At 53.0% G+C, this 142828-nt stretch overlaps 1 pseudogene; it reads left to right on the plus strand.

Moving 5' to 3' along the window:
- The first annotated feature begins 22843 nt into the window (after positions 1 to 22843).
- Positions 22844 to 24086, plus strand: LOC142831183 (up-regulator of cell proliferation-like; annotated as a pseudogene).
- Positions 24087 to 142828: the final 118742 nt, after the last annotated feature.

The raw sequence follows: 142828 nt of genomic DNA on the forward strand, positions 1-142828 counted from the left end.
AAACTCGACGAGTCTGTGGCGTGGCCAGGGCCCGTTGGGCAGGGCCGTGCCCTCACACGGTGCTGGGTCCATCCCGGGGGAGGCCGGCTGCTGCTGACCACGCCGGGTGTCCCAGGCCTTGTGCGGTTTGCGCTGCGTGGGGCTGGGGTCGAGTTCTGACACCCGGACTTTTTATTGCCTCTAGCACCTCCCTGGAGGCCGTGAAGACCCTTTTCTCCATGCCCAGATACTGGAAGGAATTTGCCAGTATCCAGTTGCAGCAGGGCTGGGACATGATGGCCTCCCGCCAGCGCTTCTCCCAAGGGGTGGGCTTGATCGCAAGGTAGAGTCTGGGCAATGGGAGCTCAGTGGGAGACCCTCCCCTGCCACCGCCGGCCCTCTCAGCCCCGCCATGGGAGAGCGACGCTCTCTCCCCTTGGTAACTCCGAGCATTTTCTCTGTCCTGTTCCAGGGCCATGGTGGAGCACCAGACCCCACAGCTCCCTGCGGTGCTCAGAGAGGCCATCGCCGTCATGCAGAGTCAGGAGGAGCAGCCCCAGAGAAATATCGCCCTGACTTTCTGCACCGAGGTGAGATTCCGCAGCCGCCAGGCACGTGTGGGCTTGTGCAGAGCAGCTCAGTCCTGTCCCAGGCAGGCAGGCAGGCAGACACCGGGGCCCATCACCAGCCGCTCGGCAACGCCACAGCCAGCCGGCTCCTCTGCCCACGTGGATCCTAGTGGGGCCGGGCAGAGTGGTGGGGGGCAGGGTGAGATTGCTCCTGGCTGGATGTGCCTCCGTGGGACCATGTGACAAGAGAAGATGTTTCTCCAGCGCCCTGAGGCCGGGCCTCTCTCCTCGCCTTTGCCTGGGGTTTCATTTTCTTCTGCCACGGCTCGCTCCAGGACACGTTGCGATGCCCAGAGATTCCCCTTTCCCTGGGCTGCATTAGGGGCTTGTGCATTAGTCGCCCCTCTGGGAATGGACCATCTCAAACACCAGCCGCTGGCTCCTTACCCCCAGGGATTTTGTGTGGCAGGAAGTGACCAGCTGGCAAAGATGCTGGCGCACGAACAGACCGAGAGGCAGATTTCTGCTCCTGCAGCTGATGTTGATTTTCTCTTTCCAGTTTCTCCGGAGTCCTTCCATCCTCACCACAGTCACCAGATCAGAGCTCCAGGAACAGCTGATCGAATGGACCAAAGATCCCAATCCGGAGATACGGAGGCTCTGTCTGCAGGGCCTGGGCAGTATCATCTTCCAGCCAGAGAAGGTGAGGGGCAGGGCTTGCCCAGGTGAGACGTTGCTGCACTGGGAGATAACAGACACATCACTGTTGCAACCCCTGTTCTATGCCGTTACTGAGCAAGCCAGGCGTGAGGTGTCCCTGCTCCCTGGTGCGGGCAGAGCATGGTCGGTGGAGGCAGTGGGGGAGGGGAAGGAGACTCAGGGCGTCGCTCAGGGCAATGGGGGGAGAGTGTCGGCTGACAACAAGCCCAAGCTCGGCAAGGACAGACGAGTCGGGGGGCGGGGTCAGAGCTCGGGGGGCGGGGCCTGGAGTGGCTCCAGGCAGGCGAGAGGGCGACTCTGCCCAAGGGCCAGGGGTGCAAAGCACCTGCCAGAGCGGCAGGAGAACGACTTTCTCCCCCGCTGGGGGCTGGCCGATGGGGGGATGGTCCAGCCCCTGCCCAGGCTCTGTCCCAGGCCAGGCGTGAGCTGCCTTCTGCCTTCCTGCAGGGGCAGTTGTTACGGGCCCAGCTGCCAGGGACCATCGCCATGTTCTGCGCCAGGAACGCATGGACTGTCCTGGAGGCCCTGAAGGACGCGGCAGACGCCATCTACCTGCTCGCCGGGGAGGGGCTTGGCTCCATCTCCCAGGACATGGCAGTCGGCCTGCGCCCGCTCATTGACCACGTAAGGCTGGGACCCCGGAGAAGCACATTCCCCCTCCCCTGATGTCCTGGTATGACCCTGCCCAGCCCCTCCCCGCCCCCCAGGCCAGCCACACAGCACCCAAGGGGGCCCCTGCCAAGGGTGGGGAGTCTCCTACTCAGCCCCTCCCTGGCAGAGCCCTTCTGGGAAATGGGGGCGCCAAGCTCCCAGCCCTGCTGCAGCCTCCCCTCCCCCCCTCCTGTGCCCAGCCCCTCCCCGAGCCCCAAGGAGGCAGGCGGGAGCCTCAGGTCCCAGTGCCCCGGGAGGGGAGGCCAGAGCAGCCTCTGTGGCCGGGGACCTGAGCCTTCCCTCAGCCCCCTCAGGCCTTGCTGGGGAAGGAAGCAGGGAAGAGGCGATGGGAGGGGAGGGGAGGGATGGGGAAGAGGGACGGGGACGGAGGGACCCGGGAAGTGCAGCAGGAATGAGGTGAGGATGGAGATTCCTCGTAACTTGCCCCTTTCCACCCGTCACCCCCCCCATGCTCAGTGGCTCCCCTGCCTGGCACTGCACAGGGGTGGGCTGGGTCTCTCCAGGCCGGGTGGACGGGGGAGAAGAACATGGAGAGATTGGCCCCTCTCTGGACTCCAGGCGGCTGGGGGGCTGGGTGCAGGAAGCTCTCCACACACATTGCACCATGGACCTCTGGGTCTCAGCCCTGGCCAGCGCACAGTGTCTGTGGGGCTGCCTGGTGGTTGCGGCTTCCGCGGGCCAGGGCGGGTCCCGGTCGGGGTGCTGGAGCCGTGTGCGATTTGCGGCCGTCAGGCCCCTGAGCCTGGGACACGGCCTGGCTCTCACGGGCTTCCCCGCCCCGCGTGTCCTTACCAGGAGAGGGGCAATGTCCGCTCAGCCGCCATCTCACTGCTGGGCACCATGCTGGGCGGGGTGAAGGGCCCGGACAGACCCCGCGTGCGGCAGGAACTCACCCGCTGCCTGCTCCCGCTGCTGCTCCACCTGGCAGACGAGGAGCAGAGAGTGATCCTGGTAAGTGCCCCCTCGGTATGTCCTGGAGAGCAAAGCGCCAGAGTCCCCCGGGCCCCACCCCTCTCCAGAGCCCCTGCCCAGCCAGGGCCATTGGGGACATGCAGGGAGGCCTGAGGGGGGCCCCTTGGCTCTGACTCTCTGGGATCCCGAAGCCCCGGCGCTGCCGTCTCTACGCAGAAGGGCCGAGCTGTGGAGATCCCATCTGGCTCTCGCCAGCCAATGCTCAGCTCCCCCCCGAGCAGCGTCCCCTGCAGAACAAGGGGCAGGAGGCTTCCCAGGCAGGCAGAGCAGGAGCCCAAGGGGCAGGGAGGAGGGGACGCGCCCCAGACGCTCCCTCTCTCAGCGAGGCCCCTCTCGCTCTCCCCTCGTGCTGCAGAGCTGCAAAGCGACGCTCTTCCGCTGCGCCGTGTTCCTCGGCTGGGCCCATCTCAAGAGTCTCTTCTGCAGCCTGGCCTGGGATGGCTCCTCGCGGCTCTTGCCCGGCGTCGGGAAGTGCCTGGTAGGTGAATTCTGTGGGCCCGGGGAGCGGTTACCGGGGAGCTCAGGGAGACCTTTCTACCCCCACCCCGAGTGCCCAGGGGGATTCTCCCCCGCTCGTCACGCAGGGAGCAGAGGCAGCCCCCCCAGAGGGGCTCGGCATTTCCTCAGTTGTTTTCCAATCCCACCCTTTCCACTGCCCCCATCTCCCGAACTTAGCGCTGCCCCTGCCTCCTGCCCGTGGGCTCCTGCCCGTCTGCCTGTGCCCAGCTTGGAAATGCTCTTCCCCAAGGGCCCAACTCCGGACATCTGGGCTCCTGCTGGCTCTTGCCCTGGCTTCCCTCTGTGCTTCATCGACCCTGGCCTGTCAACTGTGGGTCGATCACTTTGTCTGGTCTGAGCATGTCTCCTGCTCTGCTCCTAGATGAAGAATTACAAGAGGAACTTCCCCAGGTTCCTGTTCCAGGCCTTAGAGTATCTGGAAAGCTCCCAGGCGTCCATCAGACATTCTGCAGCCCTCTTCATCGGTAAGCAAAGCAGCCCCCGGGAGCTGTTCCAGGGTTGTTAGAGTTAATAAAATCTGCACACGAACAAAAAGGGGTTTCAGGAAAAGCATCAGCCAGCACCTCAAGCGCCTGCTGCAACTGCAGCTGTGAAACATGGAGGGAACATAGACGAGTTAGTTGAATAAAATATCAGTGATTCCTGGGGTCGGATGCTTTCTCCATTGTGTTTTGCATCACACTGAAGGACTGTCTTGAATTTCCCAAGGGCTGTCTTATGGGAATGGCTGACTCTTTAGTAATTTGCAGGGATGACACTGAAACAGTGTGAGCTCCATTCTATTCCTTGTCTGTGTAGGAGAAACCATCCACCATTACTGTGACCTGTTGTCAAAAAGAGTGACTGCAGCTGGTGTCACCCGCCTGTGTGAAGGTAAGGAAATACCTCTGGGCGTTTGGGCATCTGTGGGCAGTATGAGGCCTGAACACAGATGTCACAGTGTCCCTCTGGGTCTGAGGACAGTGCTGAAGGGAGAAGAGTGGTCTTGCTGGTAGGACATAAGAATGGGAGTCGGGAGCTTTGAGCCACCAGGAGCAACTCAGTGCCTCACCTTCCCCATCCGTGAAATGGGGGTAAGAACAGAAAGGCACTCAAGGACAGCTGGCCAGAACGGAAAAGGACCCTCACTATGACGAGGCATTAGTAGGAGGAGAAGGATTCTTACCCTGTGTCAGAAAAGTTTGCATTGTCTCCTCCCCAAGGACCTTCACCCAGAGATTGATTCTTAGCTCCTACGGTATCCTGCCAGGCCCCCTGGGAACTCCTTTCCCTGCCACCTCTGGAGCACTGAAGGCGGCACAAATGCACAAAGGGTTCAGTAGAAGTGAGGAGCCTAAACCCTTTCTGCGGATCGGCGCCTGAATGTCAGAGTCACGGTTGTTGTCGTGTTCCCGGGGCAAAGGCCATTGGGAAGCAGAGGTTTCCCAGGCATCAGTTACAGCAGCTCTGTGGGGTTTCCAACCTGTTTCCTCTTTGTTTCAGCTTTTCAGCAACAGCCTTTAAAATCGGACAGGGACACGTGGCTCATCCTGAACGAACATCGGCAATGGCTGCAGAAGCTTGCGAGCCGCGTGTTGGGCCCTTCTTACGACATGGGAGCGGCACCGACACAGAAGGACTCATCCTCCTGCCACGGTAGGTACCACAGACGGGAGCAGCTCTTTGGAGCAGGGAGGCAGGTTCCGTGGGGCGAGAGGGGCCGTGAGGGGTGGCAGGAGCGACGCGGCGTCCTGGAGTCACCGGGGGCCACTCGCCTGGGGGCTGGAGCTGAGGGAAATTGTTCCTACCACGGCCCTGCCCCAAACGACCCCCCCCCGGCTTTGGGTTCCATGCGCGATGGCCCAGCCCCCCAGCCACAGCTTCTCCATGGGATCCCCTCCGTCAGCAGCGCACGGAGAGAGGGGGATTCTCCAGGACTCCCTTCGGCCATCGCCAGCCCCAGGGGAGCAGTGGCCGGGGGAGGGGCTGGGCTCTCTCAGGGAAATGGCAAAGGGGGAGGGAGGGGGAACCTGCCCTGGTCCAGATTCTCCCCCTTGACAATTGTGTCCTTCTCATCTGTGCTCCTGCCCTGTCTCCTCTGGCAGACACCGGCTGAGCCCACCGCTCCCCGGCCTGGCCGGGAGACCAAGCAGCTGGGACACCACAAGGATCCGGAAGAGGCAGAGCTGCACGTGACGGGGAACCAGCCGCGACCGGGACCAGGAGCCGTTCAACCCACAGGCCAGAGGACGCCAAGCCCCTCCCCGGCCCTGCGGCGCGTCCACAAGAACCGAGGATCCGCTCCTGGCCCAGAGACTTGCAGCTGTCGTGGACTTTTGCTTGTTCCCCAACATTTGTCCTGCCCGACACCCCAGGACATGGCTTGTGAGTCACCATCAGACCCACCCATCTCCGGGCCCTTCCCACCGGCCTCTGCCCATCTGGGTGGGTCTCTCTCGTCGTCCGTCTGCCTTCCCACAAAGACCAGCGTGGGACCACTCTCCTGGGGGGCACTGGGACTGCGCGCGTTCTGGGGTCCGCGGTGGGGGAGCGGTTGGGGTTGCGCGTTCTGGGGTCCGCTGTGGGGGAGGGGTTGGGGTTGCGCGTTCTGGGGTCCGCGGTGGGGAGGGGTTGGGGTTGCGCGTTCTGGGGTCCGCGGTGGGGAGGGATTGGGGTTGCACGTTCTGGGGTCCACGGTGGGGGAGGGGCTGGGGCTGCCCAGCATTCTGGGACTGGGGTGGGAAGCTGAGGCTGCCCGGCTGCTCTGGGGATTGCGGGGATGCCAGGGCACCGGGCAGCCTGGGGGCTGGTGTGGGAGGGTAGAAATCTGGGGCTGGGCAGCCACCAGTGTGGGGAGGAGAGGGCAGGGCAGGGCAGGGGCAGCAGCCTGCGGGGTTGGGGGGGTGGAGCCTTAGGAAGAAGGGGCGGGGCTGAGGTTTGCCTTCCCTCGTCAGCCGTTCGCCCGCTGCCCATGCCTCCCACTGCTCTCTGCCAGTCGGGTAGAGGCCCTGGAGAGAGGGGACGTGCCCAAGCACAGAAGTGCTGTGGTCAGGTGCCCCGGCCACAAGAGACTCCTCTGACCCTCCAAGAAACCCCACAGAGCCCTCTGCCAACTGGGGCGGGTTTCACCCCTCCCCCATCTCAGAAGGCCACGTGGGGAATTCTTGGAGGGGTCTTGGACCCTCTTGTGGTTTTATCCCCGTGGATCTGCCTTGGGAATGGATTTCACCGATTGGTGACGGATGCGGGGCAGGGACCCATCTCAAAGTGGGTCAGGGGACCCCTCTGAGGACTCCTCTCCCGCCCTCCACCAGTCACTGTGGCCCCTGCCCGTAGGACCAGCGAGGGAGGGGACTGCACCATATGGGGGAAGTGCCGCGGTCTGGGGCCCTGCCCGCAAGAGGGTCCTGTGACCCCTCCAAGGAGTCTCTCCACCGTCCCCTCCCTACCAGTGAGGGTCACCCCTTCTCCCCCGCCTCAGGCCAGCTCAGAAGGGAAACGTGCACCAGTCAGAGCAGCCAGTGCCCGACAGCCTAGGCCAGAAGCCTCCATCTCTGGAGCTGAGCAGCCGGCCGGCACCATCGCCCTGGACGCCCCAGCGCAACAGTGCGAGGAAGAGCCCGTCTCGCTCCCTGGACGTCTTTCCAGAACTCAGCGCCTGGCCCTTCGGGCTGCCCCTCTGACTGGTGCACGTTTCCCTTCCGAGCTGGCGTGGGGGAGGGGGTGACCCTCACTGGTAGGGAGGGGACGGTGGAGAGACTCCTTGGAGGGGTCACAGGACCCTCTTGCGGGCAGGGCCCCAGACCGTGGCACTTCCCCCATGTGGTGCAGTCCCCTCCCTCGCTGGACCTACGGGCAGGGGCCCCAGTGACTGGTGGAGGGCGGGAGAGGAGTCCTCAGAGGGGTCCTGTGACCCATTTCCCAATGGGACACTCTGCCCCCCGTCAGAGGGACAACTCCCAGCCTGGCTGCGTGACACCAGTCGCTGGGGACAGACCCGCAGTCACGGCGCGCTCCGCTTAGACAGGGCTGACTCCCACGCACGACGCCGCAAAGGGGTTAGGGTGGGAGCCAGTTAGGATCCGGCTCATCGGTCAAACCCACTCTCGGGGTGGCGCTACGGGGCCACGTTCCCTCTCAGGTGCAGAATGGCCTTTGTTAGGTGCGGCAGGGGGCACAGGGCAGGGGCAGCGGTACTTGTTCTGGCTGGGGGCAGCCTCGGGGGCGCGGCCGGGGATGGAGGATATGCGGCGCGGGGGAATTATCTGAACTCCTGGGCTAATAAATGTATCTCTGCTGTAGACCCTGCGTTGCTGTGAATTCCTCTGTCGCGACAAAGATTGTGTTTGATGTTTGTTTGTCTTGTGGGGTTTGTCTTATTGCTGCCTTGTGCTGTATTGTGTTAAACACAAATCCCGCGTTAGGCAGAAACGGATTAATAGGCATTGCTGACTGTATCTGCAGAAGCTATTGTCTCAGCAGGGCAGAGGCCAAGCAATGCCAGGCACAGCAGCTCCTGCGCGACGTGGGGACGCTTCTGCCCCAGTGGGGGGGGGAGGGGGGCAGCTCTCTGCCTGGGGACCCACCCGGCCTGTCTCCTCAGGAACCTCTCAGCAGCTGTATCCTGCCACAAGCCGTGAGCAGCCGTGAGCGTGGGCAACGCAGCCTCTGGCCATAGGACAGGCAGCTCCCTCCTGCAGCCCCTGGCCAACTCCCTCCCGGCCTGAGCCACACAAGAACCCAGGCGTCCTGGGCCAGACAGCTGACCATGTGTGTGTGGCGGGGTGACATCTCCCAGCTCATGATCCCCCAGCACTTCACAGACGTTCCTGAAGCCTCCCACCCTGGGCCATGGGGACTGGAGAGCACCCAGCTCCCCCCAGGAACACCCAGTTCCCTTGCACTCTCCAGACCTCAGCTGGCCGCTGCCAGTCCCTCTCTCTAGCCCGTTTCTGGCCAGACTGCAGTCCCTCCTGGCCACTCCTCCCTGGCAAAGGGTGCAGACCTGCTACCTCTGCAACCCTGCCTTCAGGCCTTACGGCCTGGGGCTTCCCCCGCCCAAGCCCTCCCAGCCTGCCATGTCTGCTGTCCTACCTCGGTGTTTTGTACCTCGGTACCTTCGGTGGTCTGGACTGTCAGTGTCAGCGTCGTCTGGTCAGGGTCGTCCTGGCGCGCTCCTGACAGGACCTCTACTCCGTCGGTGATAATAAACTCTCGGCTGCGTGCGTAACAGTCGGTACTCCCTTTATCTAGAGTGTTAGACCCCGTGCACTTGGGTCAACACAGGAGATCTCTGAGAGGCCCCGGAAACGACAGATGCAGGCAAGGTTTGAAATCAATCGAGCAGGTTTATTGTCAAATGCGAAGCTCTACCAGTTGGTAACACAGATCAGTACAATGTGACACCACTGGGCACTGTGGCCCGCGTTGACACGGTACCAACACCGGGCAGGCCTATTGTCATATAACAGATATTAACAGCACTTAGTCAAAGTTAAGTTACTGCGCACTCTGTAAGTTTAGGCAATGACACCTGCCATTCAGGCGCCTAGTGCGCCCCCCCCAAGGTCGGCCGGAGAGCACCCTCTGCGGTGTCCTTTTATAGACAGGTACAAACAACTTACATCATTTCTTTACGTACCAGGTTACCACCCTCTGTTGCCTAGTTACCACCCCTCACTGTATGGAAGGGGGGCTCACTTACTATCCTTCATGCTGTCAGTTTTGACCCGGTCCTGAACCTAGGTCGGTCTGTGCATTAGTTTTTACGGAGTTTTTGTACCAAGACATTTCTTATTAAGATGTTCCATTACTCCCCTTTGGCTCACAGTCTGTACCCAGTGCCTCCCTGTGTCCTTCCATGCTCGACCTAACTTACACAATCACACAGTTATCAATAGGGCTTCTTTCTTGGCTCCTATGTTACTGAACCAAAGTCTTGCTCACTAGATTGCAGGCCTGTTGCTGTTTCCGTGTTGCAGGCCTTAGGCCTGCTGACTCCATATCACTGACCCTCAGCTTACTACATCTGCCTCTCACAGCCCCGCCCACCACGGCTGCCTCTCACAGATGCACAGACAGACCTTCCAGGACACAGGAATCAAATCCTCACCTTACAAGAAGTAAAACAGGAGAGAAACGTGATAAAGAGTACTTGTTTCCTTGATGTTACAGAGCAACTGAGGAAACCGAATTAAAACTGAAAAAACCCTCTGGCACAATGCTCATTTTTTTGGGAAGAATGGCTCTTGCGCAAGAGGGGAGGGGGGTTTCACATCTACACAGCTCCTTTTTGTGTAAAAGCCTCTCGTGCAAAAACTGTTGCTAATTAATTATGCAAATGAAGCGTGGCGATAGTCTACTCTGCGCTTCATTTGCACAAGCTTTTGCGGAAAAAGGTTGCGGTATGGACGTAGCCAAAGAGAGCAGGCAGGGAACCTAAATCCAATTCACATTTCAACCCTCTTGATTGGTTCTCCTGGCCCGCTGGCTGACATCTTTGCTATGTACCTGAATTTTCCCCGCTCCATTTTCATGAACATGGCTGCTGCTTTTTTTCGGCTCGGGGCTTTGCCGGAAAAAAGCGCCAGTCTAGACAGGGATCTTTTGGAAAATAAAGCCTTTTCCGAAAGGTCCCTTATTCCTCTTAAAATCAGGACACAGCCCTGCTGCTGCTGCTATTTCCTCTTTCTTCGGCTGCTGCTTCTTCAGCTTCTCCTATTCCTGCCTCTGCTTCTGCTGTTCCTGCTGCTCTTTTCTTCTTCTGCTGCTGCTGCCTCTTTTCTTCTCTGTTTCTTCTACTGCTTCTGCAGCTGCTGCTGCTTTTCTGGCTGCTGCTGCTCCTTCTTTTTCTGTGGATACTTCTGCTGTTGCTGCTATTGTGCTACTTCTTCTTCTCCATCTGGTGTTTCTTTCCTGTTGCTACTCTTTCTGCTGCTGCTACTTCTTTTTCTGTTCCTTCTTCTGCTGCTCCTTCTGCTGCTGCTGCTTCTTCTGCAGTGCTGCTGTTTCTGCTGCTTCATCTGCTTCTATGGTTCCTTCTGTGAGTAAGCGGGGGAATGGTCCCGCTATTGTGGAGAACTTTCCTGGCTTCTATACACCCCGGTGAAATGAACCAGCGAAAGGATCTGAGTCCCCGCTCCCACCTCCTTTACCCCACGGCTCCCTGATCCTGAGGGCTCCCCCTCCACTCTCCTGAGTAGCAGAGCCCTTGAAACCCCAACAAGGCTGGGCCCAGGTTTCCTGGGGCTTAATCCCTGACCTTGTAGTCACTAGGGGCAGGAGTTAGGGTGTCCCCACTCCGAGGTGCTCTCTTTACACTGCAGGCCTTCTTGGCCCAGTGATCACTTCATAAGGTTCAAAGCAAATACAATTTATTAAACAACAATGGATTAAAGAGAAAAGAATAAGAAAAAAATGAGAATGGTTAAATGGGAACACACAGCCCTGCTCTGTAGCACAGGGACATCAAAACAGCAGCCTGCAGAGTATAAGGACAGTCCACAGTCTCTTTCTTAGAGGCCCTGGATATGCTGCAGGGGGGGCTACAGGCTGGACACGCTAGCTCTGGTAGTGACCACACAGTCTCAAGCTCGAAGTGGCCAGACCCCTCTCCCAGTCCAGAGCCTCTCCCCACACTTTGCTGGTCCCAGGTGCTCACCACATCCAGCTGCAGGCTGTGCTGCTTGGCCAGTTCCAGCTCCTTGTGTTGCTTCTCTGTTCCTTTTTGCTCTCTGAGCCCTGCCAGTCTGCTGCTCAACACAGGGTCTGCATTCCTTGTGCTCTGTATGCCTGGCTCTGCTGCTGCAAAAACTGCCCCTCAGCACAGCTTGCACTCCTCTTAGCAGTGTCTCAGCTCTCTGTCTTTGCAGGACCTCTTCTGCACACAGCTTGTTTTTTCAGACAGAGGGAGAGCCAGAACAATCCCAGCTCACAGGGAGGACGGGGCCTGGCCTCTCCCCTTCCTCACTGGCCTGTCCAACCTGTCAATCAGGCTGAGCTGGAGTGTTGGCTGCTTTCCATTGTCTCTGGGGTCTGTCAGTCTCATGAACTCTTCCCCTTCAGATACTGCGAGCTGGCAAACCAAAAACTCCCACAGAGGTTTAGTAAGGGGTAACAGTCCCCTTACATGTGGCTGCTCCTATTTGTTTTTCTGCTTCTCCTTCTTCTGTTTGTGCTTCTGCTTCTTCTGTGGCTGCTGCTGTTTTCTTTCTTCTGCTGCTGCTGTTTCTACTTCTCTCAGGGGATGTCTACATTTGCCCCCTAGTTCAGAGTAGGGAGGCAAATGAAGCATACCGAAGTTGCTAATGAAGTGTGGGATTTAAATATCCCGTGCTTGATTAGCATATTTGCAGCCGGTCGCCATTTTAAAATGCCAGTCGCCCGATTTAACTCACCGTGTGTAGACACAGTAGTCCGATTTAAAACCCTTCCCTCGATTTAACTGTTACTTCTCATTGCACGAGGAGTAACAGTTAAATCTCACGCTTCATTAGCAACTTGGGTATGCTTCATTTGCCTCCCTCATCAGAACTAGGGGACAAGTGTAGACACACCCCCACCCAATAAGGAGCAGCCAGAGATCATGACGCAGGGATGATCCCCAAAGCCTTATTCTGCCCCTCTAGTGGAGCAGGCGGGAAGTGGGGGGGGAGGGGTGACCCACAGAAATTAGGAGCCTGCTGGAAGTCTCCAGAGAGCTGTCACCTCTGCACCTGGGAAGGGAAGGGGGAGGGGCTGGCTCCTCAGGGCCTGGGCCTGGGCATCTTCTCTCAGGAAGCAGGGGAAGCCTTGTGCCCGGCAGGGAGCTGGCTCCATCACTGTAGCCGTCTGGGCCCTTACCCCGCTCTGCCCTGTCAGGAGGAGGGGAAGGGAACTCGGGGGCTGAGGTGGTAACACAGCATCTCCCTCACTCCCATTTAACACTCCATTGGCATCCACAGCAAAGTGTGGGACACTTCCGGCCCACGCAGCCTCCTCAGCACCTGCCCTGCTATCGACAGGCACATTTGCCTTCCCTCTGCCTCCTCTGCCTGTTCCAGTGCGAGAGGAAACCCCAACATCCTCTGGGAGGAGGGTCCCAACTACGGGATGGTTTCCCTCTGCTCCCATTGAATGCTCTGTTCCCTTGAGACTTTCATCCTCCTTAAGAGCACTGGGGCTCTCAGACTGGAGGTGGGACAGTACTACTGTGTCCCGGAAAGTCTCATCAACATAGCTCTCTGCCTCCCTTAGCTCCTCCAGTTCAGGCACCCTGGCCTCCAAAGCACCAACTCGGTCTCTGAGGGTCAGGAGCTCCTTGCAACGGGTGCACACATACGCCACCCGCCCACAGGGCAGGTAATTATACATGTTACACTCGATGCAATAAACAGGATAGCCCCCACTCTGCTGCTGGGCTTCTGTCTCCATTTTTTTAATGAATAAGTTTAAGTATAAACTGGGATTCTTTTTAAACCTCTGGAATATAGATTATTATACAAGTTATGTTTTAAAGAAGGTCAGAAGTCACTAGTGCCCTCCAACCTCCCCCTCTAAACTCCCTGTTAGCTGTTCCTGTTCGCAAGCTCCCTGGGCGCTGAGTCACAGGCTTATATAGCTCTGGTAGCCCCTCCCCCTGACTGAGGCTCAGCCAATTATCAGAAGCTTCTAGGTTTCAAACCTTTTAGAAGCTCCTTCAAACAAACAAACAAACAGACAAAGACAAGCTCAGCACACAGCAAATAACTCCCCCCCACACAGACACACACTCCAGACAGCCACTTACCACAAGGGTCCCACTTTTACTCCTCTTTTACCTGGAGAACTCCCTCTCCAAACTCCCTGTTAGCTGTTCCTGGTCGCAAGCGGAACAGGACTTCACTTGACTGCGTACTGAAATGTTTCTGTGTTTGTCAAGTAGCTTGCTAATGTTTTCAGTGCCAAAATCATCCCTGATTTCATGTGGGGGAAGTGAGGCAAAGAAAAAAGCTGCCCATTCATTTAGTTCATTCTCTGGAAACCTCTTACTCAGAGGCTCACACAGCAGGGAGATGAAACGTAGAATAGGTTCACTGCTGAACTGGTCATCGGTTGTGGTTGATTTGATTTGATTTTTCACACTGTTTCTCCAAGATCCTGCCCTCTCAGCCTGCAGCTCTGGGCCCTTGCTAACTGCACAGCCTCACGCATTGTCAAATAACCTTTCTGGGAGCATTTAGTCAGTTCTGCTACTTCATAAAATACAGGCCTATGTAGCACTTTAAAGACTAACAAGATGGTTTATTAGATGATGAGCTTTCGTGGGCCAGACCCACTTCCTCAGATCAAATAGTGGAAGAAAATAGTCACAGCCATATATACCAAAGGATACAATTAAAAAAAATGAACACACATGAAAAGGACAAATCACATTTCACAACAGAAGGGGGATGCAGGGGGAGGGGGGAAAGGAAGGTGAATGCCTGTGAGTTAATGATATTAGAGGTGGGAAAGGGTAGATGTCTGTGAATTAATAGTATTAGAGGTGATAATTGGGGAAGCTATCTTTGTAATGGGTAAGATAGCTGGAGTCTTTGTTCAGCCCCCCCTGCGGAAAGTGTCGAATTTTAGCATGAATGCCAGTTCAGAGGACTGTCTTTCAAGAGCAGATTTGAATGTCTTCTGAAGTAGGATGCAGGTGAGTAGGTCATTCATACAGTGTCCTTTCTGGTTGAAATGGCAAGCAACTGTTTTTTCTTTGTGATCCTGTCTAATGTCTGTTTTGTGGGCATTGATTCTTTGGCGAAGTGTCTGAGACTTTTGTCCAATGTACATAGCAGATGGACACTTACGGCACATGATAGCATAGATTATAGTCACAGACATCTACCTTTCCCCACCTCTAATATCATTAACTCACAGGCATTCACCTTCCTTCCCCCCCACCCTCCCCGCATCTCCTTTCTGTTCTGAAATGTGATTTGTCCTTTTCATATGTGTTCCTTTTTTTTTAGTTGTATCCTTTGGTATATATGGCTGTGACTATTTTCTTCCACTATTTGATCTGAGGAAGTGGGTCTGGCCCACGAAAGCTCATCACCTAATAAACCATCTTGTTAGTCTTTAAAGTGCTACATAGTCCTGTGTTTTGTTTCAGCTACACCAGACTAACACAGCTACATTTCTATCACTATTCTGCTAATTCATGTGAGACCTCATTTAATACAGCTGCAGTGACGTGGCAATTAGTGTCATGGAACTTAGTCAGGCTGCACTTTGCTATTGGGTCATTATTTTTTGAGATTTCCTGTTCCAAATAGTTAAGAAGGGGCTCCTAATTACACAGCAAAGCACTTCCAGCAAAATGTCTAGGTGGCCACCTCACTTCAGTTGGAGGTTTCAATGATACAGTCTCATTTTCTGTGACATTTGCTATTTCCTCCAATTGTCCTTTTCGGACTGAGGATCTGCAAAAGATTCTATAAACGGTCTTCAAAAGGGTCTCTCCTGTCTTCAGCACTGGCACTTGGTTCCACACATCAGCTAAACCCAGGTCTTCTCCATGGGCCAGGCAGTGTTGTGCTGTTAAATGTGGGATGCTCTGCTTGAGTTGTCTGGCAACACCATTGTTTTTCCCCCAGCACGACTGAAGCACCATCTGAAGTGAACATCACTGTTTTCATCAGATCCCGCTTATTCAGGGTGTCAAAGGCTTTGAGAGCAGCTGTAACAGCTTTTGCATTCCAAGGAGATAACTGAATCGTTCCACCAAACACAGTCTTCTGCTCTGCACATGCTGCAGCTCTCAACTTGAAGTCAATGAAAAGCAAGTTGGTGACAGAAATACCTGTGCTCTCATCAGTAATAAGTGTATGGTAGGAAGACAGGTGAATAGCTGACTTGATTTCTGCACAGACAACACTGATGATTGACTCCAAAACCGCAAAAGCAGAGTTTTTCTATGCCAGCTTGTACATACTGGTGCTTTCCCATGTGGTCATTTATATTTTGCGCATTTCTATTCTGGAGCTGTTCATTTGTACGGGAAGCAGAAAGTTATCTGTGAGAATTTTTATTTTTTCTGGCTTTAAATGTTTTCTGTCCTTCAGTTCCAGCCTCTTCTGTTTCTTTTTTGTGTTTCTAAGAGCATCCTTCACAACTCACATCCCAGGGGAGGAGAATTCCTGCTCCTAAGAATATGTGCAGCAGATTCACGACTTTTGCTTGATGAATCCTCTTCATGTTGTCCAAGGGCTTCCCCCGTCCCACTTGTGGCCTGCGAAGAAGTGGCTGCATATTCTAGTCTGAGTCCAAATTTAGCAGGTCAAGCCCACATCAGCACTGTACTGGAATATGTCCCCGCTCTGTACACAGATCTGGCCTTGAGATTGTTGAGATTCTGCTTCAACTCTTTCATTCAGCCATTCTCCTTTGACCGTGGGGCAGCATTTCTTCTTAGGGTTTGCTCCTGTGTTGGTTGATGCTCTTTGCCTTCATTAACACATGACTGTTAAAAGGTGCAGAAGGGCTGGGGGTCATGTAATATCACGTATTCTGCTCCTAATTAAAAATCCTGTAGTCCATGAGATATATACAGCTTGTATTAAAAAGAGTCTGCCCGAGAGTGCTGCTGCGATAACTAACTCTGTTGCAGGCAATGATTAGAGTCATTGAACACTAGGACTGGAAGTGACTCAGGAGATCTAGTCCCTGCCCTGCACTCACGGCAGGACCAAGCACTGTCTAGATCATCCTGGCAGGCATCTGTCCAACCTACTCTTCAGTATCTCCAGTGATGGAGACTCCACAACCTCCCTCAGCAATTTATTCTAGTGTTTAACCACCCTGACAGGTAGGAAGTTTTTCCTTATGTCCAATCTAAACCTCCCCTGCTGGAATTTAAGTTCATTGCTTCTTGTCCTATCCTCAGAGACCCAGGAGAACAGTCTTTCTACCTGCTCCTCCTGGTAACACCCTTTTAGATACTTGAAAACCGCTCTCATGTCCCCTCTCAGTCTATTCTTTTCTAAAGTAAACAAGACCAATTCTTTCAGTCTTCCCACATGAATCATGTTTTCTAGACATTTGGTCTGTGTCTCGACTACATCCCTTTTCTCGAAAAAGGAATGTAAATGAACCCCGGGAAATTTAAATCCCGCCTTCATTTGCAATTTCGAAGTGTCTAATTTACATCCCTTTTTTGAGAAAAAGGATGTAGTTTAGACACTGCCTTAGTCATTTTTGTTGCTCTTCTATGGACCTTCTTCAATTTCTCTGCATTTTTCTTGAAATGTGGTGCCCAGAATTAGACACAATACTCCAATTGAGGCCTGATCAGTGCCTTGCAGAGTAGAAGAATGACTTCTGGTCTCCTGCTCACAACACTCCTGTTAATGCATTCCAGAAGCATGTTTGCTTTTCTTCCCCAACAGCATCACACTGTTTAGCTTCTGATCCAGTATGACCCCCTAGATCCCTTTCTGCAGTGCTCCTTCCTACACAGTCACTTCCCATTCCGTATGTATGAACCTGAGTGTTCCTTTCAAAGTGGAGCACTTTGCATTTGCCCTTATCAAACTTCATCCTGTTTACCTCAGACCAGTTCTCGTTTATCCAGATCATTCTGAATTCTGATTCTGTCATCCAAAGCACTTGCAACCCCTCCCAGCTTGGTATAATGTGGAAACATAATACGCGTACTCTCTATGCCATTATCTAAATTGATGATGAAGATATTGAACAGAATTGGTCCCAAAACAGACCCCTGAAGAACCTCACTTGTTATGCCCTTCCAATATGACAAGTGAACCATTAGTAATTACTTTCTGAGAACAGTTATCCAGCCAGTTTTGCACCCACTTACGTTGTATTTCATCTTTTTGGTAGTTGCCCCATCTAGGTTGTATTTCCCTAGTTTATTGATAAGCAGGTCATGCGATACCGTATCAAATGCCCACCTCCTTCCCATACTGCATTGCCTAATGCAGTAGTCTGGGAGCAGAATTTGTTTGTGAAGACAGAGGCAAAATAAGCATTGAGTACTTCAGCTTTCTCCACATCATGTGTCACTAGTTCACCTCCCTCATTCAGCAAGGGCCCCACACCCTCTCTGATAACCTTCTTATTGCTAATATGCCTGGAGGAACCTTTACCACCAGTCACATCCCTTGCTAGCTGCAAACCAGTTGTGCTTTTGAATTCCTGACTGCTCCCCTGCATTCTTGATCCTATCATTCCAGAGCAAGCTGTACCCTTCTCTATCAATATTCCAATCACGTGTATTATCCCACCAAGTCTCTGTGATACCGGCTGTGTCATAGTTGTGTTTATTTACTAGCACTTCAAGTTATTCCTGCCTATTCCCAGCCCTCCTTGCATTTGGCAGCCACCATGTGATTCTGGCCCCAACACCAGCATTGGGGACAGCAGAGAGCTGCCCAGATCAGCACCCACTCCCCCACCAAACCCAGCACCACCAGCAGCTTCCTTGCCACCGGTAGGATGGCGAGTGCAGGCTAGGTCTACACTACAGAGTTTTTGCTCAAAAACGGCCGTCCACATCTCAAGTGCTTTTTTGCGCAAGTAAAACCAAAGAACAGAGGGGTTTTCCCGGTGTAGATATTCCTCAGTCTACGAAGAATAATTCCTTTTTCAAAACAGTTTTTCGCAAAAAGGTGTATGTGGACGGGCAAAAGGGGTTTTTTTGCACAAGAAAAGGGAAGAGGAAAAAGCACAGGTGCCCTAGTGGCCATTCTAGCCATAGCAATCACTGCTCACTTCAAGAAAGCATCCAGGCAGTCTGGACGCTCTCTTTCGCAAAAGTGCATCCCTTTTTTGATGCGCTTTTGCAGTGTGGATGCTCTCTTGTTTAAGAAGTTTTTGCAGATGAAAAGCTTCTTGTGCCTGTAGCCTGTAGTCTACACTTAGCTTTAAGAGAAAATGTAGGATGAACTTCAGCCACTTCTATAACAGCATTTCTGTAGAAAATCCCCTTTTTATAAACAAACAAATAGACCTCAGACAAAGCCTCTCCTATCATAAGAACAGCAACCTTCTCATTAGCACTTTCAGCCAACTTTAGGGTCATCGGCTCCCACAGTCCCAGGCTGTAAGGCCAGAAGGGACAGCCTTGCTCCCCGAGTTTCACCTCCTGCGCAACACAGGCCTGAGATATTCCTCACAACAGTTCCTGTGTCACTCCCAGCCCCATGTGTCTTCACCTTTGCCTGGGTTCTATGGACAAGCTCTGGCTCTTACAGGAGCGGATGGTTTCAAGAGACCGCTCTTGTGTGTGAATCCTGGGCAGACTATTCCCCTGCCTTTCCAGAAGGACAGAAAAACCCATTGGCTCCTTCTTTTTATTCTAGGCTGCATTTCTTCTTCCGAAGACACACCTCAAGTGAGCACAGACACAGCCAGGTGCTCAGGGTGGTGGTCCAACCTGCAGCAGCCGAGGCATGCTCCGGCCTCAGCCAGGAGGAGCAGGCCTTGCCAGAGGAGCCCAAGAAAACCAGAGGCTCTTGAAAGCTCCTATCAGGCATAAGAAGACTCTGTCTGTAGCCAGTGTGGCAGCTCCATGGCAGAGGCTGATGAGGAGACAACAGCTTCCTCGCCCACAAGCTAGTTTTACTAGCTAGGAGCTTACAAATTAGAAAGGGAAAGAAGCTGCAGTATTAGATACGCCAGAGCACAACACATCTTCAGGGAAAGGGAACAGAGCCAAGAGCCCAGACACTGCTGCATGCAGAGAGAAAGGAAATGGAGTGGAGAGCCCAGAAGCCCAACAGAACACATCTACGCACACTGTGGGCTAGCAAACACCTACGCTCAACACTGGAGTGTCTGACTGGGACATGCTTGGGAATCTCTTCTTTTCTGGTCTCAATAAACCTACTGTGACTCACACGTCTCATGCCCTGTTCTCATCCTGCTAGTGTTCCCTCCTTCCAGGCCATTGGACAAGATAGTTTCCAGCGCGGGAGCTTAAAGAGGTCATGGACTATAGGCATTGGGTACGTGTTTGAGGATATATTAAGGATCTTTAAGATTCATAAACTGTCAGTCTGGAATGTAACCCTTTGCTTTCCAGAACCAGAGCGATTATTCCCACAAGCCCAAAATGAAAAAATCAGACCGGGGAGCCTGAGAAACATGCTGCAGTCAGCACCAGCCAGTGACCTATTGGCAGCAAGGGCAAATGAGAAGGAAGCGGAGGGATCCACTCCACCAAGAATATCAAAGCGTAATGTCTATGAAAAGTTATAAGGAGCTGAGATTAGAAACTGACAAGATCTCAGTAGTAGGCTGGAATTCTGGTTTCAGTCACCCCTGTGTAAATCCGCCTCCCCCGCCACACGGATACTCCTCACGTCAGTGTTTTTAAGATCAGATTCTGATCAGTCACACCACAGTAAATCCTTGGTTATACAGGAGACGTGACCCTGGATTCACAAGGGTGTCAATGAGCAGGCTTTGAACCTAAAAATCCACATGCTCTGTCAGCACCAATTATATAGCCCCATCCATGCATAAGTTCTTATATAGCCAAGTCCTCTGATCTGAGAGCGCCAGAGAAGGTCCGCCACTCTGAGCAGGTGTAGTGCCATTGTGCTGGATGGGGAGAAGATGTGGTAAAACCATTCCAACGGCGGCGTTTGTCCCCACTTGCTATGTATTGGTGCTCCATGGGCAAGGATAGAGGTGGTGGATGCTGAGCACCAGAGATCTGCCACATTGGACAGGGGGGTGCAGCTACTCTGGGGTCTCTGGGTACAAATAACTGATAGCAAAATCAATACCACTCTCCAGAAAACCCACTGACTGCTACACTTACCTACACGCCTCCACCTTCCATCCAGCACACACCATTCCATCCATTGTCTATAGTCAAGCCCTTAGATACAATCACATCTGCTCCAACCCCACTGACAGACCAAAAACTTTAAGATCTCCACCAAGCATTCGTAAAACTCAATTACCCACCGGTGGAATAGAAACAAATTGAAAGGGCCAGACAAACTTGCAGAAACCATCTACTTCAAGATAGGCCCAAGAAAAGCTAGTTAAACTCCAACACATCAACCACCTACAACCTACACTGGAACAGGATACTACACTCCGAGAGGCCCTGGGTGACAGACCTATACTCTCTAATAGACAACCACCTAACCTCAGGAAGATACTTACTAACAACCATAAGGCACAGCACATCAAAACTAACTCTGGAACTTTCCCTTGTGACAAACCCCATTGCCAACTTTGTCCACATATCTACTCTGGTGACACCATCACTGGACCTAACTATGTCAGTTATACGATCAAGGACTCATATTCCTGTTCATCCAGCAATGTGACTTATGCCATCATGTGTCAGCAGTGTCCCTCTGCAATGTAAATTGACAGACTGCTCAGTCACTTTGCCAAAGAATCAATGCCCACAAATCTGACATGTTCCAAGAGAAAATCCTATTCGTCTACATTTCAGTCTACCTGGGCATTCCCTTAGAGACCTGACAACATGCATCTTACTTCAGAAAGACTTTAACACTAGATTACAGAGAGAAACTTCAGAACCTTCCCTCTCCCCCGCCCCACCTTTTGTTCTACAATCTGATTTATTAGTTTATAATGTGCTCACCCTCTTCATTGTATTCCTTTGTTATATATGGTCACGCCAATTCTCTTTCAGAATAGGATTTGGAGAAGTGGGTCTGGCCCACGAAAGCTCACCACCTAATAACTATCTTGTTAGTCTTTAAAGTATTATATATTTTTCCTTTTGTTTTACCATGCTACCACAGTGCATTTGCTAGACCTGTGCCTTAGGGAAAAGAATTGACCCATAGTGGTTCAAAAGTGACTTTGATTCCATTTCGCTTCCTGTACAAGTCAGTCACACTTTGTTTGGCTCCAGTAACCCTATGTCAAATATTTACTAGGCTCTCATCAGAATCAATATTACAGCTGGGCAAACCTCTCCATGCAAACCCTGTTTTTCACTTGCTTACAAGTTGTATGAAACATCCCGGGTTCAGCCAGGCATAGGAACAAGCCTCTATTGCCGTCTGCCTCTTGTCTACACTTTTGCAGCTTCCTCAACAACGGCTGGTCTGAGTCCCATGCTGGCCACAATCTCCTGTCCCTCAGGATACTGATGCCCCCTCTATGGCCTCCTTGAGACCCCATCATTGAGATTCCCATCTAGATGTAGAGGCTGAAGAAGATGGACAATTACAGGGCTCTCCACTAATCTCCCCTTTCCAGACTCCAGCATATAGTACGCTCAAGGCTCCAGCTGACTTCTCAATTGTACACAGATCTACATCCAATGTATACCCATCCCCAGACAGAACCTGAAAAGGCCAGGTGCCAGGAGAGCTATTTCAGAGTCATCACCTGTGTGTTTCAAACCTCTGACTTCCTCTGCATCCCTTTGTACCTCTAGCAGTAACCATAATCGCAACACAGTTCTGCAAGAGCCTCTCTCGCTATCTTCTCTTTCTTTTTGTAATCTCTGTAGTTTATTACAGAATGTTAGTCTAATGCATACAGAATCATTTCATGATATAAAACAAAGTTACTTGTTTCCAACAGAGTATATGCTCAGTGCTGTATAATATCCAAAAATAAACTGATAGCTCTTTAACTTGGGGATTCTTTACAAAATAGATATCCTGTGGATCATTGGCTTTTAAATTTAAAACAGTTTTGATGCTGTAATGCAAGCCCCAAACACTAGGTAGAGCAGCTAGCACAGAAATATTCTGTTCAAAATAGCAGGTTGAAATGAACATGTTGCACTGTGGTGGAAAGAGAACAGCAAAAGATTTTTAGCATTTTAAGTTTTTCCACGAATCTGTTAGTTTTGCTTTATTCTACTTTACTATTGTTAAATTAGCACTCAACAAAAGTGGGAGAAAAGTAAAGTAAATTGTATTTCCCCATGATTTCAAAGTAACAAATTTCAAAAATTAACATTTGTTTTCAAACTTCAAGAGGAGGAAAACTTCAATGAAAATGGCATTTTTCAATCAGCTGAGAATAAATACAATATATTTATTCTCTATCTCAGATTGTTTAATTTGCAGATTACTGTGCAAATTACTAAATTTCTAATTATGCTACACAACTAAAAACATTAGCGCTAAGTGTGGCTGCTTCATATACCCTGTTTCTTGTTCCTTACATTAGTGTAATCTTTTTTTGTCCTAGGACTCATGAATTAGAAAAAAAAATCAGCTGGTGAAAAACCCTCAGAGATTAAGGGTTTCTGCAAAAGAAATGAATAGACATTCTTCCAAAAGACTTAGAAATTATCTTGGATGAATCAGTCTCCCAATCCATTTTCATAGAAGAGGAATACGATTTCTTGGATAAAACAGAGGACCCCCCCCCAAGAGGAAACACTGTTGATTCTGATACAGGAAGTTTTAATTCCAGTGCGTGAACAAGGCATCCAAATAGATGATGACAGCATGGAATGTCAGATTGCAAGCAACTGCATTAAAGAAATTGCCTCAGAGAAAGAAATGCTAAAGCTCTTCAGGGATTTATGGAAAATCCTGGCTAATGTGGAAAAAGAACTGTGTCGAATGAGAGGTCAGGGAAGATATCCCTGCTGAGAAATATAAATCTCAGCTGAAAGATAAGATTTTGCAATTACACAGACAGAATAAATGTGATCTTATTAATGATTTGACTAGACTCAAAGGTTGTACAACATCTACTTCCATTAGAGAAACACTATTTCCTGAAATGGATCAAATTTCAGCTGGCTCACACTGATAGAAGGAATTGTTCTGAACCTACAGGCTGAATACAAAGAGAAATGCAAGTCTCTCAGATTAGTTCTGCCACTTCTTTACAGGTTGAGCATTCCATGTGAAAGTTGGGGAAGTCCCAGGAGGCTGTGCACCCCATGGTTAAAGGCTGCAATACCCTAAAAAGTGGAAGGCAACTCACCCACCTCTCAGGCATCGCAATTGACCTCATGCTAAAAGAGCTTCCTGTTCACCTGATGAACGGACATGTCTGCAACCTCCCACTGCAATGGGTGACCGACATTCTGAACTCTGGGCCAAGCTGAGGGGAAGGACCAAAATGCTGGTTGTGATGATGCTGGGAGTGCAGAGCACTGGGAAATCCACCTTCCTGAACGCCACATTCCAGCGGCAGTTTGCAGTGAGTAGCGGCTGAGGTACGCAGGGAGCCTTCATGTTGCTCCTTCAAGCTAGAGCAATCTTAGAAAAGGAACAGGGCTGTGATTTCATCCTGGTGATGGACACAAAGTATGAAAGCCCCTGAACAGGCCAAGGTGGAAGAGAGTTATCAACATGACAACGAGTTGGCTATCCTGGTGACTGGACTGAACAACAGAACCATTGTTAACATGGTCATGGAGAATGCCACTGAAATGAAAGATTTTGAAAGCTGTGCTCCATGGATTTCTCAGAAAGCAAAGAGCGGGGCATAAATCCCACTGCTAATTTGCGCATCAGAACGTCAGTGATGTTTCCGCATGTGAACAAAACACGAGACACAGGAAACGCCTCCAGGAGCTACTGGATTAAGTCATCAAAACTGCAGCAAAGATGAAAAATCTAAATGAGAAAATAAACTTTTCTGATATCATGGAGGATGATCTGGAAAAAACACAGTTGGTACAAGTGTTGCCAGACTGCAATTAAGAATCTCTCTCTCCTGATGAATAGAAGCTAACAATGTGAAATGCAACAGAGACTACTGTGTGGACAACAGAAAATTCTGGAGCTCTTACAATTTTCCCTGTACTATTCTACCAGATTCAGATTTGCTGCCCCACTTTCCAAATATTGTTGTATCAGAAGTGCAAAGAGCCTGAAGAAAAAACTGGAAAGTTGCTCACTCATTTAAGAAATGTAAGGAAGCCACTCACATTAAAGAGGGTTGCCACCGCAATATAGCCAATATTCAAGATGACAACATGAAAGTAATTGGAAGGACAGTGGACATGTTTTTCGAAGAAGGCTGGAGAAAAGAAAGTAAACTGGAAAACCATGAATTGGATATGCAATTTGAAATAATTTGGAAAGAAAATTTCTGAATTGGTGCCCCTTTTTTTTATTAGAACCATGAAATTCATGAAAAAATTGAGTTCTATCTGCAAAAAGACTTGGATAACAAAGGGAGTTCAGTCAGAAGATACGAGCAGGGAAAAGCCTGAGGAATTCTAGAATTAACTCTGTCAACATGAGAACCAAACATTTAGACTTTTGATTGACCAACCAGTGAAACATTGGTTTACAAAAAAACAAAAACGGTTACAGAAAACAGAAAAAACTGCTGAAACGCTGATGGCCAAATGTAATAGTTACATTGAAGAGGGTCTATTTCAAGGTAGACTGATGAACATTTTGCAGGAAATTGTTACATATGTTCAATGAGAAACTTCAATAGGAGGAATTGAAAACACTTCAGACTCCAGTTTGCTCTGAAGTTGATCTGAAGCTTCACATTTTGGGGGAAGCCGCTCACACATTTCCGAAGATGCATGATGATTTTCCCCAAAGAAAATGATCCTCAGCAATGGCTGGAACAACTGATACTTCAATATTTCTCTATATTTAAGAGCCATTATTTGAAAAAAGATGCCCAACAACATAGAGCCAAGGACTTCAGCAATCAGTGTCTCCAGCATGCCTTAATGGATTATGTTAGCAAAAAACTCGGGCTAGAAATAGCGAATGACTCAGCAGTGGACAGTCTATTGAATGTGCCAGCTGGACTTTTTCTTCAGTTCACTGTGCAGAAGAAGCTGTTTGAACATGAGAACTTCAACTATGTGAAGTTTGTCAAAGCTTGAATACAAAGGCACAGATTAGATTGGTACCAACAGGCTGAGGATTTGGAAGATCCTGAGGAAGAAGTCAAAGCACATGCTTTGGAGAGGATACAGGAAACATTTGCTATGAAATAAACACACAGATATACTCCTAAATGAGATACCGATATGATTGGATGAAGTCACTGGATGGGCAAAAATGAACCATTTTCATCTACTCTTTGCCCCTTTTAACCTATAGAAGAGGGGCCCACAGTGCTTCACTTGGGCATTCTTGGGTGTGGAGATTGCACTTGAATAAATAGGGAATGAAATATGCAGCCACTACAGTTCCGCAGCCAAAGTCCCACTTGTTCTGCCCTTCGGGCATGATTGTGAACCATTAATAACTATTCTCTGGGAACATTATCCAGCCAGTTAGGCACCCACCTTATAGAAGCCCCATCTAAGTTATGTTTGCCTAGTTTACTGATAAAAAGATCATGCAAGACCACATCAAATGCCTTACAAAATTCTAGATATACCATGTCCACCACTCTCCCTTATCCAACAAATTCCTGCAGTCTAGAAGTAGCTTCAGTGCCTGCTGGACACCCACCGCCCTGTGCCAGGCATCACACACTCTGGGGGCCAAAAACACGTCCGAGCGGTGGACAGCATTTGGGAGCCAGCAGGAAGAGGAAAATGAGGACACACTTGTCATGCAGTTTGCCCTCTCATCCAGTTGGTAGCTGTGCTGCAGACAGGAACGTAACCTCAGCCACAGCCCTGGCACTGGGGGCCCCACGCTGGCCTCACGTCTTGTTGAGCTGTGGGGTGCCGACCAGCGCTATGCTGGAGAGCCCCTTCGCATCACACTGCACCCAGCACCCGTCCTGGTCCCGGTGGCTCTGTCCGGCTGTGGAGCGGTGGATCTTAGATCAGGCTCAGCATCCTTGTGGTGGCCAGGCCCGGCTCCATGTGGCCTGTTGGCAGCTGCCTTACAGAGTAACATCCTGTTCCTGCTTTAGCTGACGGAGCTGCAGCTGGGCTTTGCCTGGGCTAGGGCCTGACAGGTGCAAACCAAGCTCCAGAGGCGACTCGGGCGGCTCCGTCCCTCCCAGCAGGGGAAAGTTTCAGGTTGGGCTTCGCTGGCTCCTCCCCGGAGCCTGAATGGAACCTACTGGCCAGACAGAGCCTGGGGGCCGGGCGGCGCCCGAGAGCGACAGCCGCTCTCTGGGGGGGCGTGCGCTGGGCGGTGCGCTTGGAACCCGGCGCTGGCTGGCGCTAGGGGTGAGCCAGCGGGTGGGTGAGCCACTGGGACCCAGCCGAGCACCGTGTGTTGGGCTGGACGGGGCGCGTCGGTCTCTGCTAAATGCCCCCCCACATTCACGCAGGCTGTAAACTGCGCAGGATCAGCATCCTCCCAACCTCCCCTCTCCGCCCCATGGCCGGCGGGTCCAGCAGCCTTTCTGCTTGTGGGGATTTGGCCCCACCCCATGGCCACCCATGGACCCGGGGCCCATTGACCCAGCTGAGATCTGTTCCCCTGTTTCCAGTTGAGCCCCGGGTGCTTGGCACTGCCTGATTGCTGCTCCTCATTCCAGGGTGTGGTGGGAGCTGCAAAGTGCCCCAGTCACCTTTGTACTGCATTGCCGCCGAATTAGTTTGCAGAGCTCACATGCCCTCTTCTGAGGGTGCCTTGTCTGTCAGGAGATCCCCGCCCCCACTCTACAGGTGCTGCAGGGTCTTCTTTATGACTCAGCCATGCCACACACTGGGTGCCCCCTTTCGAGGGGAGGGGCACATATCTCACAATACTGCAAGACCCAGAACCCACCATTCTGGGTCCCACCCCAGGGCTATCAGATTTTGCTGCCTCGTCCTAACTCCCTCCACCATTATTAAGGGCAAAGCAGTAAACACAATAACAGTAGCTCAGCTGCAGAGTGCTGGACTGTAGGAGCGGCTCAGCAAGTTACCCCTGGGTGTCTGGTTCAACTCCTGCTCGAAGGAGAGTGTCTTTTTCCTCCCCTGCTCAGGCAGAGCGAGAGAAGAAAGGCAGCTTTTGTCTGCGTGAGGCTGCTCCCCGAAAAGCAGAGCGCCCTGAGCCCACCACAGCCATCTCCTCAACAGTCACAGCCCCCACCCCTGGGAATTTCTGTTGTCCCTCAGTGGGACCCACCGTGCATGGAGGGGAGGGGGCAGGGCTAGGCCAAGGGAAGGTTCTGCCTCCTGCCTTCCTTCCCAGTAGCTTTCCAGTACAAGCCAGCTGTGGGTGTCCGCGCTGCCCCGGGCCTGGCTGTGGGATGGGAGAAGAGTTACCTGGGCGGGGGGGCTGGTCTCTGGATGGAGGCCTGAGTGTATTGTGATGTCATGTGTGACAGCAACAAAGACTGTGGCTGCAGCGTTCTTGTCCTGCCTCCAGTCCAACTGGCTGGCAACGGCCGGCGCCCAAGGATCCGAGAGACGAGAACTGAGCCTCTGTCAAGAACCTCAGGCAGCCGCTGTCCCCACGGGCGCTAGAGAGAGGATGAGTCTGTACAGAAGGTAATTCCCGGAGCCTTTCCCAGCCCACCGCAGAGATTGGTGCCTCCTCGGCCTAGGGACGGGTGGGGGCTGGGGCTGCAACAGGCGCTTCCCAACACTCCGTTTTGATTTGACTCAGAGCATCTTCCCCTCTCCTCCTGCCTCAGCCTTTCCCGCGCTCCTGAGGCAGATGGGGATGATTTTCTCTCACTGCTGACTCGTGGGGGCGAATTTCCATGTTTCTTACCTAAAGGGAACATCACAAAACTTGAGTAGAATTTGGGTTTATGTCTCCATGACGCTTATTCCTCTTGGAGGTGCCCCTAACGCATGCCCGGCCTTCAGGGTGGGCAGAGAAATGTTTGGTCTCAAGTAATGATTGTCCAATATCCGTGTGTTCGGACAACATCCAGCTCAGAATGTGCAGACTTGAAAAAACAAAGTGCCATTTGAATTCTAGTGAAAATGATACCGCTCTACTGCCAGGGCCAGGCTCTCATGTGGGTAGTTCTCTCAGAAATGCAAAACTCCATACAAATTCCTCTCTACCCCCTCCAGACTATAAAATATCTCTGTAAATATCCAGTGAGGTTCCATTCTAGGAAACGGATTGAAATAAACTGCTACCTCATTTTGTCATGAGTCTTGGGTGTGATTTCTTTATCATTTTTTTGGTGACCTACGTTCTGATTTGATGTTCTAAGTAGCGTGTAAAGCTCTTCATTGAATGTTCTCTGGTTCCTTCCCCCATGCTAAGAGGTTCCAGATTTTGAAATATGTGAAATGTCTGTTCAGCTGATAATCCGTCCTTCCGGTGCTTCAAAGCTGCTACTTAACAAGCTTTTATTTCTCTTCCTGGCTTTGATGGGAGCAGAGGGTTACTCATTCTCAACTGGGCCCCTGTCTGTAGCCAGAGTCCCAACGTTCTGAGCACAAAGCTGTGGGGTTTAAGAGCAGGCCCCGCTAAGAAGCATAGAAAATAGATGGTGACCAGTGTTTCTGCTAAGACAGTCCTGGGCAAAATACGGCCTGTGCATTGGATCTGGCCCACGGAGGCAGCAGGGAGCCCCAGCCAGGCTCCCCAGTTAGCCACGCGAACCAGGCAGAAACACGGAGGGGAGGGGGGATGTTTTAGGAGCCTCCCCGCCCTCAGCATATTCCCATTTGCCAGTTTCTGGCAGAAACTAGCCAATGCAAACTGCTTGTTGGAATATCATGCAGCTAATAATAACCACCCCCCCTTCCTCCCTCCTGGCTCAGTTATTCATGGAACAGTGGCCAGGTAGGCACGCTAGTCTCTTGGCCACAGCCTGCTTCTGGCACCACAGCCCTTTCCTGCCCCAACTCTCTGCCCCTTCCTCTCAACATACCCAAACTCCCTGTCCCCCTTTGCATCCATCCCCCCTCCCAATCTCCTGCCCCAGATCACAATCCCCTCCTACCCAGGTCACATCCCAAAGCCCTGCACTCCAGTCCCCTGCCCTAGGTCACAATTTTTTGGTAACCTAGCTTCTGATTCAATGATAGCGTGTCAAACTTCTCATTGAATGGTCACTGGTTCTTTCCTCCATGCTAATGAGGTCCAGATTTTGAAATGCTTGACAGGAATTACATGGATTTTCATCTGATAATCCGTCCTTGCGGTGCTTCAAACCTGCTACTTAACAAGCTTTTATTTCTCTTACTGGGTTTGATGGGAACAAAGAGTTACTCACTTTGACCTTGGCCCCTCGCTGGCTGTGGGGTTTAAGGTTAATATTGAGGTCATGGGCACTTGAGGTCATGGGACAACTGCCTCAGGTTAGCTGAGGGCTGTGCTTAAAGGGACCCGACCCCCCATCTTGGACAGACAGTTCTCAGGTTTCTCTGCTTGCTGGTCTACCTCGCTGAGGGACAGCAAAGAGGACAGGAGAGAGGGTAGGAGAGGGGAGGGAGAAAACTGGGAGGAGGGAACTGGAAGGGGGAAGCAAGGGGAAGAAGGGGGAGGGGAAGCTCAGGGATCAGGGGTGGGGGTCTCACTGGGCCAACCGCCTCCCAGCATGGCGAGGGAGGGGGCCTCGGCATCCCTGGGGCGATGGGAAGGAGGGTGCAGAGGTTGAGGTGGGGGGTGTGGATATTGAGGAGGAGGGTGTAGAGGTTGAGGAGGAAGAGGTGGGAGGGGGGCAGGAGTGGGAGGAGGGACAGTAGTTGGGGGGCAGCAGGAGCAGGACCGGCACGGGGCACCATGCTCTGCAGCAGGACCTGCAGGTTAGCATTTCTGGCTCAGTCCTCTGCAAGCTGCTCCTGGTGGAGCTTCAGGTCCTTCAGCATCCAGGCCTGGACGGTGCGGTGCAGGGCTCGCAGGGCCCCCAGGTGCTGGTCCCAGTACTCCTGCCGTGTGGTGGTGGCCCAGAGCAGGCTGCAGGTGCGGGAGCATGTCCCGGGCGGAGTGGTATTAGCAGCTGGTGCAGCTGTAGAGAAAGAAAAGAAGTGGTCAGTTCTCCCTGGGGACACAGTGGATGATGTGACCGTGCCCTGCACCGTCAGAGCCGCTGTGCTTGCACAGAGGCCATGGTCAGGATGTCTGGCTCTCCCCGGGACTGGGAGCTGCCCCAAGACGGCACCCAGGCCCCTGTGCCGTGTATAGTGTGGCCGGGGTGGGGGGGAGATGTCCCCTGCTTCTGTGCAGAGGGGGCGTGTGAAGGGAGAGCGTCCTGCTGGGTCCCACCCCGGGGTTGGGAGCGTGTCAGGTCTCTTCACACACGCATGTGCCTATTGGGCCATGGCCCCTGGGTGTCATGCAGCTGGAGCCACCTGCCCAAGGGTGGCATGGCGCGTGCTTGCACCTGCACAGGTGGCTGTGTGATCTGTGGGAGGCATGGCCCACATGCGCCGTCCCTGGTCTCCCCCCCGCCTGCCGTCCCCCCCCGGGCAGGGGACAGTGCTAGCACTTACGTGGTATGGCCTCGCTGGACGACCCTGCCGACTGCGGTGCCGGAACAGCTGGTGGTGGCCCCTCCGGTGTGCCTGGGTCAGGGCCCTCCAGCCCCGGCTCGCTGCCTCCTGGGCTGGCGTGGACTGCCCCGCCCCCCACGAGTTGGTCGAGGGTGGGGAAATAGGGGCAGGTGGCAGCCCCTGCTGCGGCGCCGCCCCTGGTGGCCCTAGCGTACCCTGCTGCAGCTCTTTGACTTTCAGGCGCACCTGCCCCTGGGTGCGCCTGTGTCCCTTTCGGGCCAGGGTGGCCGCTATGTGGCCATAGATGGCCGCGTTCCTCTGCCTAGTGCAGAGATCATGGACGTTGGGGGCCTGCCCCAAACCTCAATGAGGTCCATGACCTCTGCAATAGGCCAGGAGGGCGCTCACCGTCTACGGCCCCTGGCTGGCCCCTGGGTGCTGGGGGACTGGGCCTGGGAGAGCTGGCTGGCACTGGCTGCCTGGCTCATCCTGGGGCCACTGGGTCAGGGGCAGAGACTGCTGGCAGGCCTGGCTCTGGTAAGTGCCATCTGGCAAGAGTCTACCTCTTTAAGGGCCCCGGGGCCAGGGGAGAGGAGAGTAGTTTCCTGGCTTGGCCCAGAGTGGCCACCAGGGGGAAGAGGGAAGGGCTGGAGGCCCTGTAATTCAAAATAAGTGTCTACACAGCACTTATTTTGAGTTAGGGTACGTCTACACTACAGCGCTAGTTCGAACTAACTTAGTTCGAATTAGTTAATTCGAACTAAGCTAATTCGAACTGACGTGTCTAGAACTAAAAACTAGTTCGAACTAGCGTTTTGCTAATTCGAACTAGCAAGTCCACATTGAGTGGACTCTGAACAGGGCTTAAGGATGGCCGGAAGCAGTGCCGGCAGGGCATCAGAGGAGGACTTAGAGCGTGGAGATGCTGTCTCAGGCTAGCCGAGGGCTGCGCTTAAAGGGTCCCGACCCCCACCCCGGACAGACAGTTCTAAGGGGTGCCCTGCTTGCAAAGAAGTTCTGGCTTGGAGTGCCCGGAGTACCCACACTGGGCACATCACACCACTCGGCTATCTGACCGGCTGCACTTGCCGCAGGCTGCCATCTGGGGAGAGGGGGTAATCGGGGGGCTGCAGGAGAGCTTCCACCCCCAGAAGCCCACAGAGCCAGCCCAGTCCTCCCCATCGGGGGCTCGTACCCCATTCCTCCCTCACCTCCTTCCACTTACCCTTCCCTAGCCCCCCTTCTTATTGATGTACAAAATAAAGATAACGTTTCTTCCAACATTGACTCTGTCTTTATTGAACAAAACTGGGGGAGACTGGGAAAAGGAGGTGGGAGAGGGGAAGAGAAAGGCTGGGAGAAGGGAGGGCAACTAACACGATCAGGGGTTGGGAACAGGTCCCAGATGAAGAAAGGCTACAGAGACTGGGACTGTTCAGCTTAGAAAAGAGGAGGCGGAGGGGGGACAGGATAGAGGTCTCTAAAAGCAGGGGTTGGGTGGAGAGGGTGCATTCCGAAAAGTTCTTCCTGAGTTCCCATAAAGAAGGACTAGAGGACACCAAAGGAAAGGAATGGGTAGCAGGCTTGAAACTAGTAAGAGAAAGTTGTTCTTCACAAAGCAAATAGTTAACCTGCAGAACTCCTTCCTGCAGGAGGCTGTGAAGGCTAGAACTAGAACAGAGTTGAAAGGGAAGTGAGATCAAGTCATGGAGGTGGGTCCATGGAGTGGTAGTAGCCAGGGGGTAGGAGTGGTGTCCCTGCCCAAAGTTTGTGGAAGGCTGGAGAGGGATGGCACGAGACAAATGGCTTGGTCACTGTCTTCGGTCCATCCCCTCCAGGGTCCCTAGGGTTGGCCGCTGTCGGCAGACAGGCTACTGGGCTAGATGGACCTTTGGTCTGACCCAGGACGGCCATTGTAAGCTCGGGGCTCAGTGTCGGGGGTCTCAGTGGACCCCCTTGATTTTCATGCACACCTGCTCCTGGGTGGCCAGACTGGCAGCTCTCCTGCCCTAGACAGCCACTTTCCTGTGCCTAGTGCGGAGATCGTGGACGAGGTCCACGATGTCCGCACTAGCCCAGGAAGGTGCCCGCCTCTTGTGGTCCAGGGCAAGCTCCCGGGAGCCGCCAGCCTGGTCCCGGCAAGAGGGGGTGGGCTGGGGGACATCGGGTGGGTGGCTCTGTGCCGTGCCAGGTGCAGGGTCTGCTAGCTGGGTGCTGGCAGGCTTGCACCTGGCACGGGCACCGTAGCCAGCCCGTGCCCCTTTAAGGGGTCCGGGGCCGGGAGGGGGACATAGAGTTTCCCTGGTGTTGGCCAGAGTGGCCACCAGGGAAACCTGGGGAGGGCTAGCCTCCCACTAGTTCGAACTAAAGGGCTACACAGCCCTTAGTTCGAACTAGCTAGTTCGAACTAGGCGTTAGTCCTCGTAAAATGAGGTTTACCTAGTTCGAACTAAGCGCTCCGCTAGTTCGATTCAAATTCGAACTAGCGGAGCGCTAGTGTAGCACCTATTAAAGTTAGTTCGAACTAACTTTGTAGTGTAGACATACCCTGAGCTATTTCGAATTAGGCATTATTCCCCATAGAATGAGGTTTACCAAGTTCGAATAAGCAGTTTGTATGTATAGATGCTATGAAAGTTAATTCGAACTAACGGCCATTAGTTCGAATTAACTTTGTAGTGTAGACATATCCTCACTGGCAGAGAGAAAATTGATCCTCGTTAGCATACCCAGGTGATCTTTCTATCTGGTTCCGCTCAAACTTCGGTTACTTAGCACCCCGTCGTTTGTCTGTGAAAGCCTTATACAGGCAGTCCCCGACTTACGCGGATCCGACTTACGTCGGATCCGCACTTACGAATGGAGCTTTCTCACCCCGGAAGTCGGAGCGAGAAAGCCCCGTTCGTAAGCTGCTCCGGTGCCCCTGGTCTGCTGGAGACCGTCTCCAGCAGACCAGGGGCACCGGGCGGGTTCCCGCGCTTCTGAGGTTTTGCCAGAGCAAAGCCTCAGAAGCGCGGGAACCGCTGCTGCTGCCCCTTGAGACCCGGTGCCTGTGGTCTGCTGGGGACGGTCCCCAGCAGACCACAGGCACCCGGACTGAAGCCGCAGCCGCGGGGGGGGTCCCGCGCCTCTGAGGCTTTGCCAGAGCAAAGCCTCAGAGGCGCGGGGAACCGCCGCTGCTGCCGCTTTGACTGAAGCGGCAGCAGCGGCGGTTCCCCGCGCCTCTGAGGCTTTGCTCTGGCAAAGCCTCAGAGGCGCGGGACCCCCCGCGGCTGCGGCTTCAGTCCGGGTGCCTGTGGTCTGCTGGGGACCGTCCCCAGCAGACCACAGGCACCCAGACTGAAGCCGCAGCCGTGGCGGGGTCCCTCGCCTCTGAGGCTTTGCCAGAGCAAAGCCTCAGAGGCGCGGCACCCCGCTGCCGCTGCGGCTCTGCTCCCCGTGTCCCTGGTCTGCTGGGGGGGGCGCAGCTAGTGTGCTCCCCCCCCCCCGAGCAGACCAGGCTTTTGGTTTGGACTCTGGGGCAGAGCAGCTGGGGCGCTGCCGATTGGTCCTGCAGCGCCCGTGGGCACTACTGGACCAACCCGGCAGCACCCCAGCTGCTCTGCCCCAGGTCCTGATTCAGCCGCTGCTGGTCAGTTTCAGCAGCGGCTGAATCAGGACGTCTGGGACAGAGCAGATGGGGTGCTGCTGGGTTGGTCCAGTAGCACCCCAGCTGCTCTGCCCCAGGCGTCCCCAAGTCAGCTTCTGCTGAAACTGACCAGCGCTGACTACAGGAAGCCCCAGGCAGAGTTGCTCTGCCCCGGGCTTCCTGGAATCAACTGCTGATCAGTTTCAGCAGCAGCTGACTTGGGGACGCCTGGGGTTCTTAAGTTGATTCTGTATGTAAGTCAGAACTGGTGGTCAGTTTCAGCAGTGTCTGAATCTGGACGCCAGTTCCGACTTACATACAGATTCAACTTAAGAACAAACCTACAGTCCCTATCTTGTACGTAACCCGGGGACTGCCTGTACTTTGCTTGCTTCTGTTCAACTGTTTTTCTCATAGCATCCTCATTTGGTGCATCAGGCCTTGCCTTTAATAATTCAGCAATGTTCAATTTAGTATTCATCTGTTTTCCATGCAGTAACTCTGCAGGTGATCTTTGCGTTGTGGCACGTCGTGTGGCCCTGTAAGCTTGCAAGAAATCAGTAGTGAAGGTTACCCATGAGCGCCCTTCCAGTTTAGCTGTTTGCAAACTCTCTTTCAAACTTCTGTTAAACCTTTTGCTTTCCTCATTGGCTTGAGGGCAATACAGGGACGTTCTTCTATGTAAAATGTTTCTCTCTGCTAGAAAAGTTTCAAATTCCATGGAAATAAATTGACTACCGTTATCTGAAACCAGTTCTTTGGGGTTACCTTCCCTGCTAAAAACTGTAGAGAGGAACTTAATTACTGTAGCAGAAGAAACTTGCAAAGTAAACGCTACCTCAGGCCATTTACTGAAATAGTCTATTAAAGTGATGGCATATGACAGTCAATGAGAGAAGTTTCAAAGGGTCATACGATGTCAATCGCAACTTTTCCCCATGCAGAATCAGGAAGAGGAACAGGCTGTAATGGTGGGGTACATGTCACTGCTGTCTTATCATGCATTTGGCAAGTGACAGAGGATTTTATGATTGCTTCAGTTTGGGAGTCCATCCCTGGCCACCAATACAGATCTCGTAGTCGGTGTTTCGTTCTGACAATACCTTGATGAGTATCGTGTGCCAGGTGTATGAGTTTTGGCTGTAATTCTTCTGGCACAAGTAGCCAGTGTGAACCTCGTAGCACACAGCCATCAAGCAAAGAAAGTTCATCCCGAATTCTAAGATAAGGCAGCAAAACTGGGTCAAGGCTTTTAGGGTTACTGGGCCATTTCTTTGTCAGAAATTCCTGTAGCTTTTGTTGAATTGGACATGCTGAACAAGCAGCTTGGAATTGCTCTCTTGTAACTGCAGTAAGAGTGCTTGTAATAAGCGCAACTGCTTCATCCTCATCCTCCGGTGGACCATCTGTAAAGACAAAGGCAGGCAAGAAAGGCAATAAGCTCCCACATTTTGGTTTCCAGGCTTATATTCCAGTTCATCATTGAAAGAGAGTAGTCTTGCCGACCCTGCTCTTCCCAGTCCTTTTGTGGTTAGCAATGTTGTCAAAGGGCTGTGGTCTGTGCAAAACTTGAACGTGCGGCCCCACAAGTAAGTTCTCCATTTTTCACTAGCCCAGACACAGGCAAGTGCTTCTTTTTCAACTGTAGAATATTTTCTCTCAGCATCACTCAGTGTCCTTGAAGCAAATGCAACAGTCCTCTGTGTTGTCCTCATGAAGTTGTGTGAGGACAGCCCCAAGTCCATAATCAGAAGCATTAGTAGTCACAATTGTGGGCAACGCAGGACTGAATAGTGCAAGTACTGGACTATGTACAATCAAGTTGTCCACACCGAGGTTGAACTTCTCCGTAGTAATTCTTGTAAGGTTTCAATGACAGAAGCATAATTGGGAATGAATTTTACATACCAGGAGGTTGCACCCAAGAAGGAACGTAAGGTTTGCAAATCAGTTGGAGGAGGAGCATTTGAAATTGCTAGGATATGATCTGGATCAGGTTTTAGTCCAGCCGGTGAAATTGTATGCTCCAGAAAGGAGAGTCCTGTTTGTCTAAATTTGCATTTAGACATATTGAGCTTGAGGCCTGCTGTGCTGATGCAGTTTAGTACAGATTGCAGATTATTGTCATGCTCCTCAGAAGTATTGCCAAACACGATACTATCGTCCAGATAGCACTGAACTCCATGTTGATTCTTCAGAATCAATTACATCATTTTTTGGAAGGCCCTTGGGGCAGATGCAAGACCGTATGGAACCTGTTTAAAACGAAATAGTCCCTCATGTTTAATAAATGCTCTGAGGTCTCTGCTATCTTCATGCAACATAACCTGGTGATACGCGCTCTGCAAATCAAAAGTAGAAAACATCTTTGCTCCAGGGAGTTCTGCAAATACTTCTTCAAGGTGAAGTATTCAATGTCAATCACAATAGCTTTATTTGGCTCCCTGAAGTCCACACAAAGGCGAATGCCTCCATCCTTCTTCTGTGTCACTACTATAGGTGAAATCCATTCCGAGGAGTCAATCTCTTCAATAATGTCTTTCTGAACAAGCTTTTTAAGTTTCTCTGAAACGGCTTCCCTGACTGAAAATGGTAAGCACCGTACCTTCTGTCGTACAGGCATCACACTCTGTCGCATTTTAACTTTATGCACAAACCCAAAAGCACAGCCAAGTTTCTCCCCAACCTGGTCTTGGGGCCCAGCTGAAACTGGTGTGTGTACTGCAAGAGTGCTTTGCTGAGAAAGATCCATTAACTACCCTGAGGTTTAAAGCAGCCAATAAATCTCTGCCAAGGATAGGAGTGCCTTTGTGGACCATGTAGAGCTCTGCATTTACACAGCAATCACCAAAAGTCACTGTTGTGACGGGCAGCCATGCACTGGAATTTGATTTTTCAAATAGCACACCAAGTGAAGTTTGGGTTCAGTAAGAGGCACATCTTTAAAGTAATGCAAATAGATGGAATCAGGTAACATAAATACTGCTGAACCAGTGTCCAGCATAGCTGAATAGGATGTGATTTGCCTGAAGGTGCGACAGAAACATTTACAGTGCACCTTATCTGCTCTGGAATATGTGCAATAGTGACTTTGTCCACACTCAGCACAGTAACATCTGGTATTGTAACTACATGCACCTGTTGATTGGACTGGCTACTGTGGCAGACCTTAGCAAAATGGTCACCCCCGCGGAGAGTGTCGAATTTTAGCATGAATGACAGTTCAGAGGATTCCCTTTCAAGTTCAGATTTGGGGAGCTGAACAAAGACTCCAACTACCTTACCCATTACAAAGATAGCTTCCCCAATTATCACCTCTAATATCATTAGCTCACAGACATTTACCTTCCATCCCCCCCCCCCCCCCCACATCCCGCTTCTGTTCTGAAATGTGATTTGTCCTTTTCATATGTGTTCATTTTTTAAAATTGTATCCTTTGGTATATATGGCTGTGACTATTTTCTTCCACTATTTGATCTGAGGAAGTGGGTCTGGCCCACGAAAGCTCATCACCTAATAAACCATCTTGTTAGTCTTTAAAGCGCTGCATAGTCCTGTATTTTGTTTCAGCTACACCAGACTACACGGCTACATCTCTATCACTATTCCAATCATGTGTGTTATCCCACCAAGACTCTGCGATACCGACTGTGTCATAGTTGTGTTTATTTACTAGCACTTCAAGTTCTTCCTGCCTATTCCCCTGTTCCTTGCATTTGTACACAGGCATCTAAGATACAGATTTGATTTTGTCCCCAGTTCTGCCCTTGTGCCTCCTTTACCTCTGCTACTGCAGCCCATGCTCCCTCCCATTTCCAACTCATCTCCCAGGTCTCCATGTTTTTCACTTACCTATGGGCTTTGGTCACCTGCCCCCGTCAAACCTAGTTTAAAGCCCTTCTCACTAGGCTAGCTAGTCTGTGCCCAAATACTCTCTTCCCCTTCCTCCAAAGGTGAACCCGTCCCTGCTTAGCAGTCCTTCTTCTTGGAACAGCATCCTGTGGTCAAGGAAGCCAAAGTCCTCCTGGCAACACCATCTTCACCCCTCCAGATGTACCTGCCTCTGCCTGGGCCCCGACCTTTGACAGGAAGGAATGAAGAGAACACCAGCGGCTCTCCAAACTCCTCCACCCGGGCTCCCAGAGCCCTGTAGTCACTCTTGGTCCACTCAGGGTCACACCTTGCAGGATCATTAGTGCCCACATGGAGGAGTAGCATGGGGTAGTGTTGCAAGAGGTTGTGGATTGCAACTGCTTGAAACACTAAGGAGAGGGGATCACCACATAGCAGTGTAAAGGGTTTGTTTGTTCAGTTAAAAGTGGGGAGGGAGGGGAATGATAAAGCAGGATGATAAGGCGAGCAGAAGGCAGTTCATGTTGTTTGATATTCCCAAGTTGGCTCCCAAACAAGTCCACTGGCCAGGCGATCCGAGCGCAGGGCGTTCTGGGAGGCTGCACTTCGTGGTCAACCCACTGTGGGTACGTCTACACTACAGCGCTAATTCGAACTAACGTGTCTAGAACTAAAAACTAGTTCGAATTAGCATTTTGCTAATTCGAACTAGCATGTCCACATTAAGTGGACCCTGAACCGGGCTTAAGGATGGCCGGAAGCAGTGCCGGCAGGGCACCAGAGGAGGACTTGGAGCGTGGAGATGCTGTCTCAGGCTAGCCGAGGGCTGCGCTTAAAGGGACCCGACTCCCACCCCAGACAGACAGTTCTCAGGGTACCCTGCTTGCAAACCAGTCCTGGCTTGGAGTGCCCGGAGTGCCCACACTGGGCACATCACACCACTCGGCTATCAGACCGGCTGCACTTGCCGCAGGCTGCCATCTGGGGAGAGGGGGCAATTGGGGGGCTGCAGGAGAGCTTCCACCCCAGAAGCCTGCAGAGCCAGCCCAGTCCTCCCCATCGGGGGCTCGTGCCCCATTCCTCCCTCACCTCCTTCCACTTACCTTTCCCTAGCCCCTCTTCTTGATGTACAAAATAAAGGACAATTGTGTTCAAAAATGGAATCTGTCTTTATTGAACAAAACTGGGGGAGACTGGGAAAAGGAGGTGGGAGAGGGGAAGAGAGAGGCTGGGAGAGGGGAGGGCAACTAAAATGATCAGGGGTTGGGAACAGGTCCCATATGAAGAGAAGCTAAAGAGACTGGGACTTTTCAGCTTAGAAAAGAGGAGACGGAGGGGGGACAGGATAGAGGTCTCTAAAAGTAGGAGTTGGGTGGAGAGGGTGCATACAGAAAAGTTGTTCATTAGTTCCCATAAAGAAGGACTAGAGGACACCGAAGGAAAGGAATGGGTAGCAGGCTTCAAACTAGTAAGAGAAAGTTTTTCTTCACAAAGCAAAGAGTCAACCTGTGGAACTCCTTGCTGCAGGAGGCTGTGAAGGCTACAACTAGAACAGAGTTTAAAGGGACGTGAGATCAAGTCATGGAGGTTGGGTCCATGGAGTGCTATTAGCCAGGGGGTAGGAGTGGTGTCCCTGCCCAAGGTTTGTGGAAGGCTGGAGAGGGATGGCACGAGACAAATGGCTTGGTCACTGTCTTCGGTCCATCCCCTCCAAGGTCCCTAGGGTTGGCCGCTGTCGGCAGACAGGCTACTGGGCTAAATGGACCTTTGGTCTGACCCAGGACAGCCATTGTAAGCTCAGGGCTCAGGGTCGGGGGTCTCAGTGGACCCCCTTGATTTTCATGCACACCTGCTCCTGGGTGGCCAGGCTGGCAGCTCTCCTGCCCAAGCCGGCCACTTTCCTGTGCCTAGTGCGGAGGTCGTGGACGAGGTCCACGATGTCCGCACTAGCCCAGGTGGGTGCCCGCCTCTTGCGGTCCCGGGCAGGTAGTTTGAACTACCGGGCATTTAAATATGGCGGCGCCCGGGAACATGTAAATCAAGCCTGGGATATTTAAATCCCGGGCTTCATTTGCAAGTTCGAATGACTACATTAGCCACCCTGGTTCGAACTAGGGTGGCTAGTGTAGACATACTCCAAAAGAGTAGTGAAAAAGCAATGCTCTCTTGTGCAAGAAGTTTTTGCAGACAATCTCTTCCACAAAAAGCTTCTTACACAAGAAGCCTGTAGTCTAGACAAAGCTTAAGAGTAAATGTAGGATGAACTACAGCCACTTCTATCACAGCATTTCTGTAGAAAATCCCCTTTTTATAAACAAACAAACAAACAAACAAACAAACAAGCAAACAGATAGACAGACCTCAGACAAAGCCCCTCCTATCGTATGAACAGCAACCTTCTCACCAGCACTTCAAGACAACTTTAGGGTCATCAGCTCCCACAGTCCCAGGCTGTAAGGCCGGAAGGCACAGCCCTGCTCCCCGAGTTTCACCTCCTGCACAACACAGGCCCTAGAAATTCCCCACAAGAATCCCTGTGTCACTCCCGGCCCCATGTGTCTTCACCTTTGGCTGGGTCCTATGGACGAGTTGTGGCTCTTACAGGAGCGGATGGGTTCAGGAGACCGCTCTTGTGTGTGACTCCTGGGCAGACTATTTCCCTGCCTTTCCGGAAGGACAGAAAAACCCCACTGGCTCCTTCTTTTTCTTCCAGGCTGCGTTGCCTCTTGCGAAGACTCACCTCGAGGGAGCACAGACACAGCCAGGTGCTCAGGGTGGTGGTCCAACCTGCAGCAGCCGAGGCATGCTCCGGCCTCAGCCAGGAGGAGCAGGCCTTGCCAGAGGAGCCCAAGAAAACCAGAGGCTCCTGGAAGCTCCTATCTGGCCTGAAAAAACTCTGTGTCTGTGGCCAGTGTGGCAGCTCCCTGGCAGAGGCTGAGGAGGAGACAACAGCTTCCTCGCCCACAAGATGGACACACTTCTCCCTGAAGAAGACCAGGAAGACGAAGAACTCAGTGGAGGACCAGGAAGAGCGAGAGGAGGAGAAGCTGCAGGAGAGCCCAGACAACAGCCAGGAAGATCTCACAGGTGAGTCTACAACCCGCCCGGTGACTGGGGAGCATGTGAGGGACACTCCCACCAGTCACTCTACAAGCCTGGAGCGTTAGGGCTTCTCATGGGGCAGCCATGGGCTCCTCAGACGCTGGAATCCAGCGAGTGCCTGATGCTCTGGCAGAGAGGGGCTGGCCCCCTTGCACACCCTCCCTCCCAGCTGTCTCCTGCACCCTCTCGCCTGGTCAGACCTCACCCAAACTCCCAGCCCGCTCCAGCACTCTACCTCCCACGCACGCCCGCCTGCACCACTGTCCTCATCCCATGCCCTGGCAGCCACCTCCCACTCACTGAACCCCTCATTTTGGCCTCACCCAAAGCCTAGGGAGCACAAAATCTACTATCCCCGGTCAAAAGAGTTAATCTGCCCCATGGGAAGCCTTGACTCTTGCTCCTCTCTTCTCTCCCCTGCTCCCCTTGGGGCTGGAGCGGCGGAGCAGTGAAGTGTTGCAGTGGTGGCCACAGCAGTGGGGGATGTTTTATTGCTTTTGTTGTTTGGAGGTTTTTTCCCTCTCACTTTTTTCTGGTCCCCGACTGATTTTTCTGGGGATCAATGGCCCCCAACCCAGAAAAGTTTCCCCACCCCTGCCATAAATAAAGAGAATATTGAAGCCACTTGTTTTGGACATAAATTAATATTTTAGTTATATAAATTGATGTTTGGTGAACTAACATGATAAAGTTAAAGCTCCTGATTTGGTTAATTATTTTGATTTTCATTAATAAAGTCTCCTTTCTTACCGGTTATACACCCCCCAACCCTCCCCCCCATATTATAGCTCCAGTCGTTTAATATGAATAATTGAGTATTTAATGTTTTTAGAGCGAAGCGAAGGCATTTTGTTCCCCTGGGGGGGGGGTGGCTGGTGATCCAGGGAAAGTTGTGCGTTGAGGGGGATGGGTCCAGGGTCAAAACCTTTGAGAACCAATTGCCCTGTGGGGAGTGCGGAAATTAATAAAAATGATGCAGGTTCTTCTCCCTCCCCCCACCCCGTGTGCTGTAAAAACTGCCAGGCCCAGCGGGAGAAAGGGGGTCGTGGGGGCCTGGCTAAGGGGGTCCCCTCAGGTACAGGCGTAATCAGGGTGACCAGTGAGGGTGACACGGGGGCCACCAGCCACGTGACCTTTCCCCCAGCCTGTAAAAGGGACAGAACCGCCCTCTGCCCCAGGCCCCACCTCCTCCGTGACCTTGCCCTGCCCTTGCCCCACCGCTTTCTCCATCCGATGGGGCCTGGGGAACTAGTGGGACAGGGTCCAGGGCTGGCAACAGGGCCATGGCCCCCCACACTCACTGGCAGCGGCATCCCCAGCTCGGGCCCTTGGCCTCCCTGCCCAGGGTGCTTGGGGGACATGTGCTTCTCTTGCCACCCCATGCGGCATTTGTCAGGGGCTGCAGGTTGGATCGTGAGGGGCTCAGAGAGCAGAAAAGGGATTCGCGCCCGCGCAGGGACGCGACTTCCAGGGAACCTTGCATGGGAGCTGAGGGGCAGCTCCAACCCCTGCACCAGCAGCAGCTGCTGGAGAGGAGGGAACAGCCAGGCTGCCTGCACCAGGGCACCAGACAGAGGAGAAGCCGCCCTGCCCTGCCCGGCTCTGGCTTCCCGGCTCCAAACTGCCAGGGGCAGGGAGAGAGGAGGGTGGGTCTGTCCCTGCGACTGCCCTGCACTTCCACTGATGTTCGGGGGCACCATCCCCAGGTCTGCCCAGGGGCTCAGGCGGCTTCTGCTGCACGGTGAGCACTGGGGATTCGGGATCCAGCCCTGCCAATCCCAGCTCCCGTTTGGCTTCAGCCCCTCAACCTCTGCTTTGAGCCCCGACGGGTTCCCAGGCCTTGGGACTTCAGCCCGTGCTGGGGATCGAGGCTTCAGCCTGGGGGTGCTGGGTATTGAGTGTGGACACCAGCAACTGAGCTTAGATAATGAACAAAACCATTACAAAGGAGCCAGAGGGTCACCCCATCCCACAGTCTCAGCAGCTCACAGCTGGGAACTGGGCTGGGCTGGGCCATCACTTCCTGGGGCTCTCAGGCGAAATGAGGCCTGTTCCCGTCACTGCCAGGAAGGGGGCGAGAGCCGGGAGAGCAGAACACGCCATGGGAGAGACGCTGCCCCTAGGTTAGAGGAAGCCCAGTGGGGAGAGCACCCAGCTCAGAGTCATGAGAGCGGCGCTCTCTGCTCGGCCCTGCAAGCACCTTGTGTGTGACCCTGGGCAAGTCACGTCAGGGCTCTGGGCCCAGTTCCCTTCCCTGTCGCCCAGGGATACCACATTCAAACCAGTGTTGCCTTCTGCTCCAGGGATGCAGACGGAGCTCTCCGAGACGACGAGGAGCCAGGCAGACCAGAGCGAAGAGGAGGAACCAGCCCCCCAGCCCATCCCATTAGAAAGGAGCAGCTCCCACACGACTATGGTAAAAACTTAAAAAACAACAAAGAGTCCGGTAGCACGTTATAGACTCACAAACCATGTAGATGGGATCATGGGCTTTCGGGGCACAGCCCACTTGTTCAGATGACCAGCGTGTGGGAAGTACAGAACCAAGAACAAATAAGGGACGGAGCGGAGGAAAAAAATTGAGGGGTAGGAGGAAGAGGACATTGGGTAGATAAGTCTCAAAGGGATAGCCGAGCCAGTCTGTAACAGGAAACACAAATGAGGCTCGTGGCTGAGCCAGTGGAAAGCGTCCCCTGCGGGGCGTGTGACTATCTCCCGGAGCCGGTGTCTCTCAGAGGAGAATGACCTGCCCCCCTCCGGCCCAGGGAGCGAAAGGAAACACTCACCCTTGTGACCAGCTCCCCTGAATAAAGCCTTGTAACACGGGGGATTTCTGGGGGCACCGCACCGAGGGGCCTGTCAGGGCACTTTGCTCAGAGACAGGGCTACTGAGAGCCCAGAACGGGGGGTTCTCCACTGCAAGGATCCAAACCAGCCCCAAACGGCACTTCTGTTCCCCACCCTGGCTAGCAAGAAGCCCTGCAAGCAACCCCCTTAGACACTCCTGCCCTCTAGGCCACCACCCGCACCGTCCCTTCTGCAGCGTCGTATCTGCCAGGGCTCGTACTGCCAGCGTTCAGTGTCGTCTGGTCAGGGTTGTCCCGGGGCGCTCCTGACAGGTCCCCTTCTCCGTTGGTGATGACAAACTTTCGGCTGCGTGTGTGGGTGCCTGTGCTCCCGTCATCTAGACGTGAGTTCCCAAACTGCGGGGGCATGCCCTCCTAGGGGGGGTGAAGAAATTCCAGGGGGGGTACAAGGCGACCCAGCCCCCCATCAACCTCTGCCCCCATAATTTTTTCTGCTATTGGGGGGACGCATGAGGGTTTCTCAAAAATCAAAAAGAGGGCGTGATGCTGAAAACTTTGGGACCCACTAATCTAGAGCGGTAGATCCCGTGTTCTTGGGTCAACACTGGAGATTTCCACGAGCCCCCAGAAACGACAGATGCAGGCAAGGTTTGCAATCAGACCAGCAGGTTTATTGTAAATGCGACGCCCTCACAGTTAGTAGCCCTCACGTCACTTCTTTATGTACCAGGCTGCCACCCTTAAAGGTATTAGGTTGACACCTCCAGACGAACCTACTAGACACAACCAATTACCTTGTACCTGGTGGGGAGGTGGCGCCACACGCTGCCGGGTGGGGAAGGCAGAGGGGGTTTCCGGGTGGGCCCCGCTCTCAGTCCTTTCCACGCAGACATCGTGGGTTCTAGAGGCGCTGGACCCATCTGCTCAGGCCCGGGTGGGGGATGGAACATGGGTCATGTTCTCCAGTGGCCCCTCTGCTCGCTCCACAAGCACTGGAATGGGCTCTGTAGGGCTCTGCGGGTTTCTCAGCCAAAGCTCCCCTGGGTGCAGCGGCCGTGAGCTCTAGGGGCCTGTGATACCTAGGATCCAACAACATTCCTGGCTCGTGGACCCGGCTCCACTAAAGTTTGAGGCTGGGGCTCTCTCCTGCCCCTTCCCCACTGCCTCTGGGTGTTTTACTCATAGACTCATAGACTTTAAGGTCAGAAGGGACCATTATGATCATCTAGTCTGACCCCCTGCACAGTGCAGGCCACAGAATCTCACCCACCCCTCCCAGAATAATCCTCTCACCTATATCTCAGATATTGAAGCCTTCAAATACTTTGAAGGCCCCAAGATGCAGAGAATCCTCCATCTGTGATCTGTGCCCCATGCTACAGAGGAAGGCGAAAAACCTCCAGGGCCTCTGCCAATCTATCCTGGAGGAAAATTCCTTCCCGACCCCAAATATGGTGATCAGCTAAACCCTGAGCATGTAGGCAAGACTCACCAGCCAGACACCCAGAAAGTTCTCTATAGTAACTCCTAAAAGAGCCCAGGTTCCCCTCCTGTCACCAGGGGCAAGGGGGCTAAAGGACCTTCCCACCCACCCTCACTCTGTGTGCGGCGGCAGCACGTCCCTGAGGCGCCTGGGTGGGAGGGGTGTCTCCTCAGGCTGCCACCACCTGAGCACCCCTGGGGCCAATGGGAGGTGCGGGGGCGACCCCAGTGGGCAGCAGCTCACGGAAACCCTCTGGCCTAAGAGCTGCTGCTGGAGGGGGGGGGGGTGGGTCACTGTGACGGACCGGGCCGGGTCTGGTCACCACTGAGAGCGTCGGCTGAGGGCGAATTGCTCAGAACAAGAGCAAATTAGTCGAAACAATAGTTAAGAATAAAATTGTGAGGCATGTAGAAGAACATAATTTGTTGGACAAATGTCAACGTGGCTTTCTGTAAAGGGAAATCCTGTCTTACTAATCTATTAGAGTTCTTTGAAGGGGTTAACAAACATGCAGACAAGGGGGATCCAGTAGATATAGTATACTTAGATTTTCAGAAAGTCTTTGACAAGGTCCCTCACCAAAGGCTCTTGTGTAAATTACAAGGCCATGGGATAAGAGGGAAGCTCCTTTCTTGGATTGAGAACTGGTTAAAAGACAGGAAACAAAGGGTAGGAATAAATGGTAAATTTTCAGAATGGAGAAGGGTAACTAGTGGTGTCCCCCAAGGGTCAATCCTGGGACCAATCCCTTTCAACTTATTCATAAATGATCTGGAGAAAGGGGTAAGCAGTGAGGTGGTAAAGTTTGTGGATGATACAAAAATAACCCCAACTATAGGTACAGTATGATGGGGGCTAATTTGGCTATGACAAATCAGGAAAGAGATCTGGGAGTTATCGTGGACAGTTCTCTGAAAACTTCCACACAGCGTGTAGCGGCGGTCAAAAAGGCAAATAAGATGCTAGGAATTATTAAGAAAGGGATAGAAAATAAGATACAGAATATCTTACTGCCCCTGTATAAAGCTATGGTACACCCACATCTTGAATACTGTGTACAGATGTGGTCTCCTCACCTCAAAAAAGATATTTTTGCCTTGGAAAGGGTTCAGAAAAGGGCAACTAAAATGATTAGGGGTTTGGAACAGGTCCCATATGAGGAGAGGTTAAAGCGACTGGGACTTTTCAGTTTGGAAAAGAGGAGACTGAGGGTGGATATGATAGAGGTCTTTAAAATCATGAGTGGTGTGGAGAGGGCCGATAAAGAAAAGTTATTAATTAGTTCCCATAATAGAAGAACTAGAGGTCACCAAATGAAATTAATGGGTAGCAGGTTTAAAACTAATAAAAGAAAGTTCTTCACACAGCACGTAGTCAACCTGTGTATCTCCTTGCCAGAGGAGGCTGTGAAGGTTAGGACTATAAAAGAGTTTAAAGAGAAGCTAGATAATTTCATGGAGGTTAGGTCTGTGACGGACCGGGCCGTGTCGGGGCACAGCTGAGGGCGTCCGCTCAGGGCGAATTGCTCAACTTCGGGGCTACTTACAGCCCCCAGACTGGTGACCTCTCCAAGCAGGCCACAAACCAGTCCCACAGAGCGCTTCAGCTGCCTGCCTGAAGCCTCCCGAAAAAAACCCCTCCGACATCCCAGCAATATCCGTGCCTCAGATGGCCCCGGGCCTATACATAGGTGCGGGGTCCTAGCACCCAATCCCACCTACCCCGAACAAGTTCTGTCCGGTTCCAAGAAAGCAGCCACAGATCCCTGGTCAATTTACCCTCTGGACCTTACCCACAAATTACGCTGGGCCAATCCTTTAGAATCTATATCTAAAGGTTTATTATTACAATAAAGAAAAGCCTGAGAGTAAGGTTGTTAAAGATTAGTACGTTACATGCACCGAATCTCCCAGTCCTCGATGCAGGCTGTAGCAGAGATGTTACAACTGCCGGTTTAAGAGTTCTTATTGCACATCCTATCATCAGGATGGGTTCATAAGTCTTCCGGGCTCTTCGATCCCTGCAATGCTGCCTCTGGGATAAAGTGCCGAGCTGAGAACAAAATGGCATCGACCACATGGCCTCTTTATACCTCCTTCCTGGCCTCTTCTTGTATGCAGCAGGTCACCTGGTCAGAGGCCAATCTCTGTGTTTCCTGCTGGCTGCTCTCAGGTGACAGCCCCCATTCTTTGGGTGTGTCCTTGGCCCATCAAGTGCCATTGTCCCACAGGGCCTGGCTAATCAGTCTGTCCATAGCCATGCTTAACCACATTCAGAGAAATATTCAGCTTCCACACAGATTACAGATTCCTACCTACACACATAGACATTATACACTCACATAAATAGCGTACATAAGATCAGCAAACAATAAGCTCCCATTCAATACCCCACATGGCTCCATTTTATACCAATTTCTGGGGCCAACACCCCCACCTATGGGTGCAGCAGCGATCTGGCTGCTTCCCTCCAATTCGGTAATGTAACAAGGTCCATAAAAGGCTATTAGCCAGGGGATAGAATTGGTGTCCCTGGCCTCTATTTGTCAGAGGCTGGAGAAGGATGGCATGAGACAAATCGCTTGATCATTATCTTCGGTCCACCCTCTCTGGGGCACCTGGTGCTGGCCACTGTTGGCAGACAGGATACCGGGCTAGATGGACCTTTGGTCTGACCCAGTACGGCCGTTCTTATGTTCTCATATGTTCTTATGTTCTTTACAGCCCTAGACCAGAGACCTTCCCAAACAGGTCACAAACTGGTCACACCGTGCAAAACCCCTCAGACACCTCAGCTCCCCCTGTGCCCCAATGAGCACCAGGCCTAACACACAGGTGAGGGGTTACAGTATCCAATCCCACCTACCCTGAATGGGTCTTCCTCTCTCAAGGAACCAGCCACAAATCCCGTCAATTTACACTTTGGATCTACCCACAAGATTGCACTGGGCCAATCCTTTAGAATCTAAAGCATGAGCGTAAGGCTGTGAAGGAGAATACATGACATGCACTGAATCACCAAGTTCTCCACGCAGGCTCTTAGCAGAGATGTTACAAACTGCTATCTTAAAAGTCTCTGGAGTACATCCTATGTCAGGATGGGCCAACGATTTTCCCGGCGCGCTGTTCCTCGCAAGGCTGCATCTGGAATTAGTAGCAGAATTGAAGGCAAGATGGAGTCTGCCTCATAGCACTTTATATCCATTCCTGGTCTCTTCCAAGCTGGAGCAGGTCACATGGCCCAGTGACCTATCCCTGTGTCCCATGTCAGCAGTCATGATATTGGCTGGTTTGCAGACACATTCCTCAGGTGTGTATTAGCCTCTCTGAGAGCCTTATCCCTGGAGACTTGCTAATTAGCATAGTCACTGACTGACCATTTCTGGCCCACTATTCTTTCTCAGACAGAGAATCTTCCGGCATCAACACAGGTTACATATTTATAAAACCCCTTACAGATATCGCACAAGTAGGTGAATAACACACACACAATCAGTAGAGCATAAGCTTTCATTTGACATCTCACATGGCCTCCTTGGTACAGACTTTGGGACAACCCCTCCCCCTGCCCTTGGGTGCAACAGTGACCTGTCTGATCCCCTTAAAATCCAGTAACGTGACACCCCCAACACAAAACTGATGCAGGAAGTGATTCCAGTAACATCAGTGAGGGCATCACATGGGTCCCCCCCAATCCTACCTACCCCAAACGGGTCTTTCCGGTCCCAAAGAACCAGCCACAAATCCCCGGTCACTTAGGGGAGAAACCTGCCTAGGACAAGGGGCTCTATGGAGGGGGATGCAGGGCATGGAGGAAGTGGGGTGGCCCTTTGGGTCCCTGCCCCGGCTGAGAGGCTCCCATCTCTCCTCAGGCAGAGGGGACCAGGGAAGGGCTGAGAGATGGGAGAAGCCTCGTCACCGGGTGAGGCTGCTCCACAAAAGGTCTCAGGTGGCTCCTCTGTGCTCACTAGGCCCTGCCAGCCCCCAGGGAGCGAGTGTCCCAGGGCAGCTGCCCAGTGGAAATGCTCAGTCCCAACAGGCTCTGTCCCTGTTCATTGCAGACCCTCGGGGAGCCGCCTGCCTCAGCCCAGCCCACAGCCCTGCTGCTGGAAGCCTTGAAGGCTCTGACGGCCCCCGCCCTGGAGAGTTTTCAGGCGGCAGAGGAGGCGCCGAGAGCCACCGTGTCCCAGCACAGCGCCCGCATGGAGCGAGTAAGAGACGCCCGGCGAGGGGCAGGGCGCGTGGAGAGAGGGGCTGGGAGAACTGGCTCTGAGGAAACCGGCCCTGGGGCACAGGGTCAGAGTGAGGGGCAGGTCGGCTCAGCCCCTTTCTAGGAGGCTCTGAGCATCAGTCGCTCCCCTGCTCAATTAAGCCCCATCGCCCACCGGGGAGGCAGGAATTCGACCCGCGAGACACCCGGGAACTGGAGCCCAGAGCGGCTTGTTGACTTCCCAAGGCTGCGCTGGGGGCAGCGGCAGGGTCAGCAAATGACCCCAGGAGAAGGCCTTGTCCAGGGCCCCTAGAACCAACCTGCCTCGTGGGGCGTGCGGCCGCGTTGCTGCAGTTGGCTGTGCTGGGAATTCTCAGCCAGGCAGAGCCCTGGGCCCTTCGCCAGGCAGGTCTCTTGGGGAAAAGACTCGGGGGTCACGTTCCCGACAGGCCTCTCAACGGGGCCTTTTCTCCCTCGGCCCCACGCCGGTGACGCCCCTGCCCTTCCCCCAGCGCCGTCTGCCGGGGGGGCGGACTGGCAGGAGGCCGCTCTCGATCAATCCCCCCTCAGCTGTGTGGCTCCCTCCAGATTGGATACGTCGTGGGAAAGATTTTCAGCTGGCTGCGCGACGTCGGGGATCCCAGAGCCAGAGGAGCCGCGCTGGGGACCATCGCCCTGCTGGCTCGCGCCCACCCCCGGGACGTGGTTCCCGCCTGTGTGGCCCACGCGCTGCCATGGGACAGGTAGGGAGAGGCTGTTACCACCTCAGTCCCTGATTTCCCTTCCCCCCTCCTGCCAGGGCAGAGCGCAGGAAGGGCCTGGCCGGAGACAGGGATGGATCCAGCTCCCTGCTGGGCACAGGGCTGCCCCGGCCTCCTAAGAGAAGATGCCCAGGCCCAGCTCCTGAGGGGACGGCTGCTAAGGGAAGGGAATAAATGCAGAGCTTGTGGAAGGAACTCTCCTGCCTCAGCTTCCCTGCCCCCCAGGGTCTCTTTTGAGAGCCCCTTTCCCGCCCCCTTCCCAGCCTCTCCCTGGGGAGGCAGGAGGGGGCCAAGCAGGGAGGCTCTGATTTTGGTTTCTCACCTTGCAGAGGTGCCAGGGAGCTGTGGAAGGCCGTGGGGGAAGAACCACAGCTCCCCCGGCAGGTGCTGCAGCAGCTGCTGGACGCGCTCCGGAAGAGCCACCGGGAGGAGAGGAGCCGCAGCGTGTCTCTGGCTGTAAGTGACACTGGAGCTGTCCCGCAGGGAACTCACCACTACAGGGAGGATGCTGCATCTGTGGGGGGGAAGGGGGCTTCAACCCCTCTTAGTGTCAGGCCACGGCCCCACTGCACACTGGGCACACAGCCGTGTCACGGGGAGAGCCCCCCTGCTCCCCTCCGGAGGGGGTGTCCGGCCTCTGAGGCCCCTCACTTCGTGGTCAACCCCGCATGCACCACGATGCTCCAAGTCAGCACTGCAGCTCCCTTCACACAGGGCAGTGCGGCCTAGCAGCCGGAGGCAATAACTCCTAGTGGGATTGGTGCAGAGGGGTAGGGGACCCAGGGCGCCCTCTCCACCGGGTCCCAGTCCAGCGCCCTGTCAGCATTGGAGGGGGCACCACTAGCTCTGGGGGAATCAAGTAGAAACTCGCTGAGCACCTGGGGTTCAACTCCCCGCCTGAGCTGCTTTCTGCCAGCTCCTCTCTTGTTGTCTGCGCCGTCTCTTTCCTCCAAACTGGGGCATCTGCTGCGGTTCCCTGCTGACTGGCGATGGCGTCTGGGTGCCCCTGCGCTGCTCCTCAGGAGCCCCAGCAGCACCTCCGTCCCCATCCGTCAGCCCTGACTGAGCTCGCCACCGGCCTTTCTAGCCACCTCCAGCTGGCGCCTGCCCAGCAGGCCTGTGGGGTAGGACTGTCTCAGCCAGGTAGCCATGCTGCACCTCTGCAGCTCTAGTGCAGAGATGGGACACTCCGTGTCAGGGGCTGATCCCCACTCGGAGTGCAGAATTTGGAGGCCGGAAAGAAAAAGTTGTCTCTACAGGCTCTGCTTCCAGAACTCCCCAGGGTCAAAGATTTACTAACTGACAGACACACAGACAGAGCTGCTGACCTTCCAGGACACAAGAAGCAAATATTGACCTAAAAAAAGTTACACTGGATAACACAGACTTGGTTGCGCGCTGTGACAGAGCAAAATCTCTAGGAACAGTTTTCAGAGGGGAAGCAGAGATTCACACAGAGCAATTCAAAACGAAACGAAAAATAAAGAAAAATACCCAAGTTTTTCTGAAATAAGAACAGTTGGAGGGTGAGTTTGTAGGAAGCTCGAGTGTGTGAGAACGACCGATGTGCTTCTCGTTATTTGCAATTCACTTTGCTCTGCCCTTTCTCACCTGCAACCACTTAAATCCCACGGCGTGTACTTAATAAACTCACTTTTATTTACTAGCAAGCGTTGTGTGAACAATTGTGACTTGGGGAGCAATCAGTGTGTCCATCCTCCTTTCACTGTTAAAGGGGGCTCGCGGGAACAATTTATTTGGGGGTTGGGTTCCCAGAAGCTGTGCCTGAAACTGCACTCTCCTCAGACCCGCAGGGATTCAGTGTCTGTATTGCTCTTGGGTGGGTGGGAGGGAGGGCTTCTGTGCCCTGGCTGGGCGAGACCAGGAGATCTGGCCCAGAGGACGGGGTGGTGAGAAACCCCATAGAGCCAAGAGGAAGGTGTCAGTGGCTTTGCCAGCACTCTGGGAAGCACCCCAAGGAGTCCTCTGTCATAGAGGGATAAGGGATCTTTCGGAAAAGCCTTTATTTTCCACAAGATCAGCATCTAGACTGGCGCTTTTTTCCGACAAAGCTCCGTGCGGAAAAAAAGCGGCAGCCATTATTATGCTAATGAAACGGGGGAGAGTTAAATTCCCACTTCATTAGCAATTGCGATACGTCTAATTTACATCCCTTTTACGAAAAAGGGATGTAGTCTAGACGTAGCCAAACTGTCTCCCTAACTGAGGACTACATGGTGGCAGAGGAGCCAGGGAAGCCAGACCCGAAGCCGGAGCATCCGACAGAGTGACACAAGCAGCACCGCCGGGGTCCCTACAACTGGGTCACGAGGATCGGAACTGACCCGACAGAAGTTCCCATTGACCCAGGTCAAGTAGTTTGGGATCTTGGGGGGATTTCGTGGAAGAGCAAAGGAGCGATCCAACCTTCGGAAGGCCTGGGAGCAAGTGACAGGCACGAGCCAGACAGATGGTCAACCCCAGAGCCGGACCCAGGGATCCCGGTTTCAGATCAGCAAGGACCTTCCTCATGAGCATTAGCCCAGAACGCACAAGCAGCCCAGTACGACGGGGGAGCGAAAACGAGGACCTGAAACCCGGGATGTGATGGAAAGCCAGTCGCCGGGAGCAACGTGGGGTCTGCACCGACACCGCTTCGACCTCCCGGCATCGCCCCGGCTCCCTGCTGCTTGTGGCGCTGGAGTTACTCAGGCGGCAGAGGGGCAGTGATGCCCCCCGGTCATGTCTGGCAAGCTGACGGGCGGGGCTAGGCCATGACGACAGAGAACGGGAAATAACGTCACCCGGACTCTTCCGTCCTTTCCAGGAGGTTCCCATCTGCGTCCATTCTAGGACCAGGAGACGGTTCAGGGGCCATCACATCTCCCTTTCCCCCAGAGGATCTCACCCTCCTTCCTCATAAGCCGCAAGGAAATGGAAAATGGAAGCAGGATGACAGCCAAAGCCATGGGAGCGGATGGGCAGGTGGGGACAGCTCAGTGACATTTCTGTCTCCTGTCTCCAGGCAATGGACACGCTGTACGAGATCCTTTTCCTCTGGGGATACCGAGAAGCCATCCTGGAAATGTTTCCCCAGCTCCTCCTCGTCTGCGTCAGGCAAGTGCAGTACGTGCTGGACCTGTGCCTGCCAGGGACTTGGAGGGCCCAGAAGACATCCAGCCCGGAGGGATCCAGCTGCCTCAGCCCCTTGAGGTAACGGCGGAAAGGAAGGGGAAGAACAGATTTGTTCTGCTCAGCCCCTGTGGGACCTGCCTGGCCCTCTGCTGTGCGTGTCCCTACAGCCCAGGGGCAGTTCTGGGCAGGTCTGTGTGGAGGGAGCGGTGCTGGGCGCCCGTGTGCGTGTGAGCCAAACTTGCTCCTCTGACTCCGACCACAGGCCAGGGGCCATGTCGGCACATCCCTATGTGCTCCCGGCCGAGGGGTCAGGGCTTTTCTCCGTGCCTGTTGAGCCCGCTGGGCCTCTGTCCCACAAGACCCCACCCCAGGACAGCGTGGCCAGAGCACACACAGAGTGCACAAGACCAGCGGGGGGGCCGTGTCACAGGCAGGCAGGACGAGGAGGGGCCCGTGATGCTGATTCCACGGGGACAACCAGGGAACCACCTGGCTAGACACTCGATGAGTCTGTGGCATGGCCAGGGCCCGTTGGGCAGGGCCGTGCCCTCACACGGTGCTGGGTCCATCCCCGGGGAGGCCGGCTGCTGCTGACCACGCCGGGTGTCCCAGGCCTTGTGCGGTTTGCACTGCATGGGGCTGGGGTTGAGTTCTGACACCCGGACTTTTTATTGCCTCTAGCACCTCCCTGGAGGCCGTGAAGACCCTTTTCTCCATGCCCAGATACTGGAAGGAATTTGCCAGTATCCAGTTGCAGCAGGGCTGGGACATGATGGCCTCCCGCCAGCGCTTCTCCCAAGGGGTGGGCTTGATCGCAAGGTAGAGTCTGGGAAATGGGAGCTCAGTGGGAGACCCTCCCCTGCCCCCGCCGGCCCTCTCAGCCCCGCCATGGGAGAGCGACGCTCTCTCCCCTTGGTAACTCCGGGCATTTTCTCTGTCCTGTTCCAGGGCCATGGTGGAGCACCAGACCCCACAGCTCCCTGCGGTGCTCAGAGAGGCCATCACCATCATGCAGAGTCAGGAGGAGCAGCCCCAGAGAAATATCGCCCTGACTTTCTGCACCGAGGTGAGATTCCGGAGCCGCCAGGCACATGTGGGCTTGTGCAGAGCAGCTCAGTCCCGTCCCAGGCAGGCAGGCACCGGGGCCCATCGCCAGCAGCTCGGCAACGCCACAGCCAGCCGGCTCCTCTGCCCACGTGGATCCTAGTGGGGCCGGGCAGAGTGGTGGGGGGCAGGGTGAGATTGCTCCTGGCTGGATGTGCCTCCGTGGGACCATGTGACAAGAGACGATGTTTCTCCAGCGCCCTGAGGCCGGGCCTCTCTCCTCACCTTTGCCTGGGGTTTCATTTTCTTCTGCCACGGCTCGCTCCAGGACACGTTGCGATGCCCAGAGATTCCCCTTTCCCTGGGCTTCATTAGGGGCTTGTGCATTAGTCGCCCCTCTGGGAATGGACCATCTCAAGCACCAGCCGCTGGCTCCTTACCCCCAGAGATTTTGTGTGGCAGGAAGTGACCAGCTGGCAAAGATGCTGGCGCACGAACAGACCGAGAGGCAGATTTCTGCTCCTGCAGCTGATGTTGATTTTCTCTTTCCAGTTTCTCCGGAGTCCTTCCATCCTCACCACAGTCACCAGATCGGAGCTCCAGGAACAGCTGATGGAATGGACCAAAGATCCCAATCCGGAGATACGGAGGCTCTGTCTGCAGGGCCTGGGCAGTATCATCTTCCAGCCAGAGAAGGTGAGGGGCAGGGCTTGCCCAGGTGAGACGTTGCTGCACTGGGAGATAACAGACACATCACTGTTGCAACCCCTGTTCTATGCCGTTACTGAGCAAGCCAGGCGTGAGGTGTCCCTGCTCCCTGGTGCGGGCAGAGCATGGTCGGTGGAGGCAGTGGGGAAGGGGAAGGAGACTCAGGGCGTCGCTCAGGGCAATGGGGGGAGAGTGTCGGCTGACAACAAGCCCAAGCTCGGCAAGGACAGACGAGTCGGGGGGCGGGGTCAGAGCTCGGGGGGCGGGGCCTGGAGCGGCTCCAGGCAGGCGAGAGGGCGACTCTGCCCAAGGGCCAGGGGTGCAAAGCACCTGCCAGAGCGGCAGGAGAACGACTTTCTCCCCCGCTGGGGGCTGGCCGATGGGGGGATGGTCCAGCCCCTGCCCAGGCTCTGTCCCAGGCCAGGCGTGAGCTGCCTTCTGCCTTCCTGCAGGGGCAGTTGTTACGGGCCCAGCTGCCAGGGACCATCGCCATGTTCTGCGCCAGGAACGCATGGACTGTCCTGGAGGCCCTGAAGGACGCGGCAGACGCCAGCTACCTGCTCGCCGGGGAGGGGCTTGGCTCCATCTCCCAGGACATGGCAGTCAGCCTGCGCCCGCTCATTGACCACGTAAGGCCGGGACCCTGGAGAAGCACATTCCCCCTCCCCTGATGTCCTGGAATGACCCTGCCCAGCCCCTCCCCGCCCCCCAGGCCAGCCACACAGCACCCAAGGGGGCCCCTGCCAAGGGTGGGGAGTCTCCTACTCAGCCCCCTCCCTGGCAGAGCCTTTCTGGGAAATGGGGGCGCCAAGCTCCCAGCCCTGCTGCAGCCTCCCCTCCCCCCCTCCTGTGCCCAGCCCCTCCCCAAGCCCCAAGGAGGCAGGCGGGAGCCTCAGGTCCCAGTGCCCCGGGAGGGGAGGCCAGAGCAGCCTCTGTGGCCAGGGACCTGGGCCTTTCCTCAGCCCCCTCAGGCCTTGCTGGGGAAGGAAGCAGGGAAGGGGCGATGGGAGGGGAGGGGAGAGGAGGGATGGGGAAGAGGGACGGGGACGGAGGGACCCGGGAAGTGCAGCAGGAATGAGGTGAGGATGGAGATTCCTCGTAACTTGCCCCTTTCCACCCTTCACCCCCCCCCATGCTCAGTGGCTCCCCTGCCTGGCACTGCACAGAGGTGGGCTGGGTCTCTCCAGGCCGGGCGGACGGGGGAGAAGAACATGGAGAGATTGGCCCCTCTCTGGACTCCAGGCGGCTGGGGGGCTGGGTGCAGGAAGCTCTCCACACACATTGCACCATGGACCTCTGGGTCTCAGCCCTGGCCAGCGCACAGTGTCTGTGGGGCTGCCTGGTGGTTGCAGCTTCCGCGGGCCAGGGCGGGTCCCGTTCGGGGTGCTGGAGCCGTGTGCGATTTGCGGCCGTCAGGCCCCTGACCCTGGGACACGGCCTGGCTCTCACGGGCTTCCCCGCCCCGCGTGTCCTTACCAGGAGAGGGGCAATGTCCGCTCAGCCGCCATCTCACTGCTGGGCACCATGCTGGGCGGGGTGAAGGGCCCGGACAGACCCCGCGTGCGGCAGGAACTCACCCGCTGCCTGCTCCCGCTGCTGCTCCACCTGGCAGACGAGGAGCAGAGAGTGATCCTGGTAAGTGCCCCCTCGGTATGTCCCGGAGAGCAAAGCGCCAGAGTCCCCCGGGCCCCACCCCTCTCCAGAGCCCCTGCCCAGCCAGGGCCATTGGGGACGTGCAGGGAGGCCTGAGGGGGGCCCCTTGGCTCTGACTCTGGGATCCTGGAGCCCCGGCGCTGCCGTCTCTGCGCAGAAGGGCCAAGCTGTGGAGATCCCGTCTGGCTCTCGCCAGCCAATGCTCAGCCCCCGCCCGAGCAGCGTCCCCTGCAGAACAAGGGGCAGGAGGCTTCCCAGGCAGGCAGAGCAGGAGCCCAAGGGGCAGGGAGGAGGGGACGCGCCCCAGACGCGCCCTCTCTCAGCGAGGCCCCTCTCGCTCTCCCCTCGTGCTGCAGAGCTGCAAAGCGACGCTCTTCCGCTGCGCCGTGTTCCTCGGCTGGGCCCATCTCAAGAGTCTCTTCTGCAGCCTGGCCTGGGATGGCTCCTCGCGGCTCTTGCCCGGCGTCGGGAAGTGCCTGGTAGGTGAATTCTGTGGGCCCGGGGAGCGGTGACCGGGGAGCTCAGGGAGACCTTTCTACCCCCACCCCGAGTGCCCAGGGGGATTCTCCCCCGCTCGTCATGCAGGGAGCAGAGGCAGCCCCCCCCAGAGGGGCTCGGCATTTCCTCAGTTGTTTTCTAATCCCACCCTTTCCACTGCCCCCATCTCCCGAACTTAGCGCTGCCCCTGCCTCCTGCCCGTGGGCTCCTGCCCCTCTGCCTGTGCCCAGCTTGGAAATGCTCTTCCCCAAGGGCCCGACTCCGGACATCTGGGCTCCTACTGGCTCTTGCCCTGGCTTCCCTGTGTGCTTCAGCGACCCTGGCCTGTCAGCTGTAGGTCGATCACTTTGTCTGGTCTGAGCATGTCTCCTGCTCTGCTTCTAGATGAAGAATTACAAAAGGAACTTCCCCAGGTTCCTGTTCCAGGCCTTAGAGTATCTGGAAAGCTCCCAGGCGTCCATCAGACATTCTGCAGCCCTCTTCATCGGTAAGCAAAGCAGCCCCCGGGAGCTGTTCCGGGGCTGTTAGAGTTAATAAAATCTGCACACGAACAAAACGGGGTTTCAGGACAAGCATCAGCCAGCACCTCAGGCGCCTGCTGCAACTGCAGCTGTGAAACAGGGATGGAACATAGACGAAATAGTTGAATAAAACATCAGTGCTATTGTGTTTGGGTGTGTGATTTCGTTCCTCCCGTCCCTGGCGTACTGCTGCTCGGTCTGCAGCTTGCCCAGGTAAGGAGTATCACGTGCTCTTTCCTAAATGACTAGAAGTCAAGTTGTCTAAAAGAATTGCACCCGGTGTGCCCTCTGAGACGGCGTGAAATGCTGCTCCGAGCTCTCCATGAACATTACGGGGGAGGGAGAGCTCAGTGCTTCGAGCATTGTCTTACTGAACCCAGGGTTATGAGTCAGTCTTTGAGGGGACGGTTTAGGAATCTGGGGCAAATCTGTCAGGGATGGTGCTTGGTCCAGCTGCGCGGGCAGGGGGCCGGACCTGATGGCGTCTCAAGGTCCCTTTGAATTCCAAAGTTCTCTGTTTTACTGCTCAGATTTGCACTCTTGTTTGAAGAAATATGGGAACGATTAAAAAATTCAAAGGCGATTAATCGCAGGCTTAACCGTGTGCACCTCCCCTTTGAGTTCAATCTCCTTCGCCAATCGGCCTTTCAGTGATTCCTGGGGTCGGATGCTTTCTCCATTGTGTTTTGCATCACACTGAAGGACTGTCTTGAATTTCCCAAGGGCTGTCTTATGGGAATGGCTGACTCTTTAGTAATTTGCAGGGATGACACTGAAACAGTGTGAGCTCCATTCTATTCCTTGTCTGTGTAGGAGAAACCATCCACCATTACTGTGACCTGTTGTCAAAAAGAGTGACTGCAGCTGGTGTCACCCGCCTGTGTGAAGGTAAGGAAATACCTCTGGGCGTTGGGGCATCTGTGGGCAGTATGAGGCCTGAACACAGATGTCACAGTGTCCCTCTGGGTCTGAGGACAGTGCTGAAGGGAGAAGAGTGGTCTCGCTGGTAGGACATAAGAATGGGAGTCGGGAGCTTTGAGCCACCAGGAGCAACTCTGTGCCTCACCTTCCCCATCCGTGAAATGGGGGTAAGAACAGAAAGGCTCTCAAGGACAGCTGGCCAGAACGGAAAAGGACCCTCGCTATGACGAGGCATTAGTAGGAGGAGAAGGATTCTTATCCTGTGTCAGAAAAGTTTGCATTGTCTCCTCCCCAAGGACTTTCACCCAGAGATTGATTCTTAGCTCCTACGGTATCCTGCCAGGCCCCCTGGGAACTCCTTTCCCTGCCACCTCTGGAGCACTGAAGGCGGCACAAATGCACAAAGGGTTCAGTAGAAGTGAGGAGCCTAAACCCTTTCTGCGGATCGGCGCCTGAATGGCAGAGTCACGGTTGTTGTCGTGTTCCCGGGGCAAAGGCCATTGGGAAGCAGAGGTTTCCCAGGCATCAGTTACAGCAGCTCTGTGGGGTTTCCAACCTGTTTCCTCTTTGTTTCAGCTTTTCAGCAACAGCCTTTAAAATCGGACAGGGACACGTGGCTCATCCTGAACGAACATCGGCAATGGCTGCAGAAGCTTGCGAGCCGCATGTTGGGCGCTTCTTACGACTTGGGAGCGGCACCGACACAGAAGGACTCTTCCTCCTGCCACGGTAGGTACCACAGACGGGAGCAGCTCTTTGGAGCAGGGAGGCAGGTTCCGTGGGGCGAGAGGGGCCGTGAGGGGTGGCAGGAGCGACGCTGCGTCCTGGAGTCACCGGGGGCCACTCGCGTGGGGGCTGGAGCTGTGGGAAATTGTTCCTACCACGGCTCTGCCCCAAACGACCCCCCCCCCCACCTTTGGGTTCCATGCGCGATGGCCCAGCCCCCCAGCCACAGCTTCTCCATGGGATCCCCTCCGTCAGCAGCGCGCGGAGAGAGGGGGATTCTCCAGGACTCCCTTCGGCCATCGCCAGCCCCAGGGGAGCAGCGGCCGGGGAAGGGGCTGGGCTCTCTCAGGGATGCCGGCTCTCAGGGAAATGGCAAAGGGGGAGGAAGAGTAACCTGCCCTGGTTCTCCCCCTTGACAATTGTGTCCTTCTCATCTGTGCTCCTGCCCTGTCTCCTCTGACAGACACCGGCTGAGCCCACCGCTCCCCGGCCTGGCCGGGAGACCAAGCAGCTGGGACACCACAAGGATCCGGAAGGGGCAGAGCTGCACGTGACGGGGAACCAGCCACGACCGGGACCAGGAGCCGTTCAACCCACAGGCCAGAGGACGCCAAGCCCCTCCCCGGCCCTGCGGCGCGTCCACAAGAACCGAGGATCCGCTCCTGGCCCAGAGACTTGCAGCTGTCGTGGACTTTTGCTTGTTCCCCAACATTTGTCCTGCCCGACACCCCAGGACATGGCTTGTGAGTCACCATCAGACCCACCCATCTCCGGGCCCTTCCCACCGGCCTCTGCCCATCTGGGTGGGTCTCTCTCGTCGTCCGTCTGCCTTCCCACAAAGACCAGCGTGGGACCACTCTCCTGGGGGGCACTGTGACTGCGCGTGTTCTGGGGTCCGCGGTGGGCGAGGGGTTGGGGTTGCGCGCGTTCTGGGGTCCGCGGTGGGGGAGGGGTTGGGGTTGCGCGTTGTGGGGTCCGCCGTGGGGGAGGGGTTGGGGTTGCGCGTTCTGGGGTCCGCGGTGGGGGAGGGGCTGGGGCTGCCCAGCATTCTGGGACTGGGGTGGGAAGCTGAGGCTGCCCAGCTGCTCTGGGGTTTGTGGGGATGCCAGGGCACCGGGCAGCCTGGGGGCTGGTGTGGGAGGGTAGAAATCTGGGGCTGGGCAGCCACCAGTGTGGGGAGGAGAGGGCAGGGCAGGGCAGGGCAGGGCAGGGGCAGCAGCCTGGGGGGTTGAGGGGGTGGAGCCTTGGGAAGAAGGGGCGGGGCTGAGGTTTGCCTTCCCTCGTCAGCCGTTCGCCCGCTGCCCATGCCTCCCACTGCTCTCTGCCAGTCGGGTAGAGGCCCTGGAGAGAGGGGACGTGCCCAAGCACAGAAGTGCTGTGGTCAGGTGCCCCGGCCACAAGAGACTCCTCTGAACCCCAAGAAACCCCACAGAGCCCTCTGCCAACTGGGGCGGGTTTCACCCCTCCCCCATCTCAGAAGGCCACGTGGGGAATTCTTGGAGGGGTCTTGGACCCTCTTGTGGTTTTATCCCCATGGATCTGCCTCGGGAATGGATTTCACTGATTGGTGACGGGTGCTGGGCAGGGACCCATCTGGAAGTGGGGCAGGGGACCCCTCTGAGGACTCCTCTCCCGCCCTCCACCAGTCACTGTGGCCCCTGCCCGTAGGACCAGCGAGGGAGGGGACTGCACCACATGGGGGAAGTGCCGCGGTCTGGGGCCCTGCCCGCAAGAGGGTCCTGTGACCCCTCCAAGGAGTCTCTCCACCGTCCCCTCCCTACCAGTGAGGGTCACCCCCTCCCCCCGCCTCAGGCCAGCTCAGAAGGGAAACGTGCACCAGTCAGAGCAGCCAGTGCCCGACAGCCTAGGCCAGAAGCCTCCATCTCTGGAGCTGAGCAGCCGGCCGGCACCATCGCCCTGGACACCCCAGCGCAACAGTGCGAGGAAGAGCCCGTCTCGCTCCCTGGACGTCTTTCCAGAACTCAGCGCCTGGCCCTTCGGGCTGCCCCTCTGACTGGTGCACGTTTCCCTTCCGAGCTGGCGTGGGGGAGGGCGTGACCCTCACTGGTAGGGAGGGGACGGTGGAGAGACTCCTTGGAGGAGTCACAGGACCCTCTTGCAGGCAGGGCCCCAGACCGTGGCACTTGCCCCATGTGGTGCAGTCCCCTCCCTTGCTGGTCCTACGGGCAGGGGCCACAGTGACTGCTGGAGGGTGGGAGAGGAGTCCTCAGAGGGGTCCTGTGACCCACTTCCCAATGCGACACTCTGCCCCCCGTCGGAGGGACAACTCCCAGCCTGGCTGTGTTACACCAGTCACTGGGGACAGACCCGCAGTCACGGCGCGCTCCGCTTAGACAGGGCTGACTCCCACGCACGACGCCGCAAAGGGGTTAGGGTGGGAGCCAGTTAGGATCCGGCCCATCGGTCAAACCCACTCTCGGGGCGGCGCTACGGGGCCACGTTCCCTCTCAGGTGCGGAATGACCTTTGTTAGGTGCGGCAGGGGGCACAGGGCAGGGGCAGCGGTACTTGTTCTGGCTGGGGGCAGCCTCGGGGGCGCGGCCGGGGATGGAGGATATGCGGCGCGGGGGAATTATCTGAACTCCTGGACTAATAAATGTATCTCTGCTGTAGACCCTGCGTTGCTGTGAATTCCTCTGTCGCGACAAAGATTGTGTTTGATGTTTGTTTGTCTTGTGGGGTTTGTCTTATTGCTGCCTTGTGCTGTGTTGTGTTAAACACAAATCCCGCGTTAGGCAGAAACGGATTAATAGGCATTGCTGACTGTATCTGCAGAAGCTATTGTCTTAGCAGGGCAGAGGCCCAGCAATGCCAGGCACAGCAGCTCCTGCGCGACGTGGGGACGCTTCTGCCCCAGTGGGGGGGGGGGGGGCAGCTCTCTGCCTGGGGACCTGCCCGGCCTGTCTCCTCAGGAACCTCTCAGCAGCTGTATCCTGCAACAAGCCGTGAGCAGCCGTGAGCGTGGGCAACGCAGCCTCTGGCCATAGGACAGGCAGCTCCCTCCTGCAGCCCCTGGCCAGCTCCCTCCCGGCCTGAGCCACACAAGAACCCAGGCGTCCTGGGCCAGACAGCTGACCATGTGTGTGTGGGGGGGTGACATCTCCCAGCTCATGATCCCCCAGCACTTCACAGACGTTCCTGAAGCCTCCCCCCCCCCCCCCCCCCGGGCCGTGGGGACTGGAGAGCACCCAGCTCCCCCCAGGAACACCCAGTTCCCTTGCACTCTCCAGACCTCAGCTGGCCGCTGCCAGTCCCTCTCTCTAGCCCGTTTCTGGGCAGACTGCAGTCCCTCCTGGCCACTCCTCCCTGGCAAAGGGTGCGGACCTGCTACCTCTGCAACCCTGCCTTCAGGCCTTACGGCCTGGGGCTTCCCCGGCCCAAGCCCTCCCAGCCTGCCATGTCTGTTGTCCTACCTCGGTGTTTTGTACCTCGGTACCTTCGGTGGTCTGGACTGTCAGTGTCAGCGTCGTCTGGTCAGGGTCGTCCTGGCGCGCTCCTGACAGGACCTCTACTCCGTCGGTGATAATAAACTCTCGGCTGCGTGCGTAACAGTCGGTATTCCCTTTATCTAGCGTGTTAGACCCCGTGCACTTGGGACAACACAAGAGATCTCTGAGAGGCCCCGGAAACGACAGATGCAGGCAAGGTTTGAAATCAGTTGAGCGGGTTTATTGTCAGATGCGAAGCTCTACCAGTTGGTAACAGAGATCAGTACAATGTGACACCACTGGGCACTATGGCCCGCGTTGACACGGTACCAACACCGGGCAGGCCTATTGCCATATATCAGATATTAACAGCACTTAGTCAAAGTTAAGTTACTGTGCACTCTGTAAGTTTAGGCAATGACACCTGCCGTTCAGGCACCTAGTGCGCCCCCCCCCGAGGTCGGCCGGAGAGCACCCTCTGCGGTGTCCTTTTATAGACAGGTACAAACAACTTACATCATTTCTTACGTACCAGGTTACCACCCTCTGTTGCCTAGTTACCACCCCTCACTGTATGGAAGGGGGGCTCACTTACTATCCTTCATGCTGTCATTTTGACCCGGTCCTGAACCTAGGTCGGTCTGTGCATTAGTTTTTAGGGAGTTTTTGTACCAAGACATTTCTTATTAAGATGTTCCATTACTCCCCTTTGGCTCACAGTCTGTACCCAGTGCCTCCCTGTGTCCTTCCATGCTCGACCTAACTTACACAATCCCACAGTTATCAATAGGGCTTCTTTCTTGGCTCCTGTGTTACTGAACCAAAGTCTTGCTCACTAGATTGCAGGCCTGTTGCTGTTTCCGTGTTGCAGGCCTTAGGCCTGCTGACTCCATATCACTGACCCTCAGCTTACTACATCTGCCTCTCACAGCCCCGCCCACCACGGCTGCCTCTCACAGATGCACAGACAGACCTTCCAGGACACAGGAATCAAATCCTCACCTTACAAGAAGTGATTTTTGGTACAAAACAGGAGAGAAACGTGATAAAGAGTACTTGTTTCCTTGATGTTACAGAGCAACTGAGGAAACCGAATTAAAACTGAAAAAACCCTCTGGCACAATGCTCATTTTTTTGGGAAGAATGGCTCTTGCGCAAGAGGGGAGGGGGGTTTCACATCTACACAGCTCCTTTTTGTGTAAAAGCCTCTCGTGCAACAACTGTTGCTAATGAATTATGCAAATGAAGCATGGCGATAGTCTACTCTGCGCTTCATTTGCACAAGCTTTTGCGGAAAAAGGTTGCGGTATGGACGTAGCCAAAGAGAGCAGGCAGGGAACCTAAATCCAATTCACATTTCAACCCTCTGTCTTGATTGGTTCTCCTGGCCCGCTGGCTGACACCTTTGCTAGGTACCTGAATTTTCCCCGCTCCATTTTCATGAACATGGCTGCTGCTTTTTTTCGGCTCGGGGCTTTGCCGGAAAAAAGCGCCAGTCTAGACAGGGATCTTTTGGAAAATAAAGCCTTTTCCGAAAGGTCCCTTATTCCTCTTAAAATCAGGACACAGCCCTGCTGCTGCTGCTATTTCCTCTTTCTTCGGCTGCTGCTTCTTCAGCTTCTCCTATTCCTGCCTCTTCTTCTGCTGTTCCTGCTGCTCTTTTCTTCTTCTGCTGCTGCTGCCTCTTTTCTTCTCTGTTTCTTCTACTGCTTCTGCAGCTGCTGCTGCTTTTCTGGCTGCTGCTGCTCCTTCTTTTTCTGTGGATACTTCTGCTGTTGCTGCTATTGTGCTACTTCTTCTTCTCCATCTGGTGTTTCTTTCCTGTTGCTACTCTTTCAGCTGCTGCTACTTCTTTTTCTGTTCCTTCTTCTGCTGCTCCTTCTGCTGCTGCTGTTGCTTCTTCTGCAGTGCTGCTGTTTCTGCTGCTTCATCGGCTTCTATGGTTCCTTCTGTGAGTAAGCGGGGGAATGGTCCCGCTATTGTGGAGAACTTTCCTGGCTTCTATACACCCCGGTGAAATGAACCAGCGAAAGGATCTGAGTCCCCGCTCCCACCTCCTTTACCCCCCGGCTCCCTGATCCTGAGGGCTCCCCCTCCACTCTCCTGAGTAGCAGAGCCCTTGAAACCCCAACAAGGCTGGGCCCCGGTTTCCTGGGGCTTAATCCCTGACCTTGTAGTCACTAGGGGCAGGAGTTAGGGTGTCCCCACTCCGAGGTGCTCTCTTTACACTGCAGGCCTTCTTGGCCCAGTGATCACTTCATAAGGTTCAAAGCAAATGCAATTTATTAAACAACAATGGATTAAAGAGAAAAGAATAAGAAAAAAATGAGAATGGTTAACTGAGAACACACAGCCCTGCTCTGTAGCACAGGGACATCAAAACAGCAGCCTGCAGAGTATAAGGACAGTCCACAGTCTCTTTCTTAGAGGCCCTGGATATGCTGCAGGGGGGGCTACAGGCTGGACACGCTAGCTCTGGTAGTGACCACACAGTCTCAAGCTCGAAGTGGCCAGACCCCTCTCCCAGTCCAGAGCCTCTCCCCACATTTTGCTGGTCCCAGGTGCTCACCACATCCAGCTGCAGGCTGTGCTGCTTGGCCAGTTCCAGCTCCTTGTGTTGCTTCTCTGTTCCTTTTTGCTCTCTGAGCCCTGCCAGTCTGCTGCTCAACACAGGGTCTGCATTCCTTGTGCTCTGTATGCCTGGCTCTGCTGCTGCAAAAACTGCCCCTCAGCACAGCTTGCACTCCTCTTAGCAGTGTCTCAGCTCTCTGTCTTTGCAGGACCTCTTCTGCACACAGCTTGTTTTTTCAGACAGAGGGAGAGCCAGAACAATCCCAGCTCACAGGGAGGACGGGGCCTGGCCTCTCCCCTTCCTCACTGGCCTGTCCAACCTGTCAATCAGGCTGAGCTGGAGTGTTGGCTGCTTTCCATTGTCTCTGGGGTCTGTCAGTCTCATGAACTCTTCCCCTTCAGATACTGCGAGCTGGCAAACCAAAAACTCCCACAGAGGTTTAGTAAGGGGTAACAGTCCCCTTACATGTGGCTGCTCCTATTTGTTTTTCTGCTTCTCCTTCTTCTGTTTGTGCTTCTGCTTCTTCTGTGGCTGCTGCTGTTTTCTTTCTTCTGCTGCTGCTGTTTCTACTTCTCTCAGGGGATGTCTACATTTGCCCCCTAGTTCAGAGTAGGGAGGCAAATGAAGCATACCGAAGTTGCTAATGAAGTGTGGGATTTAAATATCCCGTGCTTGATTAGCATATTTGCAGTCGGTCGCCATTTTAAAATGCCAGTCGCCCGATTTAACACACCGTGTGTAGACACAGGAGTCCGATTTAAAACCCTTCCCTCGATTTAACTGTTACTCCTCATTGCACGAGGAGTAACAGTTAAATCTCGCGCTTCATTAGCAACTTGGGTATGCTTCATTTGCCTCCCTCGTCCGAACTAGAGGACAAGTGTAGACACACCCCCACTCAACAAGGAGCAGCCAGAGATCATGACGCAGGGATGATCCCCAAAGCCTTATTCTGCCCCTCTAGTGGAGCAGGCGGGAAGTGGGGGGGGGGGAGGGGTGACCCACAGAAATTAGGAGCCTGCTGGAAGTCTCCAGAGAGCTGTCACCTCTGCACCTGGGAAGGGAAGGGGGAGGGGCTGGCTCCTCAGGGGCTGGGCCTGGGCATCTTCTCTCAGGAAGCAGGGGAAGCCTTGTGCCCGGCAGGGAGCTGGCTCCATCACTGTAGCCGGCTGGGCCCTTACCCCGCTCTGCCCTGTCAGGAGGAGGGGAAGGGAACTCGGGGGCTGAGGTGGTAACAGAGCATCTCCCTCCCTCCCATTTAACACTCCATTGGCATCCACAGCAAAGTGTGGGTCACTTCCGGCCCACGCAGCCTCCTCAGCACCTGCCCTGCTATCGACAGGCACATTTGCCTTCCCTCTGCCTCTTCTGCCTGTTCCAGTGCGAGAGGAAACCCCAACATCCTCTGGGAGGAGGGTCCCAGCTACGGGATGGTTTCCCTCTGCTCCCATTGAATGCTCTGTTCCCTTGAGACTTTCATCCTCCTTAAGAGCACTGGGGCTCTCAGACTGGAGGTGGGACAGTACTACTGTGTCCCGGAAAGTCTCATCAGCATAGCTCTCTGCCTCCCTTAGCTCCTCCAGTTCAGGCACCCTGGCCTCCAAAGCACAAACTCGGTCTCTGAGGGTCAGGAGCTCCTTGCAACGGGTGCACACATACGCCACCCGCCCACAGGGCAGGTAATTATACATGTTACACTCGACGCAATAAACAGGATAGCCCCCACTCTGCTGCTGGGCTTCTGTCTCCATTTTTCTAATGAATAAGTTTAAGTATAAACTGGGATTCTTTTTAAACCTCTGGAATATAGATTATAATACAAGTTATGTTTTAAAGAAGGTCAGAAGTCACTAGTGCCCTCCAACCTCCCCCTCTAAACTCCCTGTTAGCTGTTCCTGTTGGCAAGCTCCCTGGGCGCTGAGTCACAGGCTTATATAGCTCTGGTAGCCCCTCCCCCTGACTGAGGCTCAGCCAATTAACAGAAGCTTCTAGGTTTCAAACCTTTTAGAAGCTCCTTCAAACAAACAAACAGACAAACACAAGCTCAGCACACAGCAAATAACTCCCCCCCACACAAACACACACTCCAGACAGCCACTTACCACACCATGTGTCACTAGTTCACCTCCCTCATTCAGTAAGGGCCCCACACCCTCTCTGATAACCTTCTTATTGCTAATATGCCTGGAGGAACCTTTACCACCAGTCACATCCCTTCCTAGCTGCAAACCAGTTGTGCTTTTGAATTCCTGACTGCTCCCCTGCATTCTTGATCCTATCATTCCAGAGCAAGCTGTACCCTTCTCTATCAATATTCCAATCACGTGTATTATCCCACCAAGTCTCTGTGATACCGGCTGTGTCATAGTTGTGTTTATTTACTAGCACTTCAAGTTCTTCCTGCCTATTCCCAGCCCTCCTTGCATTTGGCAGCCACCATGTGATCCTGGCCCCAACACCAGCATTGGGGACAGCAGAGAGCTGCCCAGATCAGCACCCACTCCCCCACCAAACCCAGCACCACCAGCAGCTTCCTTGCCACCGGTAGGATGGCGAGTGCAGGCTAGGTCTACACTACAGAGTTTTTGCTCAAAAACGGCCGTCCACATCTCAAGTGCTTTTTTGCGCAAGTAAAACCAAAGAACAGAGGGGTTTTCCCGGTGTAGGTATTCCTCAGTCTACGAAGAATAATTCCTTTTTCAAAACAGTTTTTCGCAAAAAGGTGTATGTGGACGGGCAAAAGGGGTTTTTTTGCACAAGAAAAGGGAAGAGGAAAAAGCACAGGTGCCCTGGTGGCCATTCTAGCCATAGCAATCACTGCTCACTTCAAGAAAGCATCCAGGCAGTCTGGACGCTGTCTTTCGCAAAAGTGCATCCCTTTTTTGATGAGCTTTTGCAGTGTGGATGCTCTCTTGTTTAAGAAGTTTTTGCAGATGAAAAGCTTCTTGTGCAAGAAGCCTGTAGTCTACACTTAGCTTTAAGAGAAAATGTAGGATGAACTTCAGCCACTTCTATAACAGCATTTCTGTAGAAAATCCCCTTTTTATAAACAAACAAATAGACCTCAGACAAAGCCTCTCCTATCATAAGAACAGCAACCTTCTCATTAGCACTTTAAGCCAACTTTAGGGTCATCGGCTCCCACAGTCCAGGCTGTAAGGCCAGAAGGGACAGCCTTGCTCCCCGAGTTTCACCTCCTGCGCAACACAGGCCTGAGATATTCCTCACAACAGTTCCTGTGTCACTCCCAGCCCCATGTGTCTTCACCTTTGCCTGGGTTCTATGGACAAGCTCTGGCTCTTACAGGAGCGGATGGTTTCAAGAGACCGCTCTTGTGTGTGAATCCTGGGCAGACTATTCCCCGGCCTTTCCAGAAGGACAGAAAAACCCATTGGCTCCTTCTTTTTATTCTAGGCTGCATTTCTTCTTCCGAAGACACACCTCAAGTGAGCACAGACACAGCCAGGTGCTCAGGGTGGTGGTCCAACCTGCAGCAGCCGAGGCATGCTCCGGCCTCAGCCAGGAGGAGCAGGCCATGCCAGAGGAGCCCAAGAAAACCAGAGGCTCTTGAAAGCTCCTATCAGGCATAAGAAGACTCTGTCTGTAGCCAGTGTGGCAGCTCCATGGCAGAGGCTGATGAGGAGACAACAGCTTCCTCGCCCACAAGCTAGTTTTACTAGCTAGGAGCTTACAAATTAGAAAGGGAAAGAAGCTGCAGTATTAGATACGCCAGAGCACAACACATCTTCAGGGAAAGGGAACAGACCCAAGAGCCCAGACACTGCTGCATGCAGAGAGAAAGGAAATGGAGTGGAGAGCCCAGAAGCCCAACAGAACACATCTACGCACACTGTGGGCTAGCAAACACCTACGCTCAACACTGGAGTGTCTGACTGGGACATGCTTGGGAATCTCTTCTTTTCTGGTCTCAATAAACCTACTGTGACTCACACGTCTCATGCCCTGTTCTCATCCTGCTAGTGTTCCCTCCTTCCAGGCCATTGGACAAGATAGTTTCCAGCGCGGGAGCTTAAAGAGGTCATGGACTATAGGCATTGGGTACGTGTTTGAGGATATATTAAGGATCTTTAAGATTCATAAACTGTCAGTCTGGAATGTAACCCTTTGCTTTCCAGAACCAGAGCGATTATTCCCACAAGCCCAAAATGAAAAAATCAGACCGGGGAGCCTGAGAAACATGCTGCAGTCAGCACCAGCCAGTGACCTATTGGCAGCAAGGGCAAATGAGAAGGAAGCGGAGGGATCCACTCCACCAAGAATATCAAAGCGTAATGTCTATGAAAAGTTATAAGGAGCTGAGATTAGAAACTGACAAGATCTCAGTAGTAGGCTGGAATTCTGGTTTCAGTCACCCCTGTGTAAATCCGCCTCCCCCGCCACACGGATACTCCTCACGACAGTGTTTTTAAGATCAGATTCTGATCAGTCACACCACAGTAAATCCCTGGTTATACAGGAGACGTGACCCTGGATTCACAAGGGTGTTAATAGCAGTCTTTGAACCTAAAAATCCACATGCTCTGTCAGCACCAATTATATAGCCCCATCCATGCATAAGTTCTTATATAGCCAAGTCCTCTGATCTGAGAGCGCCAGAGAAGGTCCGCCACTCTGAGCAGGTGTAGTGCCATTGTGCTGGATGGGGAGAAGATGTGGTAAAACCATTCCAACGGCGGCGTTTGTCCCCACTTGCTATGTATTGGTGCTCCATGGGCAAGGATAGAGGTGGTGGATGCTGAGCACCAGAGATCTGCCACATTGGACAGGGGGATGCAGCTACTCTGGGGTCTCTGGGTACAAATAACTGATAGCAAAATCAATACCACTCTCCAGAAAACCCACTGACTGCTACACTTACCTACACGCCTCCACCTTCCATCCAGCACACACCATTCCATCCATTGTCTATAGTCAAGCCCTTAGATACAATCACATCTGCTCCAACCCCACTGACAGACCAAAAACTTTAAGATCTCCACCAAGCATTCGTAAAACTCAATTACCCACCGGTGGAATAGAAACAAATTGAAAGGGCCAGACAAACTTGCAGAAACCATCTACTTCAAGATAGGCCCAAGAAAAGCTAGTTAAACTCCAACACATCAACCACCTACAACCTACACTGGAACAGGATACTACACTCCGAGAGGCCCTGGGTGACAGACCTATACTCTCTAATAGACAACCACCTAACCTCAGGAAGATACTTACTAACAACCACAAGGCACAGCACATCAAAACTAACTCTGGAACTTTCCCTTGTGACAAACCCCATTGCCAACTTTGTCCACATATCTACTCTGGTGACACCATCACTGGACCTAACTATGTCAGTTATACGATCAAGGACTCATATTCCTGTTCATCCAGCAATGTGACTTATGCCATCATGTGTCAGCAGTGTCCCTCTGCAATGTATATTGACAGACTGCTCAGTCACTTTGCCAAAGAATCAATGCCCACAAATCTGACATCTTCCAAGAGAAAATCCTATTAGTCTACATTTCAGTCTACCTGGGCATTCCCTTAGAGACCTGACAACATGCATCTTACTTCAGAAAGACTTTAACACTAAATTACAGAGAGAAACTTCAGAACTTTCATTCATGCTTAAATTTGACAAATGGGCCTTAAGAAAGATGCTAGTTACCTACACATTACAAAGACAGCTTCCCCACCTATTGATAGTCCTAGTAACTGCTGATTAGCCACTCACTGACTTAAAATAAACTATTTCCTCCTTCCCTCTCCCCCTCCCCACCTTTTGTTCTACAATCTGATTTGTTAGTTTATAATGTGCTCACCCTCTTCATTGTATTCCTTTGTTATATATGGTCACGCCAATTCTCTTTCAGAATAGGATTTGGAGAAGTGGGTCTGGCCCACGAAAGCTCACCACCTAACAACTATCTTGTTAGTCTTTAAAGTACTATATATTTTTCCTTTTGTTTTCCCATGCTACCACAGTGCATTTGCTAGACTTGTGCCTAAGGGAAAAGAATTGACCCATAGTGATTCAAAAGTGACTTTGATTCCATTTCGCTTCCTGTACAAGTTAGTCGCACTTTGTTTGGCTCCAGTAACCCTATGTCAAATATTTACTAGGCTCTCATCAGAATCAACATTACAGCTGGGCAAACCTCTCCATGCAAACCCTGTTTTTCACTTGCTTACAAGTTGTATGAAACATCCCGGGTTCAGCCAGGCATAGGAACAAGCCTCTATTGCCGTCTGCCTCTTGTCTACACTTTTGCAGCTTCCTCAACAACGGCTGGTCTGAGTCCCATGCTGGCCACAATCTCCTGTCCCTCAGGATACTGATGCCCCCTCTATGGCCTCCTTGAGACCCCATCATTGAGATTCCCATCTAGATGTAGAGGCTGAAGGAGATGGACAATTACAGGGCTCTCCACTAATCTCCCCTTTCCAGACTCCAGTATATAGTACGCTCAAGGCTCCAGCTGACTTCTCAATTGTACACAGATCTACATCCAAAGTATACCCATCCCCAGACAGAACCTGAAAAGGCCAGGTGCCAGGAGAGCTATTTCAGAGTCATCACCTGTGTGTTTCAAACCTCTGACTTCCTCTGCATCCCTTTGTACCTCTAGCAGTAACCATAATCGCAACACAGTTCTGCAAGAGCCTCTCTCGCTATCTTCTGTTTCTTTTTGTAACCTCTGTAGTTTATTACAGAATGTTAGTCTAATGCATACAGAATCATTTCATGATATAAAATAAATTTACTTGTTTCCAACAGAGTATATGCTCAGTGCTGTATAATATCCAAAAATAAACTGAAAGCTCTTTAACTTGGGGATTCTCTACAAAATAGATATCCTGTGGATCATTGGCTTTCAAATTTAAAACAGTTTTGATGCTGTAATGCAAGCCCCAAACACGAGGTAGAGGAGCTAGCACAGAAATATTCTGTTCAAAATAGCAGGTTGAAATGAACATGTTGCACTGTGGTGGAAAGAGAACAGCAAAAGATTTTTAGCATTTTAAGTTTTTCCACGAATCTGTTAGTTTTGCTTTATTCTACTTTTTATTGTTAAATTAGCACTCAACAAAAGTGGGAGAAAATTAAAGTAAATTGTACTTCCCCATGATTTCAAAGTAACAAATTTCAAAAATTAACATTTCTTTTCACACTTCAAGAGTAGGAAAACTTCAATGAAAATGGCATTTTTCAATCAGCTGAGAATAAATACAATATATTTATTCTCTATCTCAGATTGTTTAATTTGCAGATTACTGTGCAAATTACTAAACTTCTAATTATGCTACACAACTAAAAACATTAGCGCTAAGTGTGGCTGCTTCTTATACCCTGTTTCTTGTTCCTTACATTAGTGTAATCTTTTTTTGTCCTAGGACTCATTAATTAGAAAAAAAAAATCAGCTGGTGAAAAGCCCTCAGAGATTATCATCTGCAAAAGAAATTAATAGAAATTCTTCCAAAAGACCTAGAAATTATCTTGGATGAATCAGTCTCCCAATCCATTTTCACAGAAGAGGAATACGATTTCTTGGATAAAACAGAGGACCTCCCCCAAGAGGAAACACTGTTGATTCTGATACAGGAAGTTTTATTTCCAGTGCGTGAACAAGGCATCCAAATAGAGGATGACAGCATGGAATGTCAGATTGCAAGCAACTGCATTAAAGAAATTGCCTCAGAGAAAGAAATGCTAAAGCTTTTCAGGGATTTATGGAAAATCCTGGCTAATGAGAGGTCAGGGAAGATATCCCTGCTGAGAAATATAAATCTCAGCTGAAAGATAAGATTTTGCAATTACACAGACAGAATAAATGTGATCTTATTAATGATTTGACTAGACTCAAAGGTTGTACAACATCTACTTGCATTAGAGAAACACTATTTCCTGAAATGGATCAAATTTCAGCTGGATCACACTGATAGAAGGAATTGTTCTGAACCTACAGGCTGAATACAAAGAGAAATGCAAGTCTCTCAGATTAGTTCTGCCACTTCTTTACAGGTTGAGCATTCCATGTGAAAGTTGGGGAAGTCCCAGGAGGCTGTGCACCCCATGGTTAAAGGCTGCAATACCCTAAAAAGTGGAAGGCAACTCACCCACCTCTCAGGCATCGCAATTGACCTCTTGCTAAAAGAGCTTCCCGTTCACCTGATGAACGGACATGTCTGCAACCTCCCACTGCAATGGGTGACCGACATTCTGAACTCTGGGCCAAGCTGAGGGGAAGGACCAAAATGCTGGTTGTGATGATGCTGGGAGTGCAGAGCACTGGGAAATCCACCTTCCTGAACGCCACATTCCAGCGGCAGTTTGCAGTGAGTAGCGGCTGAGGTACGCAGGGAGCCTTCATGTTGCTCCTTCAAGCTAGAGCAATCTTAGAAAAGGAACAGGGCTGTGATTTCATCCTGGTGATGGACACAAAGTATGAAAGCCCCTGAACAGGCCAAGGTGGAAGAGAGTTATCAACATGACAACGAGTTGGCTATCCTGGTGACTGGACTGACCAACAGAACCATTGTTAACATGGTCATGGAGAATGCCACTGAAATGAAAGATTTTGAAAGCTGTGCTCCATGGATTTCTCAGAAAGCAAAGAGCGGGGCATAAATCCCACTGCTAATTTGCGCATCAGAACGTTAGTGATGTTTCCGCATGTGAACAAAACAGGAGACACAGGAAACGCCTCCAGGAGCTACTGGATTAAGTCATCAAAACTGCAGCAAAGATGAAAAATCTAAATGAGAAAATAAACTTTTCTGATATCATGGAGGATGATCTGGAAAAAACACAGTTGGTACAAGTGTTGCCGGACTGCAATTAAGAATCTCTCTCTCCTGATGAATAACAGCTAACAATCTGAAATGCAACAGAGACTACTGTGGGGAGAACAGAAAATTCGGGAGCTCTTACAATTTTCCCTGTACTATTCTACCAGATTCAGATTTGCTGCCCCACTTTCCAAATATTGTTGTATCAGAAGTGCAAAGAGCCTGAAGAAAAAACTGGAAAGTTGCTCACTCATTTAAGAAATGTAAGGAAGCCACTCACATTAAAGAGGGTCGCCACCGCAATATAGCCAATATTCAAAATGACAACATGGAAGTAATTGGAAGGACAGTGGACATGTTTTTCGAAGAAGGCTGGAGAAAAGAAAGTAAACTGGAAAACCATGAATTGGATATGCAATTTGAAAAAATTTGGAAAGAAAATTTCAGAATTGGTGCCCCTTTTTTATAGAACCATGAAATTCATGAAAAAATTGAGTTCTATCTGCAAAAAGACTTGGATAACAAAGGGAGTTCAGTCAGAAGATACGAGCAGCAAAAAGCTTGAGGAATTCTAGAATTAACTCTGTCAACATGAGAACCAAACATTTAGACTTTTGATTGACCAACCAGTGAAACATTGGTTTACAAAAAAAACCAAAAACGGTTACAGAAAACAGAAAAAACTGCGGAAACGCTGATGGCCAAATGTAATAGTTACATTGAAGAGGGTCTATTTCAAGGTAGACTGATGAACATTTTGCAGGAAATTGTTACATATGTTCAGTTCACTGTGCAGAAGAAGCTGTTTGAACATGAGAACTTCAACTATGTGAAGTTTGTCAAAGCTTGAATACAAAGGCACAGATTAGATTGGTACCAACAGGCTGAGGATTTGGAAGATCCTGAGGAAGAAGTCAAAGCACATGCTTTGGAGAGGATACAGGAAACATTTGCTATGAAATAAACACACAGATATACTCCTAAATGAGATACCGATATGATCGGATGAAGTCACTGGATGGGCAAAAATGAACCATTTTCATCTACTCTTTGCCCCTTTTAGCCTATAGAAGAGGGGCCCACAGTGCTTCACGTGGGCATTCTTGGCTGTGGAGATTGCACTTGAATAAATAGGGAATGAAATATGCAGCCACTACAGTTCTGCAGCCAAAGTCTCAAAAACTGCCCTTCCGTACAGGATCAGGGATTTGGTTTTAATTGCTATTTTTAATGTGCTAAGCAGGTGCTAGTATGATCGGATGAAGTCACTGGATTTCAAAACAGATTTGAAAAACCAAACTTCACACACACATGTAATTTCATCTATTAACACCATTCAGAACATCAGAATAAAAATCTATTTTGTGATACGAGAGAATTTGAGGTTTCTGGAGTGCTAAACCCAGTCGCATTTCACCAGAGCAGTGGTGACAGCCAATACCCATCTAATTCACTCCAAGAACAGGGCAGCTCAACTCATTCAAGTATCAATACCCTCACCCAGACAACTAGTATCTCAGGGTAGCGAACACAATAGCCCAACAAAATGCACTTTATTAGAAGAGCTGGGACAGTCTCATTCCAGATAGAAGATTAGCTGCATTTCTGGCCCAGTTATAATTGGGACAGTGCACCATGATCAGAAGTTAGCAAATCCCATGCCATTAATGGTGCACTTGTAATGCTCCCTCTCCCCTTCCTCTGCCCTGACTCCACCCTTCACCTACAGTCTGTCTCCTCACCTCTGCTCCATTTGGCTCATGCCATCATCTCCTTTCCCTCATTCCCCTGTTCCTGACGACAAAGCTCTTCAGAGTGACGAGTGGAACTTGCCATCTAGACAGTAACTTGTAGCAGCTCAGGGTTCCAGTGCAGAAAGAAACCTACTGAAAAGAACCAGGATTCTAAAAGAAGCTGAAAAAAGGCGCTGCTGGAACAGAGCAGAGAGCAGTACCTCATTCTCTCCCCCATATCCATCAGGAAATGGATGGTCTTGGTAGCTAAAGACTAGGACAGGTGGGTTCTGTTCCTGGTTCTGAGATGAGCATGTGGGATAGTGGAACAGACGTGCTGGGAAGAAGATTTCTGGGTTCCATTTCCAGCTCTGCCACTGAACTGCTGTGTTAGTTGGGTAATTTCTCTTAACCTCCATATGCTTCAGTTTGTCGTGTAAAAGAGGGGATCGAGAATCTGACCCACCTCTCAGCAGATTATGCTGCCTAATTCAAGAATGTTCATAACGTGCTCAGAAATACTCTGATTGGAAGACGTTTAGAAAGGGTAAGTTGTTAGGATTATTATTAATTTGGTAAGAAGTGTGTTGGGGCAGGGCAGAAACGTTGGTTCCTACAAACATGAAGGGTACGTCCAGGGGCCAGATATAGCCCACCTAACACTTCAATCCGGCCTGTGGACTGCATCTGGCTGCTTTCTATTTATATCCTGCTGCCTCTGCCCCCGAGTTTCCAGGCAGTGGCTCAGGCAGCAGGATCCTTTTTAAAAGGCTTGTGGCTCACGGCTATAGTGCTAAACCAGCAGGAGTCAGAGCTGCGATGCCTTTAAATAGCTGCAGAAAACGTGGGCAGCTGCCAGGCACTGCAGTAGCAGTAAGGCCATGAGCCCTTTGCTGTGTTTTCATTCAAAGCCTCTGGCACCAGACAACTCTGAGGAGAGACAAGTCTCCAGCCCTGCCCATTCTGCCCAAAGCCCCAGCCCTTCATGAGGTGGAACCAGCCACGACCCCATCCCAAAATTTGTAAAGTGCCCCCCTGCAAAAGTTACTGGTCCCCCCAATAGACCACCACCCTATTGTGAACAGCCTCATCTCTACAAGATGCCATATAAGAGTCACCAATGTCTGAAAGCTTGTTCCTAAATGAAAGTAAACCCTGCCTCTCCCCACTCACTAACACTGCGGTCTAGTGTTAAAGGGCCAGCCGGCTCTGCAGGATAGAAATCCTCTTCTTTCTTAGGGTACAGCCGCACTGCAAGCTTATTTTGGGAAAAGCTATTCCAGAAGATCTAGAAAGAGAGCTTCAGACAGTTCTGAAGTGGCCTGACACAGGGCAGACTCGTCACCATGATGCCTCCAGTCTTGGGAATTAGCTTGCTTGGCTCTCCGGACACTTCCCTCTAGCTGGGGGCTCCCCATGTTTCTCTTTGTTCCTGGCATCCTCCCCAGGACACTGCCCTCCAGCAGGGCCCACTCCAGCGTCTGAGCCCCCTTCCAGAGGTTGGTGTTTATCCTGCTTGCACTTCAGGGTTCTCCCTTCCCAGGGCACCCCAATCCCTTCACCCAGGTCCCCTGCACCCCCCTTGCCTCAGTGACCCACTGCCAGTCTGCATCTAGCCCTGAGGGGCAAACTACAGTCTGGAATGGCCACTCAGCGCTGGCAAAGCAGTGTGGACCTGCTGCCCCTGCCTACCATGGCTGCCTCACTACCTCACAAGTAGCCTAAGGCCTTGCTTCAGGCTCTGCAGCCTGGGGCCTTGCTTGGCCACCGCTTCCCCAGATCTGCCCTACCTCCAGGAAGCCACCTGCTTCCCTGGCAGTCAGGCCCCTACTACTCTGTCTCCACACCACCACTCAGTTCTCCCGCTGCCACCTGGAGTCCTCCTTTATATGGTCACCAGCTGGGCCCTGGTTAGCTAGAACTGCCTCAGCTGGGGCTTTGCTCACAGCCCTTGCTCAAGGCTGGGGTTTTGCCCTTAAAGGGCAAGTGCACGGCAAATGCCCCGTCACAGGCCCACAGCACAAAAATATTATCCACCCCGTATTAATGCATCCCAGAATCATGTTTGCTTTTTTGCAGCAGTGTCACATAGTTGACTCATGTTTAACTTGTGGTTCACATTGACCCCTAGATCCCTTTCAGCAGTGCTCCTTCCTAGATCCCTTTCAGCAGCATTGCCTCTCCAACAAATTCCTGCAGTCTAGAAGTAGCTTCAGTGCCCGCTGGACACCCACCGCCCTGTGCCAGGCATCACACACTCTGGGGGCCAAAGACACGTCCGAGGAGTGGTCAGCATTTGGGAGCCAGCAGGAAGAGGGAAATGAGGACACACTTGTCATGCAGTTTGCCCTCTGATCCAGTTGGTAGCTGTGCTGCAGACAGGAACGTAACCTCAGCCAAAGCCCTGGCACTGGGGGCCCCACGCTGACCTCACGTGTTGTTGAGCTGTGGGGTGCCGACCAGCGCTATGCTGGAGAGCCCCTTCGCATCACACTGCACCCAGCACCCGTCCTGGTCCCGGTGGCTCTGTCCGGCTGTGGAGCGGTGGAGCTTAGATCAGGCTCAGCATCCTTGTGCTGGCCAGGCCCGGCTCCATGTGGCCGGTTGGCAGCTGCCTTCCAGAGTAACATCCTGTTCCTGCTTTAGCTGGCGGAGCTGCAACTGGGCTTTGCCTGGGCTAGGGCCTGACAGGTGCAAACCAAGCTCCAGAGGCGACTCGGGCGGCTCCGTCCCTCCCAGCAGGGGAAAGTTTCAGGTTGGGCTTCGCTGGCTCCGCCCCGGAGCCTGAATGGAACCTTCTGGCCAGACAGAGCCTGGGGGCCGGGCGGCGCCCGAGAGCGACAGCCGCTCTCTGGGGGGGCGTGCGCTGGGCGCTGCGCTTGGAACCCAGCGCTGGCTGGCGCTGGGGGTGAGCCAGCGGGTGGGTGAGCCACTGGCACCCAGCCGAGCACCGTGTGTTGGGCTGGACGGGGCGCGTCGGTCTCTGCTAAATGCCCCCCCACATTCACGCAGGCTGCAAACTGCGCAGGATCAGCATCCTCCCAACCTCCCCTCTCCGCCCCATGGCCGGCGGGTCCAGCAGCCTTCCTGCTTGTGGGGATTTGGCCCACCCCATGGCCACCCATGGACCCGGGGCCCATTGACCCAGCTGGGATCTGGCCCCCTGTCTCCAGTTGAGCTCCGGGTGCTTGGCACTGCCTGATTGCTGCTCCTCATTCCAGCCCATGAGTGGAGCCCCCCCACCCTGTGCCTGGCTGGGGGTCTGTGTGGAAGGTTAAACACTGCTGGGTCCATTTGCCCCGGGGTAAGAGACTGGGGCTTCCACAGTCCCACCTGAGCAGGCAGCCACTCCAGCCCCATTTCCATGGGGCACTGGTCTGTGCCGCTGCCTGTGGCCTTGTGCAAATGGGCACGGAGCCCTCTCAACCTCCCTAGCACAGGATGATGGACGGTGACTCCCTGTACCCTGCGCTGGGGCCCAGCACCAAGAGGCAGGAGAGCAGGTTTCACACGGCAGGGAGAATTACTGCTCCTCGGCCTCGTCTTGTTCGGAGCCTTCCCTGTCTGCCGCAAGGGAAAGGACGGTCAGGGTGTGGTGGGAGCTGCAAAGTGCCCCAGTCACCTTTGTACTGCATTGCCGCTGACACACGTCTCCAGCAAGTACCAGATCCCCCCACGAACTGACAGAGCAGCTGGGTCTTGCTTAGTGGAGGTTGGTCAGAAAGGGCTTAGGCCCTGCAATGGGGTTCACTCCCCAGGGCAGCGCCACCTGCTGGTTGCCCCAGGAATTAGTTTGCAGAGCTCACATGCCCTCTTCTGAGGGTGCCTTGTCTGTCAGGAGATCCCCGCCCCCACTCTACAGGTGCTGCAGGGTCTTCTTTATGACTCAGCCATGCCACACACTGGGTGCCCCCTTTCGAGGGGAGGGGCACATATCTCACAATACTGCAAGACCCAGAACCCACCATTCTGGGTCCCACCCCAGGGCTATCAGATTTTGCTGCCTCGTCCTAACTCCCTCCACCATTATTAAGGGCAAAGCAGGAAACACAATAACAGTAGCTCAGCTGCAGAGTGGTGGACTCAGCAAGTTACTCCTGGGTGTCTGGTTCAACTCCTGCTCGAAGGAGAGTGTCTTTTTCCTCCCCTGCTCAGGCAGAGCGAGAGAAGAAAGGCAGCTTTTGTCGGCGTGAGGCTGCTCCCCGAAAAGCAGAGCGCCCTGAGCCCACCGCAGCCAGCTCCTCAACAGTCACAGCCCCCACCCCTGGGAATTTCTGTTGTCCCTCAGTGGGACCCACCGTGCATGGAGGGGAGGGGGCAGGGCTAGGCCAAGGGAAGGTTCTGCCTCCTGCCTTCCTTCCCAGTAGCTTTCCAGTACAAGCCAGCTGTGGGTGTCCGCGCTGCCCCGGGCCTGGCTGTGGGATGGGAGAAGAGTTACCTGGGCGGGGGGGCTGGTCTCTGGATGGAGGCCTGAGTGTATTGTGATGTCATGTGTGACAGCAACAAAGACTGTGGCTGCAGCGTTCTTGTCCTGCCTCCAGTCCAACTGGCTGGCAACGGCCGGCGCCCAAGGATCCGAGAGACGAGAACTGAGCCTCTGTCAAGAGCCTCAGGCAGCCGCTGTCCCCGCGGGCGCTGGAGAGAGGATGAGTCTGCACAGAAGGTAATTCCCGGAGCCTTTCCCAGCCCACCGCAGAGATTGGTGCCTCCTCGGCCTAGGGACGGGTGGGGGCTGGGGCTGCAACAGGCGCTTCCCAACACTCCGTTTTGATTTGACTCAGAGCATCTTCCCCTCCCCTCCTGCTTCAGCCTTTCCCGCGCTCCTGAGGCAGATGGGGATGATTTTCTCTCACTGCTGACTCGTGGGGGCGAATTTCCATGTTTCTTACCTAAAGGGAACATCACAAAACTTGAGTAGAATTTGGGTTTATGTCTCCATGATGCTTATTCCTCTTGGAGGTGCCCCTAACGCATCCCCGGCCCTCAGGGTGGGCAGAGAAATGTTTGGTCTCAAGTAATGATTGTCCAATATCCGTGTGTTCGGACAACATCCAGCTCAGAATGTGCAGACTTGAAATAACAAAGTGCCATTTGAATTCTAGTGAAAATGATACCGCTCTACTGCCAGGGCCAGGCTCTCATGTGGGTAGTTCTCTCAGAAATGCAAAACTCCATACAAATTCCTCTCTACCCCCTCCAGACTATAAAATATCTCTGTAAATAACCAGTGAGGTTCCATTCTAGGAAACGGATTTAAATAAACTGCTACCTCATTTTGTCATGAGTCTTGGCTGTGATTTCTTTATCATTTTTTTTGGTGACCTACGTTCTGATTTGATGTTCTAAGTACTGTGTAAAGCTCTTCATTGAATGTTCACTGGTTCTTTCCCCCATGCTAATAGGTTCCAGATTTTGAAATACTTGACAGGAATGAAATGTCTGTTCAGCTGATAATCAGTCCTTCCGGTGCTTCAAAGCTGCTACTTAACAAGCTTTTATTTCTCTTACTGGCTGTGACGAACCGGGCCATGTCTGGGCACAGCTAAGGGCGTCCGCTTAGGGCGAATTGCTCAAATCCGGGGTTCCTTACAGCCCCCGACTGGCGACCTCTCCACACAGGCCACGAACCAGTCTCACCGAGCGCTTCAGCTGCCTGCCTGAAGCCTCCCGAGCAAAACCCCTCCGACACCCCAGCAATATCCGTGCCCCAGATGGCCCCGGGCCTATACACAGGTGGGGGGTCCTAGCACCCAATCCCACCTACCCCGAACAAGTCCTGTCCGGTTCCAAGAAACCAGCCACAGATCCCTGGTCAATTTACCCTCTGGATCTTACCCACAAATCACGCTGGGCCAATCCTTTAGAATCTAAAACTAAAGGTTTATTAACACAAGAAAGAAAAGCCTGAGAGTAAGGTTATTAAAGTACAGTACGTTACATGCACCGAATCTCCCAGTTCTCGATGCAGGCTCTAGCAGAGGTGTTGCAGCTGCTGGTTTAAAAGTTCTTATTGCACATCCTGAGATCAGGATGGGTTCACAGGTCTTCCGGGCTCTTCAATCCCTGCAGTGCTGCCTCTGGGATGAAGTGCTGAGCTGAGAACCAAAATGGCATCGACCACATGGCCTCTTTATACCTCCTTCCTGGCATCTTCTTGTATGCAGCAAGTCACCTGGTCAGAGGCCAATCTCTATGTTTCCTGCTGGCTGCCCTCAGGTGACAAATCCCATTCTTTGGGTGTGTCCATAGCCTATTGAGAGTCATTGTTCCACAGGGCTTTGCTACTCAGCCTGTCCATAGCCATGCTTAACCACATTCAGAGAAATATTCAGCTTCCACACAGATTACAGATTCCTACCTACACACACAAACATTATACACTCACATAAATAGCGTACGTAAGATCAACAAACAACAATCTCCCACTCAACACCCCACATGGCTCCCCCCACACCAATTTCTGGGGCCAACACCCCCACCTAGGGGTGCACCAGCGATCTGGCTGCTTCCCTCCAATTCAGCAACGTGACACCCCCAACGCAAAATTGATGCAGGAAGTGATGCCAGTAACATCACTGAGGGCATCACAGGCCTCCCCCGTCAAAATGGTGGTGTGCCTCAGTTTCCTTCTTACACAGGACCTTCTGGCTGGAACCCTTTTTGTCCTGTAAGAAGTTCCAAAACCAGTTACAAGTGTTAACCATGAAAGAGCAACATCACAATGTCCCCTTACATACCGTCTGTCATTTGGTACATCTCCAGACAGATTACATGGTATTTTCATAAGCTCATGCACACTGTATACCGTTACAATTCTCTGCAACAATAATACATTGGTTACAAGAATTAACATCAGTAACAAGAACAATCCTATATCAGGTGTATATTGACATTCCCCATCATGCCCCTTCTTTGGCTCCACACCATTGCAGTTTTTTCCCTTCAGGTTCAACCTGCAAATCTTCTTGGCCAAAGCAAGTCCTGCCCCTCCCCCTTGTCCTCTGGGCTCCAGGCCTGAAACCTCTGGCCTGACCAAGACAAAGGGCTGGCTGGGCGTGACTCCCTGGCTCACAATGGCCCTGGAATTCTCCCCCTTCCCCCACTCAGTGGGGTAACAGCAGTAAGCTGTAGACTCCCAAGTCTCTCCTCTGTCCCTCTCTAACCTCTGTTTCCACATGGAACCAGATATCAACCTCCCTGATTGAGTATGAGTGTCCACAGTGTCCAGAGATGGGAGCATAACTGCCATCTCCTGCATCCTAGGGAGAGTGACCACACAGCTGTTCTGCTCTGCATACTTGGCTACACAGTCCTTCTCCTGAATCTGAGACACTAAGTTCCCACTCTCCTCATTCACCTGGGAACAATCCTGTCCCACACACACTGACTTCCCAGCAAGCTGGTCACCCACAGTCACTGGGTTAGCAGCCTGCTCCAGTTCTCTGGCTGTTCCTGCCTCATCTGGAACAACCCTCAGTCCCTCTGAGACCTCTCCAACACCATCCACACTGGGTTTCCCTAAACCCAAGTCATTGGAGTCACTGCTAACAGACAAATTCTGTCTGTCAGGCACCAAAACAAGTGCCTCACACAAGAAGCTGCTGCCGTTTACAGGCAGAGCTTTCTCCTGAATGCCTTCTCCCAGCAAGGCCCTGTCACCTCCCTCAGTCACAGCAAACTGCTTGCTACAAGCACTGCCAGGACTCTCCTCCCTATGAGCTTCCTTAAGCAGCAGTTCACCCTTCCCTGGCTCTGCAGCAGCCTTGCCCTGCTGAGCCACAACCAATTCCTCCTGCAATTCCCTTACTCCCTGGGTCATCTCTGGCCCCTCTGGTGGATTCGCAGACAATCCCCTCTCAGGCACACAGACAGACCCACAAGAGACAGGGTCGGAAGCACCTTCACTCCCTGTGCAACTCTCTAGATGGCTGTAAACGTCCACACCATCATTAGGCACCAGAGTTAACACACCCTCATTCTCTTCTTGTGCCCGGGCTAAGGGGTCTCTCTGCTCCCACAGAGTCGCTCCCCCCTCTGCCAGCAACACAGCAGCATCAGGCACAATATCAGGGTCACCACTGTCTGGTCTCTGGGGTTCTGGTAAAACACTGACTGACTCTACCTGAGTCACCTCATCCCTCTCCCCAGCAGACACAAACCTTGGGCCACCCCCTTCCTGGGCCTTAGCCATATCCAGACCCAACTCTGGGACCACAACACTGCTCTCAGCCTTCACAGGCTGTGGGGCACCTTCCTCAGACACAGGAAGAAACTCTTCCCCACACACAGCCAGACAACCAGAGACAGCTTCTCCCTTGTCCCAACACCCCTGGCTAATCTCAGGCATATAGCTAGCCACTGAGACAGCTTCCTTTACTGCCCCACTGCTACTTCCACCAGCCAAATTGCCAGCTTGCACACACTGTGCTTCACACAAGTCAATTTCAGCTTGTGCAGGTTCAATTCCACAAACCTCACCAGCCACCAACTCCTCAACTAAAACTTCACTCTGGCCAGCCACTCCAGGCTGCCCCAGAGAAACATTTCCCTGATTTCTGGGCTCTTCTTGCCCTGGTTCTGATTCCAGCCTCACCTCTGAGGCATCAGACGGGCCCTCACCCACAGGCTCACATATAGAGACACTTTCCCCTTGGTTACAGGGAGACTGACCAGCTTCAGGAAACTTTCCACACCCACATGCACCCCCTTCCCAAACCTCCCTGTTAGCTACAGGTAACACAAAAGGTTTGCATTCATACATGCTTTGGGGTTGGGTCATCACATCAGCTGGGTAAAATACGTCTGCCATATCATAAGCATACCCCATACCCACAGAGTTATACATTGAACCTTCAGGAGGATACAGTCTCTCTTGTTCTTTTAGTCTCTTAAGCTGGAGGTCAAGTCTAGCATTTTCCTCCTTGGCTAGGGCCATCTTCTTTGCATGCTCTGCCTCTTCCCTCCTCTGTCTCTCAGCATATTCTGCCTTTTTCTCCTCAAGTTCCCAATCCATCTCCTTCTGTCTCTTAGCAATTTCTTCATCTGCCTTCCGCCTTCTTTCAGCAGCCTCCTTGCCTTGCTTCTGCTCCTTTTCATCCACATCTCTGGTTAATAACAGCACTACCAGATCTAGTTTAGAGGCCTTTTTCCTAAAGGCAATGCCTCTTCCCAAGCACAAATCCTTCAGAGCACTTTTGCTCAGACTCTCATATAGTTCCGGGATCATCGCAGCGGCTCTTTAATCACCCAAACTCTCAACACCAAAAATCAAATTTAGACAGTGTGGGGTCCTGATCCCAAAGCTCAATTGACCAAGATCTGTGGATCCTGCCGACTATGCCACTGTGACGGACCGGGCCATGTCTGGGCACAGCTAAGGGCGTCCACTTAGGGCGAATTGCTCAATTCCGGGGCTCCTTACAGCCCCCGACTGGTGACCTCTCCAAACAGGCCACGAACCAGTCTCACCGAGCGCTTCAGCTGCCTGCCTGAAGCCTCCCGAGCAAAACCCCTCCGACACCTCAGCAATATCCGTGCCCCAGATGGCCCCGGGCCTATACACAGGTGGGGGGTCCTAGCACCCAATCCCACCTACCCCGAACAAGTTCTGTCCGGTTCCAAGAAACCAGCCACAGATCCCTGGTCAATTTACCCTCTGGACCTTACCCACAAATCACGCTGGGCCAATCCTTTAGAATCTAAAACTAAAGGTTTATTAACACAAGAAAGAAAAGCATGAGAGTAAGGTTATTAAAGTACAGTACGTTACATGCACCGAATCTCCCAGTTCTCGATGCAGGCTCTAGCAGAGGTGTTGCAGCTGCTGGTTTAAAAGTTCTTATTGCACATCCTGAGATCAGGATGGGTTCACAGGTCTTCCGGGCTCTTCAATCCCTGCAGTGCTGCCTCTGGGATGAAGTGCTGAGCTGAGAACCAAAATGGCATCTACCACATGGCCTCTTTATACTCCTTCCTGGCCTCTTCTTGTATGCAGCAAGTCACCTGGTCAGAGGCCAATCTCTATGTTTCCTGCTGGCTGCCCTTAGGTGACAAATCCCATTCTTTGGGTGTGTCCATAGCCTATTGAGAGTCATTGTTCCACAGGGCTTTGCTACTCAGCCTGTCCATAGACATGCTTAACCACATTCAGAGAAATATTCAGCTTCCACACAGATTACAGATTCCTACCTACACACACAGACATTATACACTCACATAAATAGCGTACGTAAGATCAACAAACAACAATCTCCCACTCAACACCCCACATGGCTCCCCCCACACCAATTTCTGGGGCCAACACCCCCACCTAGGGGTGCAGCAGCAATCTGGCTGCTTCCCTCCAATTCAGCAACGTGACACTGGCTTTGATGGGAGCAGAGGGTTACTCATTCTCAACTGGACACCTGTCTCTAGCCAGAGTCCCAACGTTCTGAGCACAAAGCTGTGGGGTTTAAGAGCAGGCCCCACTAAGAAGCATAGAAAATAGATGGTGACCAGTGTTTCTGCTAAGACAGTCCTGGGCAAAATACGGCCTGTGCACTGGGTCTGGCCCACGGAGGCAGCAGGGAGCCCCAGCCAGGCTCCCCAGTTAGCCACGTGAACCAGGCAGAAACACAGAGAGGAGGGGGGATGTTTTAGGAGCCTCCCCGCCCTCAGCATATTCCCATTTGCCAGTTTCTGGCAGAAACTAGCCAATGCAAACTGCTTGTTGGAATATCATGCAGCTAATAATACCCCACCCCCCCACCCCCCGGCTCAGTTATCCATGAAGCACATGGCCAGGTAGGCAGGCTAGTCTCTTGGCCACAGCCTGCTTCTGGCACCACAGCCCTTTCCTGCCCCAACTCTCTACCCCTTCCTCTCAACATACCCAAACTCCCTGTCCCCCTTTGCATCCACCCCCCTCCCAATCTCCTTCCCCAGATCACAATCCCCTCCTACCCAGGTCACATCCCAAAGCCCTGCACTCCAGTCCCCTGCCCTAGGTCACAATTTTTTGGTAACCTAACTTATTATTCAATGATAGCGTGTCAAACTTCTCATTGAATGGTCACTGGTTCTTTCCCCCATGCTAATGAGGTCCAGATTTTGAAATGCTTGACAGGAATTACATGGATTTTCATCTGATAATCTGTCCTTCCGGTGCTTCAAACCTGCTACTTAACAATCTTTTATTTCTTTTACTTGGTTTGATGGGAACAAAGAATTACTCACTTTGACCTTGGCCCCTCGCTGGCTGTGGGGTTTGAGGTCAATATTGAGGTCATGGGCACTTGTTCAGATGTGTGGCACCCACAGGTTACTAACAAATATCTTAGATATATGTAAAATATTACGGAAGAAAGAATACTACAGGAAGGGAAAATTGACAAGGTGCCTGAATTTAAATGTTTGTTGAATATGAAATTAAAACCAAAGAAAATAAATATTGCAAAATGTTCAGTAACCATTTGGTATCTTAGAAGTTTCTCTTCCTTTGAGACATAACTCAAAATTAACCTTTTTCGTGACATACCAAACAAATTCTGTTATCATTCCTATTAACACGTGAAAAGAAATATTTGTTACAGTTTATGCTTGAAATTAAAGATTATGTCTCTTGGCTTTACACATGTGAAAAAAAACATGAGCATCTTTCTATGGGCAAAAAGTGCATCGAGAGTCTGTTGCTGTGACTTGTGAAACATAAAATTAAACTTTTGGTTTTGACACAGAAAATTCCTTCTTTTCTTTGCTCTATTTAGAAGACCACTAATCACAGCTTCTAGCTGATGATGGGAAGTTAGTTGCTGCTAGTCATCATGACGAACCTTTTCTTTTCTGCCGTTCCAATTCTTCCAGTGTTGCTACACAGCGTCAGGGTTTCCATCTCCCTCAGGGTATGTCTACAATACAGCGTTATTTCGAATTAACTTAATTCAATTAGTTCATGAGAATTAAGGTAATTCGAAATAACGCATCTAGACACAAAAACTAATTCGAATTGGAATTTTTCTAATTTGAAATAGCACGTCCACATTGAGTGGACCCTGAATCGAAGGTAAGGCTGGCTGGAACCAGTGCCAGCAGGGCATCAGGGTCGGACTTAGTGTGTGGGGCTGCTGCCTCAGGTTAGCCGAGGGCTGTGCTTAAAGGGACCCGACCCCCCATCTTGGACAGACAGTTCTCAGGTTTCTCTGCTTGCTGGTCTACCTCGCTGAGGGACAGCAAAGCATTTGTGTCTCGGAGTGCTCTGCTTGCCCTCACTCGGGACACCACGGCACTCTGCAACATGGAACCAGACCTGCCCCCGGGGACTCTGCTGCGTCTCGCGGACACGTTGACAGCAGCCTGGCTGCACTGTCTGCAGGCTGCCATCCGGGAAGACCATCTAGGGGCTGCCAGGATCCAGGGGGCCCTGCGGGAGAGCTTCCACCCTGAGGAGCGCTAACAGTCTCCCCGGTCTGCCCCACCGGGGGCTTGTGCACATTCCCCCCTCTCGTCCTTCCACTTACCCTTCCCTAGCCCGCCCTTCCTGATGTCAAATAAAAGACACGTATTTTCAAAAATAACAACTCTCTTTATTGAACAAAACTGAGGAGGGGGAATGAAACTGTGGGGAGACTGGGGAAAGGAGGCGGGAGAGGACAGGAGAGAGGGTGGGAGAGGGGAGGGAGAAAACTGGGAGGAGGGAACTGGAAGGGGGAAGCAAGGGGAAGAAGGGGGAGGGGAAGCTCAGGGATCAGGGGTGGGGGTCTCACTGGGCCAACCGCCTCCCAGCATGGCGAGGGAGGGGGCCTCGGCATCCCCGGGGTGATGGGGAGGAGGGTGCAGAGGTTGAGGTGGGGGGTGTGGATATTGAGGAGGAGGGTGTAGAGGTTGAGGAGGAACAGGTGGGAGGGGGGCAGGAGTGGGAGAAGGGACAGTAGTTGGGGTGCAGCAGGCGCAGGACCGGCACGGGGCACCATGCTCTGCAGCAGGACCTGCAGGTGACAGTTCCTCGCTCGGTCCTCTGCAAGCTGCTCCCGGTGGAGCTTCAGGTCCTTCAGCATCCAGGCCTGGACGGTGCGGTGCAGGGCTCGCAGGGCCCCCAGGTGCTGGTCCCAGTACTCCTGCCGTGTGGTGGTGGCCCAGAGCAGGCTGCAGGGGCGGGAGCATGTCCCGGGCGGAGTGGTACGAGCAGCTGGTGCAGCTGTAGAGAAAGAAAAGAAGTGGTCAGTTATCCCTGGGGACACAGTGGATGATGTGACCGTGCCCTGCACCGTCAGAGCCGCTGTGCTTGCACAGAGGCCATGGTCAGGATGTCTGGCTCTCCCCGGGACTGGGAGCTGCCCCAAGACGGCACCCAGGCCCCTGTGCCGTGTATAGTGTGGCCGGGGTGGGGGGGAGATGTCCCCTGCTTCTGTGTAGAGGGGGCGTGTGAAGGGAGAGCGTCCTGCTGGGTCCCACCCCGGGGTTGGGAGCGTGTCAGGTCTCTTCACACACGCATGTGCCTATTGGGCCATGGCCCCTGGGTGTCATGCAGCTGGAGCCACCTGCCCAAGGGTGGCATGGCGCGTGCTTGCACGTGCACAGGTGGCTGTGTGATCCGTGGGAGGCATGGCCCACATGCGCCGTCCCTGGTCTCCCCCCCGCCTGCCGTCCCCCCCGGGCAGGGGACAGTGCTAGCACTTACGTGGTATGGCCTCCCTGGACGACCCTGCCGACTGCGGTGCCGGAACAGCTGGTGGTGGCCCCTCCGGTGTGCCCGGGTCAGGGCCCTCCAGTCCCGGCTCGCTGACTCCTGGGCTGGCGTGGACTGCCCCGCCCCCCACGAGTTGGTCGAGGGTGGGGAAATAGGGGCAGGTGGCAGCCCCTGCTGCGGCGCCGCCCCTGGTGGCCCTGGCGTACCCTGCTGCAGCTCTTTGACTTTCAGGCGCACCTGCTCCTGGGTGCGCCTGTGTCCCTTTCGGGCCAGGGTGGCCGCTATGTGGCCATAGATGGCCACGTTCCTCTGCCTAGTGCAGAGATCATGGACGTTGGGGGCCTGCCCCAAACCTCAATGAGGTCCATGACCTCTGCACTAGTCCAGGAGGGTGCTCACCGTCTACGGCCCCTGGCTGGCCCCTGGGTGCTGGGGGACTGGGCCTGGGAGAGCTGGCTGGCACTGGCTGCCTGGCTCATCCTGGGGCCACTGGGTCAGGGGCAGAGACTGCTGGCAGGCCTGGCTCTGGTAAGAGCCATCTGGCAAGAGTCTACCTCTTTAAGGGCCCCGGGGCCGGGGGAGAGGAGAGGAGTTTTCCTGGTTTGGCCCAGAGTGGCCACCAGGGGGAACAGGGAAGGGCTGGAGGCCCTGTAATTCAAAATAAGTGTCTACACAGCACTTATTTTGAGTTAGGGTACGTCTACACTACAGCGCTAGTTCGAACTAACTTAGTTCGAATTAGTTAATTCGAACTAAGCTAATTCGAACTAACGCGTCTAGAACTAAAAAACTAGTTCGAATTAGCGTTTTGCTAATTCGAACTAGCAAGTCCACATTGAGTGGACTCTGAACAGGGCTTAAGGATGGCCGGAAGCAGTGCCGGCAGGGCATCAGAGGAGGACTTAGAGCGTGGAGATGCTGTCTCAGGCTAGCTGAGGGCTGCGCTTAAAGGGTCCCGACCCCCACCCCGGACAGACAGTTCTAAGGGGTACCCCACTTGCAAAGTAGTCCTGGCTTGGATTGCCCGGAGTACCCACACTGGGCACATCACACCACTCGGCCATCAGCCCAGCTGCACTTGCCGCAGGCTGCCATCTGGGGAGAGGGGGCAATTGGGGGGCTGCAGGAGAGCTTCCACCCCCAGAAGCCCGCAGAGCCAGCCCAGTCCTCCCCATCGGGGGCTCGTTACCCCATTCCTCCCTCACCTCCTTCCACTTACCCTTCCCTAGCCCCCCTTCTTATTGATGTACAAAATAAAGATACCGTTTCTTCCAACATTGACTCTGTCTTTATTGAATAAAACTGGGGGAGACTGGGAAAAGGAGGTGGGAGAGGGGAAGAGAAAGGCTGGGACAAGGGAGGGCAACTAACACGATCAGGGGTTGGGAACAGGTCCCAGATGAAGAAAGGCTACAGAGACTGGGACTGTTCAGCTTAGAAAAGAGGAGACGGAGCGGGGACAGGATAGAGGTCTCTAAAAGCAGGGGTTGGGTGGAGAGGGTGCATTCAGAAAAGTTCTTCCTGAGTTCCCATAAAGAAGGACTAGAGGACACCAAAGGAAAGGAATGGGTAGCAGGCTTGAAACTAGTAAGAGAAAGTTGTTCTTCACAAAGCAAATAGTTAACCTGCAGAACTCCTTGCTGCAGGAGGCTGTGAAGGCTAGAACTAGAACAGAGTTGAAAGGGAAGTGAGATCAAGTCATGGAGGTGGGTCCATGGAGTGGTATTAGCCAGGGGGTAGGAGTGGTGTCCCTGCCCAAAGTTTGTGGAAGGCTGGAGAGGGATGGCACGAGACAAATGGCTTGGTCACTGTCTTCGGTCCATCCCCTCCAGGGTCCCTAGGGTTGGCCGCTGTTGGCAGACAGGCTACTGGGCTAGATGGACCTTTGGTCTGACCCAGGACGGCCATTGTAAGCTCAGGGCTCAGTGTCGGGGGTCTCAGTGGACCCCCTTGATTTTCATGCACACCTGCTCCTGGGTGGCCAGACTGGCAGCTCTCCTGCCCTAGACGGCCACTTTCCTGTGCCTAGTGCGGAGATCGTGGACGAGGTCCACGATGTCCGCACTAGCCCAGGAAGGTGCCCGCCTCTTGCGGTCCAGGGCAAGCTCCCAGGAGCCGCCAGCCTGGTCCCGGCAAGAGGGGGTGGGCTGGGGGACATCGGGTGGGTGGCTCTGTGCCGTGCCAGGTGCAGGGTCTGCTAGCTGGGTGCTGGCAGGCTTGCACCTGGCACGGGCACCGTAGCCAGCCCATGCCCCTTTAAGGGGTCCGAGGCCGGGAGGGGGGCATAGAGTTTCCCTGGTGTTGGCCAGAGTGGCCACCAGGGAAACCTGGGGAGGGCTAGCCTCCCACTAGTTCGAACTAAAGGGCTACACAGCCCTTAGTTCGAACTAGCTAGTTCGAACTAGGCGTTAGTCCTCGTAAAATGAGGTTTACCTCGTTCGAACTAAGCGCTCCGCTAGTTCGATTCAAATTCGAACTAGCGGAGCGCTAGTGTAGCACCTATTAAAGTTAGTTCGAACTAACGTCCGTTAGTTCGAACTAACTTTGTAGTGTAGACATACCCTGAGCTATTTCGAATTAGGCATTATTCCCCATAGAATGAGGTTTACCAAGTTCGAATTAAGCAGTTTGTATGTATAGATGCTATGAAAGTTAATTCGAACTAACGGCCATTAGTTCGAATTAACTTTGTAGTGTAGACATATCCTCACTGGCAGAGAGAAAATTGATCCTCGTTAGTATACCCAGGTGATCTTTCTATCTGGTTCCACTCAAACTTCGGTTCCTTAGCACCCCGTCGTTTGTCTGTGAAAGCCTTATACTTTGCTTGCTTCTGTTCAACTGTTTTTCTCATAGCATCCTCATTTGGTGCATCAGGCCTTGCCTTTAATAATTCAGCAATGTTCAATTTAGTATTCATCTGTTTTCCATGCAGTAACTCTGCAGGTGATCTTTGCGTTGTGGCACGTTGTGTGGCCCTGTAAGCTTGCAAGAAATCAGTAGTGAAGGTTACCCATGAGCGCCCTTCCAGTTTAGCTGTTTGCAAACTCTCTTTCAAACTTCTGTTAAACCTTTTGATTTCCTCATTGGCTTGAGGGTAATACAGGGACGATCTTCTATGTAAAATGTGTAGCGCCCCCTCTCCACCTGGTTACCTTCTTTTAGAGCCAATCTCCTTTCAGGTTCGGATGGATAGGTCTGGGTTCTTCTGGATCCCGCCACCTACTCAATTTTATTCTTTCTGATTGATGTACTTGGCGGTGCCTCCACCCCCCTCACTCCTTCCTAGCAGGGTTGCCAGGGCAGCTTGGGAGGAAAATTCTAGCCCAGGATAATCCCCACGTATTCGCCAGATAGTTGGTGACTCCCAGAAAATAACACAAACACATACACTATAATAAACACAATTATATTAAACAGGAGACAATTATAACAGAACAGGGTAAAACATTATTTTTAGGGTCACCGGTGCCCTGCAACTGTGAAGTTAGTGTCCCGTTGGTACGCGTACTTTGTTGGGGCCCTTGATGACTGTTGACCACACAATCCTTCTCTGCAGAGGTTTAGCAGTGGGGCTGACTAGGTCCAGTACAGCCCAAAGGACTCACAAATGGGAGAAGGCAGCAAATCCCTCCACAGTTTAATAGGCTGCAGGTAATAAAATCCCCAAACAAATTCCCTGACTTACTAACTAAAAATTGGTGCACTCACACACTCCATGAATGAGCCTCAGGTTGAGAGATGACTCAGTCTCTGCAAAGGGGCTGCTCTCTTCTCACAGGGGTCCTCTTCAAGCAGGAACCAGGCTGCTTCGGTCCCAGAATTTCCCCTCACCGTGAAGGGGTGCAGGGCTCAAGATGCAGACCACACAACTGCACCAAAATTCAAAACTATAGCCTCCCAGGCCAGCCTCCAGACCCACACAGCAGGCAGCAGCCCTGAACTTGCTGCTAGAGCTGAGCTGACCATGCAGTGACTCTCTCACCCAGGGAGCTGGAGAGCCAACTCCGCCTGGCTGGGGAAGCCTCCCAGCAAACTCCACAACTGGGAATCAACAGTGGAGACATAAACCCAGCTGAGGGATCCTGCCTTCAGGTCCCTAGAGGCTAGCTCTCAGGGGGAACCCTGCATGCAGGCCTGGGGCTTACTAGCTCCCACACACTCAGTCCTCCCCTTTTCCTGGCTGGCTCCAGACTCCCCTCAACAATGGTCTCTCCTTCCCCCTGGGAGGGGCATCTCACTCCCTGTGGGTTGCCAGGCAGACTCTGGCCCTGGTAGGGAGGGGGAGCCAAGGCAAACTCAGAGTGCCTCTCCCTGAGCTGCCAGCAGACAAAGCCCCGGGAATCCAAGCAATCTCCTTGGGGGTTACAAATGTTTCTCTCTGCTAGAAAAGTTTCAAATTCCATGGAAATAAATTGACTACCGTTATCTGAAACCAGTTCTTTGGGGTTACCTTCCCTGCTAAAAACTGTAGAGAGGAACTTAATTACTGTAGCAGAAGAAACTTGCGATGTAAACGCTACCTCAGGCCATTTACTGAAATAGTCTATTAAAGTGATGGCATAATGACAGTCAATGAGAGCAGTTTCAAAGGGTCATACGATGTCAATCACAACTTTTTCCCATGCAGAATCAGGAAGAGGAACAGGCTGTAATGGTGGGGTACATGTCACTGCTGTCTTATCATGCATTTGGCAAGTGACAGAGGATCTTAGGATTGCTTCAGTTTGGGAGTCCATCCCTGGCCACCAATACAGATCTCCTAGTCGGTGTTTCGTTCTGACAATACCTTGATGAGGATCGTGTGCCAGGTGTATGAGTTTTGGCTGTAATTCTTCTGGCACAAGTAGCCAGTGTGTACCTCGTAGCACACAGCCATCAAGCAAAGAAAGTTCATCCCGAATTCTAAGATAAGGCAGCAAAACTGGGTCAAGGCTTTTAGGGTTACTGGGCCGTTTCTTTGTCAGAAATTCCTGTAGCTTTTGTTGAATTGGACATACTGAACAAGCAGCTTGGAATTGCTCTCTTGTAACTGCAGTAAGAGTGCTTGTAATAAGCGCAACTGCTTCATCCTCATCCTCCGGTGGACCATCTGTAAAGACAAAGGCAGGCAAGAAAGGCAATAAGCTCCCACATTTTGGTTTCCAGGCTTATATTCCAGTTCATCATTGAAAGAGAGTAGTCTTGCCGACCCTGCTCTTCCCAGTCCTTTTGTGGTTAGCAATGTTGTCAAAGGGCTGTGGTCTGTGCACAACTTGAACGTGCAGCCCCACAAGTAAGTTCTCCATTTTTCAGTAGCCCAGACACAGGCAAGTGCTTCTTTTTCAACTGTAGAATATTTTCTCTCAGCATCACTCAGTGTCCTTGAAGCAAATGCAACAGTCCTCTGTGTTGTCCTCATGAAGTTGTGTGAGGACAGCCCCAAGTCCATAATCAGAAGCATCAGTAGTCACAATTGTGGGCAACGCAGGACTGAATAGTGCAAGTACTGGACTATGTACAATCAAGTTGTCCACACCGAGGTTGAACTTCTCCGTAGTAATTCTTGTAGCGGTTCAATGACAGAAGCATAATTGGGAATGAATTTTGCATACCAGGAGGCTGAACCCAAGAAGGAACGTAAGGTTTGCAAATCAGTTGGAGGAGGAGCATTTGAAATTGCTAGGATATGATCTGGATCAGGTTTTAGTCCAGCTGGTGAAATTGTATGCCCCAGAAAGGAGAGTTCTGTTTGTCTAAATTTGCATTTAGACATATTGAGCTTGAGGCCTGCTGTGTTGATGCAGTTTAGTACAGATTGCAGATTATTGTCATGCTCCTCAGAAGTATTGCCAAACACGATACTATCATCCAGATAGCACTGAACTCCATGTTGATTCTTCAGAATCAATTACATCATTTTTGGAAGGCCCTTGGGGCAGATGCAAGACCGTATGGAACCTGTTTAAAACGAAATAGTCCCTCATGTTTAATAAATGCTCTGAGGTCTCTGCTATCTTCATGCAACATAACCTGGTGGTACGCGCTCTGCAAATCAAAAGTAGAAAACATCTTTGCTCCATGGAGTTCTGCAAATACTTCTTCAATGTGAGGTATTCAATGTCAATCACAATAGCTTTATTTGGCTCCCTGAAATCCACACAAAGGCGAATGCCTCCATCCTTCTTCTGTGTCACTACTATCGGTGAAATCCATTCCGAGGAGTCAATCTCTTCAATAATGTCTTTTTGAACAAGCTTTTTAAGTTCCTCTGAAACGGCTTCCCTGACTGAAAATGGTAAGCACCGTACCTTCTGTCGTACAGGCATCACACTCTGTCGCATTTTAACTTTATGCACAAACCCATAAGCACAGCCAAGTTTCTCCCCAACCTGGTCTTGGGGCCCAGCTGAAACTGGTGTGTGTACTGCAAGAGTGCTTTGCTGAGAAAGATCCATTAACTACCCTGAGGTTTAAAGCAGCCAATAAATCTCTGCCAAGGATAGGAGTGCCTTGGTGGACAATGTAGAGCTCTGCATTTACACAGCAATCACCAAAAGTCACTGTTGTGACGGGCAGCCATGCACTGGAATGTGATTTTTCAAATAGCACATCAAGTGAAATTTGGGTTCAGTAAGAGGCACATCTTTAAAGTAATGCAAATAGATGGAATCAGGTAGCATAAATACTGCTGAACCAGTGTCCAACAGAGCTGAATAGGATGTGATTTGCCTGAAGGTGCGACAGAAACATTTACAGTGCACCTTACCTGCTCTGGAATATGTGCAATAGAGATTTTGTCCACACTCAGCACAGTAACATCTGGTATTGTAACTACATGCACCTGTTGATTGGACTGGCTACTGTGGCAGACCTTAGCAAAATGGTCACCCCCGCGGAGAGTGTCGAATTTTAGCATGAATGACAGTCCGGAGGATTCCCTTTCAAGTGCAGATTTGGGGGGCTGAACAAAGACTCCAACTACCTTACCCATTACAAAGATAGCTTCCCCAATTATCACCTCTAATATCATTAGCTCACAGACATTTACCTTCCTTCCCCGCCCCTCCCCCCGCCCGCATCCGCCTTCTGTTCTGAAATGTGATTTGTCCTTTTCATATGTGTTAATTTTTTTAAATTGTATCCTTTGGTATATATGGCTGTGACTATTTTCTTCCACTATTTGATCTGAGGAAGTGGGTCTGGCCCACGAAAGCTCATCACCTAATAAACCATCTTGTTAGTCTTTAAAGCGCTACATAGTCCTGTATTTTGTTTCAGCTACACCAGACTAACACGGCTACATCTCTATCTTTATTCCAATCATGTGTGTTATCCCACCAAGTCTCTGTGATACCGACTGTGCCATAGTTGTGTTTATTTACTAGCACTTCAAGTTCTTCCTGCCTATTCCCCTGTTCCTTGCATTTGTACACAGGCATCTAAGATACAGATTTGATTTTGTCCCCCGTTCTGCTCTTGTGCCTCCTTTACCTCTGCTATTGCAGCCCATGCTCCCTCCCATTTCCGACCCATCTCCCAGGTCTCCATGTTTTTCACTTACCTATGGGCTTTGGTCACCTGCCCCCATCAAACCTAGTTTAAAGCCCTTCTCACTAGGCTAGCTAGTCTGTGCCCAAATACTCTCTTCCCCTTCCTCCAAAGGTGAACCCGTCCCTGCTTAGCAGTCCTTCTTCTTGGAACAGCATCCTGTGGTCAAGGAAGCCAAAGTCCTCCTGGCAACACCATCTTCACCCCTCCAGATGCACCTGCCTCTGCCTGGGCCCCGACCTTTGACAGGAAGGAATGAAGAGAACACCACCGGCTCTCCAAACTCCTCCACCCGGGCTCCCAGAGCCCTGTAGTCACTCTTGGTCCACTCAGGGTCACACCTTGCAGGATCATTAGTGCCCACATGGAGGAGTAGCATGGGGTAGTGTTGCAAGAGGTTGTGGATTGCAACTGCTTGAAACACTAAGGAGAGGGGCTCACCACACAGCAGTGTAAAGGGTTTGTTTATTCAGTTAAAACTGGGGCGGGAGGGGAATCTCACTCACACACTCAACCTCACTGGCAGTCCCCGGCAGGATGATAAGGCGAGCAGAAGGCAGTTCATGTTATTTGATCTTCCCAAGTTGGCTCCCAAGCAGGTCCACTGGCCAGGCGATCCGAGCGCAGGGCGTTCTGGGAGGCTCCGCTTGATGGTCAACCCACTGTGTGTCTGTCCCTCTCTCCTTTTAGGATCAGCCACATGCAGCTTCTGTGTCTCTGGGCCTCATAGCCCCTCCTATCGTATGAACAGCAACCTTCTCACCAGCACTTCAAGACAACTTTAGGGTCATCAGCTCCTAGAGTCCCAGGCTGTAAGGCCGGAAGGCACAGCCCTGCTCCCCGAGTTTCACCTCCTGCACAACACAGTCCCTAGAAATTCCCCACAAGAATCCCTGTGTCACTGCCGGCCCCATGTGTCTTCACCTTTGGCTGGGTTCTATGGACGAGCTCTGGCTCTTACAGGAGCGGATGGGTTCAGGAGACCGCTCTTATGTGTGACTCCTGGGCAGAATATTTCCCTGCCTTTCCGGAAGGACAAAAAAAACCCACTGGCTCCTTCTTTTTCTTCCAGGCTGCGTTGCCTCTTGCGAAGACTCACCTCAAGGGAGCACAGACACAGCCAGGTGCTCAGGGTGGTGGTCCAACCTGCAGCAGCCGAGGCATGCTCCGGCCTCAGCCAGGAGGAGCAGGCCTTGCCAGAGGAGCCTAAGAAAACCAGAGGCTCCTGGAAGTTCCTATCTGGCCTGAAAAAACTCTGTGTCTGTGGCCAGTGTGGCAGCTCCCTGGCAGAGGCTGAGGAGGAGACAACAGCTTCCTCGCCCACAAGATGGACACACTTCTCCCTGAAGAAGACCAGGAAGACGAAGAACTCAGTGGAGGACCAGGAAGAGCGAGAGGAGGAGAAGCTGCAGGAGAGCCCAGACAACAGCCAGGAAGATCTCACAGGTGAGTCTACAACCCGCCCGGTGACTGGGGACCATGTGAGGGACACTCCCACCAGTCACTCTACAAGCCTGGAGCGTTAGGGCTTCTCATGGGGCAGCCATGGGCTCCTCAGACGCTGGAATCCAGCGAGTGCCTGATGCTCTGGCAGAGAGGGGCTGGCCCCCTTGCACACCCTCCCTCCCAGCTGTCTCCTGCACACTCTCGCCTGGTCAGACCTCACCCAATCTCCCAGCCCGCTCCAGCACTCTACCTCCCACGCCTGCCCGTCTGCACCACTGTCCTTATCCCATGCCCTGGCAGCCACCTCCCACTCACTGAACCCCTCATTTTGGCCTCACCCAAAGCCTAGGGAGCACAAAATCTACTATCCCCGGTCAAAAGAGTTAATCTGCCCCATGGGAAGCCTTGACGCTTGCTCCTCTCTTCTCTCCCCTGCTCCCCTTGGGGCTGGAGCGGCAGAGCAGTGAAGTGTTGCAGTGGTGGCCACAGCAGTGGGGGATGTTTTATTGCTTTTGTTGTTTGGAGGGTTTTTCCCTCTCACTTTTTTCTGGTCCCCGACTGATTTTTCTGGGGATCAATGGCCCCCAACCCAGAGAACTTTCCCCACCCCTGCCATGAATAAAGAGAATATTGAAGCCACTTGTTTTGGACATAAATTAATATTTTAGTTATATAAATTGATGTTTGGTGAACTAACATGATAAAGTTAAAGCTCCTGATTTGGTTAAATGTTGATTTTCATTAATAAAGTCTCCTTTCTTACCGGTTATATACCCCCCAGCCCTCCCCCCCATATTATAGCTCCAGTCGTTTAATATGAATAATTGAGTATTTAAGGTTTTTAGAGCGAAGCGAAGGCATTTTGTTCCCCTGGGGGGTGGCTGGTGATCCAGGGAAAGTTGTGCGTTGAGGGGGATGGGTCCAGGGTCAAAACCTTTGAGAACCAATTGCCCTGTGGGGAGAGCGGGACACCTGGTAAAATCACTCAAATTCAAGCGAGTTGAAGGAAATTAATAAAAATGATGCGGGTTCTTCCCCCTCCCCCCACCCCGTGTGCTGTAAAAGCTGCCAGGCCCAGCGGGAGAAAGGGGGTCGTGGGGGCCTGGCTAAGGGGGTCCCCTCAAGTACAGGCGTAATCAGGGTGACCAGTGAGGGTGACACGGGGGCCACCAGCCACGTGACCTTTCCCCCAGCCTGTAAAAGGGACAGAACCGCCCTCTGCCCCAGGCCCCACCTCCTCCGTGACCTTGCCCTGCCCTTGCCCCTCCGCTTTCTCCATCCGATGGGGCCTGGGAACTAGTGGGGCAGGGTCCGGGGTTGGCAGCAGGGCCATGACCCCTCACACTCACTGGCAGCGGCATCCCCAGCTCAGGCCCTTGGCCTCCCTGCCCATAGTGCTTGGGGGACATGTGCTTCTCTTGCCACCCCATGCGGCACTTGTCAGGGGCTGCAGGTTGGATCGTGAGGGGCTCAGAGAGCAGAAAAGGGATTCGCGCCCGCGCAGGGACGCGACTTCCAGGGAACCTTGCATGGGAGCTGAGGGGTAGCTCCAACCCCTGCACCAGCAGCAGCTGCTGGAGAGGAGGGAACAGCCAGGCTGCCTGCACCATGGCACCAGACGGAGGAGAAGCCGCCCTGCCCTGCCCGGCTCTGGCTTCCCGGCTCCAAACTGCCAGGGGCAGGGAGAGAGGAGGGTGGGTCTGTCCCTGCGACTGCCCTGCACTTCCACTGACGTTCGGGGGCACCATCCCCAGGTCTGCCCAGGGGCTCAGGCGGCTTCTGCTGCACGGTGAGCACTGGGGATTCGGGATCCAGCCCTGCCAATCCCAGCTCCCGTTTGGCTTCAGCCCCTCAAGCTCTGCTTTGAGCCCCGAGGGGTTCCCAGGCCTTGGGACTTCAGCCCGTGCTGGGGATCGAGGCTTCAGCCTGGGGGTGCTGGGTATTGAGTGTGGACACCAGCAACTGAGCTTAGATAATGAACAAAACCATTACAAAGGAGCCAGAGGGTCACCCCATCCCACAGTCTCAGCAGCTCACAGCTGGGAACTGGGCTGGGCTGGGCCATCACTTCCTGGGGGCTCACAGGCGAAATGAGGCCTGTTCCCATCACTGCCAGGAAGGGGGCGAGACCGGGGAGAGCAGAACACGCCATGGGAGAGACGCTGCCCCTAGGTTAGAGGAAGCCCAGTGGGGAGAGCACCCAGCTCAGAGTCATGAGAGCGGCGCTCTCTGCTCGGCCCTGCATGCACCTTGTGTGTGACCCTGGGCAAGTCACGTCAGGGCTCTGGGCCCAGTTCCCTTCCCTGTCGCCCAGGGGTACCACATTCAAACCAGTGTTTCCTTCTGCTCCAGGGATGCAGACGGAGCTCTCCGAGACGACGAGGAACCAGGCAGACCAGAGCGAAGAGGAGGAACCAGCCCCCCAGCCCATCCCATTAGAAAGGAGCAGCTCCCACACGACTATGGTAAAAACTTAAAAAACAACAGAGTCCGGTAGCACGTTATAGACTCACAAACCACGTAGATGGGATCATGGGCTTTCGGGGCACAGCCCACTTGTTCAGATGACCAGCGTGTGGGAAGTCCAGAACCAAGAACAAATAAGGGACGGAGCGGAGGAAAAAATTGAGGGGTAGGGGGGAAGAGGACACTGGGTAGATAAGTCTCAAAGGGATAGCCGAGCCAGTCTGTAACAGGAAACACTTACAAATGAGGCTTGTGGCTGAGCCAGTGGAAAGCGTCCCCTGCGGGGCGTGTGACTATCTCCCCAGCCGGTGTCTCAGAGGAGAATGACCTGCCCCCCTCCGGCCCAGGGATCGAAAGGAAACACTCACCCTTGTGACCAGCTCCCCTGAATAAAGCCTTGTAACACGGGGGATTTCTGGGGGCACCGCACCGAGGGGCCAGTCAGGGCACTTTGCTCAGAGACAGGGCTACTGAGAGCCCAGAACGGGGGGTTCTCCACTGCAAGGATCCAAACCAGCCCCAAACGGCACTTCTGTTCCCCACCCTGGCTAGCAAGAAGCCCTGCAAGCAACCCCCTTAGACACTCCTGCCCTCTGGGCCACCACCCGCACCGCCCCTTCTGCAGCGTCGTATCTGCCAGGGCTCGTACTGCCAGCGTTCAGTGTCGTCTGGTCAGGGTTGTCCCGGGGCGCTCCTGACAGGTCCCCTTCTCCATCGGTGATGACAAACTTTTGGCTGCGTGTGTGGGTGCCTGTGCTCCCGTCATCTAGACGTGAGTTCCCAAACTGCGGGGGCATGCCCTCCTGGGGGGGTGAAGAAATTCCAGGGGGGGCACGAGGTGACCCAGCCCCCCATCAACCTCTGCCCCCATAAGTTTTTCTGCTATTGGGGGGACGCATGAGGGTTTCTCAAAAATCAAAAAGAGGGCGTGATGCTGAAAAGTTTGGGAACCACTAATCTAGAGCGTTAGACCCCGTCACTTCGGTCAACACAGAAGATCTCCACAAGCCCCCAGAAACGACAGAGGCAGGCAAGGTTTGCAATCAGACCAGCAGGTTTATTGTCAAATGCGACGCCCTCACAGTTAGTAGCCCTCACGTCACTTCTTTATGTACCAGGCTGCCACCCTTAAAGGTATTAGGTTGACACCTCCAGACGAACCTACTAGACACAACCAATTACCTTGTACCTGGTGGTTTGATCCAAACATCCCTATCCACAGTGCTGTCATCCCGACCCTGAGCTGAACCTGGGTCGGTAAGTCCCTTGTCTATGGGGAGTGTGCTGGGACCGAGCTGTTTCTGCAGGGAAATGTTCTGTTACCATCCTCCCGGAATGTTTGCGGGCATGGCCTGTGCCTCGGACCTCTGCAATATCGGCAGCCCTGTCCTTCCCAAGCTTCTGTCTGCAGGACCTGCCTTTTGCTCACTGCTTAGCTTTGCTTTATGTTAGCAAAGCATTGACGGTTGCTCAGGCCTTAGGCCTCACACTGGGCCTCCACGGTCAGGCCCTTTTGTTACTACATACAGGTGAGAGGTTATGAAAACAAATCCCATCAGGTTCCTCTGATCCTTAAGAGCCAGTCACCCGCCCAGGTCAATTGAAACCTCAGAGCTTACCGAAAAGAGCTTGCAGTGCCCATCCCATAGAATTGAAAATATGAAGGTTTATTAATAAAAGAAATAAAAAAAGGTTGAGCCTAATATTGTTAAAGGACTCAAATTACATTCACCGACTGCAAAGCTCTTTGTGCCGGCGTGTAGGAGATGAAATGAACGGCTGTCTTAGGGCAAGTTTCAGGAATACGTCCTCTCCTAGGCTGGATGTATTTCTGAAGCGCCCTCTGCCTTCCCCACCCGGCAGCGTGTGGCGCTACCACCGAACTGGCAGGAATCACGGGCAGGACAGGAAGTAGTTGAGACTGAAGGAGCGAGTCTCCCTGCCGACGACTCTGGGGCCACTTCAGGCTTCAGTTTGTGGCCGAGATCCTTCATCGTGGATTTGCCAGAGTGAAGACAGGAATGAAGACAAAAATGGAGGACCGGGCCGGGTCTGGTCACCACTGAGAGCGTTGGCTGAGGGCGAACTGCTCAGAACAAGAGCAAATTAGTTCCCATAATAGAAGAACTAGAGGACACCAAATGAAATTAATGGGTAGCAGGTTTAAAACTAATAAAAGAAATTTCTTCACACAGCACGAAGTCAACCTGTGGAACTCCTTGCCAGAGGAGGCTGTGAAGGCTAGGACTATAACAGAGTTTAAAGAGAAGCTAGATAATTTCATGGAGGTTAGGTCCATAAAAGGCTATTATCCAGGGGATAGAATTGGTGTCCCTGGCCTCTATTTGTCAGAGGCTGGAGAAGGATGGCATGAGACAGATCGCTTGATCATTATCTTCTGGGGCACCTGGTGCTGGCCACTATTGGCAGACAGGATACAGGGCTAGATGGACCTTTGGTCTGACCCAGTACGGCCTGTGACAGACCGGGCCGTGTCTGGGCACAGCTGAGGGCGTCCGCTCAGGGCGAATTGCTCATATCCGGGGCTCCTTACAGCCCCCAGACTGGTGACCTCTCCAAACAGGCCACAAACCCGTCCCACAGAGCGCTTCAGCAGCCTGCCTGAACCCTCCCGAGCAAAACCCCTCTGACACCCCAGCAATATCCGTGCCCCAGATGGCCCCGGGCCTATACATAGGTGCAGGGTCCTAGCACCCAATCCCACCTACCCCGAAAAAGTTCTGTCCGGTTCCAAGAAACCAGCCACAGATCCCTGGTCAATTTACCCTCTGGACCTTACCCACAAATCACGCTGGGCCAATCCTTTAGAATCTATATCTAAAGGTTTATTATTACAAGAAGGAAAGCCTGAGAGTAAGGTTATTAAAGTACAGTACGTTACATGCACCGAATCTCCCAGTCCTCGATGCAGGCTCTAGCAGAGATGTTGCAGCTGCTGGTTTAAAAGTTCTTATTGCACATCCTACGATCAGGATGGGTTCACAGGTCTTCCGGGCTCTTCAATCCCTGCAGTGCTGCCTCTGGGATGAAGTGCTGAGCTGAGAACAAAATGGCATCGACCGCATGGCCTCTTTATACCTCCTTCCTGGCCTCTTCTGGTCTCAGCCGGTCACCTGGTCCTCAGCCTCTCTCTGCTGGCAGCTCTTGGGTCTCCGCCCTCCTGCTTTAGGTGTGTCTTTGGGCCATCAAGTGCCATTGTTCCACAGGGCTTCACTACTCAGCCTGTCTATAGCAATGCTCAACCACATTCACAGAAATATTCAGCTTCCACACAGATTACAGATTCCTACCTACACACATAGACATTATACACTCACATAAATAGCGTACATAAGATCAACAAACAATAATCTCCCATTCAATACCCTACATGGCTCCCCCCACACCAATTTCTGGTGCCAACACCCCCACGTAGGGGTGCAGCAGCGATCTGGCTGCTTCCCTCCAATTCAGCAACGTGACAGATAGTACATTACATGCACTGAATCTCCCAGTCCTCGATGCAGGCTCTAGCAGAGGTGTTGCAGCTGCTGGTTTAAAAGTTCTTGTTGCACATCCTAGCATCAGGATGGGTTCACAGGTCTTCCTGGCTCTTCGATCCCTGCAATGCTTCCTCTGGGATGAAGTGCTGAGCTGAGAACAAAATGGCATCGACCACATGGCCTCTTTATACCTCCTTCCTGGCCTCTTCTAGTATGTAGCAGGTCACCTGGTCAGAGGCCAATCTCCGTGTTCCCTGCTGGCTGCTCTCAGGTGACAGCCCCCATTCTTTGGGTGTGTGCTTGGCCCATTGAGAGCCATTGTTCCACAGGGCCTCAGTAATTAGCATGTCGGCCCTGCCCAATGCTTAACCACATGCAGGGAAATCTTCAGTGTCCACACAAGTACATGCTAATAATTGCACACACAGACATTATACAAACACAAGGACAGCATACATAGGAGTATCAGATAATAAGCTTCTATTCAATACCTCACATGGCCCCCTCCTATACCATTTTTGGGGCCAACACCCCCACCTATGGGTGCATCAGTGATCTGGCTGCTCCCCTCAAGATCCAGCAATGTGACATGGCCGTTCTTATGTTCTTTACAGCCCCAGACTGGAGACCTTCCCAAACAGGTCACAAACTTGTCAAACCGTGCAAAACCCCTCAGACACTCCAGCTCCGACTGTGCCCCAATGAGCACCGGGCCTAACACACAGGTGAGGGGTTACAGTACCCAATCCCACCTACCCTTAATGGGTCTTCCTCTCTCAAGGGACCAGCCACAAATCCCCAGTCACTTTACACTTTGGATCTACCCACAGGATCGCACTGGGCCAATCCTTTAGAATCTAAAGCACGAGCGTAAGGCTGTGAAGGAGAATACATGACATGCACTGAATCACCAAGTTCTCGATGCAGGCTCTTAGCAGAGATGTTACAAACTGCTATCTTAAAAGTCTCTGGAGTACATCCTATGTCAGGATAGGCCAATGATTTTCCCGGCGCGCTGTTCCTCACAAGGCTGCATCTGGAATTAGTAGCAGAATTGAAGGCAAGATGGAGTCTGCCTCATAGCACTTTATATCCATTCCTGGTCTCTTCCAAGCTGGAGCAGGTCACATGGCCCAGTGACCTATCCCTGTGTCCCATGTCAGCAGTCATGATATTGGCTGGTTTGCAGACACATTCCTCAGGTGTGTATTAGCCTCTCTGAGGGTACATCTACACTACAGCGCTAGTTCGAACTAACTTAGTTCGAATTAGTTAATTCGAACTAAGCTAATTCGAACTAATGCGTCTAGAACTAAAAACTAGTTCGAATTAGCGTTTTGCTAATTCGAACTAGCAAGTCCACATTGAGTGGACTCTGAACAGGGCGTAAGGATGGCCGGAAGCAGTGCCGGCAGGGCATCAGAGGAGGACTTAGAGCGTGGAGATGCTGTCTCAGGCTAGCCGAGGGCTGCGCTTAAAGGGTCCCGACCCCCACCCCGGACACACAGTTCTAAGGGGTGCCCCGCTTGCAAAGAAGTTCTGGCTTGGAGTGCCCGGAGTACCCACACTGGGCACATCACACCACTCGGCCATCAGCCCGGCTGCACTTGCCGCAGGCTGCCATCTGGGGAGAGGGGGCAATTGGGGGGCTGCAGGAGAGCTTCCACCCCCAGAAGCCCGCAGAGCCAGCCCAGTCCTCCCCATCGGGGGCTCGTACCCCATTCCTCCCTCACCTCCTTCCACTTACCCTTCCCTAGCCCCTTTTCTTGATGTACAAAATAAAGGACAATTGTATTCAAAAATGGAATCTGTCTTTATTGAACAAAACTGGGGGAGACTGGGAAAAGGAGGTGGGAGAGGGGAAGAGAAAGGCTGGGAGAGGGGAGGGCAACTAACATGATCAGGGGTTGGGAACAGGTCCCAGATGAAGAGAGGCTACAGAGACTGGGACTGTTCATCTTAGAAAAGAGGAGACGGAGGGGGGACAGAATAGAGGTCTCTAAAAGCAGGGGTTGGGTGGAGAGGGTGCATTCATAAAAGTTCTTCCTGAGTTCCCATAAAGAAGGACTAGAGGACACCAAAGGAAAGGAATGGGTAGCAGGCTTGAAACTAGTAAGAGAAAGTTGTTCTTGAGAAAGCAAATAGTTAACCTGCGGAACTCCTTGCTGCAGGAGGCTGTGAAGGCTAGAACTGGGACAGAGTTTAAAGGGACGTGAGATCAAGTCATGGAGGTTGGGTCCATGGAGTGGTATTAGCCAGGGAGTAGGAGTGGTGTCCCTGCCCAAGGTTTGTGGAAGGCTGGAGAGGGATGGCACGAGACAAATGGCTTGGTCACTGTCTTCGGTCCATCCCCTCCAAGGTCCCTAGGGTTGGCCGCTGTCGGCAGACAGGCTACTGGGCTAGATGGACCTTTGGTCTGACCCAGGACGGCCATTGTAAGCTCAGGGCTCAGGGTCGGGGGTCTCAGTGGACCCCCTTGATTTTCATGCACACCTGCTCCTGGGTGGCCAGGCTGGCAGCTATCCTGCCCTAGCCGGCCACTTTCCTGTGCCTAGTGCGGAGATCGTGGATGAGGTCCACGATGTCCGCACTAGCCCAGGAAGGTGCCCGCCTCTTGCGGTCCAGGGCAAGCTCCCGGGAGCCGCCAGCCTGGTCCTGGCAAGAGGGGGTGGGCTGGGGGGCATCGGGTGGGTGGCTCTGTGCCGTGCCAGTTGCAGGGTCTGCTAGCTGGGTGCTGGCAGGCTTGCACCTGGCACGGGCACCGTAGCCAGCCCGTGCCCCTTTAAGGGGTCCGGGGCCGAGAGGGGGGCATAGAGTTTCCCTGGTGTTGGCCAGAGTGGCCACCAGGGAAACCTGGGGAGGGCTAGCCTCCCACTAGTTCGAACTAAAGGGCTACACAGCCCTTAGTTCGAACTAGTTAGTTCGAACTAGGCGTTAGTCCTCGTAAAATGAGGTTTACCTAGTTCGAACTAAGCGCTCCGCTAGTTCGAATTAAGTTCGAACTAACGGAGCGCTAGTGTAGCGCCTAGGAAAGTTAGTTCGAACTAACGTCCATTAGTTCGAACTAACTTTGTAGTGTAGACATACCCAGAGAGCCTTATCCCTGGAGACTTGCTAATTAGCATAGTCACTGACTGACCATTTCTGGCCCACTGTTCTTTCTCAGACAGAGAATCTTCCGGCATCAACACAGGTTACATATTTATAAATCCACTTACAGATATCACACAAGTAGATGAATAACATAAACACAATCAGTAGAGCACAAGCTTTCATTTGACATCTCACATGGCCTCCTTGGTACAGACTTTGGGACATCCCCTCCCCCCCGCCCTTGGGTGCAACAGTGACCTGTCTGATCCCCTTAAAATCCAGTAACGTGACACCCCCAACACAAAACTGATGCAGGAAGTGATGCCAGTAACATCAGTGAGGGCATCACATGGGTCCCCCCTCCTTAGACAAGGCTTCTGCCACAGTATTCTCCTTCCCGTTTACGTGGACTATGTCCGTGTCGTACTCCTGAAGGATCAGACTCCAGTGGAGCAACCTGGAGTTGGTGCCGTTGGCCTTCTTCAGGCAAGCCAGCGAGGCATGGCTGTTCAGCACAGTGAACCTCCTGTTGTCCAGATAGGGTTTGAGCTGCTTGACAGCCCACACGATGGCATAACTCTCCTTCTCAATTGTAGCATAATGCTTCTCCCGGGGGCACAGCTTTTTGCTGAGGAAGGTCACGAGGTGCCTTTTGTCACCTACCCCATCCTGCATCAGCACCGCCCCCAGCCCGATGTCGGATGTTGAAATCCGGGCTGGCCAGCACAGGTTCCTTGGCCAAGACATTCTTTATGCTTTGGAACCCCTGTTCACGGGCCTCCGACCACAACACATGGTCCGGCCTCTCCTGCTTTGTGATGTCTGTGATCGGAGCTATGACGTCTCTGACCCCTCTCACAAACCTCCTGTAGTAGCTGGCCAGGCTCACAAATGACTGGAGCTGCGTTTTATTTGGGGGATAGGCCAGTTCTTAATGGCCTCCACCCTCTGGGGTTCAGGGCGCACCAACTCACTGCCCACCCTGTGCTCTAGACAGTCACTTCTGCAGCCCCCATCCTGCATTTGGACACCTTGACAATCAGGTTGGCTTCCCCGAGCCGCCGCAGCACCACCCCTCTGTGACTGAGGTGATCCTGCCAGGAGTTACTAAAGATGGCCAGGTCATCAAAATAACTGCTGGAATGGGCTCTGCAGGACCTCCGTGATCAGCCCCAGGAAGGTGGCCCTGGAATTCCGCATGCCAAAGGGCAGCACCTTGAACTCACACAGGCCCGACTCCACTATGAACGTAGATTTGTCCCATGCATCAGCATCTAGGGGACTCTGCCAGTACCCCCTAGTCAGGACCAGAGAACTTATAAACACAGTCCCCTCCCCGCAGCGTGTCCAACAGATCCTCTATTCTGAGTGTGGGGAAGGGGTCAGGCTGCGTGACAGCATTCAGCTTCCTCTAGTCCATGCAGAGCCTCGTGGTCCTGTCCTTTTTAGGAACCATCACAATAGGGGATGCCCATGGCCAGCATGCTCTCCACAGCCTCCTGAATCTGCCTCTGCATCTCCCCCTTGGCCCCATAGGCTCTGCTAGGCGCTGGGCGAGGCAGGGCCTAGTGAGGATGGAATGCGATGTCCTGTCAGCGAGCCCTGGCCTCCTTCACCTTTCGCTCCCTCTCGGCATCCGCCTCCCTCGCCTTTCGACGCACGTCGGCAAGGGCCTTCCCATGTTCCAGCTCGATTCCTTCAATGCCTGATGCTTTCTACACCCAAAAATAAAATTTAGAACCGCTTGAGGTTCTGATCCAAAGCTTAATTGACCAAGATCTGAGGATCCTGCCGACTATACCACTGTGACGGACCAGGCCAGGTCTGTGCACTGCTAAGGGTGTTGGCTCAGGGTGAATTGCTCAACACAAGGACACTTTACAGCCCCGAGCCCAGAGACCTTCCCAAACAGGTCACAAACCAGTCAGACCGCGCAAAACCCCTCAGACACCACAGTTCCCTCTGTGCCCCAATCAGCCCTGGGCCTAACACACAGGTGAGGGGATCTAGAACCCAATCCCACCTACCCCGAACGGGTCTTTCCGGTCCCAAAGAACCAGCCACAAATCCCCGGTCACTTAGGGGAGAAACCTGCCTAGGACAAGGGGCTCTATGGAGGGGGATGCAGGGAATGGAGGAAGTGGGGTGGCCCTTGGGGTCCCTGCCCCAGCTGAGAGGCTCCCATCTCTCCTCAGGCAGAGGGGACCAGGGAAGGGCTGAGAGATGGGAGAACCCTCGGCACCGGGTGAGGCTGCTCCACAAAAGGTCTCAGGTGGCTCCTCCGTGCTCACTAGGCCCTGCCAGCCCCCAGGGAGCGAGTGTCCCAGGGCAGCTGCCCAGTGGAAATGCTCAGTCCCAACAGGCTCTGTCCCTGTTCATTGCAGACCCTCGGGGAGCCGCCTGCCTCAGCCCAGTCCACAGCCCTGCTGCTGGAAGCCTTGAAGGCTCTGACGGCCCCCGCCCTGGAGAGCTTTCAGGCGGCAGAGGAGGCGCCGAGAGCCACCGTGTCCCAGCACAGCGCCCGCATGGAGCGAGTAAGAGACATCCGGCGAGGGGCAGGGCGTGTGGAGACAGGGGCTGGGAGAACTGGCTCTGAGGAAACCGGTCCTGGAGCACAGGGTCAGGGTGCGGGGCAGGTCGGCTCAGCCCCTTTCTAGGAGGCTCTGAGCATCAGTCGCTCCCCTGCTCAATTAAGCCCCATCGCCCGCCGGGGAGGCAGGAATTTGGCCCGCGAGACATCAGGGAACTGGAGCCCAGAGCGGCTTGTTGACTTCCCAAGGCTGCGCTGGGGGCAGCGGCAGGGTCAGCAAATGACCCCAGGAGAAGGCCTTGTCCAGGGCCCCTAGAACCAACCTGCCTCGTGGGGCGTGCGGCCGCGTTGCTGCAGTTGGCTCTGCTGGGAATTCTCAGCCAGGCAGAGCCCTGGGCCCTTCGCCAGGCAGGTCTCTTGGGGAAAAGACTCAGGGGTCACGTTCCCGACAGGCCTCTCAACGGGGCCTTTTCTCCCTTGGCCCCACGCCGGTGACGCTCCCGCCCTTCCCCCAGCGCCGTCTGCCGGGGGGCGGCCTGGCAGGAGGCCGCTCTCGATCAATCCCCCCTCAGCTGTGTGGCTCCCTCCAGATTGGATACGTCGTGGGAAAGATTTTCAGCTGGCTGCGCGACGTCGGGGATCCCAGAGCCAGAGGAGCAGCGCTGGAGACCATCGCCCTGCTGGCTCGCGCCCACCCACGGGACGTGGTTCCCGCCTGCGTGGCCCACGCGCTGCCATGGGACAGGTAGGGAGAGGCTGTTACCACCTCAGTCCCTGATTTCCCTTCCCCCCCTCCTGCCAGGGCAGAGCGCAGGAAGGGCCTGGCCAGAGACAGGGATGGATCCAGCTCCCTGCTGGGCACAGGGCTGCCCCGGCCTCCTAAGAGAAGATGCCCAGGCCCAGCTCCCGAGGGGACGGCTGCTAAGGGAAGGGAATAAATGCAGAGCTTGTGGAAGGAACTCTCCTGCCTCAGCTTCCCTGCCCCCCAGGGTCTCTTTTGAGAGCCCCTTTCCCGCCCCCTTCCCAGCCTCTCCCTGGGGAGGCAGGAGGGGGCCAAGCAGGGAGGCTCTGATTTTGGTTTCTGACCTTGCAGAGGTGCCAGGGAGCTGTGGAAGGCCGTGGGGGAAGAACCACAGCTCCCCCGGCAGGTGCTGCAGCAGCTGCTGGACGCGCTCCGGAAGAGCCACCGGGAGGAGAGGAGCCGCAGCGTGTCTCTGGCTGTAAGTGACACTGGAGCTGTCCCGCAGGGAACTCACCACTACAGGGAGGATGCTGCATCTGTGGGGGGGAAGGGGGCTTCAACCCCTCTTAGTGTCAGGCCACGGCCCCACTGCACACTGGGCACACAGCCGTGTCACGGGGAGAGCCCCCCTGCTCCCCTCCGGAGGGGGTGTCCGGCCTCTGAGGCCCCTCACTTCGTGGTCAACCCCGCATGCACCACGATGCTCCAAGTCAGCACTGCAGCTCCGTTCACACAGGGCAGTGCGGCCTAGCAGCCGGAGGCAATAACTCCTAGTGGGATTGGTGCAGAGGGGTAGGGGACCCAGGGCGCCCTCTCCACCGGGTCCCAGGCCAGCGCCCTGTCAGCATTGGAGGGGGCACCACTAGCTCTGGGGGAATCAAGTAGAAACTCGCCGAGCACCTGGGGTTCAACTCCCCGCCTGAGCTGCTTTCTGCCAGCTCCTCTCTTGTTGTCTGCGCCGTCTCTTTCCTCCAAACTGGGGCATCTGCTGCGGTTCCCTGCTGACTGGCGATGGCGTCTGGGTGCCCCTGCGCTGCTCCTCAGGAGCCCCAGCAGCACCTCCGTCCCCGTCCGTCAGCCCTGACTGAGCTCGCCACCGGCCTTTCTAGCCACCTCCAGCTGGCGCCTGCCCAGCAGGCCTGTGGGGTAGGACTGTCTCAGCCAGGTAGCCAGGCTGCACCACTGCAGCTCTAATGCAGAGATGGGACACTCCGTGTCAGGGGCTGATCCCCACTCTGAGTGCAGAATTTGGAGGCCGGAAAGAAAAAGTTGTCTCTACAGGCTCTGCTTGCAGAACTCCCCAGGGTCAAAGATTTACTAACTGACAGAGACACAGACAGAGCTGCTGACCTTCCACGACACAAGAAGCAAATATTGACCTGAAAAAAGTGGTTTTTTTTACCAAAGAAAAGCTACACTGGATAACACAGACTTGGTTGCGCGCTGTGACAGAGCAAGTAAGGAAAACAAATGAAAACACAGAGAAAATCTCTAGGAACAGTTTTCAGAGGGGAAGCAGAGATTCACACAGAGCAATTCAAACCGAAACGAAAAATAAAGAAAAATACCCAAGTTTTTCTGAAATAAGAACAGTTGGAGGGTGAGTTTGTAAGAAGCTCGAGTGTGTGAGAACGACCGATGTGCTTCTCGTTATTTGCAATTCACTTTGCTCTGCCCTTTCTCACCTGCAACCACTTAAATCCCACGGCGTGTACTTAATAAAATCACTTTTATTTACTAGCAAGTGTTGTGTGAACAATTGTGACCTGGGGAGCAATCAGTGTGTCCATCCTCCTTTCACTGTTAAAGGGGGCTCACGGGAACAATTTATTTGGGGGTTGGGTTCCCAGAAGCTGTGCCTGAAACTGCACTCTCCTCAGACCCGCAGGGATTCAGTGTCTGTATTGCTCTTGGGTGGATGGGAGGGAGGGCTCCTGTGCCTTGGCTGGGCGAGACCAGGAGATCTGGCCCAGAGGACGGGGTGGTGAGAAACCCCATAGAGCCAAGAGGAAGGTGTCAGTGGCTTTGCCAGCACTCTGGGAAGCACCCAAGGAGTCCTCTGTCATAGAGTGATAAGGGATCTTTCCGAAAAGCCTTTATTTTCCACAAGATCAGCGTCTAGACTGGCGCTTTTTTCCGACAAAGCTCCGTGCGGAAAAAAAGCGGCAGCCATTTTTATGCTAATGAAACGGGGGAGAGTTAAATCCCCACTTCATTAGCAATTGCGATACGTCTAATTTACATCCCTTTTACGAAAAAGGGATGTAGTCTAGACGTAGCCAAACTGTCTCCCTAACTGAGGACTACATGGTGGCAGAGGAGCCAGGGAAGCCAGACCCGAAGCCGGAGCATCCGAGAGAGTGACACAAGCAGCACGGCCGGGGTCCCTACAACTGGGTCACGAGGATCGGAACTGACCCGACAGAAGTTCCCATTGACCCAGGTCAAGTAGTTTGGGATCTTGGGGGGATTTCGTGGAAGAGCAAAGGAGCGATCCAACCTTCGGAAAGCCTGGAAGCAAGTGACAGGCACGAGCCAGACAGATGGTCAACCCCAGAGCCGGACCCAGGGATCCCGGTTTCAGATCAGCAAGGACCTTCCTCATGAGCATTAGCCCAGAACGCACAAGCAGCCCAGTACGACGGGGGAGCGAAAACGTGGACCTGAAACCCGGGATGTGATGGAAAGCCAGTCGCCGGGAGCAACGTGGGGTCTGCACCGACACCGCTTCGACCTCCCGGCATCGCCCCGGCTCCCTGCTCCTTGTGGCGCTGGAGTTACTCAGGCGGCAGAGGGGCAGTGATGCCCCCCCGGTCACGTCTGGCAAGCTGAAGGGCGGGGCTAGGCCATGAAGACAGAGAACGGGAAATAACGTCACCCGGACTCTTCCCACCTTTCCAGGAGGTTCCCATCTGCGTCCATTCTAGAACAGGAGACGGTTCAGGGGCCATCACATCTCCCTTCCCCCCAGAGGATCTCACCCTCCTTCCTCATAAGCCGCAAGGAAATGGAAAATGGAAGCAGGATGACAGCCAAAGCCATGGGAGCGGATGGGCAGGTGGGGACAGCTCAGTGACATTTCTGTCTCCTGTCTCCAGGCAATGGACACGCTGTACGAGATCCTTTTCCTCTGGGGATACCGAGAAGCCATCCTGGAAATGTTTCCCCAGCTCCTCCTCGTCTGCGTCAGGCAGGTGCAGTACGTGCTGGACCTGTGCCTGCCAGGGACTTGGAGGGCCCAGAAGACATCCAGCCCGGAGGGATCCAGCCGCCTCAGCCCCTTGAGGTAACGGCGGAAAGGAAGGGGAAGAACAGATTTGTTCTGCTCAGCCCCTGTGGGACCTGCCTGGCCCTCTGCTGTGCGTGTCCCTACAGCCCAGGGGCAGTTCTGGGCAGGTCTGTGTGGAGGGAGCGGTGCTGAGCGCCCGTGTGCGTGGGAGCCACACTTGCTCCACTGACTCCGACCACAGGCCAGGGGCCACGTCGGCACGTTCCCATGTGCTCCCGGCCGAGGGGTCAGGGCTTTTCTCCATGCCTGTTGAGCCCGCTGGGCCTCTGTCCCACAAGACCCCACCCCAGGACAGCGTGGCCAGAGCACACACAGAGTGCACAAGACCTGCAGGTGGGGCCGTGTCACAGGCAGGCAGGACGAGGAGGGGCCCGTGACGCTGATTCCACGGGAACAACCAGGGAACCACCTGGCTAGAAACTCGATGAGTCTGTGGCATGGCCAGGGCCCGTTGGGCAGGGCCGTGCCCTCACACGGTGCTGGGTCCATCCCGGGGGAGGCCGGCTGCTGCTGACCATGCCGGGTGTCCCAGGCCTTGTTCGGTTTGCGCTGCATGGGGCTGGGGTCGAGTTCTGACACCCGGACTTTTTATTGCCTCTAGCACCTCCCTGGAGGCCGTGAAGACCCTTTTCTCCATGCCCAGATACTGGAAGGAATTTGCCAGTATCCAGTTGCAGCAGGGCTGGGACATGATGGCCTCCCGCCAGCGCTTCTCCCAAGGGGTGGGCTTGATCGCAAGGTAGAGTCTGGGCAATGGCAGCTTAGTGGGAGACCCTCCCCTGCCCCCGCCGGCCCTCTCAGCCCCGCCATGGGAGAGCGACGCTCTCTCCCCTTGGTAACTCCGAGCATTTTCTCTGTCCTGTTCCAGAGCCATGGTGGAGCACCAGACCCCACAGCTCCCTGCGGTGCTCAGAGAGGCCATCACCATCATGCAGAGTCAGGAGGAGCAGCCCCAGAGAAATATCGCCCTGACTTTCTGCACCGAGGTGAGATTCCGCAGCCGCCAGGCACATGTGGGCTTGTGCAGAGCAGCTCGGTCCCGTCCCAGGCAGGCAGGCAGGCACCGGGGCCCATCGCCAGCAGCTCGGCAACACCACAGCCAGCCGGCTCCTCTGCCCACGTGGATCCTAGTGGGGCCGGGCAGAGTGGTGGGGGGCAGGGTGAGATTGCTCCTGGCTGGATGTGCCTCCGTGGGACCATGTGACAAGAGATGATGTTTCTCCAGCGCCGTGAGGCCAGGCCTCTCTCCTCGCCTTTGCCTGGGGTTTCATTTTCTTCTGCCACGGCTCGCTCCAGGACACGTTGCGATGCCCAGAGATTCCCCTTTCCCTGGGCTTCCTTAGGGGCTTGTGCATTAGTCGCCCTTCTGGGAATGGACCATCTCAAACACCAGCCGCTGGCTCCTTACCCCCAGAGATTTTGTGTGGCAGGAAGTGACCAGCTGGCAAAGATGCTGGCGCACGAACAGACCGAGAGGCAGATTTCTGCTCCTGCAGCTGATGTTGATTTTCTCTTTCCAGTTTCTCCGGAGTCCTTCCATCCTCACCACAGTCACCAGATCGGAGCTCCAGGAACAGCTGATGGAATGGACCAAAGATCCCAATCCGGAGATACGGAGGCTCTGTCTGCAGGGCCTGGGCAGTATCATCTTCCAGCCAGAGAAGGTGAGGGGCAGGGTTTGCCCAGGTGAGACGTTGCTGCACTGGGAGATAACAGACACATCACTGTTGCAACCCCTGTTCTATGCCGTTACTGAGCAAGCCAGGCGTGAGGTGTCCCTGCTCCCTGGTGCGGGCAGAGCATGGTCGGTGGAGGCAGTAGGGGAGGGGAAGGAGACTCAAGGCGTCGCTCAGGGCAATGGGGGGAGAGTGTCGGCTGACAACAAGCCCAAGCTCGGCAAGGACAGACGAGCCGGGGGGCGGGGTCAGAGCTCGGGGGGCGGGGCCTGGAGCGGCTCCAGGCAGGCGACAGGGCGACTCTGCCCAAGGGCCAGGGGTGCAAAGCACCTGTCAGAGCGGCAGGAGAACGACTTTCTCCCCCGCTGGGGGCTGGCCGATGGGGGGATGGTCCAGCCCCTGCGCAGGCTCTGTCCCAGGCCAGGCGTGAGCTGCCTTCTGCCTTCCTGCAGGGGCAGTTGTTACGGGCCCAGCTGCCAGGGACCATCGCCATGTTCTGCGCCAGGAACGCATGGACTGTCCTGGAGGCCCTGAAGGACGCGGCAGACGCCATCTACCTGCTCGCCGGGGAGGGGCTTGGCTCCATCTCCCAGGACATGGCAGTCGGCCTGCGCCCGCTCATTGACGACGTAAGGCCGGGACCAGTTTTGGGGCCAATTTTATTTAATCTTTTTGTTGCTGATCTTGGCACCAAAAGTGGAAGTGTCCTAATAAAATTTGCAGAGGACACGAAGTTGGGAGCTATTGTCAATTCAGAAAAGGATCGGGATATCATACAGGAAGATCTGGATGTTCTTGTAAATTGGAGTGATAGCAATAGGATGAAATTTAATAGTGAGAAGTGTAAGGTTATGCATTTAGAGATTAATAACAAGCATTTTAGTTATAAGCTGGGGACACATCAGTTGGAAGTAACAGAGGAGGAGAAGGACCTCAGAGTCCTGGTTGATTACAGAATGACTATGAGCCACCATTGTGACATGGCCGTGAAAAAGGCAAATACGATCTTGGGATGTATTAGGCGAGGTATTTCCAGTAGGGACAAGGAGGTGTTAGTGCCATTATATAAGGCATTGGTGAGACCCCATTTGGAATACTGTGTGCAGTTCTGGTCTCCCATGTTTAAGAAGGATGAATCAAACTGGAATAGGTACAAAGGGCCACTAGGATGATCCGAGGAATGGAAAACCTTGTCTTATGAAAGGAGACTCAAGGAGCTTGGCTTGTTTACTTTAACCAAAAGAAGGCTGAGGGGGACATGATTGCACTCTTTAAATATATTAGAGGGATAAATACCAGGGAGGGAGAGGAATTATTTAAGTTTAATACCAATGTGGACACAAGAACAAATGGATATAAACTGGCTAGTAGGAAGTTTAGACTTGAGATTAGACGAAGGTTTCTAACCATTAGAGGAGTGAAGTTCTGGAATGGCCTTCCAAGGGAAGTAGTGGGGGCAAAAGATCTATCTGGCTTCAAGATTAAACTAGATGGGTTTATGAAGGGGATGGTTTGATGAGATAACAGGATCTTGGTATCTAGTTGACCATTCATTATCAGTGGGAAATAGGTCAATGGAGGGATGATAGGAGTTACTATAGAGAACTTTCTGGGTGTCTGGCTGATGAGTCTTTCCCACATGCTCAGGGTTTAGCTGATCACCATATTTGGGGTCGGGAAGGAATTTTCCTCCAGGGTAGATTGGCAGAGGCCCTGGAGGTTTTTTGCCTTCCTCTGTAGCATAGGATACAGATCACAGCTAGAGGATCTCTGCATCTTGGGGTCTTCAAAGTATTTGAAGGCTTCAATATCTGAGATATAGGTGAAAGGATTATTCTAGGAGGGGTGGGTGAGATTTTGTGGCCTGCACTGTGCAGGGGGTCAGACTAGATGATCATAATAGTCCCTTCTGACCTTGGAGTCTATGAGTCAATGAGACTCCGGAGAAGCACATTCCCCCTCCCCTGATGTCCTGGTATGACCCTGCCCAGCCCCTCCCCGCCCCCCAGGCCAGCCACACAGCACCCAAGGGGGCCCTTGCCAAGGGTGGGGAGTCTCCTACTCAGCCCCCTCCCTGGCAGAGCCCTTCTGGGAAATGGGGGCGCCAAGTCCCCAGCCCTGCTGCAGCCTCCCCTCCCACCCTCCTGTGCCCAGCCCCTCCCCGAGCCCCAAGGAGGCAGGCGGGAGCCTCAGGTCCCAGTGCCCCGGGAGGGGAGACCAGAGCAGCCTCTGTGGCCAGGGACCTGGGCCTTCCCTCAGCCCCCTCAGGCCTTGCTGGGGAAGGAAGCAGGGAAGGGGCGATGGGAGGGGAGGGGAGGGATGGGGAAGAGGGACGGGGACGGAGGGACCCAGGAAGTGCAGCAGCAATGAGGTGAGGATGGAGATTCCTCGTAACTTTCCCCTTTCTACCCGTCACCCCCCCATGCTCAGTGGCTCCCCTGCCTGGCACTGCACAGGGGTGGGCTGAGTCTCTCCAGGCCGGGCGGACGGGGGAGAAGAACATGGAGAGATTGGCCCCTCTCTGGACTCCAGGCGGCTGGGGGGCTGGGTGCAGGAAGCTCTCCACACACATTGCACCATGGACCTCTGTGTCTGAGCCCTGGCCAGCGCACAGTGTCTGTGGGGCTGCCTGGTGGTTGCGGCTTCCGCGGGCCAGGGCGGGTCCCGGTCGGGGTGGTGGAGCCGTGTGCGATTTGCGGCCGTCAGGCCCCTGAGCCTGGGACACGGCCTGGCTCTCACGGGCTTCCCCGCCCCGCGTGTCCTTACCAGGAGAGGGGCAATGTCCGCTCAGCCGCCATCTCACTGCTGGGCACCATGCTGGGTGGGGTGAAGGGCCCGGACAGACCCCGCGTGCGGCAGGAACTCACCCGCTGCCTGCTCCCGCTGCTGCTCCACCTGGCAGACGAGGAGCAGAGAGTGATCCTGGTAAGTGCCCCCTCGGTATGTCCCGGAGAGACAAGCGCCAGAGTCCCCCGGGCCCCACCCCTCTCCAGAGCCCCTGCCCAGCCAGGGCCATTGGGGACGTGCAGGGAGGCCTGAGGGGGCCCCTTGGCTCTGACTCTCTGGGATCCCGGAGCCCCGGCGCTGCCGTCTCTGCGCAGAAGGGCCGAGCTGTGGAGATCCCGTCTGGCTCTCGCCAGCCAATACTCAGACCCCGCCCGAGCAGCGTCCCCTGCAGAACAAGGGGCAGGAGGCTCCCCAGGCAGGCAGAGCAGGAGCCCAAGGGGCAGGGAGGAGGGGACGCGCCCCAGACGCTCCCTCTCTCAGCGAGGCCCCTCTTGCTCTCCCCTCGTGCTGCAGAGCTGCAAAGTGACGCTCTTCCGCTGCGCCGTGTTCCTCGGCTGGGCCCATCTCAAGAGTCTCTTCTGCAGCCTGGCCTGGGATGGCTCCTCGCGGCTCTTGCCCGGCGTCGGGAAGTGCCTGGTAGGTGAATTCTGTGGGCCCGGGGAGTGTTGACCGGGGAGCTCAGGGAGACCTTTCTACCCCCACCCCGAGTGCCCAGAGGGATTCTCCCCCGCTCGTCACGCAGGGAGCAGAGGCAGCCCCCCCCCAGAGGGGCTCGGCATTTCCTCAGTTGTTTTCCAATCCCACCCTTTCCACTGCCCCCATCTCCCGAACTTAGCGCTGCCCCTGCCACCTGCCCGTGGGCTCCTGCCCCTCTGCCTGTGCCCAGCTTGGAAATGCTCTTCCCCAAGGGCCCGACTCCGGACATCTGGGCTCCTACTGGCTCTTGCCCTGGCTTCCCTCTGCGCTTCAGCGACCCTGGCCTGTCAGCTGTAGGTTGATCACTTTGTCTGCTCTGAGCATGTTTCCTGCTCTGCTCCTAGATGAAGAATTACAAGAGGAACTTCCCCAGGTTCCTGTTCCAGGCCTTAGAGTACCTGGAAAGCTCCCAGGCGTCCATCAGACATTCTGCAGCCCTCTTCATCGGTAAGCAAAGCAGCCCCCGGGAGCTGTTCCAGGGCTGTTAGAGTTAATAAAATCTGCACATGAACAAAAAGGGGTTTCAGGACAAGCATCAGCCAGCACCTCAGGCGCCTGCTGCAACTGCAGCTGTGAAACATGGAGGGAACACAGAGGAGTTAGTTGAATAAAATATCAGTGCTATTGTGTTTGGGTGTGTGATTTCGTTCTTCCCGTCCCTGGCGTGCTGCTGCTAGGTCTGCAGCTTGCCCAGGTAAGGAGTATCACGTGCTCTTTCCTGAATGACTAGAAGTCAAGTTGTCTAAAAGAATTGCACCCGGTGTGCCCTCTGGGACGGCGTGAAATGCTGCTCCGAGCTCTCAATGAACATTACGGGGGAGGGAGAGCTCAGTGCTTCGAGCATTATCTTACTGAACCCAGGGTTATGAGTCAGTCTTTGAGGGGACCGTTTAGGAATCTGGGGCAAATCTGTCAGGGATGGTGCTTGGTCCTGCTGCAGGGCAGGGGGCCGGACCTGATGGCGTCTCAAGGTCCCTTTGAATTCCAAAGTTCTCTGTTTTACTGCTCAGATTTGCACTCTTGTTTGAAGAAATATGGGAACGATTAAAAAATTCAATGGCGATTAATCGCAGGCTTAACCGTGTGCACCTCCCCTTTGAGTTCAATCTCCTTCGCCAATCGGCCTTTCAGTGATTCCTGGGGTCGGATGCTTTCTCCATTGTGTTTTGCATCACACTGAAGGACTGTCTTGAATTTCCCAAGGGCTGTCTTACGGGAATGGCTGACTCTTTAGTAATTTGCAGGGATGACACTGAAACAGTGTGAGCTCCATTCTATTCCTTGTCTGTGTAGGAGAAACCATCCACCATTACTGTGACCTGTTGTCAAAAAGAGTGACTGCAGCTGGTGTCACCCGCCTGTGTGAAGGTAAGGAAATACCTCTGGGCGTTTGGGCATCTGTGGGCAGTATGAGGCCTGAACACAGATGTCACAGTGTCCCTCTGGGTCTGAGGACAGTGCTGAAGGGAGAAGAGTGGTCTTGCTGGTAGGACATAAGAATGGGAGTCAGGAGCTTTGAGCCACCAGGAGCAACTCTGTGCCTCACCTTCCCCATCCGTGAAATGGGGGTAAGAACAGAAAGGCACTCAAGGCAGCTGGCCAGAATGGAAAAAGACCCTCACTATGACGAGGCATTAGTAGGAGGAGAAGGATTCTTACCCTGTGTCAGAAAAGTTTGCATTGTCTCCTCCCCAAGGACCTTCACCCAGAGATTGATTCTTAGCTCCTACGGTATCCTGCCAGGCCCCCTGGGAACTCCTTTCCCTGCCACCTCTGGAGCACTGAAGGCGGCACAAATGCACAAAGGGTTCAGTAGAAGTGAGGAGCCTAAACCCTTTCTGCGGATCGGCGCCTGAATGTCAGAGTCACGGTTGTTGTCGTGTTCCCGGGGCAAAGGCCATTGGGAAGCAGAGGTTTTCCAGGCCTCAGTTACAGCAGCTCTGTGGGGTTTCCAACCTGTTTCCTGTTTGTTTCAGCTTTTCAGCAACAGCCTTTAAAATCAGACAGGGACACGTGGCTCATCCTGAATGAACATCGGCAATGGCTGCAGAAGCTTGCGAGCCGCGTGTTGGGTGCTTCTTACGACTTGGGAGCGGCACCGACACAGAAGGACTCTTCCTCCTGCCACGGTAGGTACCACAGACGGGAGCAGCTCTTTGGAGCAGGGAGGCAGGTTCCGTGGGGCGAGAGGGGCCGTGAGGGGTGGCAGGAGCGACGCGGTGTCCTGGAGTCACCGGGGGCCTCTCGCGTGGGGGCTGGAGCAGAGGGAAATTGTTCCTACCACAGCCCTGCCCCAAACGACCCCCCCCGCCTTTGGGCTCCATGCGCGATAGCCCAGCCCCCCAGCCACAGCTTCTCCATGGGATCCCCTCCGTCAGCAGCGCGCGGAGAGAGGGGGATTCTCCAGGACTCCCTTCGGCCATCGCCAGCCCTAGGGGAGCAGCGGCCGGGGGAGGGGCTGGGCTCTCTCAGGGATGCCGGCTCTCAGGGAAATGGCAAAGGGGGAGGGAAGGGGAACCTGCTCTGGTCCAGATTCTCCCCCTTGACAATTGTGTCCTTCTCATCTGTGCTCCTGCCCTGTCTCCTCTGACAGACACCGGCTGAGCCCACCGCTCCCCGGCCTGGCCGGAAGACAAAGCAGCTGGGAGACCACAAGGATCCGGAAGGGGCAGAGCTGCACGTGACGGGGAACCAGCCGCGACCGGGACCAGGAGCCGTTCAACCCACAGGCCAGAGGACGCCAAGCCCCTCCCCGGCCCTGCGGCGCGTCCACAAGAACCGAGGATCCGCTCCTGGCCCAGAGACTTGCAGCTGTCGTGGACTTTTGCTTGTTCCCCAACATTTGTCCTGCCCGACACCCCAGGACATGGCTTGTGAGTCACCATCAGACCCACCCATCTCCGGGCCCTTCCACTGGCCTCTGCCCATCTGGGTGCGTCTCTCTCGTCGTCCGTCTGCCTTCCCACAAAGACCAGCGTGGGACCACTCTCCTGGGTGGCACTTGGACTGCGCGCGTTCTGGGGTCCGCGGTGGGGGAGGGGTTAGGGTTGCGCGTTCTGGGGTCCGTGGTGGGGGAGGGGTTGGGGTTGCGCGTTCTGGGGTGCGCGGTGGGGAGGGGTTGGGGTTGCGCGTTCTGGGGTCCGCGGTGGGGGAGGGGTTGGGTTTGCGCGTTCCGGGGTCCGCAGTGGGGGAGGGGCTGGGGCTGCCCAGCATTCTGGGACTGGGGTGGGAAGCTGAGGCTGCCCGGCTGCTCTGGGGCTTGCGGGGATGCCAGGGCACCGGGCAGCCTGAGGGCTGGTGTGGGAGGGTAGAAATCTGGGGCTGGGCAGCCACCAGTGTGGGGAGGAGAGGGCAGGGCAGGGCAGGGCAGGGCAGGGGCAGCAGCCTGGTGGGCTTGGGGGGGCGGAGCCTCAGGAAGAAGGGGAGGGGCTGAGGTTTGCCTTCCCTCGTCAGCCGTTCGCCCGCTGCCCATGCCTCCCACTGCTCTCTGCCAGTCGGGTAGAGGCCCTGGAGAGAGGGGACGTGCCCAGGCACAGAAGTGCTGTGGTCAGGTGCCCCGGCCACAAGAGTCTCCTCTGACCCTCCAAGAAACCCCACAGAGCCCTCTGCCAACTGGGGCGGGTTTCACCCCTCCCCCATCTCAGAAGGCCACGTGGGGAATTCTTGGAGGGGTCTTGGACCCTCTTGTGGTTTTATCCCCGTGGATCTGCCTCGGGAATGGATTTCACCGATTGGTGACGGGTGCGGGGCAGGGACCCATCTGGAAGTGGGGCAGGGGACCCCTCTGAGGACTCCTCTCCCGCCCTCCACCAGTCACTGTGGCCCCTGCCCATAGGACCAGCGAGGGAGGGGACTGCACCACATGGGGGAAGTGCCGCGGTCTGGGGCCCTGCCCGCAAGAGGGTCCTGTGACCCTTCCAAGGAGTCTCTCCACCGTCCCCTCCCTACCAGTGAGGGTCACCCCCTCCCCCCCGCCTCAGGCCAGCTCAGAAGGGAAACGTGCACCAGTCAGAGCAGCCAGTGCCCGACAGCCTAGGCCAGAAGCCTCCATCTCTGGAGCTGAGCAGCCGGCCGGCACCATCGCCCTGGACGCCCCAGCGCAACAGTGCGAGGAAGAGCCCGTCTCGCTCCCTGGACGTCTTTCCAGAACTCAGCGCCTGGCCCTTCGGGCTGCCCCTCTGACTGGTGCACGTTTCCCTTCCGAGCTGGCATGGGGGAGGGGGTGACCCTCACTAGTAGGGAGGGGACGGTGGAGAGACTCCTTGGAGGGGTCACAGGACCCTCTTGTGGGCAGGGCCCCAGACCGTGGCACTTCCCCCATGTGGTGCAGTCCCCTCCCTCGCTGGTCCTACGGGCAGGGGCCACAGTGACTGGTGGAGGGCAGGAGAGGAGTCCTCAGAGGGGTCCCGTGACCCACTTCCCAATGGGACACTCTGCCCCCCGTCGGAGGGACAACTCCCAGCCTGGCTGCGTTACACCAGTCGCTGGGGACAGACCCGCAGTCACGGCGCCCTCCGCTTAGACAGGGCTGACTCCCACGCACGACGCCGCAAAGGGGTTAGGGTGGGAGCCAGTTAGGATCCGGCCCATCGGTCAAACCCACTCTCGGGGCGGCGCTACGGGGCCACGTTCCCTCTCAGGTGCAGAATGACCTTTGTTAGGTGCGGCAGGGGGCACAGGGCCGGGGCAGCGGTACTTGTTCTGGCTGGGGGCAGCCTCGGGGCGCGGCCGGGGATGGAGGATATGCGGCGCGGGGGAATTATCTGAACTCCTGGACTAATAAATGTATCTCTGCTGTAGACCCTGCGTTGCTGTGAATTCCTCTGTCGCGACAAAGATTGTGTTTGATGTTTGTTTGTCTTGTGGGGTTTGTCTTCTTGCTGCCTTGTGCTGTGTTGTGTTAAACACAAATCCCGCGTTAGGCAGAAACGGATTAATAGGCATTGCTGACTGTATCTGCAGAAGCTATTGTCTCAGCAGGGCAGAGGCCCAGCAATGCCAGGCACAGCAGCTCCTGCGCGACGTGGGGACGCTTCTGCCCCAGTGATGGGGGGGGGCAGCTCTCTGCCTGGGGACCCGCCCGGCCTGTCTCCTCAGGAACCTCTCAGCAGCTGTATCCTGCCACAAGCCGTGAGCAGCCGTGAGCGTGGGCAACGCAGCCTCTGGCCTTAGGACAGGCAGCTCCCTCCTGCAGCCCCTGGCCAGCTCCCTCCCGGCCTGAGCCACACAGAACCCAGGCGTCCTGGGCCAGACAGCTGACCATGTGTGTGTGTGGGGGGGGGTGACATCTCCCAGCTCATGATCCCCCAGCACTTCACAGACGTTCCTGAAGCCTCCCACCCTGGGCCATGGGGACTGGAGAGCACCCAGCTCCCCCCAGGAACACCCAGTTCCCTTGCACTCTCCAGACCTCAGCTGGCCGCTGCCAGTCCCTCTCTCTAGCCCGTTTCTGGGCAGACTGCAGTCCCTCCTGGCCACTCCTCCCTGGCAAAGGGTGCGGACCTGCTGCCTCTGCAACCCTGCCTTCAGGCCTTACGGCCTGGGGCTTCCCCGGCCCAAGCCCTCCCAGCCTGCCATGTCTGCTGTCCTACCTCGGTGCTTTGTACCTCGGTACCTTCGGTGGTCTGGACTGTCAGTGTCAGCGTCGTCTGGTCAGGGTCGTCCTGGCGCGCTCCTGACAGGACCTCTACTCCGTCGGTGGTGATAAACTCTCGGCTGCGTGCGTAACAGTCGGTATTCCCTTTATCTAGCGTGTTAGACCCCGTGCACTTGGGTCAACACAAGAGATCTCTGAGAGGCCCCGGAAACGACAGATGCAGGCAAGGTTTGAAATCAGTCGAGCAGGTTGAAGCTCTACCAGTTGGTAACAGAGATCAGTACAATGTGACACCACTGGGCACTATGGCCCGCGTTGACACGGTACCAACACCGGGCAGGCCTATTGCCATATAACAGATATTAACAGCACTTAGTCAAAGTTAAGTTACTGCGCACTCTGTAAGTTTAGGCAATGACACCTGCCGTTCAGGCGCCTAGTGCGCCCCCCGCAAGGTCGGCCGGAGAGCACCCTCTGAGGTGTCCTTTTATAGACAGGTACAAACAACTTACATCATTTCTTTACGTACCAGGTTACCACCCTCTGTTGCCTAGTTACCACCCCTCACTGTATGGAAGGGGGGCTCACTTACTATCCTTCATGCTGTCAGTTTTGACCCGGTCCTGAACCTAGGTCGGTCTGTGCATTAGTTTTTAGGGAGTTTTTGTACCAAGACATTTCTTATTAAGATGTTCCATTACTCCCCTTTGGCTCATAGTCTGTACCCAGTGCCTCCCTGTGTCCTTCCATATTACTGACCCTCAGCTTACTACATCTGCCTCTCACAGCCCCTCCCACCACGGCTGCCTCTCGCAGATCCACAGACAGACCTTCCAGGACACAGGAATCAAATCCTCACCTTACAAGAAGTGATTTTTGGTACAAAACAGGAGAGAAACGTGATAAAGAGTACTTGTTTCCTTGATGTTACAGAGCAACTGAGGAAACCGAATTAAAACAGAAAAAACCCTCTGGCACAATGCTCATTTTTTCGGGAAGAATGGGTCTTGCGCGGGGGGTGGGGGGGCGTTTCACATCTACACAGCTCCTTTTTGTATAAAAGCCTCTTGTGCAACAACTATTGCTAATTAATTACGCAAATGAAGCGTGGCGATAGTCTACTCTGCGCTTCATTTGCACGAGCTTTTGCGGAAAAAGGTTGCGGTATGGACGTAGCCAAAGAGAGCAGGCAGGGAACCTAAATCCAATTCACATTTCAACCCTCTGTCTCGATTGGTTCTCCTGGCCCCCTGGCTGACACCTTTGCTAGGTACCTGAATTAACCCTTTAATCAGCGGGTGCTGGTCAGCACTCCTCCTGTTCATGACACCTTCCCATGGGCCCGCCTTCATGTCATAGAGCTCAGCAGTTTGGCATTGGCCCCTTATCTCTGGTGCAGCCAGGTGAGGGGAGAGTGGTCGGTTACACTGTCAGAGCCGCCCAAATAGCTATCTAAGGGTTGGAGTATTGTGTCCAGTTCTGGGCATCACATTTCAAGAAAGATGTGGAGAAATTGGAGAGGGTCTTGAGAAGAGCAACAAGAATAGTTAAAGGTCTAGAGAACATGAGCTATGAGGGAAGGCTGAAAGAATTGGGTTTGTTTAGTTTAGAAAAGAGAAGATTGGGGGGGACAGGATAGCCGTTTTCAGGTATCGAAAAGGGTGTCATAAGGAGGAGAGAGAAAACTTGTTCATCTTTGCCTCTGAGGATAGAACAAGAAGCAATGGGCTTAAACTGCAGCAAGGCAGCTTTTAGTTGGACATTAGGAAAAAGTTCCTAGCTATCAGAGTGGTTAAACACTGGAATAAATTGCCCAGGGAGGTTGTGGAATCCCCATCTCTGGGAATATTTAAGAGTAGGTTAGATAAATGTCTATCAGGGATGGTTTAGACAGTATTTGGTCCTGCCATGAGGGCAAGGGACTGGACTCAATGACCTCTCGAGGTCCCTCCCAGTCCTTGTATTCTATGATACTATCATCTGGTGGCGTGTTTTTATTCATCAAAGGGCCAATTAAGGTGAATCGAACATATGACCAATTTATGAAGGGTAAATTTACAAAATAGGGGATTCAGCGGATATTAAAAAATGGTTAACGACAACCAATAAACAGTACAAGCGACGAGGAGTCCTGTGGCACCTTATAGACTAACTGAAGTGTAGGAGCATAAGCTTTCGTGGGCAAAGACCCACTTTGTCAGATGCAAACAGTACAGTAATCAATTCCCAAAAATCACAAGGAAAAGGAAAATTTTGGCTGAGTCCAATTGGCATGGTCAGTGTAATAACCAAAGTTTATAGCAGCCTTCTTGAAAGTTCCCAGACTGTCGCTCAGGAGCTCAAATCTCGCAGCTCACCGAGAGCTTTGAGAGGAGCCCTGAGAAGAGCCCTCGGAGTCCTCTTCCCTGCCGATGGTAAGTAGTTCTCAGGGTGGCTGGCGATGGTCTTCAGTGGAGTCTCCCGTAAGGCTGCAGTTGTCTTGATCCGGAGTCTGATGTCCTGTGAGGAAAACCCCGCGCACCCTGCCTCTGGGACAGACATCCCCAAACTGTGCAGCTATCGGCCTTTTATCCCGTCTCAGGCGGGAAATCCCTGCGAGGGAAACCCCTCAGAGTCTGCCCCTGCTAGGGAGACCCTGTGTGTGAACTGCTGAGGTAAAGCCAGGTCAGACTGGACAGTGTGTGTTTGTGAGAATGACAGAGACACACACACTGAGAGTGACAGAGATTTGTGCATTGCCGAGCTCCCTCCATCCCCTGCTCTCTGTGTGGAGATAGGGCATAAGAGTAGAGGGAGGGAGGAACACCCTGACATCAGAGCCCCCCCCTTCTCCTTCCCACACCCTGCACAGCAAGCAGGAGGATACCAAGGGGGCAGCTTCAATGCAGAAGGCAGGAGCAGCATGAAAATGGGGAGAGGAGCAACTGAAGCGTTAGCCCTTGAGAGCTTCCTGGACAAACCAGCCAGGATCATCGGCCAGAGGCTCTGAGATCTGTCTTTAGACCCCGATCCACTGCTCGGTGAGCACTGCTCTACTATTTCTGCTGCTGCCGCTTCTTCTGTTGCTGCTCCTTCTCCTGCCCCTGCTTGTTTTCATGTTTCTTCTTCTGTTTGTGCTGCTGCTTCTTTGGCTACTTTTTCTTCTGTTGTTTCTTTTGCTGATTCTTCTTCTGCTTTTGCTCCTTCTTCCTCTGTGGCTGCTACTTACTCTGCTGTTGCCTCTTCTGCTGCTGCTTTTCTTCTTCTTCTGGGCTGTGTCTACACTGCACCCCTTTTCCGGAAAAGGATGCAGATGAGACAAGTCGGAATTGCAAATGCCGCGAGGATTTAAATTTTCCCCGCTCCATTTGCATGAACATGGCTGACGCTTTTTTTCCGGCTCGGGGCTTTGCCGGAAAAAGACGCCAGTCTAGACAGGGATCTTTTGGAAAATAAACCCTTTTCCGATAGGTCCCTTAGTCCTCTTAAAATCAGGAATAAGGGACCTTTCGGAAAAGGCTTTATTTTCCGAAAGATCCCTGTCTAGACTGGCGCTTTTTTCCGGCAAAGCCCCGAGCCGGAAAAAAGCGGCAGCCATGTTCATGCAAATGGAGCGGGGAAAATTTAAATCCCTGCTGCGTTTGCAATTCCGACTTGTCTCAACTGCATCCCTTTTCCGGAAAATGTAGACACAGCCCTGCTGCTGCTTCTTCACCTTCTCCTATTCCTGCCTCTGCTTCTGCTGTTCCTGCTGCTGCTGCTGCCTCTTTTCTTCTCTGTTTCTTCTACTGCTTCTGCAGCTGCTGCTTCTTCTCTGGCTGCTGCTGCTCCTTCTTTTTCTGTGGATACTTCTGCTGTTGCTGCTACTGTGCTACTTCTTCTTCTCCATCTGGTGTTTGTTTCCTGTTGCTACTCTTTCTGCTGCTGCTACTTCTTTTTCTGTTCCTTCTTCTGCTGCTCCTTCTGCTGCTGCTGCTTCTTCTCCAGTGCTGCTGTTTCTGCTGCTTCATCTGCTTCTATGGTTCCTTCTGTGGCTGCTCCTATTTGTTTTTCTGCTTCTCCTTCTTCTGTTTGTGCTTCTGCTTCTTCTGTGGCTGCTGCTGTTTTCTTTCTTCTGCTGCTGCTGTTTCTACTTCTCTCAGGGGATGTTTACATTTGCCCCCTAGTTCGGAGTAGGGAGGCAAATGAAGTGTGGGATTTAAATATCCCGTGCTTGATTAGCATATTTGCAGCCGGTCGCCATTTTAAAATGCCAGTCGCCCGATTTAACTCACCGTGTGTAGACACAATAGTCCGATTTAAAACCCTTCCCTCGATTTAACTGTTACTCCTCATTGCACGAGGAGTAACAGTTAAATCTCGTGCTTCATTAGCAACTTGGGTATGCTTCATTTGCCTCCCTCGTCCGAACTAGGGGACAAGTGTAGACACGCCCCCACTCAATAAGGAGCAGCCAGACATCATGACGCAGGGATGATCCCCAAAGCCTTATTCTGCCCCTCTAGTGGAGCAGGCGGGAAGTGGGGGGGTGGTGACCCACAGAAATTAGGAGCCTGCTGGAAGTCTCCAGAGAGCTGTCACCTCTGCACCTGGGAAGGGAAGGGGGAGAGGCTGGCTCCTCAGGGGCTGGGCCTGGGCATCTTCTCTCAGGAAGCAGGGGAAGCCTTGTGCCCGGTAGGGAGCTGGCTCCATTACTGTAGCCGGCTGGGCCCTTACCCCGCTCTGCCCTGTCAGGAGGAGGGGAAGGGAACTCGGGGGCTGAGGTGGTAACAGAGCATCTCCCTCCCTCCCATTTAACACTCCATTGGCATCCACAGCAAAGTGTGGGACACTTCCGGCCCACGCAGACTCCTCAGCACCTGCCCTGCTATCGACAGGCACATTTGCCTTCCCTCTGCCTCCTCTGCCTGTTTCAGTGCGAGAGGAAACCGCAACATCCTCTGGGAGGAGGGTCCCAACTACGGGATGGTTTCCCTCTGCTCCCATTGAATGCTCTGTTCCATTCAGACTTTCATCCTCCTTAAGAGCACTGGGGCTCTCAGACTGGAGGTGGGACAGTACTACTGTGTCCCGGAAAGTCTCATCAACATAGCTCTCTGCCTCCCTTAGCTCCTCCAGTTCAGCCACCCTGGCCTCCAAAGCACGAACTCGGTCTCTGAGGGTCAGGAGCTCCTTGCAACGGGTGCACACATACGCCACCCGCCCACAGGGCAGGTAATTATACATGTTACACTCGACGCAATAAACAGGATAGCCCCCACTCCGCTGCTGGGCTTCTGTCTCAATTTTTCTAATGAATAAATTTAAGTATAAACTGGGATTCTTTTTAAACCTCTGGAATATAGGTTATTATACAAGTTATGTTTTAAAGAAGGTCAGAAGTCACTAGTGCCCTCTAACCTCCCCTCTAAACTCCCTGTTAGCTGTTCCTGTTCACAAGCTCCCTGGGCGCTGAGTCACAGGCTTATATAGCTCTGGTAGCCCCTCCCCCTGACTGAGGCTCAGCCAATTAACAGAGGCTTCTAGGTTTCAAACCTTTTAGAAGCTCCTTCAAACAAACAAACAGACAAACACAAGCTCAGCACACAGCAAATAACTCCCCCCCCCACACACAAACACACACTCCAGACAGCCACTTACCACAAGGGTCCGGCTTTTACTCCTCTTTTACCTGGAGAACTCCCTCTCCAAACTCCCTGTTAGCTGTTCCTGGTCGCAAGCTGAACAGGACTTCTCTTGACTGCGTACTGAAATGTTTCTGTGTTTGTCAAGTAGCTTGCTAATGTTTTCAGTGCCAAAATCATCCCTGATTTCATGTGGGGTAAGTGAGGCAAAGAAAAAAGCTGCCCATTCATTTAGTTCATTCTCTGGAAACCTCTTACTCAGAGGCTCACACAGCAGGGAGATGAAACGTAGAATAGGTTCACTGCTGAACTGGTCATCGGTTGTGGTTGATTTGATTTGATTTTTCACACTGTTTCTCCAAGATCCTGCCCTCTCATCCTGCGGCTCTGGGCCCTTGCTAACTGCACAGCCTCACGCGTTGTCAAAGAACCTTTCTGGGAGCATTTAGTCAGTTCTGCTAATTCACGTGAGACCTCATTTAATACAGCTGCAGTGACGTGGCAATTAGTGTCATGGAACTTAGTCAGGCAGCACTTTGCTATTGGGTCATTATTTTTTGAGATTTCCTGTTCCAAATAGTTAAGAAGGGGCTCCTAATTACACAGCAAAGCACTTCCAGCAAAATGTCTAGGTGGCCACCTCACTTCAGTTGGAGGTTTCAATGATACAGTCTCATTTTCTGTGACATTTGCTATTTCCTCAAATTGTCCTCTTCGGACTGAGGATCTGCAAAAGATTCTATAAACGGTCTTCAAAAGGGTCTCTCCTGTCTTCAGCACTGGCGCTTGGTTCCACACATCAGCTAAACCCAGGTCTTCTCCATGGGCCAGGCAGTGTTGTGCTGTTAAATGTGGGATGCTCTGCTTGAGTTGTCTGGCAACACCATTGTTTTTCCCCAGCACGACTGAAGCACCATCTGAAGTGAACATCGCTGTTTTCATCAGATCCCGCTTATTCAGGGTGTCAAAGGCTTTGAGAGCAGCTGTAACAGCTTGTGCATTCCAAGCAGATAACTGAATCGTTCCACCAAACACAGTCTTCTGCCCTGCACATGCTGCAGCTCTCAACTTGAAGTCAATGACAAGCAAGTTGGTGACAGAAATACCTGTGCTCTCATCAGTAATAAGTGTATGGTAGGAAGACAGGCTAATAGCTGACTTGATTTCTGCACAGACAACACTGATGATTGACTCCAAAACCGCAAAAACAGAGTTTTTCTATGCCAGCTTGTACATACTGGTGCTTTTGCTTGATGAATCCTCTTCACGTTGTCCAAGGGCTTCCCCCTTCCGGCCTGCGGAGAAGTGGCTGCATATTCTAGTCTGAGTCCAAATTTAGCAGATCAAGCCCACATCAGCACTGTACTGGAATATGTCTCCTGCTCACAACACTCCTGTTAATGCATTCCAGAAGCATGTTTGCTTTTCTTCCCCAACAGCATCACACTGTTTAGCTTCTGATCCAGTATGACCCCCTAGATCCCTTTCTGCAGTGCTCCTTCTTAGACAGTCGCTTCCCATTCTGTATGTATGAAACTGAGTGTTCCTTTCAAAGTGGAGCACTTTGCATTTGTCCTTATCAAACTTCATCCTGTTTACCTCAGACAGTTCTCTAGTTTATCCAGATCATTCTGAATTCTGATTCTGTCATCCAAAGCACTTGCAACCCCTCCCAGCTTGGTATAATGTGCAAACATAATACGCGTACTCTCTATGCCATTATCTAAATTGATGATGAAGATATTGAACTGAATTGGTCCCAAAACAGACCCCTGAAGAACCCCACTTGTTATGCCCTTCCAGTATGACAAGTGAACCATTAGTAATTACTTTCTGAGAACAGTTATCCAGCCAGTTTTGCACCCACTTACGTCTTTTTGGTAGTTGCCCCATCTAGGTTGTATTTCCCTAGTTTATTGATAAGCAGGTCATGCGATACCGTATCAAATGCCCACCTCCTTCCCATACTGCATTGCCTAGTGCAGTAGTCTGGGAGCTGAATTTGTTTGTGAAGACAGAGGCAAAATAAGCATTGAGTACTTCAGCTTTCTCCACATCATCTGTCACTAGTTTACCTCCCTCATTCAGTAAGGGCCCCACACCCTCTCTGATAACCCTCTTAATGCTAAAATGCCTGGAGGAACCTTTCTTACCCGTCACATCCCTTGCTAGCTGCAAACCAGTTGTGCTTTTGAATTCCTGACTGCTCCCCTGCATTCTTGATCCTATCATTCCAGAGCAAGCTATACCCTTCTCTATCAATATTCCAATCACATGTATTATCCCACCAAGTCTCTGTGATACCGACTGTGTCATAGTTGTGTTTATTTATTAGCACTTCAAGTTCTTCCTGCCTATTCCCAGCCCTCCTTGCATTTGGCAGCCACCATGTGATCCTGGCCCCAACACCAGCATTGGGGACAGCAGAGAGCTGCCCAGATCAGCACCCACTCCCCCACCAAACCCAGCACCACCAGCAGCTTCCTTGCCACCGGTAGGATGGCGAGTGCAGGCTAGGTCTACACTACAGAGTTTTTGCTCAAAAACGGCCGTCCACATCTCAAGTGCTTTTTTGCGCAAGTAAAACCAAAGACCAGTTCTCTAGTTTATCCAGATCATTCTGAATTCACAGTTGTGTTTATTTACTAGCACTTCAAGTTCTTCCTGCCTATTCCCCGCCCTCCTTGCATTTGTACACAGGCATCTAAGATACAGATTTGATTTTGCCCCCCAGTTCTACTTTGTCCCTCCTTTACCTCTGCTATTGCAGCCCATGGTCCCTCCCATTTCCGACCCATCTTCCAGGTCTCCATGTTCTTCACTTGCCTATGAGCTTTGGTCACCTGCCCCCGTCAAACCTAGTTTAAAGCCCTTTTCACTAGTTTAGCCAGTCTGTGCCCAAATACTCTCTTCCCCTTCCTCCAAAGGTGAACCCCATCGTGCTTAGCAGTCCTTCTTCTTGGAACAGCATCCTGTGGTCAAGGAAGCCAAAGCCCTCCTGGCAACACCATCTTCGCAGCCAGGCATTCCCCTCCATGATGCGCCTCTCTCTGCCTGGGTCCCGACCTTTAACAGGAAGGACTGAACAGAACACCACCAGCTCTCCAAACTCCTTCACCCATACTCCCAGAGCCCTGTAGTCACTCTTGGTCCGCTCAAGGTCACACCTTGCAGTATCATTAGTGCCCACATGGATGAGTAGCATGGGGTAGTAGTCAGAGGGGTGGATATTCCTCGACAATGCCTCTGTAATGTCTCAGATACGGGCCCCTGGCAGGCAGCACCTCCCAAGATGACTTGTCAGGGTGACAGATGGGTGCCTTCGTCCCCCTCAGAAAGGAGTCTCCAACCACTGAGGAAGATTTCACAAAGCAAAACTGATTCCAAAATGATCAGTCTCTGAGGCCCAGTGAGAGTCAGAACTTCTCAAGAAAAAGCTACAATACATCTGGTTTCACTGAATAATTGCTGTCTGCTGTCGTAGCTTCTAAAAGATGGTGAACTACCTTGATTTCATCTGCTGTAGCCCAGTCCATCACAGCTAGAATCCAAACTAATTCCAGTTAGATAGGCAAGTTTCTTCTGCCTCTTTGTCGTACACGGTTTACAGAGTAGTAATGTTAACCCAGTTAACCCATGTGGCCCTGACCCAGGAGCAGCTTGGCAGCCACCATGTGATCCTGGCCCCAACACCAGCCCTGGGGACAGCAGAGAGTTGCCCAGATCAGCACCCACTCCCCCACCAAACCCAGCACCACCACCAGCTTCCTTGCCACCGGTAGGATGGTGAGTGCAGGCCAGGTCTACACTACAGAGTTTTTGCTCAAAAACGTCTGTCCACATCTCAAGTGCTTTTTTGCGCAAGTAAAACCAAAGAACAGATGAGTTTTCCCGGTGAAGGTATTCCTCAGTCTACGAGGAATAATTCCTTTTTGAAAAACACTTTTTCACAAAAAGGTGTATGTGGACAGGCAAAAGGGGTTTTTTTTGCACAAGAAAAGGGAAGAGGAAAAAGCACAGGTGCCCTGGTGGCCATTCTAGCCATAGTAATCACTGCTCACTTCAAGAAAGCATCCAGGCAGTCTGGACGCTCTCTTTCGCAAAAGTGCATCCCTTTTTTGATGCGCTTTTGCAGTGTGGATGCTCTCTTGTTTAAGAAGTTCTTGCAGATGAAAAGCTTCTTGTGCAAGAAGCCTGTAGTCTACACTTAGCTTTAAGAGAAAATGTAGGATGAACTTCAGCCACTTCTATAACAGCAATTCTGTAGAAAATCCCCTTTTTATAAACAAACAAACAGACCTCAGACAAAGCCTCTCCTATCATAAGAACAGCAACCTTCTCATTAGCACTTTAAGCCAACTTTAGGGTCATCGGCTCCCACAGTCCCAGGCTGTAAGGCGAGAAGGGACAGCCCTGCTCCCCGAGTTTCACCTCCTTCACAACACAGGCCTGAGATATTCCTCACAACAGTTCCTGTGTCATTCCCGGCCCCATGTGTCTTCACCTTTGCCTGGGTTCTATGGACAAGCTCTGGCTCTTACAGGAGCGGATGATTTCAAGAGACAGCTCTTGTGTGTGCATCCTGGGCAGACTATTCCACGGCCTTTCCGGAAGGACAGAAAAACCCACTGGCTCCTTCTTTTTATTCTAGGCTGCATTTCTTCTTGCAAAGACCCACCTCAAGGGAGCACAGACACAGCCAGGTGCTCAGAGTGGTGGTCCAACCTGCAGCAGCCGAGGCATGCTCCGGCCTCAGCCAGCAGGAGCAGGCCTTGCCAGAGGAGCCCAAGAAAACCAGAGGCTCTTGAAAGCTCCTATAAGGCATAAGAAGACTCTGTCTGTAGCCAGTGTGGCAGCTTCATGGCAGAGGCTGATGAGGAGACAACAGCTTCCTCGCCCACAAGCTAGTTTTACTAGCTAGGAGCTTCCAAATAGGAAGGGAAAGAAGCTGCAGTATTAGATACGCCAGAGCACAACACATCTTCAGGGAAAGGGAACAGAGCCAAGAGCCCAGACACTGCTGCATGCAGAGAGAAAGGAAATGGAGTGGAGAGCCCAGAAGCCCAACAGAACACATCTACGCACACTCTGGGCTAGCAAACACCTACGCTGAACAGTGGAGTGTCTGACTGGGACATGCTTGGGAATCTCTTCTTTTCTGGTCTCAATAAACCTACTGTGACTCACACGTCTCATGCCCTGTTCTCATCCTGCTAGTGTTCCCTCCTTCCAGGCCATTGGACAGGATAGTTTCCAGCGCGGGAGCTTAAAGAGGTCATGGACTATAGGCATTGGGTAGGTGTTTGAGGATATATTAAGAATCTTTAAGATTCATAAACTGTCAGTCTGGAATGTAACCCTTTGCTTTCCAGAACCAGAGCGATTATTCCCACAAGCCCAAAATGAAAAAATCAGACTGGGGAGCCTGAGAAACATGCTGCAGGCAGCACCAGCCAGTGACCTATTGGCAGCAAGGGCAAATGAGAAGGAAGCGGAGGGATCCACTCCACCAAGAATATCAAAGCGTAATGTCTATGAAAAGTTATAAGGAGCTGAGATTAGAAACTGACAAGATCTCAGTAGTAGGCTGGAATGCTGGTTTCAGTCACCCCTGTGTAAATCCGCCTCCCCCGCCACACGGATACTCCTCACGTCAGTGTTTTTAAGATCAGATTCTGATCAGTCACACCACAGTAAATCCTTGGTTATACAGGAGACGTGACCCAGGATTCACAAGGGTGTCAATGAGCAGGCTTTGAACCTAAAAATCCACATGCTCTGTCAGCACCAATTATATAGCCCCATCCATGCATAAGTTCTTATATAGCCAAGTCCTCTGATCTGAGAGCGCCAGAGAAGGTCCGCCACTCTGAGCAGGTGTAGTGCCATTGTGCTGGATGGGGAGAAGATGTGGTAAAATCATTCCAACGGCGGCGTTTGTCCCCACTTGCTATATATTGGTGCTCCATGGGCAAGGATAGAGGTGGTGGATGCTGAGCACCAGAGATCTGCCACATTGGACAAGGGGGTGCAGCTACTCTGGGATCTCTGGGTACAAATAACTGATAGCAAAATCAATACCACTCTCCAGAAAACCCACTGACTGCTACACTTATCTACACGCCTCCACCTTCCATCCAGCACACACCATTCCATCCATTGTCTATAGTCAAGCCCTTAGATACAATCACATCTGCTCCAACCCCACTGACAGACCAAAAACTTTAAGATCTCTACCAAGCATTCGTAAAACTCAATTACCCACCGGTGGAATAGAAACAAATTGAAAGGGCCAGACAAACTTGCAGAAACCATCTACTTCAAGATAGGCCCAAGAAAAGCTAGTTAAACTCCAACACATCAACCACCTACAACCTACACTGGAACAGGATACTACACTCCGAGAGGCCCTGGGTGACAGACCTATACTCTCTAATAGACAACCCCCTAACCTTAGGAAGATACTTACTAACAACCACAAGGCAGAGCACATCAATACTAACTCTGGAACTTTCCCCTGTGACAAACTCCATTGCCAACTTTGTCCACATATCTACTATGGTGACACCATCACTGGACCTAACTATGTCAGTTATACGATCAAGGACTCATATTCCTGTTCATCCAGCAATGTGACTTATGCCATCATGTGTCAGCAGTGTCCCTCTGCAATGTATATTGACAAAGTGCTCAGTCACTTTGCCAAAGAATCAATGCCTACAAATCTGAAATCTTCCAAGAGAAAATCCTATTCGTCTACATTTCAGTCTTCCTGGGCATTCCCTTAGAGACCTGACAACATGCATCTTACTTCAGAAAGACTTTAACACTAGATTACAGAGAGAAACTTCAGAACTTTCATTCATGCTTAAATTTGACAGGTTACAAATGGGCCTTAAGAAAGATGCTAGTTACCTTCACATTACAAAGACAGCTTCCCCAACTATTGATAGTCCTAGTAACTGCTGATTAGGCACTCACTGACTTAAAATAAGCTATTTCCTCCTTCCCTCTCCCCCCGCCCCACCTTTTGTTCTACAATCTGATTTGTTAGTTTATAATATGCTCACCCTCTTCATTGTATTCCGTTGTTATATATGGTCACGCCAATTCTCTTTCAGAATAGGATTTGGAGAAGTGGGTCTGGCCTAGGAAAGCTCACCACCTAACAACTATCTTGTTATTCTTTAAAGTACTTTATATTTTTCCTTTTGTTTTACCATGCTACCACAGTGCATTTGCTAGACCTGTGCCTTAGGGAAAAGAATTGACCCATAGTGATTCAAAAGTGACTTTGATTCCATTTCGCTTCCTGTACAAGTCAGTCACACTTTGTTTGGCTCCAGTAACCCTATGTCAAATATTTACTAGGCTCTCATCAGAATCAACATTACAGCTGGGCAAACCTCTCCATGCAAACCCTGTTTTTCACTTGCTTACAAGTTGTATGAAACACCCCGGGTTCAGCCAGGCATAGGAACAAGCCTCTATTGCCGTCTGCCTCTTGTCTACACTTTTGCAGCTTCCTCAACAACGGCTGGTCTGAGTCCCATGCTGGCCACAATCTCCTGTCCCTCAGGATACTGATGCCCCCTCTATGGCCTCCTTGAGACCCCATCATTGAGATTCCCATCTAGATGTAGAGGCTGAAGGAGATGGACAATTACAGGGCTCTCCACTAATCTCTCCTTTCCAGACTCCAGCATATAGTACGCTCAAGGCTCCAGCTGACTTCTCAATTGTACACAGATCTACATCCGATGTATACCCATCCCCAGACAGAACCTGAAAAGGCCAGGTGCCAGGAGAGCTATTTCAGAGTCATCACCTATGTGTTTCAAACCTCTGACTTCCTCTGCATCCCTTTCTACCTCTAGCAGTAACCATAATCGCAACACAGTTCTGCAAGAGCCTCTCTCGCTATCTTCTGTTTCTTTTTGTGACCTCTGTAGTTTATTACAGAATGTTAGTCTAATGCATACAGGATCACTTCAGGATATAAAACATAGTTACATGTTTCCAACAGAGTATATGCTCAGTGCTGTATAATATCCAAAAAATAAACTGAAAGCTCTTTAACTAGGGGATTCTCTACAAAATAGATATCCCTGTGGATCATTGGCTGTTAAATTTAAAACAGTTTTGATGCTGTAATGCAAGACCCAAACACTAGGTAGAGCAGCTAGCACAGAAACATTCTGTTTAAAATAGCAGGTTAAAATGAACATGTTGCACTGTGGTGGAAGGAGAACAGCAAAAGATTTTTAGCATTTTAAGTTTTTCCACGAATCTGTTAGTTTTGCTTTATTCTACTTTACTATTTTTAAATTAGCACTCAACAAAAGTGGGAGAAAAGTAAATTGTACTTCCCCATGATTTCAAAGTAACAAATTTCAAAAATTAACATTTGTTTTCAAACTTCAAGAGGAGGAAAACGTCAATGAAAATGGCATTTTTCAATCAGCTGAGAATAAATACACTGCAATGGGTGAGCGACATTCTGAACTCTGGGCCAGTCTGAGGCGAAGGACCAAAATGCTGGTTGTGATGATGCTGGGAGTGCAGAGCACTGGGAAATCCACTTTCCTGAACGCCACATTCCAGCGGCAGTTTGCAGTGAGTAGCGGCTGAGGTACGCAGGGAGCCTTCATGTTGCTCCTTCAAGCTAGAGCAATCTTAGAAAAGGAACAGTGCTGTGATTGCATCCTGGTGATGGACACAAAGTATGAAAGCCCCTGAACAGGCCAAGGTGGAAGAGAGTTATCAACATGACAACGAGTTGGCTATCCTGGTGACTGGACTGAACAACAGAACCATTGTTAACATGGTCATGGAGAATGCCACTGAAATGAAAGATTTTGAAAGCTGTGCTCCATGGATTTCTCAGAAAGCAAAGAGCGGGGCATAAATCCCACTGCTAATTTGCGCATCAGAACGTCAGTGATGTTTCTGCATGTGAACAAAACAGAAGACACAGGAAACGCCTCCAGGAGCTACTGGATTAAGTCATCAAAACTGCAGCAAAGATGAAAAATCTAAATGAGAAAATAAACTTTTCTGATATCATGGAGGATGATCTGGAAAAAACACAGTTGGTACAAGTGTTGCCGGACTGCAATTAAGAATCTCTCTCTCCTGATGAATAAAAGCTAACAATGTGAAATGCAACAGAGACTACTGTGTGGAGAACAGAAAATTCTGGAGCTCTTACAACTTTCCCTGTACTATTCTACCAGATTCAGATTTGCTGCCCCACTTTCCAAATATTGTTGTATCAGAAGTGCAAAGAGCCTGAAGAAAAAACTGGAAAGTTGCTCACTCATTTAAGAAATGTAAGGAAGCCACTCACATTAAAGAGGGTCGCCACCGCAATATAGCCAATATTCAAGATGACAACATGGAAGTAATTGGAAGGACAGTGGACATATTTTTCGAAGAAGGCTGGAGAAAAGAAAGTAAACTAGAAAACCATGAATTGGATATGCAATTTGAAAAAATTTGGAAAGAAAATTTCAGAATTGGTGCCCCTTTTTTAGAGAACCATGAAATTCATGAAAAAATTGAGTTCTATCTGCAAAAAGACTTGGATAACAAAGGGAGTTCAGTCAGAAGATACGAGCAGCAAAAAGCTTGAGGAATTCTAGAATTAACTCTGTCAACATGAGAACCAAACATTTAGACTTTTGATTGACCAACCAGTGAAACATTGGTTTACAAAAAAAACAAAAACGGTTACAGAAAACAGAAAAAACTGCGGAAACGCTGATGGCCAAATGTAATAGTTACATTGAAGAGGGTCTATTTCAAGGTAGACTGATGAACATTTTGCAGGAAATTGTTACATATGTTCAATGAGAAACTTCAATAGGAGGAATTGAAAACACTTCAGACTCCAGTTTGCTCTGAAGTTGATCTGAAGCTTCACATTTTGGGGGAAGCCGCTCACACATTTCCGAAGATGCATGATGATTTTCCCCAAAGAAAATGATCCTCAGCAATGGCTGGAACAACTAATGCTTCAATATTTCTCTATATTTAAGAGCCATTATTTGAAAAAAGATGCCCAACAACATAGAGCCAAGGACTTCAGTGATCAGTGTCTCCAGCTTGCCTTAATGGATTATGTTAGCAAAAAACTCGGGCTAGAAATAGCGAATGACTCAGCAGTGGATAGTCTATTGAATGTGCCAGCTGGACTTTTTCTTCAGTTCACTGTGCAGAAGAAGCTGTTTGAACATGAGAACTTCAACTATGTGAAGTTTGTCAAAGCTTGAATACAAAGGCACAGATTAGATTAGTACCAACAGGCTGAGGATTTGGAAGAGCCTGAGGAAGAAATCAAAGCACATGCTTTGGAGAGGATACAGGAAACATTTGCTATGAAATAAACACACAGATATACTCCTAAATGAGATACCGATATGATGGGATGAAGTCACTGGATGGGCAAAAATGAACCATTTTCATCTACTCTTTGCCCCTTTTATCAATACCCTCACCCAGACAACTAGTATCTCAGGGTAGCGAACACAATAGCCCAACAAAATGCACTTTATTAGAAGAGCTGGGATAGTCTCATTCCGGATAGAAGATTAGCTGCATTTCTGGCCCAGTTATAATTGGGACAGTGCACCATGATCAGAAGTTAGCAAATCCCATGCCATTAATGGTGCACTTGTAATGCTCCCTCTCCCCTTCCTCTGTCCTGACTCCACCCTTCACCTACAGTCTGTCTCCTCACCTCTGCTCCATTTGGCTCATGCCATCATCTCCTTTCCCTCATTCCCCTGTTTCTGACGACAAAGCTCTTCAGAGTGACTGGTGGAACTTGCCATCTAGACAGTAACTTGTAGAGCAGCTCAGGGTTCCAGTGCAGAAAGAAACCTACTGAAAAGAACCAGGATTCTAAAAGAAGCTGAAAGAAGGTGCTGCTGGCACAGAGCAGAACCTCATTCTCTCCCCCATATCCATCAGGAAATGGATGGTCTTGGTGGCTAAAGACTAGGTCAGGTGGGTTCTGTTCCTGGTTCTGAGATGAGCATGTGGGATAGTGGAACAGACGTGCTGGGACTAAGATTTCTGGGTTCCATTTCCAGCTCTGCCACTCAACTGCTGTGTTAGTTGGTTAATTTCTCTTAACCTCCGTATGCTTCAGTTTGTCGTGTAAAAGAGGGGATCGAGAATCTGACCCACCTCTCAGCAGATTATGCTGCCTAATTCAAGAATGTTCATAAATTGCTCAGAAATACTCTGATAGGAAGACGTTTAGAAAGGGTAAGTTGTTAGGATTATTATTAATTTGGTAAGAAGTGTGTTGGGGCAGGGCAGAAATGTTGGTTCCTACAAACATGAAGGGTACGTCCAGGGGCCAGATGTAGCCCACCTAACACTTCAATCTGGCCTGTGGACTGCATCTGGCTGCTTTCTGTTTATATCCTGCTGCCTCTGCCCCCGAGTTTCCAGGCAGTGGCTCAGGCAGCAGGATCCTTTTTAAAAGGCTTGTGGCTCACGGCTATAGTGCTAAACCAGCAGGAGTCAGAGCTGCGATGCCTTTAAATAGCAGCAGAAATCATGGGCAGCTGCCAGGCACTGCAGTAGCAGTAAGGCCATGAGCCCCTTGCTGTGTTTTCATTCAAAGCCTCTGGCCCCAGACAACTCTGGGGAGAGACAAGTCTCCAGCCCTGCCCATTCTGCCCAAAGCCCCAGCCCTTCATGAGGTGGAGCCAGCCACGACCCCATCCCAAAATTTGTAAAGTGCCCCCCTGCAAAAATTACTTGTCCCCCCAATAGACCACCACCCTATTGTGAACAGCCTCATCTCTACAAGATGTCATATAAGAGTCACCAACGTCTGAAAGCTTGTTCCTAAATGAAAGTAAACCCTGCCTCTCCCCACTCACTAACACTGCGGTCTAGTGTTAAAGGGCCAGCCGGCTCTGCAGGATAGAAATCCTCTTCTTTCTTAGGGTACAGCCGCAC

This window comes from Pelodiscus sinensis, chromosome 12 (assembly GCF_049634645.1).
Source record: "Pelodiscus sinensis isolate JC-2024 chromosome 12, ASM4963464v1, whole genome shotgun sequence".
Taxonomy (NCBI): domain Eukaryota; kingdom Metazoa; phylum Chordata; order Testudines; family Trionychidae; genus Pelodiscus; species Pelodiscus sinensis.